The sequence below is a fragment of the Acinonyx jubatus genome, chromosome B1 (assembly GCF_027475565.1).
Source record: "Acinonyx jubatus isolate Ajub_Pintada_27869175 chromosome B1, VMU_Ajub_asm_v1.0, whole genome shotgun sequence".
Lineage (NCBI taxonomy): Eukaryota > Metazoa > Chordata > Mammalia > Carnivora > Felidae > Acinonyx > Acinonyx jubatus.
The window spans coordinates 119,623,925-119,725,286 of record NC_069382.1 but is presented as its reverse complement, the minus strand read 5'-3'; the positions used below and the strand labels follow the sequence as shown (position 1 = coordinate 119,725,286).

Below are 101,362 nucleotides of genomic sequence, written 5' to 3'. Positions count from 1 at the left end.
TTCCTTTTTTCTTTTCCAATCAAATGCTCCAAGATGGCAACACACTGATTTCTGGAGAATCAATCTGAAGAATGCTCCTTCAAGAATGAGCTTGATTTACTAATACGGCAGGGTTTTTAAAGAAGCGAGAGAAAATTTTATTATTTTAGGAGGCATATCTTCCCCACCCTTATTATTTTCCAATACAGGTGACTTCAATATTACCGAAGTTTTAAATAAAGCACCTTCATAAACCAAAACAATGTTGAGAGAAAATAATACATTAAAATAAGAAAAGAGATTACTATTATTTTAAAAAAGATTTTTAAATATCTCAGCAATTACTTATTTCTAATTGTAATCTTACCCTTTTTAAATAGAAGGTTTTATCTCCTTCTTGTCATCAACAGCCTGATAGGGACTTGTAAGGATAGAATTGTGCCTACATATGAACATATGTTGAACGTGTGAACATTGAACATATGTTCAAGTCCTAGTATCTTGTACCTGTGGGTGTGACCTTATTTGGAAATAGGTTCTTTGCAAATGTAATCAAGTTAATATGAGGTCATATTGGATTACAACAAACACTAATCCAATGATTTGTATCCTTATAAGAGGGATACAGACACAGGTAAAGAAGACTGAGGCTAGAAGCCATGTGATGACAGATACTGGAGTGATGCAGCTGTAAGAACAGTAAAGATTGCTGGGAACCACCAAAAGCCAAGAAGAGGCTAGGAACAATTCTTCCCTATAGCCTCCAGAGGGAAGCTACAGGGACCCATCTCGATTCTACGGTTTTCGCCTCCATAATTGTAAGAGAAGAGTGTCTGTGTCTTGAGGCGCTTGGTTTATGATAATTTGTTATGGCAGCCCTAGGAAACTAATACAGGCCTTTCATAATTACTGAAGATTGTTATATAGTGCCTGCAGGGATTTTTCCCCTTTCAGAATTAACCTGTGCCCCATTCCATATCAAATAATTTAAGTAAAAGGCATAATACAGTTGACCCTTGAACAACATGGGTTTGAACTGCATGGGTCCATTTATATGTGAATTTTTTTTGATATAGGACAGTACTGTAAATGTGTTTTCTCTTATGACTTTAACATTTTCTTTTCTCTAGCTCACTATATTGTAAGAATATAGTATAAAATACATATATAGAATATGTGTTAATACACTCTTTGTTATCAGTGAGACTTCTAGTCAACGGTAGGTTATTAAGTTTTGGGGCAAAGTTATACATGGATTTTCAACTGTGTGAGGGGGTTGGTGCCCCTAACCCCCACGCTTTTCAAGAGTCAAATGGATTTCATGCTACTAAACCATATTTACTCAGGAATATGAGCCTTTGAAAAATACAACTTAAGACATAGCTTTGCTCTTCTAGACTAGTAGGGGGTTTTCTTTATTTACATACCTTGCTCACAGATCTTATTTTAAATGGATGACTACAACAGATTACTAAACTAAAGCAACCAAAAGTAAGAGACAGTGAACATCGATACTAAATCCAATGAACTTTCTACCAAATGTGTATATAATTTAAGATGCCAATGGGTGAAAAGAACAGAAACTTAATTTATCCAAACTCAGTGAAGGCTTCCAATATCTTACTTTAGCTGTGACAAAGAAAAATCACTACTTTGAAAATAACTGCTCTACATTTGCTGGTAGAAAACAAAACATCTCCTTATAGTCCCATCTTCCCTTGCCAATATCCTCATACAAATTTTTAGTTACAGATTTTTGTACTTTCTAAAATCCAAATTCTTAGTGTTCAACACAACCATTCATGCAATTAATATGGATATTTGGCAACTCAGTCCTGTTATCATTAATAACTAAGAATCATACATGATTGTGGACAGATACATATACATACAATTATATATTTTTTTCATACATGCTTATATGTAGAAACATACAGTTACATTAGATTGCATATTATACGCTAGTAGACAGATGCACATATAAAGTTAACTTGTTTCACTTTAAGAACAACAAATATTTTATTTAATAAAAGTACATATAGAAGGGAAGGATAACTAAGAGCTGTTTCCTTTTAAATATAAAACAAAATTGAGACTCAACAGCCTTTTAAAATAATCTAGCCTGAAAAATTAAAATTTTCAATTGAAATAATTTACCACCATTATTGAAATTAAGAAAACATATTAAAGAGATTCTTAATTCTTTAGTGATTGCTTTAGAGCCACAAAAAGGCATCATAGTGGAGGAACTCCATAGTGCAAAAGAAATAAACTGTTGAGTTTATCAATCTAATAGTTCTTCCTAAAATCACTGTATTCCTTTGAAGTAACTAAGTTATTTTTGAAGTAACTGAATAAAAAAGCTGCAAATAGGAGATAACCTCCCATTTAGAACATTTTGGTAGATTTACAGGAGATTTATAAATATCTATCTCCACAAATAAGTAGACAATAAATCAGAGAGACACTTGATGTAAACATAAAAAAAAACTGAAAGGTTTGAAGGCACATTCTAAAGAATATAATCCAGTAAATAAAAGAGAATGAAGGTTTACCAAAAAAGTAAAATTCTCAAGAAACTGTTATTTGAGGCTTAGAAAACTATTTTAAAAATTAAACATTTAAATTTTATGCAAAAACAAAAAATGCTTTCTTATAAGGGCTTTTTATCATTTAGCCCTAAAGAACATTTTAAAAATTCACAACAGAAATAAGAGGAAATAAAATTTTCTTCCAATTAGAGTATTCTATGAAGCACCTCATTTTTTCCTAAGTTTTCCTTAAACTAAAAAAACAAAACAAAACAAAACAAAACAAAAAACAACAGATGACATTAGTGTGGTATAGAGTTTACCGCAGATTCACTGCTATTTTCTTTATCCTGCTTTTCTTCTTCATATTGTGAATCTAGTTCATTTCTGCTATTTTCCTCGTCACTAGAATCACTGTCTAATCCACCTTCAACACTGGCAGAATTCTTGTCATGAGAAGAACTTGCACAGGCTTTGTCTGTGGGAACAGCTCCTTTCCGTTGGGGTAAGATAGTAAAAAATGCTTCTTGCCAGTCTCTGGTTTCCAGATATTCCAGAATAATCTCAAACACTGCAACAAACACAAACTCCATACGTTTCTTAGGTGCATCACAATGTTGCATACTGTATTTTAAATACGTTGCTTTTGTGTTAAGAATATTAAAATGTCCTAATAACTACTTTGTTGGTATCACTTCCTTGCCCCAAGTCTCTCAGGCCTGTTAGCTCTTCTTTAGCTTTTCATTAATTCAGTTCATGAACACTGAAAGATTTACCATTATCTTTCGTCAATTATAATCAATAGGCAGGAGCCATTTCATTTCCTTCCTATTCTTCTTAATCCCTTTCACTTCTTTATCCTTTATGTACTAACATAAAAACTAAAACAACAACGAGAAAAGGTCAGCATTAATCTAAATTTCTTCTGTCTTTCCTACAGTCACTCTGGGGAGCACCTTACTTGCTTTCTTTTTTTCTTGCCTTTTTTAAAAATTTCACATTAAAGGTAAAGAATATAAATACTGTCTTCAAGGTACTCTTACTTTAATATATTGCTGAAGGTCTTAATTTGCATTACTTTATGGAAAAGTAATTTCTACTATCTATCAAAGGTCTTAGAAGAAGTTCATTCCTTGAATCAATAAGGCATGAATCATTTCTATAATTCCCTAGAGTCTGCTATAGACAAAGTGTTTAGCACATAAAAAGAGCCTGGTAAGTAGTTGTGTACTAACAAAAATCTCTACTAAACAAAGCTTAAAAAGCAAAACTCCAGGCAACGACTCAGGTCCGAGACTACTATAATGTTATTTACAAAAGGAAAAAAGAAAAAAAAAATCAACAATAGAATAGTTACATTATTGTATATTCAGATGACAGAATATTACATAGACATGAACAATGATTCAATGACATAGAAAAATATAAATGTGTGGGGGGGGAACACCCCAAATTTATAGCATTTTATGCAACAGAGTAAAAATCCAATTATGTAATAAATATTATATATGCATAGGAAAAGAACTGGAAGGAAATACACCAAAAAGTTAATACTAAGTATCTCTGGGTAGTGAAATTCTAACTTATTTTTCTTTCTAGTTTTCTACATTTCCATATGAATGCATATTAATTCAGTTCTATAATATGCATGTATTATTTCTATATTCAAACAAATTATAAATGATTACATTTTACAATTTTGTCTCTAGCAAGGTGTATATTTTCTACTCATCCAGAGGTAATGTTATTCTTCACATTGTTTACTCAGGTATATTTTCATAATTCCCTTATAGCTTACCATGATTAATTGCCAAAACTTTTCTACTATTCATCTTCACAAAATTTCCAAGGGGGAGCTGTGCATGATCAATTCCATGATCTGATGCTTGTTTATATGTGAGTCCCTAAAACAAAGACACTATAACTTGGACTAGAACATTAGATTATTATAACTTAAAGTCTACAACAAAATAAGTACTTTTTAGAAAAGACTTCAGTGAACATTATTTGATGAAGTGTGTGTGTGTGTGTGTGTGTGTGTGTGTGTGTGTTTAGCTTCTAATTTGGAAATGTTCTTTTGACAATAAGTATAATAGGAATGTTTAGGGCATTTGCTTTAACCACTTTACAAATGAGAAGACCAAAGATATTATATTCCCTGCCCATCACAAAGCTCCTCAGTGGCAGAACCATAGGAAGACCTGGCTCATGCTTTCTGACTCAAATAGCTTTTCACTATTCCACACTGCCTTTCTCTCAGTTTAAAATACTCAAATTGAATTCCTAGAGAAGCACCATCACTTTGTGAATGTAAAAGATATAAACATAAAACTTTGTTTCAATTACATAACATAAAGGGGCACAAACGGTGGGGCACCTGGGTGGCTCAGTCGATTAAGCATCCGACTCTTCATTTCAGCTTACATCATGACCTACAGGTTTGTGAGTTCGAGCCCCAGGTTTGTGGGATTCTCTCTCCTCTCTCTGCCCCTCTGCCACTATGTATCTCTCTCAAAACAAATAAGTAAACTTAAAAAAAGGAAGAGGTACAAATGGTAAAGACAAAGTAAATGAAAACCTGAATGGAAAAAAAAAATTTAATTGCCTATAAATTTTACTTTTCCTATCAATTAAAAAAATGTTGAATATAAATTTTCTCCTCAAAATTAAAATCCTTAAAAGCTTGGTTCTAAACAGAACTCAAGTAGCCAAAAGTACAGGAGAAAGAAGAGCTAAATATTTTAACCAGTAGTTTGCATATTTTGGGACAAATAAAAGCACCTGAGGTAGGTGTTTTTTAAAACAAAATCATTGTAGTTCAGAGAAACATACAACATCAAAGAAAAAAATATGGTTGTACACAAATAACAAAATGGAATTTTTCCACTAAGAAAAAAATTTAAAAAGCTAAAGATCATTCTGATAAAAACTCCCTGTAATGCTATAGAGCTGCACTGCCCTGCTGTGGCCACAACTGTGACTACTTAAGTTTAAATTGATTAGTTTCTCAATCATTCTACGCACAGGCTCTCTGCTCAACAGCCACATAGCTACCATACTGGACAAGATGATACAAACTATTCCAACGTTGCAGACAGTTCTACCTCAGAGTGATACTAGAGAAGAACAATGAATTACTTCATATTATCCTGCTGACAGTATTTCACCTGACACTTGGTGAACATGTCTTTTCTGGAGATGGGCTGAATTTAGCATGCGGCAAAGTAGCTGGCAAAGTACAACATGATGTTTTCTTTTAGAAAGTATATTTCTAATTTTTCGTCCAAATGAGGGTAAGGAGGTGGTGGAAGAGACAAAAGTACAAATATAAGAGAAAAGAAAACACAACCCATTAAAATTATATATTAAAAAACTCGTATTACCATTCTGGTATACATTTTGGTGTAAATTGTTATAAATTTTACCAGTGGCCTAGAAATTGATCAGTAGCAGCATCTACTATCAATACAACACATTGTTTAAGCATGTGGGCTCTGGAACAATCTGTCTGGTTTCAAATATCTGCTTTATCACCTACTATTGATTTTAGACTTAGTTTCTCTGTGCCTCCAGTTCCTTATCTGTAAAATGTAGAGAATAGCACTGACCTCACTGTGTTGTAGGGAGGATTAAACAAACTAGTCATATATGTGAAATGATTTCTTTGCGAAAGACGACTGAAATATACAGTACGCAGTCAATAATGATCAGTTATCATCAGTACTATTGTTACTATCAAGAATTGGTGTATCAATTTTAAGTATAAGCAAACACAAAAATAAAAACTTAACAGTACCTTGTGATGGTTGTGATCTACTAACCCTCCAATCACATAGGCCTTTGATTCATCTAATTCCTTCAGTACATTAGGTGAGTCTGATGTAAGATAAATTAGGTCTTCTTTCTTTATAAATTCACTATAATGCTCTGGTTTGATGTGGATATCCTTTAAGACATAAGGATAAAGATATTAATTAATAGGATTTTGTGAAAATGGGCTGAAAGAGATTATTTTCTTTTCCTTAGACAAAGTCACCCAAAAGCATATGAAGTATAAAACAATATTTTACAATGTATTATTGGAAACCTACCACTTCCATTCCTTACCACCTTACATCTCAATTATTTAAGGTGGCTCCCACTGTTCCCTGTCTCTAGCTTCAGATCCCTCTGATTCACTTCCATAAGTGAGTGATGGCAGACTCACTTCCTAAAAACCCTACTTTCAATGTTTTATCTTTACCTATAGGATAAAACTTAAATCCCTTTACCTAGTGATGCTTTCTTGAATATGGCACTAACCTAGCTTTCTCAATTTATTTCTGTTCCAAAAAAACAAATGCATTTTTTTGGTCACATATCTGCTCAACCTGTTCTCCAACCAAAAAATGCCTTTTCCAATTACTTCATCTCCATCTGCATGAATCATCAAAAGGAAATGGCTAATAGATTTAATAAATTCCATGCATCTGTTTCTACAAAGATATATAGTAGAAATCTTCTTCACCAAAATTATCAGGTCAGAAGTACAAGACTGAACTACAGTTGGCAGTCAAAATTTTGCGAACTCCATTCATGGAATAAGGGATGATGCATCACCAAATTCAGATGCAGATGGCATTTTGAAATTTTTAAAGAAATTATTTTTAAAGAAAAAATGAAGGAGACGTCTCACCTAAAATTTATATCCTGCTAGGTAATAAATAGCCACTTTTCTGGAAAATGGTATTATAAATTTGATCGCTATGCTTAATAAGGGCCCCTAGAGAGACCTCAGTAGAGACCAGTGATCTCCCAAGTCTCTAGAAAACCGATGGTGTATATAATAAACTTAACAAGCCACAAAATAAGTGAAAGTATGCCTATTTCAATTATCTTATTTCTTAGGAAAATAGGCATGAATATAATAAAACTTGGTAAATATATTGTACTTTAAAACTTAGGAAAGCTTCTGAAAATGTTTTACACTATAGGCTATTATCAAAATAAATAGTCATTATGGGATCAGTGAGTGTGAGAGGGAAAGTTTTTCACAGTAAAAACTGGTTTTGAGAAAGAAAAAAAAATAGGAATAACCTAGTACTTCTCTGAATAGGGTAAGGTTCCTCAGGGATTGGTACTAAAGCCAATCTATTAGTCATCTTTGCAAATGAGAATGGTTTAGTCCAATAGAAAAAACAAATTGGAGCCACATATGTAATTTTAAATCTTCTAGTAGCCACATAAAAAAAAAACGAAAATAGGTGAAATTAATTTTAATACATTGCACCTAACGTAATATATCCAATGTTATCGCTTCAAGATATAAATATATATATACATATACATATACTTTTTCAATTTTGAGCAGGTATTTTAATTCTCTTTTTTGTACTGCCTTTTAAATCCAATGTATATTTCACATTTACAGTACATCTCAATTCAGACCAGTCACATTTCAAGAGCTCAATATCCACATGTGGATGGTGGACACCATATGGGATGGCACAGAGTTAGAAGAAACAGAATACAAGTACATTCCCAAATTTTAAAGTTACTTCACTCATAAATAATGTATAGCCAGTTTGCTAGGTAGAGATTGTACAATGACCTTTAAAATTCTTCCTGCTTTAAAAATTTGTTTTAAAGTTGGCGGTAAAATAAGTGAGATTTAATGAGAACAGATACGAACAGGCATTTCAGTTTCTTTAGCTTCTCTCATTAGTAACATTAGACTTAGAAACAGTGATATACAGCTTTTGGAGACTTGTTGACTCCTATATTTGCTGATATTATGTAGAATTTAGGTAAAAATGTAGACCTTTAAGCATAAAAATACTTAGAATTATGTTAATCTATTTTAATCACCTTCCAGTTGACCCATCCTTTGTCATTTTCATCCATGTTCTTTTTCAACTGGCCTCCATGGCTTGTCAAGTAAAACTGATAGATTGGTAGACACAGAAAGGAAAAGCAAATGACTATTAAGTCCAATAATTATTTCTCTTCTATACCAATCTGATCATCGATGAAACATAAAATATATTCATTCTAGAAAAAAAATAAGCTCGTGACATGCTTTAAACATATGAGAATAAATGTCTGCTACAAGTGACATGTTTTATGTTTCTCATAACCCACTACTTTAAGTATTCCACCTACATTTTTATCCCATTTTCCAACTGCTATCTTTGGACTCTCCCTTAATGATCACTTTTCTGCAAACTCCCTGTTCCCATGTCAAGTTTTCATTCACTTTCTTTTGCCACCACTGTTTTCTTCATGAGTCCAAAGTCTTCATAATTTCCCTTTGATTCTAAACCCTGACACCTATTTCAAGTCTAACCAAGGGTGAGAAAAGTATAAAATGTAAAAATATAAAAACACTATCACTTGATAGAAAGCAAATATCTAACCAAAAATAGATTAAGAGTTTCTGGTTCTTAACATCAGTGAGCCAGTGTTAATATTTAGGTCACCTGGAATTCAAATCAAGAGTAGATAGGGTAAGAAAAAGACCCTATCTACTCTTAAGAGCAGCCAATTAGCCTAAGGAAGTACCTTTCAAAACAATCACTGACTCAAAATCCTTTAGGTAGAAGCAACTTCCCCAACAGGTACCATGGTACACATCAACCCGGGCAGTTCCCTCACTTCCTGAGAGGGAAGGGATTGAGAGTGGAGAAACAGGTATGAAAAAAAATATATATCCTTTAATGAAGATGTTCAACTACACAGGAATGAGGTCAATGTGTAGAAAACACCATCACTATGCATCGTGTGACTAAGACTGACATGTGGAAAAATGTTTAAACTATTTTAGTTTTGTAAAAAATTAAAACATATTTCAAATAGGCATTTTGTTCTCTAATGAAAAGTATCTGTAAGATTTTTTGAAAAGGCAATTGGGATTATCTATGCCTTTTCCCAAGTAAGTTATAAAAGGAAACTGGAGGGATCCTGGGAAGATGACAGCGAAGGAGGACGCTGGGCTCACCGGGTGTCCTGCTGATCACTTAGATTCCACTTACACCTGCCTAAATAACCCAGAAAACCGCCAGAAGGCTAGCAGAACGGAGTCTCCGGAGCCAAGCGCAGACGAGAGGCCCACGGAAGAGGGTAGGAAGGGCGGAGAGGCGGTGCGCGCTCCACGGACTGGCGGGAGGGAGCCGGGGCGGAGGGGCAGCCTGCCAGCCAAGCAGAACCCCCCCGAGTCTGGCTTGCAAAAGCGGAGGGGCCAGACCGAGTGTGTTCTGACAGCAAGCGGGACTTGACATCTGGAAGGTTATAAGCTAACAGCTCTGCTCGGAGAACAGGAGGGCTGGAGGACAATGGGAGGGAGAGTTGTTGAGCCCCAGACGACAGAGCTCAGCTTGGCGGGGAACAAAGGCACTCACCAGCGCCATCTCCCTCGCCCATCCCCCAGCCAAAATCCCAAAGGGAATGGGTTCCTGCCAGGGAACTTGCTTGTACCGCGCAAATACCCAACACTGTGCTTCTGCGGATCCATCCCTCCGGTGGGTCTGACTCCCTCCCGGTGCCGCAGGGCCCCTCCCGAAGCGGATCTCCAAAGGAAAAGCAAGCTGAGCCTGCTCCTCCCACCCCAGTGCACCTTCCGATCCACCCCAGCTAATACGCCAGATCCCCAGGACCACAAGCCTGGCAGTGTGCCAGTAGCCCAGACAGGCCACCCCACCCCACAGAGAATCCCGGCCCTAGGAGAGGGGAAGAGAAGTCACACACCAGGCTGACTGTGGCCCCAGCGGTGGGCTGGGGGCAGACATCAGGTCTGACTGCGGCCCCGCCCACCAACGCAAGTTATTCAAGACAGCACAGGGGAAGTGCCCCGCAGTCCTGCACCACTCCAGGGGCTATCCAAAATGACCAAACGGAAGAATTCCCCTCAGAAAAACATCCAGGAAATAACAACAGCTAACGAACTGATCAAAAATGATTTAAACAATATAACAGAAAGTGAATTTAGAATAATAGTCATAAAATTAATCGCTGGGCTTGAAAAAGTATAAAGGACAGCAGAAAATCTATTGCTACAGAGATCAAGGGACTAAGGAACAGCCAGGAGGAGCTGAAAAATGCTATCAATGAGCTGCAAAATAAAATGGAGACAACCACGGCTCAGATTGAAGAGGCAGAAGAGAGAATAGGTGAACTAGAAGATAAATTATGGAAAAAGAAGAAGCTGAGAAAGAGATAAAAAAAATCCAGGAGTATGAGGGGAAAATTAGAGAACTAAGTGATGCACTAAAGAGAAATAATCTACGCATAATTGGTATTCCAGAGGAGGAAGAGAGAGGGAAAGGTGCTGAAGGTGTACTTGAAGAAATCATAGCTAAGAACTTCCCTGATCTGGGGAAGGAAAAAGGCATTGAAATCCAAGAGGCACAGAGAACTCCCTTCAGACGTAACTTGAATCGATCTTCTGAACGACATATCATAGGGAAACTGGCAAAATACAACGATAAAGAGAAAATTCAGAAAGCAGCTAGAGATAAACGTGCTCTAACATATAAAGAGAGACCTATAAGACTCGTGACCGATCTCTCTACTGAAACTTGGCAGGCCAGAAAGGAATGGCAGGAGATCTTCAATGTGATGAACAGAAAACATATGCAGCCGAGAATCCTTTATCCAGCAAGTCTGTCATTTAGAATAGAAGGAGAGATAAAGGTCTTCCCAAACAAACAAAAACTGAAGGAATTCGTCACCACTAAACCAGCCCTACAAGAGATCCTAAGGGGGATCCTGTGAGACAAAGTACCAGAGACATTGCTACAAGCATGAAACCTACGGACATCACAATGACTCTGAACCCATATCTTTCTATAATAACGCTGAATGTAAATGGACTAAATTCACCAACCAAAAGACACAGGGTATCAGAATGGATAAAAAAACAAGACCCATCTATTTGCTGTCTACAAGAGACTCATTTTAGACCTGAGGACACCTTCAGATTGAGAGTGAGGGGATGGAGAACTATTTATCATGCCACTGGAAGTCAAAAGAAAGCTGGAGTAGCCATACTTATATCAGACAAACTAGACTTTAAATGAAAGGCTGTAACAAGACATGAAGAAGGGCATTATATAATAATCACAGGGTCTGTCCATCAGGAAGAGCTAACAATTATAAATGTCTATGCACCGAATACAGGAGCCCCCAAATATATAAAACAATTACTCACAAACATAAGCAACCTTATTGAGAAGAAAGTGGTAATTGCAGGGGACTTTAACACTCCACTGACAGAAATGGATGGATCATCTAGACACACGGTCAATAAAGAAACAAGGGTCCTGAATGATACATTGGATCAGATGGACTTGACAGATATATTTAGAACTCTGCATCCCAAAGCAACAGAATATACTTTCTTCTCGAGTGCACATGGAACATTCTCCAAGATAGATCACATACTGGGTCACAAAACAGCCCTTCATAAGCATACAAGAATTGAAATCATACCATGCATACTTTCAGACCACAATGCTATGAAGCTTGAAATCAACCACAGGAAAAAGTATGGAAAATCTCCAAAAGCATGGAGGTTAAAGAACACCCTACTAAAGAATGAATGGGTCAACCAGGCAATTAGAGAAGAAATTAAAAAAAATATGGAAACAAATGAAAATGAAAATACAACAATCCAAACGCTTTGGGATGCAGTGAAGGCAGTCCTTAGAGGAAAATACATTGCAATCCAGGCCTATCTCAAGAAACAAGAAAAATCCCAAATATAAACTCTAACAGCACACATAAAGGAACTAGAAGCAGAACAGCAAAGACAGCCTAAACCCAGCAAAAGAAGAGAAATAATAAAGATCAGAGCAGAAATAAACAATATAGAATCTAAAAAAACTGTAGAGCAGATCAACAAAACCAAGAGTTGGTTTTTTGAAAAAATAAACAAAATTGATAAACCTCTAGCCAGGCTTCTCAAAAAGAAAAGGGAGATGACCCAAATAGATGAAATCATGAATGAAAATGGAATTATTACAACCAATCCGCCAGAGATACAAGCAATTATCAGGGAATACTATGAAAAATTATATGCCAACAAACTGGACAACCTGGAAGAAATGGACAAATTCCTAAACACCCACAGGCTTCCAAAACTCAATCAGGAGGAAATAGAAAGCTTGAACAGACCCATAACCAGCGAAGAAATTGAATCAGTCATCAAAAATCTCCCAACAAATAAGAATCCAGGACCAGATGGCTTCCCAGGGGAGTTCTACCAGACCTTTAAAGCAGAGATAATACCTATCCTTCTCAAGCTATTCCAAGAAATAGAAAGGGAAGGAAAACTTCTATACTCATTCTATGAAGCCAGTATTACTTTGATTCCTAAACCAGACAGAGACCCAGTAAAAAAAGAGAACTACAGGCCAAGATCCCTGATGAATATGGATGCAAAAATTCTCAATAAGATACTAGCAAATCGAATTCAACAGCATATAAAAAGAATTATTCACCATGATCAAGTGGGATTCATTCCTGGGATGCAGGGCTGGTTCAACATTCGCAAATCAATCAACGTGATACATCACATTAATAAAAGAAAAGAAAAGAACCATATGATCCTGTCAATCAATGCAGAAAAGGCATTTGACAAAATTCAGCAACCTTTCTTAATAGAAACCCTCAAGAAAGTCGGGACAGAAGGAGCATACTTAAGGATCATAAAAGCCATTTATGAAAAGCCCACAGCTAACATCACCCTCAATGGGGAAAAACTGAGAGCTTTTTCCCTGAGATCAGGAACACGACAGGGATGTCCACTCTCACCGCTGTTGTTTAACATAGTGTTGGAAGTTCTAGCATCAGCAATCAGACAACAAAAGGAAATCAAAGGCATCAAAATTGGCAAAGATGAAGTTAAGCTTTCACTTTTTGCAGGTGACATGATATTATACATGGACAACCCGATAGACTCCACCAAAAGTCTGCTAGAACTGATACATGAATTTAGCAAAGTTGCAGGATACAAAATCAATGTACAGAAATCAGTTGCATTCTTATACACTAATAATGAAGCAACAAAAAGACAAATAAAGAAACTGATCCCATTCACAATTGCACCAAGAAGCATAAAATACCTAGGAATAAATCTAACCAAAGATGTAAAAGATCTGTGTGCTGAAAACTATATAAAGCTTATGAAGGAAACTGAAGAAGATATAAAGAAATGGAAAAACATTCCGTGCTCATGGATTGGAAGAATAAATATTGTCAAAATGTCAATACTACCCGAAGCGATCTACACATTCAATGCAATCCCAATCAAAATTGCACCAGCATTCTTCTCGAAACTAGAACAAGCAATCCTAAAATTCATATGGACCCACAAAAGGCCTCGAATAGCCAAAGTAATTTTGAAGAAGAAGACCAAAGCAGGAGGCATCACAATCCCAGACTTTAGCCTCTACTACAAAGCTGTAATCACCATGACAGCATGGTATTGGCAAAAAAACAGACACATAGACCAATAGAATAAAGTAGAGAACCCAGAATTGGACCCACAAAAGTATGGCCAACTCATCTTTGACAAAGCAGGAAAGAACATCCAATGGAAAAAAGACAGTCTCTTTAACAAATGGTGCTGGGAGAACTGGACAGCAACATGCAGAAGATTGAAACTAGACCACTTTCTCACACCATTCACAAAAATAAACTCAAAGTGGATAAAGGACCTGAATGTGAGACGGGAAACCATTAAAACCCTAGAGGAGAAAGCAGGAAAGGACCTCTCTGACCTCAGTCGTAGCAATTTCTTACTTGACACATCCCCAAAGGCAAGGCAATTAAAAGCAAAAATGAACTACTGGGACCTTATGAAGATAAAAAGCTTCTGCACAGCAAAGGAAACAACCAACAAAACTAAAAGGCAACCAACGGAATGGGAAAAGATATTTGCAAATGACATAGCGGACAAAGGGCTAGTATCCAAAATCTATAGAGCTCACCAAACTCCACACCTGAAAAACAAATAACCCAGTGAAGAAATGGGCAGAAAACATGAATAGACACTTCTCAATAGAAGACATCCGGATGGCCAACAGGCACATGAAAAGATGCTCAACGTCGCTCCTCATCAGGGAAATACAAATCAAAACCACACTCAGATATCACCTCACACCAGTCAGAGTGGCCAAAATGAACAAATCAGGAGACTATAGATGCTGGAGAGGATGTGGAGAAACGGGAACCCTCTTGCACTGTTGGTGGGAATGCAAATTGGTGCAGCCACTCTGGAAAACAGTGTGGAGGTTCCTCAGAAAATTAAAAATAGACCTACCCTATGACCCAGCAATAGCACTGCTAGGAATTTACCCAAGGGATACAGGAGTGCTGATGCATAGGGGCACTTGTACCCCAATGTTTATAGCAGCACTCTCAACAATAGCCAAATTATGGAAAGAGCCTAAATATCCATCAACTGATGAATGGATAAAGAAATTGTGGTTTATATACACAATGGAGTACTACGTGGCAATGAGAAAGAATGAAATATGGCCTTTTGTAGCAACATGGATGGAACTGGAGAGTGTTTTGCTAAGTGAAATAAGCCATACAGAGAAAGACAGATACCATATGTTTTCACTCTTATGTGGATCCTGAGAAACTTAACAGAAACCCATGGGGGAGGGGAAGGAAAAAAATTAAAAAAAAGAGGTTAGAGTGGGAGAGAGCCAAAGCATAAGAGACCCTTAAAAACTGAGAACAAACTGAGGGTTGATGGGGGGGTGGGAGGGAGGGAAGGGTGGGAGATGGGTATTGAGGAGGGCACCTTTTGGGATGAGCACTGGGTGTTGTATGGAAACCAAATTTGACAATAAACTTCATATATAAAAAAAAAAAAAAAAAGCAAACTGGAATCTGTTTTAAATTCTTCAAAGATACCTGCACAGGATGCAGTGCTCGTCGATTTTCTGCATAACACCGTTGAATCTGCTTATGAAGTTTCTTAATGTCCTATAAAAAAGTGCCATTTTTAAAGCAGCATTTTGAAAATCATCTATGGCCATGCCACAATCTTAGTGGAATAGAATAAGCCGAAGAGCTGACTCGAAAGGTACATTTTTTTCTCTTGAAATACAGGTCCTTTCTGATCTTTTCTATTCAACTTCTGTACATACTAACAAAATAATTACTATGAAGTAAATACCTTATAAGTGACCAATAATTTCAATTCTGTATCCACTTAAAATGCTAATTCATGATGACAGTTACTCTTCTTAAGAGACAACAAAAGGAAAAAAAAACTGGTAAAGCAATACTACTGCTATTTGCATAACTTACTAATGGTTTGGAAAGTAAGTAATGCATTCACTAGCATTGTTCAGACAACCAGTTTTCTCAAACTACTATATAAGAAATAATTCTATTTACCAATCACATTTCTTACTTTCTTCTTCTGATTACAACAAGTAACAAAAACACTCCTAGATCTATGATACCCAGTTAGTGAGTCTTGTAATCTAATGATGGTGTCTCTGTTCTATACATATAAATGAGAATAATTTTATTAGCTTAGTTTAACTTAGGGAGGCAAGATCTTGAAAAACTTTATTTAAGATGCATTTTAACGGGTGCCTGGGTAGCTCAGTCAGTTAAGCATCCGGCTCTTGATTTCGGCTCAGGTCATGATCTTGCAGTTGAGGGACCGGGCCCCATGTCAGGCTCCAAGCTGATAGTGCAAAGCCTGCTTGGGATTCTGTCTCTCTTCCCTCCTCTGCTCACGCTCTCTCTCTCTCTCTCAAAATAAAGTTAAAAACAAAGAAAAAAATTTAAAAAGAAAAAAGATGCATTTTAATATATAAATTTATAGCCAAGTGATATACCTATTAAAGCAAGAATTATTCAGCCTACTTTACCTACAAGATTTTTCTGACAATGATTCGTGATACCTTTAATACCATCAAGCTGTCAAAACTGCAGTCAATGATAAGGCGGAGTGTGCTGTGAACAACATCTCTTCGAATACGTTTTCTGTCGTTTCCATCTGAGTTTGATTCCAGTTGACATTGTCGCTCTAATTGTTTTCTCTTGCGTTTTTCCTTCCGTTTTTGTCTAAAATTAGGAATTGAAACTTTTTGTTGTTATTTGTATATTCAGACATTTACAAGACTCTTCTAACTGACAAAGAAACAACTATTTTTTTTAAATTAGCAGGTTTAACCACATGAAACAGCCATTTCTGTGGATCAAATATCAGCAATTTTGCATAGTCCATCTAAAAGTTTTAGATAGAAAATGAATTTGCAAAGACAATATAATATTTTCTACACAAACTCTTACTACTAATTCACTTATTATTGTGACTTTTATGTAAGACTTTATAAAATACTGAATTTTAGGCCTATAATGAATTTTTACTTTTATCATTCTTCTCCTACATAATTTTCAAGGAACATTAATATAGAGAAAAAAGAAAGTAAAATTGTTTAAAAAAAAAACTTACAAAGCTTTTTCTATAATCTATATCAACTATAGTTTATTCTCTCTCAATAAATTTTGGCATTCTACAATAACAGCTTCAGTTGAACTGCTCTTACCAAAACCTACAATGGCTTTTCTAGCAAAATCAATGTTAGGCCCAAATTTGATCTTTCTGAGGTGGCTATTTTTGTTCTATATCTAGGACATGGATGCTAACTATATCCCTCATCTAAGTCAGTTATTTCAGAAACTGTGCTGCTACTCACAATAGGTTCTGGGTGAGAAAAATTATAGTGTAAATCCATCAAGACTGAAACACATACAGTTTTAACAGCCAGTGGCCAGTGCTGGCTAACAACATGCACAGCCCCAATGTTAATTAACACAATTACTTTTGATGTGTCACAGGAATGTGCAAAGTCCAATATTCCTGAATGGGGTTGCATATACGCATTTTGAAACATACTTGCGGAGTTCTCGTTGCTCTTCCCATTGTTTCTGTTTAATTAGCTTCTTCATTTGTCGTTTAGATATTGGTTCAAATCCTTCACCTAATCTTGGCTTCTGGCTCTTCTCTTGTTCTTCACTTAAGCTTTGCTTTCTTTCAACATTAGAAGACTCAATAAATGCTGGCAATGTTTCAGAGGACATTATGTGATGCCTCTGAAAAAACTGAAAAGCAACTTTTGACATGAATAGGTGATTTACACACACACACACACACACACACACACACACACACACAGTAAAAAAAAATGACCAACAGATGTGATTAAAATTAAGTCATATCAATAATGAATAAAAATATAAATTTAGACAATTGAATGTCATTTACTGGCAAAGATCATTTGATGAAATGGGGTGTTTGCATTTACTATTTGTGGTCACAGCACAATTTTTCCAGAAGGTACACAGATCTGACTTTAAAATGCCATGATACCCTTTGACCTGGTAATTTATTTCCTTAGAATAAATCTCTGTAAATAGATCAGAAATATACACAAAATTAATGCAAAAGGGTATGTGTACTGCAATGTAATTTTTAACAATGAAATACTAGAAATTACTTCAATGTTAGCAAAAGGTGGCTGTAAATAAATTACAGTCCATCTATAACATGGGCTGGGAATACTAAGCATGTTTCCCAAAATTATTTAGTGATAAAAGGAAATGGCTAAGTAAAAAAATAGAAACAATATGTACATTATGTCCAACTTTGTTTTAAAGAGAATACACACACACAAACATGTTTAATTCTTACCAATGGTTTTTTGCATTTTCTGTATTTTATATAATGAAAATGTATTGTTTTATAAAAGAAAAAATGTTTTTAAAAAAGAGATTGGAAGCACTTTTTTTAGTTGTCATTAATACTACAGTGCAAGGGACATGTTACTTTCATTATCTGGGTGTACACTCACATGATTTTTGACAAAAGATATGCTATAGATTTATATACTTTGGACAGTGCAGAAAACAAATTTGGTTGCCTCTCAGTATATTTCATTGTAAATATGTAATTATAGATATCCATATTAGTTATGGCTAAAAAACAACATGTAAGATGATCCTATCATCAGTCATGGAATACTTAGAACCATCTCAAACATTTTTAATTGGATTAACAACCCACACCTTTATATCTATGTCTAGAAATGAACTTACCTTCAGATTAGGAAAGGGCTAAAAGTACTGAGATTTCTTTTCTTTAATAGATTACGAACACCACAGCTTAAAAATTTATTTACTTGTCCCTACCAAAGACTAAGCATGAGGCTTGCAAATGTTCTCTTGGCCTTAAAGAAAATTCTATGATTATTCCTTCTTAAAGAGACAGCTAACAAGTCTGTGCAGAAAAGCTAGTATCTAAGAGAAAAATCCTGACAATTCAGAAAATGGAAAGGACTAAACTTTTGCAGAACATAATATGAACAGTAGCTTTATTATATGGTTCTTGCTTTCTTTAAAAGTACAATGTTGTAACAGGATACCTGGGGATAATTAAGCAAACACAAAGTTTACCAACTTTTGACTGAAAGACGAATTTTAAGATGTGTGCTTTAGGGGCTACAGCAAAAGCCCTAACATTTTGCTAGGTCACAAATTACTAAAGGTAAAGAATCATCTGGTAATCCAAGTGAGAGTTCACAAGTTTTCCTTATACCATGAACCAAACAGTATCCTTAGTTTGGGGGAAGTATCTCCTAGAAATGACAACCCAAATTTGATTTTACACTGGAAACTTCCTATGGGCATGGATGATGTCTGCTTTTACCTAACATTACATTGCCACATTAATTACATTACTAACACAGTGCCTGGCACTTAGTAGATGCTTATTATAAATTTGTGGAATAAATAGATGAGTGACTATATCACAAAGGATTTTAAAAATTAATGAAAGTGGTTATGATGAACATTTATTAAATACTGTGCTAAGAATGTATTATCTAATTTAATCCTTAAACCAGTGAAGTAGATAGTATCATGCCTACTTTGCAAAGAAAGAATTACAAATTACAAAGAAAGAATGCCCCAAATTACAAAACTACTAAATAATTCCCAAGAAATAAGGCACCTAGAACAAATCTAGGACAAAGCATGTTCTCAAAATACTTGCTGAATGAATAGACAACGAATAGACAAATGAAATGATGGAGCTAAGATTCAAACCCACATCCAACTCCACTCTCCCAGAAATCCAAAATCTTATTTAGAAAATGAGGGTTTCCAAGGAATGTAAAAGAGCTGTGCTGTTTCAACCCTGCTGTGGGAGGGCTCTGAGAACACTGTGTCACTGAAAGAAGACAAAAAATAGCTCTAGTTCTATTCCTATGCCACTGAATATAAAAATGGGACAGACTTCCTAGAGATAGTTGCCAGAAGTTCATGTTTTAAGATACCCCGTCTCTCAATCTTGAAATACGTGACAATATTAGATAAAATATAAAACGGGGAGGCAAAAAAGGTATAGCCTCTCTCAAAACCAAAAACAAGAACTAGAACAGATATTGTTCCTGCTGGGTCTGCTGGGTAAAGGCAACTGGGACTTTTCCTAGCTTTAAAGAAGATGGGAGAAAGACAGGAGCTAGTTGAAGATGAACCCTTAAACTAGTGTCGGGGGTGGGGTTCCTCTTTCCATGAAAAAGTCTGAAAACAGGTGAAATTTAGACTAATAATGGTTTATACCACACTGAATACTTGGGGGAAATCTGACGCAAGTAGACACGGCTTCTTGGCTAAACAAGGGCCAAACCATGCGATGACATATAAACTTAGAACTCTACAGGATTAGGGGGTACCTGGGTGGCTCAGTTGGTTAAGCATCTGACTTTGGTTCAGGTTATGATCTCACGGCTCATGAGTTCGAGCCCACATCAGGCTCCACACTAATAGTGTGGAGCCTGCTTGGGATTCTCTCTCTCCTTCTCTCTCTGCCCCTTCCCAGTGCACACTTAATCTCTCTCTCTCAAAATCAATAAAAAAAAAAAAAAAAAAAAAAACCCAGAACACTACAGGATCGGAATTCTAACCCACCTATGTAAGCTGTGCTGTGGAATGAAGCACTGAACAGGGCCATGGGTAGAAGCAACCACAGAATCACCAGTAGATAGAGAGATGCTTGGGAGAGAAGTGGTAATTCCATTCAAGAGAACTATGCAAAGTTAGAAAAAGAGAGAAATGATGAGGAAAAAAAACAATAAAATCAACAATCAGGAGACAAATTCACTCTTCACAAATTGAAAATAATAGCACAATGTGAAAATGACTTTAAAATAAATCTGGTTGGAATCTTTCAGAGGTCAGATAAGAATCATAAAAACAATACAGGAAATTGGGACACAAAAGCAGGCATAAAAAAATCAAAACCAAAATCCATGAAAAAGAACCTATTTGGAAACTAGGAAATGAAGATATAAAAATTTCAACAGATGAGATAAACTCCAGATTACCTGGAATCCAAGAGGTAATGGATGAATTAGAAGACATCATGACAATCTCAGAATTCAGAGAACTAGAATGGCAAAATATGTCAGAACAGTTAAAAGACTTGAAAAACAGGATGAGAGAAATACAAGCAAAAAGTTAACTGAAAATAAATGTATAACCTTGAGTGCGTTCATTAAAGAGTGTTTTTAAAAAGCTGTAAAATAAGCATTCAGCTTAAGAAACAGGAGACGGGGAAACTCAGTAAGCTCAAAAAAATCAGAAGAAAATTTTAGGATACTGTGATTCCCAGAATCATTTTTACTTCCTTTCCATACATAGTGCATTAAATAAAAGCCAGCAATGCATATATGCAAAACAATACATGGTGGAGAAAATGTAAGCTAGATCTGCCCAGTAAGCTAAACCTGTAAACTTAAAAGCACGATTAAAATCCACAGGAGACAAATTGCTTTCTTCATGAAACAATGATTAATATGACAAAGGAGGGGGCACATGGGTGGCTCAGTTGGTTAAGCATCTAACTTCAGCTCAGGTCATGATCTCGCAGTTCATGAGTTCGAGCCCCGCATCAGGCTCTGTGCTGACAGCTCAGAGCCTGGAGCCTGCTTCAGATTCTGTGTGTCCTTCTCTCTCTCTGCCCCTCCCCCACTCACACTCCATGTCTCTCTCTCTCTCTCTCTCACACGCGCGTGCGCGCTCTCAAAAATAAGTAAACATTAACATTTAAAAAAAAATATTCCAAAGGAGAACATTTCTGTTCATAGTGGCATTGTGTTTTGTGCTACTTCTTTATTCTGTTAAAAAGCTGCAAGTGTTAATTGGCTCTATAATGTGAAAATTTTTAAAAAGCAATATATAGATAACAATGTTTTACAGCTCGCACGTACACCAGGGGGAGCTTTTGCCCTTTCTATCTAAGAAGTCTAAGTTAATTTTAACTCGGCCTATCATTGCATACTAATGTTTTTAAACAGGCTATCATATGCAAAGAAAGGTCATGAACTGGTCGACTTTATCATCATTATTTTTAAAGCTATTCGCAATTAAGAAAATGCACTGCAGCAAGTGAATTTTTTTAAGCTTTGATAAGCTACATATACAGAGGCACAAAATAAAAAAGTAATGATGCTAGCTTAAGGTCCAATATATTACTGCTTACATCACACTTTACATACAAAGATGTGTACCAACTCCCACTTCCCATACCATACAATAAGCATTTCACTATGTACTAGCTTGTTCAGGTTAGCTGATAAAATATGGCATTTTACTACGTATACCCACTTTTTAAAGTTTTTTTCCTCGTTTAGAAGCCTCACACCAGTTTTGTGTTCTTCCCTCCACAGAAGTGACACTCACAGCACATTTTCATTTATTCGACCACGTTCAACAAATATGTAAGAACAATATATTGTAGCCATTATAGAAATATTTGTGTGAACGTTAGTTAACACAGAAGTTGTAAAAGGTTGGTTCATTTAGTCACAGAAATAGGTTACCAGGTGATCTGATAAAACTAAGAACTGGATAAAGATGACTAAGCCCATTTGGTGTGAGGCAAATAAGCAAAAAAAAAAAAAAAAAGAAAGAAAAAAGGAAGAAAGAAAGAAAGAAAGAAAGAAAGAAAGAAAGAAAGAAAGAAAAAGCGTCTCAATCTTCCTTGTATTTCCACTTCTTAGCACGGCTTCCAGCAGGGAACACAGATACCACACATCAGTGAATTGCCAAAATAAAAAATAAAAATAAAAAATAAAAAACCCCCAACTTTCATGGATTGGGCTAAATAAAGTCTTCATAATTTATGACACTGCCTCCCTTCCTGAAAGATACAAACGAATGTTGGAAGAACTACAAAATGAAATTAAATGACCTGACAGTGACAGGGAAAGAAAGAATACCCTTTTTAAGATGCGCCAGCCTGATGGGCAGTATCGAAAGCGCTTGGTTCAGCTCTCAGGCCCCTTGGGAGGATTTGGCTGGGATAGGGAGTGGGGAAGAAATTACAAAACAACCCAAACAAAAAGTGAGAAAGTCATCTGATGCTATCCTCTTTATATCTCCAGAAAAATTCCCGCATTTTAACACTGAAAATATTTCACTGAAATCAAGTTAACACAGTTTTCTTAAAAACCATCCTCGGCCCACCACCATGGGCTTAAGAGCACTTGCAGCAACTCTGTCCTGGGCTCTCTACATTTCAGAGCGCTCAGCCACGTCAGCCCCTCGCTGGAGAAATGAGGTAAGGCCGATTTAAACAGGTAAAGCGACGGCTCACGGTCTCTAGCCACCAAGTGGCAGAAGCACAACTCGTTTTCCAGCCCTTCAGAGTCCAGATTTCCCTCTCCCTTCATTCTTTGGGAGCTCACACTCTTCCCGTACTAAGGACCGGATCCCGACCCCCAAACAAACCTCGGCCGTAGGCGGCCCCACTGGGGGTGGGCAGAACCTCACCCCACTCTCCCTCTCTAGACCACCCGCCTGCGTCCGCACTCGAGGAGGGATTAAACCGCAGCCAGCGAATCAGGGAGCTGCTTGGCGCCGGGGACGCGCTCTATCTGACATCACTTCCTTCGGGAATTGGGTCCAGGCGCGGCTTCCACAGCCCCACTCCCCTCTCCGCCGGAAACCCTGATGCTAGTTGAGGATGGCACTTACCAGAGCCCCTTTTGCGCCCAAAGGAGACCAGAGGGGAGGCAAGGGCCAGCCGCAGTACCAGGAGACTTACCGAGCTCAGGAGTTGTCAGGGAACCGGGAACACCAACACAAAGCCTTCTCTTAATGATCTTGATACTGCTCGCGAGTCTTCCCCGGGAAACTTCAACTCCCAGAGGCAGGGACGGTCGCTACGCGTAGGAGGCGGCGCGCTTACGTTTTAGCGTCATCGAACTGCGCCAATTTTGGACCCGCAGTGGAAGACAGGGGGAGGGAGTCTTACGTTGGGCGGGGTCTAGTGTTAGGGTTTTTGGAGAGGGACATGCTTATAGTGGTGTCTGTTTTTCCACCTCAAGGCAAATGTGTACTTGGCGGGCATGTATCCATTTATGTATTCCTGTGGGGATGGAGGAGGGGTGTTAAGGCATACCTAGTGTTACAAATTTTAAATGCGAAAACACTGATGGAGGGCTCTTCATTCTCTGCTGGAGATGAAAGGAAAGTGTAGCTCGCCTCAGCCATAATTTGTGCGGAAGAAGGTTGCATCACATAATTTCACACAACTCAAATGGAAAATCACATTTAAAGAGTGAGTCAAATTCCCAGTAAGATGCGTTTAATCTAGAATGTTTAAACTTTTTTTCATCATTGTAGCCATAAATCTTAGTCTCCATTCATTCCTTGGGCTATTTTTCCTACGCTGTTTTGCAAAACATCATGTGGCATTTCATTGTTTATAATACGTGACCTTATATGATCTTCTTTGCTATATATAGACCCAGTCAACAGAGGGAGAACTGAAACATAATCTAATAGACTCATTTTCTATTTAGTTTTGCTTTTGGCCTACTTCTCATAGGTGATAATTGCAGAATTTGAAGATAAGAATGAAGTTTGAATTGATGAATAGAAGACTGCCAAATTGGTATGGAAAGAACTGTGAAGTGAATAATTCTTGATATTTGAAAGCATATTTGGACATGTTTAAAGGTTTTAATGGCCAGAAAATTAAATTCAGAATTTGAGTTTTCTAGTCACAAAACTGAAGTCATTCTTGCTTTCAACCTTCAAATTTTACTTGAAAAACTATGTCAGCTGCAACACTGCTGTGGGTCATTCCTTGTTTGTTCCTCATCTTAAATCGAAAAGATCTTTTAACTGAACATTGACAACAAAGTCTGGATCCATTTCTGATGTTAGTAGGGCATCTTTTTTCAGCTGCCTCTGTATCAGGGCAAAGAGGAGCTGAGGAAGGATTAGTAATCGGATATGTAGCCCTTCACATGTAGGTCATTAAACTCAGGCTGGCATAGTGATGTGCCAAATTTTTCAACAGCTGTTCAGTGCCCCTCAGGATTCTGTTTATGAGTAATTATATATTTTTTTTCAGTGTTAATACCTGGCATCCTTAGCTATTTAAAGCATAACTTTTAAGTTACCTTAAAATCCCTTATATTGTCATGGTGGAGTCAATAAGTTTTCTTTTCATACAGCCATTTAACGTTACAATCATATGGTGCACAGTTTTAAATGATTCTGTTAATCCAAAGCAAGCCCCCAAAAAAGTACCAGCAAGAAAAAGGGGGGAGGGGCAATTTAACCAAAGATTGAAACATAATATAGAAAGTACAGGAAGGTAAATTCATGACATGAAATAATCTCATTTTCATTGATTTGTAAGATTCATGTATTTGTTTTTTGACACATTTATTGAGTTCCATGTTTTTGTCTTAGTACTGTTGATACAGAGATAACTAAATCATAATCGCTGCCCTGGTAAGGACTCCATAGACTACTGGCAGAGTAAATAAATACCATACAACATATAATGTACTTGAGATGGCTATACATGGAAAAGAGCAACTAAATGCTCCTGGACGCAGGGGATGCAGTTTTAGAAATTGGATAATTTTGCTTCGTCTTGGAAAGTAAGTGGTTTTCCCAGATATAAAGAAGGGAAAGAAAGGTATTTAAAATATTGGGAGCTATAAAAGCAAAGATACGTCATAATTTGGCATATGATTGAGAAGCTGTGGGTAGGATGAGGAAAAAGGATGAAAGAATAACCATAAGGGTTTTTTAATTTGGACAACTGTAGGAATATAATTATGTTAACTGGGTCATTTAAAGAATAGTGGAAGGAAATTACATTTTGAAAAAAATAGTTTGATATTGAATATGTGGGTTCTGGGGAGTATACAGGATGTCTAAGTAGAAACAGATTTAGAAATCATCAGCACATATCTGGTGGCTTAAGCCAAAATAAGAGTTTGAAATCAAAGAGACGCTAGTTCATGCGTTGCAAATCTATAATGTCTATGAGAACTGGGTGGTAGCAAATGAGAGAAACTATCTGGGAGAAAAGTATCACAAACTGGAGACAATATTCTCTGTTTAGTCAGGGCACAAGTTCTAAGTAGGAATATGGGCTTAATTACACCAGATCTCAATTTTTAAAGAGCAGCCAGGAAACTGGATTTTTATGTGAAATCTGGTTTTTAAGTGTTGGCAACTCTTTTGTTTATTCGTTTTTTAAATAGTGAGCAGGCTAAACAGAACATGTGGACCACAATCAGATAATTGGCAGTTTGTTAAATTGGATTGTATACCATAGAGTGAGAAAGGGGCTACAGATAGAATTTTGTAACAACAATAACAAAATGGTAATAAATACAGCTATGAGCTCCTCCAAATGTTTGGCCTGAAAACATTGGGCAGTGATCACAAATTCCATTATTTTAAGCCTAGTTCTGGTATTTCATTAAGTCTGAGAGTATTCTTCAGCAAGCTGGAAGTGGGAAGGTATGGGAATAGAGTAACACTCTGGAGTATGTTAATTTCAGGCTAAGAAAGCAAAACAAATTAATTTTTAAATTACTTGAAAGCTATCTAAAAATCAGAATCAACCTATTATAATAATTTCAACTTGTATTTTGATTGATTTTGAAAATATAGAAAAAATTTAAAAACAACAACAACAATGACAAAACAAACAAACAAACAAACAAAAAAAACTTATCCCCTCTCCCCAAGTAATACATGAATAGTGAAACTCTAGGAAGATGACTATGGAGGCATTGTAGTCTGAATTTACTCATAAAAACAGATAGACTGTCTTGGATAGCAAAACAACAACAAATTCAGGTCATGGCAATAACATAACTAAGTGAAAAAGAATCCTTATAAAGCTCAAAATGTGAGCAGGTGGGAACAAACCATCAACTTAGCATCTGTGTAGGAGGAAACAGTGGGAAGACCACAGAGCATCTGAAGGCCATGAGAGTGGGAGGATCCCCAAACTACCAACAGCTATTTACTGAAAAGCAAGGGAGACTAGTATGAGATCAGAAGCAAAACTGGTTGACTGTAACTTCAGGGTGAGTAAGAAAGGGAGGAGCAGGAAAGTCTGAGAATGCTAGAGGGGTATAGAGCTTATGAACTCATCAAACTTAATAAAGCTGAGGTCCATTCTTGGACAAAGCCCAACAGTAAGAAATTTCTGGGAGTAAAATCCAAATTGAACAGGACAGGGACAATAGAGGAAAAGAAAAATGCAGGTCAAAATAAAAGTAGAGGGAAGAGACAGAGCTCAGAAATGACAATGATATATAAGTCATTTTATGAAAACATGAGAAAAGGAAGCTTTAGAACTATGAGGCTAGAAAAGCTATGATACCTGCCTCTCTTTCTTAAAGGTGAAGAATAATTCACTTAGCTTAAAAACATATGACAAAAGGATTATTATTGAATCCTTTTTAAATTATTATAATAGAATATGAAGTAGAAAAAAGCATATGAAAAATATAACCCAATATTTCAAAACAGGAAAAAAAATTTTAGAGATAAAAGGTAAAACAACATAAAACAAAACAAAAAACCCTGAGAAATAAAGTGATTGGAGAAGAGATGTGAAGAGTGACAGAACTCAGAAAAGAATACAGAATATTAAAAGTACACATATATATTCAACCATCTTACTGGAAGTCCTAGTTAGTGCAATAAGAAAAGAAAAAAACTTTTCTTAGAGACTACTAGAACAAGTATACCAACAAATTGGAGAACCTATAAGAAATTGATAGATTCACAGAAATATAGAACCTTGTAAAACTGAATCATGAAGAAATAGAAAAATCTGAATAGACCAATTACAAGTAATGAAATTGAATCAGTAATTTAAAAAATCTTTAAAAAACAAGGACCAGGCAGCTTCACAGTTGAATTCTACCAAACATTTAAAAAAGAGTTAGTATCAATCCTTCTCAAGTTATTCCAAAAAAATTGAAGAGGGAGGAATACTTTCAAACTCATTTTATGATGCCAGCATTACCTTGATACCAAAACCGAAGACACTGTCAAAAAGAATAATAATAATAATAGCAATAATAATAATAGTAATAATAGTAATACAGGCCAACATTTCTGATCAAAACAGATGCAAAAATTCTCAACAAAGTATTAGTAAACCAAATTCAATAATACATTAAAAGGATCATAATTCATGATCAAGTGGAATTTATTCTAGAGATGCAAGGATAATTCAACATCTACAAACAATAGAATATACTAGATTAATGAAACAAAAGATAAAATCCTATCATCCCAATAAATGCAGAAATTAACAAAATTCAATATCAATTTATGATAAAAATGTTTAACAAAGTGGATATAGAAGGAACATACCTCAATATAATAAAGGCCACATATGACAGACTCACAGCTAACATCATACTTAGTGTGAAAAACTAAAACTTTTCCCTCTAAGATCAAGAACAAGATCAGGAAGGCCACTCTCACCACTTTTATTCAACATAATACTGGAAGTCCTAGCCACAGCAATCAGACAAGAAAAAGAAAGAAAAGGCATCCAAATTGGTAAGGAAGAAGTAAAACTGTCACAACCTGCAGATGTCATGTTACTATATATAGAAAATGCTAGCACTCTCAACAATAGCCAAATTGTGGAAAAAGCCTAAATGTCCATCAACTGATGAATGGATAAAGAAATTGTGGTTTATATACACAATGGAGTACTATGTGGCAACTAGAAAGAATGAAATATGGCCCTTTGTAGCAACGTGGATGGAACTGGAGAGTGTGATGCTAAGTGAAATAAGCCATACAGAGAAAGACAGATACCATATGTTTTAAATCTTATGTGGATCCTGAGAAACTTAACAGAAACCCATGGGGGAGGGGAAGGAAAAAAAAAATGAGGTTAGAGTGGGAGAGAGCCAAAGCATAAGAGACTCTTAAAAACTGAGAACAAACTGAGGGTTGATGGGGGGGTGGGAGGGAGGGAAGGGTAGGTGATGGGCATTGAAGAGGGCATCTTTTGGGATGAGCACTGGGTGTTGTATGGAAACCAATTTGACAAAAAATTTCATATATTAAAAAACTGCTAAAAGTTTTTTTGAGCAAAAATCTTTTAAAACTAATAAATTCAGTAAAGTTACAGGATACAAAATTAATATGCAGAAACCTGTTGCATTTTGTACATTAATAACTATCAGAGGAATTAAGAAAATCTCATTATAATTGCATCCAAAAAAAAAAAAAGATACCTAGGCATAAATTTAACCAAGGAGGTGAAAGACCTATACTCTGAACCCTATAAGACATTGATGAAAGAAATTGAAGATGACATGGATAAATGGAGTGATATGCCATGCTCATGGTATGGAAGAATTAATATTGTTAAAATGTTCATACTACCCAAAACAGTCCACAGATTCAATGCAGTCCCCACTGAAATATCAATGGCATTTTTCACAGAACTAGAACAAATAATTCTAAAATTTGTATGGAACCACAAATGATCCTGAATAGCCAAAGCAATCTTGAAAAGGAGAACAAAGGCAGAAGTATCACACTACCTGATACTACAGTACAAAGCTACAATATTCAAAGCAGTATGGTATTGACATGGAAACAGATGTATAGATCAATGGAATTTAATATACAGCCTAGAGATAAACCCACACATACATGGTCAATTAATTTATAACAAAGGGGGCAAAAATATTCACTGGGGAAGAGATAGTCTCTTCCATCAATGGTGTTGGGAAAACTGGACCACTATCTTACACTGTATACAAGATAAATTAAAAATAGATTAAAAGCTTGATTATAAGCTCTGAAACCATAGAACTCCTAAAAGAAAACATAGGCAAGAAGCTTGTAAACATAAATCTTACCAATACTTTTTTTGGACCATCTCCTGGTCCAAGGACAACAAAAGCTTTAAAAAAAGGGGGGGGGGGGATTACATTGAACTAAAAACTTTGTAGCAGTGAAGGAAACCATCAACAAAATGAAATGGTAACTTACTGAGTGGGAGGAGATATTTGCAAGTCAAACATCCAATAAGAGGTTAATACCCAAAATATATAAAGAACACACACAAATTAATATCAAAAAAACCAACCTGATTTAAAAATGAGCAGAAGACTTGAGTAGACATTTTTTTTTTCCATGAAAACATACAGATGGCCAACAGACACATGAGAAGACCTTTTTCATCACTAATCATCAGGGAAAGGTAAATCCAAACTGGAATGAGATATTGCCTTACAGCTCATGCGCAGCAAATGCTGTTTGATAGCATTTTACCCACAATAGCACTTCTTTCAAAATTGGAGTCAATCTTCTCAAACCCTGCTGCTTTGTTAACTAAGTTTATGTAATATTCTAATTTTTTATTGTCATTTCAACAATCTTTACCAGGAGTAGATTCCATTTCAGGAAACCACTTTCTTTGCTCACCCATAAAATGCAACTTTTCACCTGTTATGGTTTTATCATGACATTGCAACAATCCAGTCTCAAATCCAGTTACATCTTCAGGCTCCACTTCTAGTTCTCTTGCTGTTTCTACCATATCTGTATTTGCTTCCTTCACTGAAGTCTTAAACACTTCAAAGTACTCCCCGAGGATTGGAGTCAACTTCTTCCAAACTCCTTTTGATGTTGATATTTTGATCTCTTCCCATGAATCACAGATGTTCTTAATGGCATCTAGATTGGTGAATATTTTCCAAAAGGTTTTTAATTGGCTTTGTTCAGATCCATCAGAGCTATGGCAGCTATAGCCTTATGAAATGTATTTCTTTTTTTTTTTTTAATGTTTATTTTCGAGAGAGAGAGAGAGAGAGAGTGGGGGAGGGGGAGAAAGAGAGGGAGACATAGAACCTGAAGCAGGCTCCAGTCTCTGAGCTGTCAACACAGAGCCTGACATGGGGTTTGAACCCATGAATCACGAGATCATGAGCTGAGCCAAAGCTGGACACTCAACTGACTGAGCCACCCAAGTGTCCCTTATGAAATGCATTTCTTAAATAATAAGACTTGAAAGTTGAAATTACTCCTTGATCCATAGGCTGTGGAATAGATATTGTGTTAGTGGTGATTAAAACAACATGAATCTCATTGTACAGCTCCATCAGAGCTCTTGGGTGACCAGGTGCATTGTCAGTGAGCCATAATATTTTGAAAGGAAGTCTTCTGAGCAGTAAGTCACAATAGTGGGCTTAAAGTATTTAGTATACCATGTTTTAAACAGATGTGCTATCATCCAGACTTTGTTGTTTCATTGATAGAGCACAGGCAGAGGAGATTTAGCATGATTCTTTATTTTTTATTTTTATTTTATTTTTTTAGCATGATTCTTAAGGGCCCCAGGATCTTTTGAATGGCAAATGAGCACTGGCTTCAACCTAAAGTCACAAGCTGCATTAGCCCTTAAGAAGACAGTCAGCCTGTCCTTTGAACATTTGAGATGATGATTAATATGGCATATTCTGCTTTTTCCACATTGAGAATCTATTATTTAGTGTAGCCACCTTCATGAATTATCTTAGCTACATCTTCTAGAGAACTTTCTGTAGCTTCTACATTAGCACTTGCTGCTTTACCTTGCACTAATGTTATGGAGGTGACTCCTTTCTTTAAACCTCATGAACCAACCTCGGCTAGCTTCAAACTGTTCTTCATATTTTTCTGTTTTAGCTTCAAATTCTGCAGTTTTCTCACCTTTCTCACCCTTCAGAGAATTAAAAAGAGGGCCTTGCCCTGGATTAAGCTTTAGCATGAGGGAATGTTGTGGCTGATTTGATCTTCTATCTAGAACACTCAACCTTTCTTCATATCTGCAAGAAGACTGTTTCACTTTCTTACCATTCGTGTGTTCAGTGAAATAATTTTAATATTAATTTCCTTCAAGAACTTTGCCTTTGCATTCACAAGTTGGCTAATTGTTTGGCACCAGAGTCCTCGCTTTTGGCCTATCTTGACTTTCAACATGCGTTTCTCACTACGCTTAATCATTTGCAGCTTTTTATTTAACATGAGAGACTTGTGATCCTTCCTTTCACTTGAACATTTAGAGGCTATTGTAGGGCTATCATCTGACCTAATTTCAATATTGTGACTCAAGGAATAAGGAGGCCAAAGGAGATGGAAAAGATGGAGGAATGGCCAGTCAGTGGAGCATTCAGAACACGCACACATGTTTATTAAATTCTCCATCTTATATGGATGTGGTTTGTGGTGCCCTAAAACAATTACAAGAGTAACATCAAAGATCACTGGTCACAGATCTCCATAACAAATATAATAATGAAAAAGTTTGAAATATTGCAAGAATTACCAAAATGTGACACAGAGTCACAGAGTGAGCAAATGCTATTGGAAAAATGGCACCAGTTTGATCTTCAAAGCACAGTAAGGTGAAGTGCAATAGAATGAGGTATGCTGTATGTATTTTAGTTAATAATAATGTATCAATATTGTTTTTTTAATTAACAAATCTAACACAATAATGTAAGATAATAATAGGAATGCCTTGGTATAGGCTATATGGGAAATCTCTGGACTGTCTTGGTAATTAAAATCAGTCATCATGATCCAAATTTAAATTTTGTTGTCTTTTGGGGTGCCTGGCTGGCTCAGTCGGTTAAGCGTCCGACTTTGGCTCGGGTCATGATCTCACAGTTTGTAAGTTCGAGCCCCATGTTGGGTTTTGGGCTGACAGCTCAGAGCCTGGAGCCTGCTTCGGGTTCTGTGTTTCCTTCTCTCTCTTCCTCCCTCACTTGTGCTCTGTCTCTCTCTTTCAAAAATAAATAAAAACGTTAAAAAAATAATAAATTTTGTTGTCTTTATAGTAGTCTACTGAAAGAGAGTCATCAATTCTCTCCTTTAAATGCTAGAAATTCCGGGGTTTTGTGGCTAAAGATAATGTAAAGTTAGATTCCCCTCAGGGTGACTGTTATTGACACTTAAAGATTTTGTTTTTGTTGTCAAATATGTGTGTGTCTGGAGGTGGGGATGAAGGTAAAGTTTGTTTAATAACTTCATTTTGGAAAAATTGCTATCCTTTTTGGAGATTTCAAATGTTTCAGACCTAAGTCTCAAGTTTATTCTTGTTAAAGAAAGGCATTTAGTGTTAGGCACTTCGGTTTTTATTTTTTCAAAGAATTCTTAAAGTATACCTTTTAAAATAGTTTATATACTCTCCTATAATTTTGCATTGGTATAAAAGAGATCATCACATCATAAGAGTATTCTCAATCTAACAAAATTACTTTATGCAGGATCTTGAAAGTTCTAACTCCCTCACTGAATTGAAAATGCTATTAGACTTTATTATGACCACTTTGGGGTATTTGAAGTGTCCTTTTACGTTTTTTTTCCCATTAACGCCATGGTTTTTTTCTAAGAACAGAGTAAAGTGTTACAATGTTATAAAGACTTTCCCCCCCTCTAACAGCTTTCATATAGCCTGACTTACTGTATCTATATCTGGTAGGGTAATACATTTCCTTCCAACCTCTAGCGTGTGAAGTTCATTTATCTTCCAATCTATGAAAATGAGTTAACTCCTAACAACCTCTGATACTCAACAGAAACACAACTGCACTTTGGAATTAGTAATTCATCTTTATGTCATAGGTTCTTATTTATCACTGCAAAATAGGTGTATAGCAGATATTCCAGTGTCAAGTACTACCAATAGAATTTCATTGCAAGAGAATTGTTTTAAAATCTATTGTTTGATTTTTGATCTCGTTAGCACAGATCAGTTTTTTCCCCTGTATGTTCAGCCTGGAACATTTAAACACAACAATCAAGTGCCCTGTTAGCCTCTGTACAAAATTGTGGTGGATTTACCAAAGTTAGTGACAGTCCCAATTAATAATTCTCTGTCATTCTTAAGAAATCAAGTTTTTTGCATCCTATCTTTAATATTTTTAAAGTAAAGGAGAATAATGATTAGGTTTTAGGGTTTGTTTTTCCATATTTCTTAAGTCATTTTTACCAAATTAATCCAAGCCTCATTTTTCTAATATGTAAATTGATTGTTAGGATGTACAATAAAAAATCTAAAGTGCTCAGCATAGTTTATTATGCATAGTAATTGTTTCATAGATGATAGCTCTTGTTATTTTTATACTGTGCTATGCTCTGGTCCTGCTTCACATGCATGTAAAATAAGAGATGAGTTTGGGGAGATACCTCCCGCATATATTATACTATGTTTGCTTTACTTGATCAACCAAGCCATAGAGGAGTGTGCCTCTTCTTCGGTATACAGAATTCACCGAATATGGAAAGAGTTTGGCATTCTTACTTTATTTTTGGTGAAACAACCTTAAGTCTTTCAAATGTCTTTGTACAAAGTGAAAGTTCTAAGCAAAATATAGAATGATGATATTATTTATTACCAACAGAAACGGGCTTCTTTGAACATTCTATGCTGAAATGACTATTTGATAGTGTGATTCATAGAAGCGTTCTAGTCCAAAGCAAATGCTTGAATGAAACAGCATTTATTTTATTAGGCAATAGTGATGTGTCTTTTATTGGTTGGACTCTGGTAAACGTTTGACAACAAATGGTACTTTACCCAAAGAGACACGTATTGTGCATCACATAGTCTAACCACAAACATTAAAGGTCTATGTAACTGTGAGCCTCAAATGGAAATACAAAAGACAGTTATCATAGAATCACATATGATTTAAACCAGTCTTTTATTTAAATAAATAAGCATAGCAAGTTTAGGTGAGTCTAAAGGCTGCATGTCACTATGTATGTAATGCAGAAATTGTGGAGCACATAGAAATCTATTTAAATATAAAGCAACAAAGCATTTCCACATTACCTTGTGTTTAGAATTCCTGTTATTCATAAAAACTTTTACTTTTTCAACAAACATTTTTCTAAGAATGGCCTTTTCTGTTTACCCCAGGAAAACTTAATATTTATAATTTTAAGGTGATAGTCACAGCCAAATATTTTATTTTTGAAATGTTTATTTTAAACATTTAGCCATTATTTATATATGAAACTTATGGTAGCAAATAAAATTCTAATCGCAATAGATGATAAAGACAAACAATTTTCATCTCTCAGTTCTTTATACAAAAATAGATTTCAAGAGGTAATATGCTTAGCTTCAGAGATGTTTAAAGTTTATATTTCATTTTGTGACTCTATTAAGTTAGCTGTCTCTTATCTGAGTTGTCTAAAAGATGTAAGCTTAAGGTTAGAATTCTAGAAAAGGGTTTTGAGAAAGAGGATAGAAACTTTAAGAACCTGTTTTATACTTAAACATAGCTGTAAGTATTTTCATATACTTACAATATTTACTTACTTATAATATTTTCATTCAAACAGCCCTTCACAAGTATTTGATTCCCTGCCAAAACATCCCCACAATGCCTCCCCAAACCACCTCATTTTAGTAGATTTTATTCCTAGCAGATTTCTCACAGGAGTTTTCAAGGACAAGAGTTAGTTCAGTTAGTATGTCATAGCCATACTAGAATATTCACTTTAATTCTAGAAAACTTTCCTAATGAATTTTCTGTAGCAAAAGTGCTAAGGGCTGGAATTCCCCCTCTGAATTTCTTCCTAGAAATGAGATTCAGAAAGCATAAGGGACTCCAGCCAGCCAGTCTGAGGACTTAGACAAGTGTTTCTTGTCACAGAAATAGCTAGATGTCTACTGTAATATCCTCATTTGATAGGCTCACATGTTAATGATAGACAATGCTGATTTGCTACAACCCCATTAGTTTCACATATAAAAAGAACCATCTAGTTTTCAAAACTGAAAGTTCTATGTACTGTAACATGATTTTTGAAGTGATTGGTGGTGGTACAACCTAAAAATGTTTAAATAAATTATAAAATTCAGAGTGATTTTTAAATAACAGCATACAAATAGTATAAAAAAAATTCCAAGATGACCATAAAAGACATAATAAAATTCAATTAAGTTTAGCTTAGTTTGAGAATCCTTGTCCCCCTCCCACACAATGTGGCCAAATGTACAGATAAGCACTTAATATAGGCATGATGATTATTGTGTATTGAGCCAAAAAGCATCACTACCAGTTGTTCTCAAATGTCCTTAGGCACTTCTGAATTTATAGGAAGGCAGACTGGTTTAGCTCTCAAAAGTGAACATTTTCTTGATTTTCCTTCTTGAGTAAAAAAAAAGTAAAAAGAGTGAGAAACTGAAAACTGCAGCCCACCTAAGTTTAATCATTAACAGTGAGTTCTTTGGTGAACTTAGGTCCTCATTTTGGAGTTTGGAATCTGACCTTTCCCCAAAGATAAACACGCTTGTTGCAGGTTCTGAGGAGGGTCACTCCCTCATTGCCACCAGAAGAGTCCACTTCTCAGTGACTCCTGGCTGGGAACTGGATGCATTAGAGGGTAGCTAGTCAATATGATTCTTCTTGCTGTGCTTTTTCTCTGCTTCATTTCCTCATATTCAGCCTCTGTTAAAGGTAAGTTTGTGTCACTGTTTGCTTAACTATAATTTTAATCACTGAGAGGAAAAAGTGTGTGTGTGTGTGTGTGTGTGTGTGTGTGTGAACAGTGAAAGAGTTTCTAACTAAATCGTCTTCAAAACTACAAAACTTTGGAATACTTGTGAAGGCATGACTGGATTGGAATGAAAATCAAATTCAAATTCCTACATACATTAAGGAAACAGAGGTCCCTTTTAGTTTCAGTCCCTTAGACTAATGTGCTCCTTGCTTCAATGTCTCATTCATGGTCTATTTTTAAAAGGGAGAAAAGAAATGCCAGCTATTGTTACCTGCTGCTGTTGGTCACTCACTGAATGCAGCTCCTTCATTTGAATTGTAAAAGAGGATTTTAAAAAATCAGTTTTTAAATTTTCTTCTAGTTGCTTAGCAATGTGACATCAAGAAGCATTAGACTCAAGGAAACAGGCATTTGATTTGCCAAAGAATTATGAATGAAGTAGTAAAGTATGTATTTAATTGCATTGCCATTCAAAAGTGAGGATTATCATAAGTGGTGAATTAAAGAAAATAAAACTACATGGTATTGATTTAAGAAATAAGACTTATTGTCTTTGGATTAATAGTGTTGCTAGTTGTAGTTTCTACTTTAAGATAAAGTTGATTTTTAAAAATACATATGAATTGTATACCTTTCAGAACAAACATATTTTATGATGGTTTATCAGATGGTTTATGATGGTTTATGGGATGATTTCTAAAAACTGAATGAAATGTATTATTATGGAATCTTCTTTTAAATCAACCAGAATGTAAACAAACTCCTTGGATTTCTAAATGTTGCACCTGTAAAATAAACACTTTTAGAGTCTCTTACGAGGATACACTGTCAAAACCAGTTGATCTAACACATCACTTAGCATGCATGATAGGGTCCAGTTTTAATAACTATGTATACTAAGTGATACAAAACAATTCACATTAAACTTCTAAAACCCTTTTGGGATAATTATATTTTCATAAGTGAAATTTGTCTCAAGATTTCTCGTGTGGAAAATTTCCACATGAGGAGAGAAGACAATCTTTGTTATTGAAGCAGAAAAACGCAGGGCTAAATTTAAATTATTTTACCTAAGCAAATAACACTTTAGTTTCTTGAACTAAAGATTTCTTTAGTTTCTTAAAACACCAGTTTCTAAAGTGTTTAGTATTTAAAAATACAGTCCTTACTTGCTATTATCTGCCAAATGAATTGTAGACTATTTGAAATATGAGGGATTTATACACCATAATATCAAGCTTAATACCCTTATTATTTTGAGAAAAATAATTGAACTATGGTAGTTATTATATGCTTCTATTTTTTCTACTCTATAAAGGAAAAAAATTGGATAACTTGGTGTTTTCAAATACATGCAGTTATAATGACTGAAACACACACACACAGCATACACGACAATGACATACAGGAAATATGGTTTAAAATATGACAGATAGCTACCATGTGTTGTGTACAAACTCAGTAGCCAATCCAGAGTTTTAGAACCTGAAGCTTATGCAATTTAGGGGGCATCTTGAGAAAAAATTGCAAAAATACCTTACTTTTGCAAATGTTACTGAAAGAAAAGATATGGCATGTGTGCACATTGCTAGGGTGCCCTTCCAAGATCTTGGAAGGAGCTTGGGCAAGCGAGGGCCCCAAAGCTTAAGCATCATTAGCTTCACGGTACAAGCTACCTATACCAAATATCATAAATAAAAAGTATAGGACTTGGCAGCTCTCTCTCTACCTGAATGTGATAACTTTTTGTATTACAGTACCATGATTTTATTATAGATTCCTTGCCTTCTGTAATGATTGACATTTAAGAAACAAACTCCTTGTGAAAGTCTATTTTAAAATCAGGCCATGGTAAATTTGGAGATCTCGTGTATCACCTCAACACCCATGTTATATTTAATTATAAATGCAACTGTTTGGCAAATCCCCAGATCTGGGCAGATATTGAGCAGAGGTTGGACTGAGAGAAGGTGGGTGAGATTCGTACAGATGAGGGTCTATTTAGAAGAGATAGGCTGAGTATGAATGTCCTAAAGACTCAAGTTTCCCCTACTTTTTCTCAATCATATTTTGTAATGGTGTATCTATTTTCAGTGCATTCTTCGGGTGTGCTTTTACTTTTGCTAACCTAGGCATGAGCGTTCTGTTTATTAATCTTGTTATCTCTGAACACGACTGATTCCTTTACTTCCAGTCTTGCTCTCAAGTCCCTGGCCTGACCCACGCTTTTCAGTCCATTCACATCAATCACATCTTCCAATCTTTTTCCCTTGTCCTTCATCCTACTCTTTTACATTTTGTCTTAGAGTTTTCTGCTGGAATCCTCAATTCCATTGCCTACCTTTACCACTGTTGCATGCGCCTTTAAGTCTCACCTTGAATTTACCTGTTTCAAAATACATATTTTAAGATATTTCTTTACAGGTTGAAAACCAAGAGTTTTGGTGCTTTTAAGTCACTTAAAATTTTTAAATGCATTTGAAGGGACATGCTGAGGAGGTTTTGTCTAAATTCGGTTTCAAAAAATGCCATCCTGTATATTCTATAGAGTAACATCCTAAGAAAGAAGTAAGTCAGTGGTATAAACAGAACATGCTCCCATCGCCAGTGTTGCCAGATCTCTGAATAACATGAACAGAGAAACACTAATCAAAGAGGAAAGGATAACAGGGACAATATTACAGCATGATTCACTTATTTGAATCATTTGAGGTTTCATCTCTTTTTTCAAGAGGTAGGAAAAAGATCTAGAACAAGGCCTATTCTTTCCTATGCTTTATCATTTCCACATCATAGTCAAATTCTGATCTATTATATATTGTCTGCTTTCACATTCTTTTGACTGGTAAAGTAAGAGCAAGGAAAAAATGATCAACATAATACTTTGGAAATCTTTAAAATTTAAGAGAGGCTACCTTCCTACAAACTTTTCATAGTTATTTTAACCAGAAGATATCTTTATGTAGCCCACAAAACTTGGATCTTAGTAAAGTTAAACATCAAATTCTGCATTCTATCTGCTATGTTGGGTTGAGAGCAGAGTCAGCTTTTCTCAGCTGTCTATAATGCTTACCTTTCAGAATTGCTGTGAGGATTAGATAAGACATGTTATTTCCTTTATGCCCTCTGTGGAATTCAATAGGCATGATAAAAAGAAGGCTCTCTGGCCAAAATGTCTTTCCTGATCAGAAAATCAATGTTTGAACCTGTAGCAGTGTCCCCAGTTAAAATGTGGAAGAGGTTGAGGTAGGGGAGGCAAGAGGTAGTCATAGACTTTATCTCCTCCAGGGTTTTTCCTGACTTTTTTTTTTCTTATTATCATGAGAGAGAGAGAGAGAGAGAGAGAGAGAGAGAGAGAGAGAGAGAGAAGAACATGTGAGCAGGGGAGAGGGACAAAGGGAGAGAGAGGGAGAATTTCTCTCCACAACATGGGCCTTGATCCCACAACCCCAGGATCATGACCTGAGCTGAAATCAAGAGCCAGACACTCAGCCAACTGAGCCACCCAGGTGCCCCTTTCCTGACTTTTTTTTTTGTCTTCTGTATCTTATACCTGAGGTTCTGCCTGATTTGCTGCTTGGACACAGTGTATGTTTGTATGTATACTCTTGGATACTCCCTTCCCACACTTCCTTCTAGCTTTTCTAGATCCCTGTTTCTTGTCTCTGTATCCCCTTGCTTTGAAGGTTTGTCAAAATATACAACTTCACCACCCAAAACTTTCCTTTTTGACCTCATCTTCTGTAGTGTCTTTCACTGAATTCTGGCCTCTTTGGCCTCCCTGCTGTTCCTCCATTACACCTGCGCTGCTCGCTCCTTAGGGCCTTTAAACTTGCTATTCTGTCTGTGTGTGTGGAGGGCTGGGGCAGGTGTAAGCATGGAAATAGAAGGGATGCCCTTCCCACAGATATCCATGTGGCCTAAAGCCTTTGTCCAGACTATTACCTTCTCACAAAGCTCTTTCCCTATTACCTTCTCACAAAGCTCTTTCCCTCAGCATTCCCATTCCCTTTCCTGTTTCATTTTTCTTTATTAGCACTTCTAACATTTCTAATATGCTTATATACTTTTTTATTGCTCATCTCCTCATTTAAATGTAAGCTCCACAAAGGCAGACATTTTGTCTGCTTATTAATTAGTACAGCCCCAGAGCCTAGAAAAGTGCCTACCACCCAGGTGCTCAGTCCATCCTTGTTGGATGTATGAGTGAATTCCTAGCTCCCTCCCTAGGAATGGAGAAGAGTTCAACCTAAAGGTTTAGTTGTGTGTAGTACAGGCAAGAGCATGGTCTCTAGAGCCAGACAGCCTGGGTTCAAATCCCGACTCTATCACTAACTGTCTGGGTCATCTTGGGGAAAATGTATAATCTCTATGCCCTTCAGTTTCCTTATCTATAAAAGGAGACTAATAATGGTACTTACCCCACTGGGTTTTGTGAGAATTAAAGAAGTTAATGTACATAAAGCACATTGAACAGTTTATTAGAGACAATGTGTTTTTTTAATTAATTTTTTTTTTATGTTCATTTATCTGAAAGAGAGAGAGGGAGGGAGTGGGGGAGGGGCAGAGAGAGAGGGAGACACAGAATCCAAAGCAGGCTCCAGGCTCTGAGCTGTCAGCACAGAGCCTGACACGGGGCTTGAACTCACTGACTGAGAGATCATGACCTGAGCTGAAGTCGGACATTTATCTGACTGAGCCACCCAGTCAGTTTTTTCCTCTCAACAGGAGACACTATAGTAGATGATGGAGACAGTAGACTTCAGAAGTTTTCTTAATTTTTCGCTTTGCAGAGTAACTTTGTTTTCTTTCTCAGCTGCCTCTCTTCTGGCCTACTCATTTGAACTTCCTTTCCTCACCCTCCCTCCATACGCATATTTCCTGAGGGAAGAAAAACTTATGGTTGCTTATTATAGTTCACTAGGCAATGCAACCCCATTAGCACTGAGGAAAAATGTATACTGAAATCTGTTTTGACTATGTCCTGTGAGCCATAGATAGAAAATACACAGAGGGTTTGCATGACCATAAACTTCAAATCATCTCTGGTAAAGATTTGATCCTCCTGTGTCACATTTCTTTGGGTTAAGGTAAGCTGAATTAGACAATGTGTAAACTGCTTCATATATCAGTTATTTTGGCTCACTATACTATTTGACATTAAGCTGCCGATGCTAAATTAAAACTGGTACTAAAATCTTGTGTAGTAAAACTATTTTCTTCAGGAATAGCTAATTTAAAATTACATATGTATAACCTTGAAATGTACCTTTGTACTAAAAGTTTACTATAATTAAATAAACTATAATATTTTTACTGTAATTAGTAGAGTTAATTGCATTGGGGGGGGATAGTCTTTAAATATTCAAAATATCCAATTTAAGGAACTGCCTTCTAACCCCTAAAATTTCCTTGGCATTGATCTGTTGCACTGAAATGATATATTAGTTACAAATAGTTTTTATTAATTTTGTAAAGCAATTCCTGGCTAAACCTCTACCTGGAATCATATTCATTTTACCTCAATAAAGCTGGAGAGAGAAGAGAAATCACATTCATATAATTAAAAGCAATGCAATGACATTTCCTTAAAAAAACTGTTCTATAGTTCAACCAGAGCAATATTTAGATCATCTGATTATTGATAAAGGATAAAAATTAATGTCTGTTCTGAAATGGAAGTTTATTTGTTTGTTAGTTGTTCTTTTTGTTGTTGTTCAAGTCAGTGATTTCAGCAAATGGAGAATAGAACCATCTTTCATTTAGCAAATATTACTAAGGTCCCACTAGGCAGCACTATGCTGGACAAGGAATGCATTGATGGCAAGATAGCACACTCCATGGCATGACAAGTACCTTACAACTGAGATTTGACTTGTGTCACAATCTTTATGCAGGTCACACAACCGGTCTCTCATTAAATAATGACCGTCTGTACAAACTCACATATTCCACTGAAGTTCTTCTTGATCGGGGCAAAGGAAAACTCCAAGACAGTGTAGGCTACCGAATTTCATCTAATGTGGATGTCGTCTTACTGTGGAGGAATCCTGATGGCGACGATGACCAACTGATCCAAATCACAGTAGGTATTTTCTACCAGGGATGCAAAGATTAGATGTCAGCAAAGTCTTTGAGAAATGTTATCATTTGAGAGCAATTGTTTTGTGCTCTTGGTTATATATCCCTTTACTTTGTTATCTATCACTAAAATAAATAGATCTACAGTTTTGGAGTTTTTGCCAATAAAAAGTAATCTGGTCTTTCTAAGTTGTTGAAGCAAGCAAAAGAAGGCATATGCTAGTGAGTAACTATGGTATGATGTCCAGGTCTATATTTCTCACTAATAGGCACATTAAACTATAACCCAGTTGAAATGTTCTGGGAGTGAGGAGTCTAGAATCCATGTCATGTGAAAAACAATTAAGACTACTTTCACTGAAGGAGGAGATAATATTGGAACCTCTCAATTTTCCTGAGTGCCTCCATATAACGGAAGTACCAATGAGGAAGTGAACCCATTCTGTGTTCTTCCTGAGGAAAGAGCCAGGTGCTCTCCTGCATGGCCATATTTGGTCAATTATGACAGTTTAGATTTATGTGTTGAGAAAGGAGGTCAAATCATATGGTCTCTGGGACCTCTTTCAGTTTTAATATATGGTGATTCCATATTTGCTTTCAAAGGCCTAAAGGCAATAGATTTCTCTAGTAAAGTCTGTTATTCTTCTACGTGTTGGTGTGAAGCAGGTACACGGGACCAAGATTTGTTCCATTATAACTGATAAGTAGTTGTTGATAAACTTTATAATGAGGTGTCATTGCAATACATGTATCAAGTGATCTTTGCTTCTTTGGATGTCTCTAATAGCTGTTGTGACTTCCAGGTTGGCTCAAAACTTCATCATCCACCTCTCTAAACCATTTCTCAATAGAACAGTAAACTATTCTGCAGAAAACATTATGTACCTCCTTGTTCAGTAATCAGACTGTTCATCTTTGATTTTGTATATACAAGTGAAATACAATGGGACAGGATTACTTTCCAAAAAATGGTAAAGAAAGTGAGGAGACCAGGCAGACAGCAATAGTCAAAATGAATAAGGAGAGTGACAGTGACAAAAAAGAGCTACCTTTCAGTCATGATTATTACAAACCTGAATTCACAGATTTATTAAAGTATCAGTATTTTTACCTAATTCAAAAACTTAATTTTCATGTGACTTCCCCATTATTTTAAAGTTAATGGCTAAGTCCCATGAATCATGAATTGAAAAGCAACAGAATAAGTTATGGCCAACCCTGTTTATTGCTTTAGCATTTTATTTTCTAAAAGACTATGATGGAAATAGAGATAGCAAGTTTTTCTAACATGTTTCTTTCCATGATTCCAGATGAAAGACGTAAATGTTGAAAATGTGAATCAGCAGAGAGGAGAGAAGAGCATTTTCAAAGGAAAAAATCCACCCAAAATCATAAGAAAGGAAAACTTGGAAGCTTTACAAAGACCTGTGCTCCTTCATCTAATCCATGGAAAGGTAAAAGTGATTTTGGGCGTCCTACATCTTCTTTCTCCTACTTCAAATTTTTCCTTCCTTCTGTAGTTATTACATTGAAATGATCATGATATCACTACTTTTATAGTAAATGGAATTTTTTCAAGAACTAATAAGTAGAGGTTGCAAACTAAATGCTTCAGAAGTCAATCAAGGTTGAATTCACTTATATTTTCTAGCCATTTGTTTCTTATTTTTATGAAAATCTTACAATAGAATCAAGTATTTGTTTATTGAGAGGCACTATTAAAAGGTATATTCCTTATTAGGAAGGATTAGAAAGATATTGTAACACATTAGGTCATCACAGATGATTGTGTACATCATTCAGGAAAGCAGACAAATTGTGAGAATGGAATGATCTAGCCTCATTCGAGAAATGATATTAACTCATGAGACTATCAGTAGCTGGCTAATGCACAAAATTGAAGCTTTTGAAAGGGCATGTCATTCCTAAGGTAGAGTTGGTGTTTTAAAAAAGTACTTAGAGGTTATTTAAAAACGATGACTTTGAGAAGTATTTTATATATTAAAGAATGAACACTATAACATCCATTTGTAAATTTGCTCAGAAAATTCTGTAAGTATGCATTACTTATGGTTTGATTGTGATCTATTACAATGGTCTTAATATGTTTGTAACTGAGAAGAAACTGTGATCAGTGAAATACTAGGCATGACATATGTGGGTTTATGAAAAGTAGAGATATTATATTGACGTACATAAAAATGTATCTGTAAAGATGTACACTCAGTTTTAGTTACCAAAGTAGAAAAACAGAGGGACCATTATAGTTAAAACTCTACACATCTGCAAAATATCTCTAGATTCAAAATTTTTAAAGGTGAAAACAAATACTTTAAAATAATGTAAATTTCAGACATGTGATATATTGCTAATCATGATCTGCATTTTTATATAAAGCAGTAAAAGGAATTCTTATGTTGTCACCTCTCCTACAACCAAATGTGAATCCCCGTCTCAAGGATGCTTCTCTTCTCCACTTGTCAAAATACTTACCATGCCCTAGGCATTGCTCACAGGCCCTTTCTTTTATAAAGTTCATATCTTTCCAGTCAACTGGAAATAATCACCTCTCTTTAGAATCCTCTTAGCACTTTGTAACTCACTCATGGCCCTTATCACTGTCCTTTTGGTCATTTGTGTCCATTACTAGACTTTGGGTTTTGGTAGAGAAAATTCCCATTCCTCTTTGTATTCTAGCCCCTCATACTCCCCTTCATGCCCTTCCACTCCCTTCCTCTGCAAAACACCCAGAACCATGCCTTGTACTGACTGACCTGGTATTCTAAGAGACTTTCCCAACATTCTCCCAAACCCCATACTCCTTTAGGCTTATTTCTATTCAAGTGTTTATCATAGATGTTTAAATCCTCTCTTTGTCTGCAGTCAGCATTCAGAGTAAGCTCATAGGCAGCAATTGTGTCTTTCACTCTGTATTTTCAGTGTCCTGCTCATAGTGGGGTCTCAATGAATGTAAATTAAAGGAATGAACACATAAAGTTATATGGGGCTAAAATGAGTTGAACTTTGAGAAAGTCTTGGGCTATTGTTTGCTGAATATTAGCTAAATCATATTGAGCACTTCATGTGCACCAGAGGCCGAAGGCATTACATTAGTGATCTCTTTTATCCTCATGACAGCTCTGGGAAGCAGGTGCTGCTTTATCGTCCTCTTGTAATAGATGAGGAAACCAAAGTTAAGAGCCCTAAAGAAATTTGCCTAGGGTCACACAACTGGCAAGTGGTGGAGCTGGGATTCAAACAGGTCTAATCTCAGAGGCTAGGCTGGAAACCTCCACATTATACTGTTTTCTAATTGTGAAGTATTTGGGGAAGTACCACGTCTTTGGTTGACTTGCAATATTCCTACTTTATCCTTCAGTATATCTATTAACTCATTTGATTTTCATATGGCACAACAACATGAAATACTATTTTCTTCCTCTCTGACCTTCTAATGTGGAAAGACACTTGAGCCCATAAAACATAAGTTGCATTTATAATCTTAATGACAACCTGCCATTTTATAGCCCCTTGGGTAGCAGTTGAGTACAAAGTCTTTTGTTACACACACAAAAGAACTCAGTGCCCTCACTGTTCAAAGGCTGGGATGGAGCTGCCACATCATTATTTCAATGACTCCAACATGCCAATTCTACAGGAGCTGTGATTGTGATGGTTTACGATAGCCTCAGGTTAAAGTGCACTGTGGTATCTATCAATGATATGATAAAGTACCTGTTGGGAAAAAAAAATGACCCTGGAGACTAAGAAGCCATGTGGAGTTTTCAGCCACATCACTGTCAGAGAGATCATTATTTAAATGATCACCTCAGCCTACCATGAGAGGAATTAGGGAAGCAAGGGCTGAGCTCCTGATTGGCAGTTTTATTGAAAAATATTTTCCTCTCCAAGCTCAAATTAAGTTTTACTCCCTGAAATTTCTGTGATTTCAGGGATGCTCAACAGCATGTATTTTTTGTCCTTCCAGAGCCCCCTGTTTTAAGCTCCCATATTTACATGGTAAAGGAGAGCCCATTAAAACACTCAGATGCATATTTATTGCACATCATCCTTTTTCCATGCCCACTCATCTTCCCTATATAAGTGTTTGGGCATGGCTCTGGTTTTGTCTACAGATCATAAGTGAGGTTGGACATATGACAGTTTTCTGGTTACGTTGATTAACACTGACAAGCAAAAGATGCCTCAAGTTACAGCATGGATCCTTTTTTGGCCTGAAATACTAATACAATTAACTGGATAATTACCAGATTTCCATTTCTGTTTTTTTCTGTCAGTATTGATTAAATGAACCTCATGGCTGCTGAGTTGGCCCTTTATTTTGTGTTGTTTCTGGGCATTGATTTGTTCTCTGAATCTGGCAGTATGGCTCCTTCACACACACTGAACCTCCGAAAGAAATATGACACCTTGAAAACCTTCAATTCTTCAAGTATATCTTCACTTGTCTGTTTTCCATTGTGTCATTCCCTAGCTATACTCTCTGTTAGATATATATCAAAGATATATTTAAAGACATAAATCAGCTAAATAGACTAAACAAAATGATAGTCTGTTTGCTAGGATTCTTTTTGCTTATTTTTGCTGTTTGGCCAGAATTTTGCTTTCTCTTATTCTTCAAGAATACATACATTAAGGGGATGGATAGAAGCATTTTTTTTCCCTAAGGAAAAAATACAATGAATCTCGACTGATTCCACGGTGAAATTAGCCTCAAAATTTAGCAGGAGACTTTCTATTCTATTCTAGAATAGAATCCTTTTCTCCCTTTCTGCAACTCACCTATCTTCTCCTATGTCTGGTTTCCTTGAGTTAAAGACTTAGTTTGTAACTAGGTGGTGTCACTGTTGCTCTCCGGAAGCTATGTGAGTTTAGATAAGAGTCCTGTGCTTGCAGATGTTCAGAGCTCATTTCAGAACTGGATGAAGTAAATCAGCTTTATGGCATGAATATAATAAAACTTATTTGGTTCTTGTTGTGAAATAATGAATTTAAGATTATTGCTGTGACAGCCACACGGATTGAACTGCAAAGTTCTGACTTACTGTTTTGTCAATTATTGAGAGCCTGCTCAATTCTAATAGTTGACATTTAGCTAATATGGATACCAGAGCTGTTTTCACTTTGGCTCACAATGGTCTGCACTTAACAGAATTTAGGCCTCAAAGATAGCTGTCATACAAGTGAGGAAAAACAGAAGTGTCCACTTTTCTAATTTTAGGGAAATGATAGAAATTAATAGAAAACTGAAAAAAAATCTCTTTTTGGTTTCTGGTTTATTTTGTTTGTTTATTATTTTGTTTGTTATTTATTTGGTTTGTTTATTAGGGGAAAAAAGTTGTGAACACCATTTTCTTAGAGACCTGGTGGTCGAGATCAAAACTTGATCCGTACACATGGGCCATTGATAGATGAGTACTTAATCTTTTGTGTAGTTCAAAGATTAAATTGGAGAACTAGGTTTCCTGAAATTTTAGGTGAAACTTTATAAATAGTTCAGGTACATTTTATAGCATGGAAGGAAAGTGAGGATACTAATGATAATCATACAAGTATTTTTACCACTTAATGACTCCTTTTTGCTTTCTAAAGTACTAAAGCCTTGCCAAAAAGTCACAGACCATAGACATATGTGTATTGCCACTAAATGAGTCCTTCTGACTGTATCTGGGTTCAAGAGACCCACTTATGAACTTTTAAAAGTCATGATATCTAGAGATATACTCCCAAATATTTGAAAAGGAGGTTACGCTGTAATTCCTAAAAGGAAAGAAGACCCAGTTTACAAAATAGAACATCAGAAACTCAGTCTTGGATCTGAGAAATTGCCAGTGATTTGTTTGAGAATATGATACCATGGATTTTCAGACGCTGAGGTCACTATTCCAGTTCCTTTTTAACCTGGACAAATACAATTCCAACATTTATAGGTTCGTTTAGTGTAATGACTAAAATTGCTGGATAAAATACCTAGTAAATTTGTCACTGGGCAGAGTATATGCAGAAAATAAAAATAGAGATTTGAGACACTTGTTTGGCTAATCCAGACAAAATAGTCCCTTCTAAGGTGTAAGAGTTTCCATATAGATCGAACTGTGTTCAGATTGACATTAATTGAATTCATTGCCAAATTACTGAGCATTCTGTTTTACTTGAGAAATCATGGTTGATTTTAAAGAGAATAGTAAGACATTCAGGATATTTCCAGTAGGAATGCTCGGCTATAATTAGCATAGACCTTGGGAATTTTGACAGGGAAGCTATATCCATCCTCTATTTCTATCTTTTTAAAAAATTTTTAGAGAGACTATGCACACATGTGTGCATGCATGCAAGAGTGTCAGCAGGGGAAGGGCAGAGAGAGAGGGAGAGAGAGAATCTTAAGCAGCCTCCACAGTTAGCACAGAATCGGACGTGGGGCTCGAGCTCAACTGTGAGATCATGACCTGAGCTGAAATTAAGAGTTGGACGCTTAACTGACTGAGCCACCCAGGTTACCCCAGCCTCTATTTCTAAATTGTGTGATGTGTTTGGAGTTAATACTTGGTGAAAAGTGACACAGGCCTTCCAGGAAATTCCCTTTGTATTTATATTCTTGTTTCTTAAACATGACCTAAATTATCAAAATGGTATGAGACATTGTTATCACCCTTGTGCCTATAAATATCAAGGATAAAACAAAGCTAAGGTAAGATGTTTGCTATTTCAGCCAAATCACAGTCATCCCCTCATTTCAACCTCTCTTCCTGCCTTCTAAAGGGACTCAAAGCAGCGCCTGCATCAGGCTATGTCATGCTAGCAATCTCAACCTCAAATCCTCCAACCTTCTTTATCTCCTTATACCCAATGCCAACATGGATGCTCTGGAGAGCCAGAGAAAGTCACCCATGTGGAATTTTGTCCATGGGCATTATAGTCATGTATAGGCCCTTGTCACAGCCCTTAGAGGGTGTGCTAACTCATGACTGTCAAGTGTAATTGCCATTCTCTTTTAAGCACCAGTCTCTTTGTGATTTTAAACATTGGTTAATTTTTGTTTCAGGCAGAGTTATAGGTAGAGAACATGTTGATGTGTTCAAAGAGAATATTCCTGATTTCTCTTCCTTGGGCAATCCTTCTTGTTTTCATAGAAATCCCAGTCTAAATCCGTGCACTCTTTCCTTCCCTATACTATTCCCATCATCTTCAGAGCCTTAATTATCAGTCTCCCCAAATTTCATGTTCTCATGGTCTAGCTTCTTAGACATTTAAATAGCCTCTTTTCACACACAAAAAAGAAATCCCAGCTTTGGAGTAAACAGATCTCTATTTCCCAGATTGATAAGGGTGAAAATCTGAACTTTCATGCCACTTGTTTAACCAAATCTAATAAATGATGCATTTTTGCTTCATTTATGTTTGTCTTTCTCCCTAGGTCAAAGAGTTCTACTCATATGCAAATGAGCCGGTGGCCATAGAAAATCTCAAAAGAGGCCTGGCTAGCCTATTTCAGATGCAGTTAAGCTCTGGAACCACCAATGAGGTACTTACTAATATTATTAAGGATCCAAAATATTATTTACCAATAGTTAACAAAATTGCTTATATGGATTTCTATTTGTAGAAATTCAGTAAAAAAGTTACTACTATGGTAATGCTCAGAAAAGGTGAGTAGGGTGGTTAAGTCTCATTTACATGTGAAACAGATTGCCGTTTACCCGATTTGTACCCAAATACAGGGTAAAGGAAATTAGAATCCATTATACTAAGGGGACATATAGAATGATTGAATGACAGAGATGCAGAAAACCTTGGGGAGCATGTCCGTGGCATCACTGTGCATCACTATCTCATGGGGAGCTTATTTAAGATATAGATTCCCTGGATTCACTGTGAAGATTCTGATTCAATAGATTAGAGAGGACCTGAGCATCTGTATTATTAACAGTTTTCTCAGATAATTTGGATACATTATCCATTTGGAGAACCAGTGGTCTATACCAACAACCCCCTTCATTTTACAGATGAAGAAACTGAGGTTAAAACTAGAGAAGTTAAGTGGTCCTCCCAGTGTCATACTTTGAGTCAAAAGCAGAACTGAGTCTAAGTTTCCTGTTCTGAATTCAGCCAACCCACGAATGGGCAAGAAAATCTAATCACAGGGCGGGGCTGAGGGAATATCCGTTAGTTTGCTAGAATAAAAGCTGGGTGTGATGCTGGCAGAGACTTGGAGGGAAGGCTCAGAGAAGCTAAACAGTCTGTACTGGCATACATTTGCCCACACTCAAATTGTTAATGTGACTTATGAGCTGAATTAATCCCACAGGTTTTTAAGGATTTCTAGTTATATTCATCTAATCAAAGAACACATGTACACACATTCACATCTAGATACGGCATCAAAAGTCAAATCCCCTTCCCACACAATTACCCCTTTTCCAGAGGTTTTGATTATGACCAGGTCATTTGTCCAATTCTCATTAAACTTTAGAGAAATATAGGAAATCCTTTATTATTTCTGGGGCAATAAGAAGGTGCTAGTAAGACTCAGCAAAAGAGGATGGAAAAGAATCCACATGTTATGGGAAGCATTGAGTTCTTCCTGTCTTACCATCTTGTCAGCTTGGACAAAAGGTAGTCCCCCATGACATCTCAGGAACCCCAGTTTTCAGGCTACTTCCCACTGGAATTCAAATGGTTCATGGGAAAATCCCAAACATTGTATTTTTACTTTTATTTTTAGGTGGATATTTCTGGGGATTGTAAGGTGACATACCAGGCTCATCAAGACAAAGTGATCAAAATTAAGGCCTTGGATTCATGCAAAATAGAGAGGTCTGGATTTACAACCTCAAATCAGGTATGATTGATATCACTCTCTTTAAGGCATTCAAATAATTACATTTTTATAGATTAATTTAAAATAGTAAAAGAATAAGGTAACGATATAATTTTGGAATATTTGTGATTTTTAGTTTAGGGTATTGTTTCATACAATGTCAAATGAAAAGGTTTGTTTTCATATGTTGTAAGTTTGGGCGGTGAAGGGAAGATATTAAGGGGAAGCTCTTTTGAACATCAAAAGACAGTTTGCTACTTGACTTGATTCAAAGATAAAAAGCTTATTTTTACAACTACAAATATCTATCTATCTATCTATCTATCTATCTATCATCTATCTATCTTATTTAGGTCTTGGGTGTCACTTCAAAAGCCACGTCTGTCACTACCTATAAGATAGAAGACAGCTTTGTTATAGCTGTGCTTGCAGAAGAGACACATGCTTTTCGGATGAATTCTCTACAAACCATTGCAGGCAAAATCATATCAAAGTAAGATAATGCTGGAATATAAATTTTCTTTCCTATTCTTTTATATATTATCATATTTGGTTTTTACATGTATATGTTAGACATGTTAAATATATATATGTTTTATGTATATTTAGTGCTTCCTCATTTTGACTGTTAGCTTCTTGAAAACTGTGATTACATCTTGTTCATCTTTATTTTTTCACATCATCTATAATAATGGGATATATTAAATACTTACTGTTTATTTAATAGAATTTTATTTAAAAATTGTATCAATTGTTTATTGAATAGAATTTACATTTAAAAAAGGCAAACTACTTGATAAGTTCTGGTTTATTTTCTCATTTCTCTGTCAGAAGTTTACAATGATGAGGTTAAAAAGTGGTGACGTTTGCATGTTCTCTCCTTGAGATTTTTTTTTTGTTACTGTTGTTAAAAAACACATAAAAGATTCCATAGTAAAGTGATATGACAGAATTTTTGTAGTCTTGATTTATAGTACTTACAAATTCAAGCCTGTTATTTCAATTTAAGAAGATTTCTCTGATCAGAAGTTCTCACAGGCTTAAGAACTAAAATTTTCAAATCTAAGAGTATGTGTTCCTTTAAGATTTTAATTTAGAAAAAGATTTTTCTAGCATTAAATGTATTATATCTTATACCATTGCTTGTCAAATGTTTTCTCTGAAATAGCTCCAATATCAGAGATCAGTGGATGCAAAATCTTGGGATAAGTGCTTCAAACCATAAATGCTTGAAGTATTTTTGAAGTCTCATCTGGATAGAATTTTGCATTTTACTTTGTACCATATTACTTTCATCTATTCTCGTACAAAATAAATATTTTAAAGTACGTACCAGGTCTATCAGATTTCCATTGCTTTATAGCAAACCACTCCAAAGTCAGTGGTGTAAGAAGCAACAATCATTTTATCATTCTCTCATAATTCTGAGTCTTGCGTTGGTTCAACTAAGCATGCCTTGTTTGGCATCTATTCTGCAGTTGCAGACAGGCACTGACCAGAGCTGGTTCAAAGGTTGCTCCCTTGCCTATTTGGTACCTGGGCTGGGAAGACAAACTACTGAGGCTCCCCAAGCATTTCTCTTTTATCAATATGTGGCCTCTCAAAATGGTAGCTTTGGGTAGCCAGACTTTGTACATGGCGGCTCAAGTCTCCGAAGGTACAGGCGCTGCTAGCATTCCAGATGAAGGCTGAATTTCCTTTTAAGATTTATCCTTAGAAGTCACACAGTGTCACTTCTACTGTCCCTCTCTTAGTTGGGGAAGTCACAGAGTCCTGCCCAGGCTCAAGGATAGGGATGCAGACTCTACCACTTGACGGGAGAGAGACACGGTTCTGAAAGAGGCAAAAATATCTGTGAAACCATTTTTAGTAAAAAAGATTTCTTAACTGTCTTAGTTAATAAGTGGTGTGTGGTTGTACTGATGGTATTATTTGCAGAAAGTAGGGCTAAATTCAACAGAGGTGACATCACATATCTTGTTCAGCATCCGGGCAAGTTTTTTTCCCTGTATTCTCTTAAATCCAGACTTAAATTTTCAAATCTTTGAATAAAATTTTTGCTCCAAAAAGACTTCATAATTAACTTGAGATCTGTTACTGAGATATTGCAGTTTGAAAGATATGGACTTCCATAGTGTGAATAAATTGTTTGCCAAGAGAATGGTAATTAGTAGCTTGTTCACGCAAAGGAAAACTGCCTATGTGGTATTTCTCTTCCTTGTGGTACAGGCAGAAATTGGAGCTGAAGACCACTGAAGCAGGCCCAAGACTGATGTCTGGAAAGCAGGTTGCAGCCATAATTAAAGCAGTTGATTCAGAGTACAAGGCCCTTCCCATTGTGGGACAGGACTTCCAGAGCAAGTGTAAAAGATGCCCTTCTGTAAGTGTGAACAACTGCATTGAGTGGTCGGATAGGGGAATACTCAAGGCTTAAAATTCCGTTTTCTTTTTGTTTCCAATGGAAGCTTCAGTTAATTCTTTGAAGAAAGTTTATAAAGAGCTACCAGCCACCACGGAATTATAATGGCACTATCTTAACAATATGCACCTGAGATGATGTGTAATCCAATGATATTTAACAAATAATTATCATCCACTCATCTCAAGTTAAAAATGTTATGACTTAAGTAAGGGCAGCTTCTGAATAGTAGTACCTAGAATACCTGGGGGGGATAAAGGCCCTAATGAAGTTAGGGGAAAGCATATAGTGTCAAGAGCATGGACAGGATCTGAATCCTGAAAGTTTTCGCCACTTAATAGCAATAAGTCTTTAGGTGAAATATTTTGCTGAGCTCAGTGTTCTGAGTATTGGTTTGAGAACTAAAAAAGGATGCCAAGCTCTCTTCTAAATTAGGAAACATTTTTCTACCATGCCCCAAACTCCTCTACAATTATAGGCAAAACGAGATCTCACATCTCCCAGGCAAAAGATAGGTCATCTTATAACATTTTAAAATCAGCAAAGAGAAATTTCATTTATTACACGAGTCAGTTGTGATGATGGCTACAGATGTGACCTTAGGATCTAGCATTTCCTAATACTTAACCTCTTGTCAGGAGAGCAAACCCTGAGCATGAACAACAGAGCAACATGCTCCATTGGTAGCTACCAGAAGATTCTGTTCCCTTGGGTTTTATTGGTATTCAGAGAAGTAGAATTATCAAGAACGAATACCATAATTTGCTTAAAGTTCAAGACACTATTCCTTGCTAATTTCAAATTTATCAAAATTGAACTAAAGAAAAAACAGAAAAAATAATTCTCAAATTTTGTTTTCCCTTTGTTTTTCTTCCATATATCATTTAATATTCTACTGTGATTTTCTAATGTGTCATATGGAGGTGGAAATTATATAGGAAAGTGACTAATGAAACCAATCATCTTTTTTAATACTGTGAATTATTAATTTGTCTCCCCCATGGTTATTAAAAAGAATAAGCTGTTTAAGATTTTTGATAATTACTTCTTCATTATCGTAGGAAGCGTTGATGTCTTTGAGCAATTGCTTTTCCAATTTCCATATACTGTCACCATTGCAACCCTTCAAAGAAAAAAAATCTGAATTCACACTAGTGTTCTTTCTGCCCTCAGAAATGACCCAGTAAATATTTAGCTAAGAATAGCTAGAATTTTGCTTTGGAATATCCTCTTAAGATTAGATACACCAAGAGGAGTTTGAAAAAGAGAAAATATGTGTCTATTGCTTATTAGAAGGACTGAATAATTTAAAAAATCGGTAGCATGCTGATTACCTCAGAATTAGAGAGCTAGAGGTGACTAATGGGATTAAACACATTATTTACAAGTAGGGGAAAAGTGGCAAACTATGAAAAATCAGTTATTTAGCTTATTTCAAAGCCAGAATATGTCACTAGTTAGAATTATTTACTATTTTTAAAACCATAGTAGAATAACAATAGTAGGAGAATTACTTTTATCTAAATAATACTCTACTTAACATTTTAAGTAATGAGCAGTTCAGACCTCAGTGTAGTTAAACATTGCATTTCATAAAAACAATAAAAGAAAGAGTTAGAATGGGGAGCTCACGGTATTACAAATACTGATTTTCAGTGAGTTCCCTGTAAATAATAAACCTGACACAATTATTCGGCAGTTTTGATTTATTCCCCCTCCAACATATCCTGCTGTTAACGAAAATTCTGCATAGTTCTAGTATGGTAGTCAAAGCCCGGCCTCACACAGAATTTCCTTAGGGTAACCATGGAATGACCTTCTAGGCCCAGAAGCCTGATTTCTTTCGAGCTAAAGAGTAATAGACAAAAATGGTGCTCCTGAGAAAGAATCATACACAGGGTCGACAGGCCTCAATATTTGTCTCCGTGAATCCCAGGAATGTGATACTGGCAGGTAGCAATCTGGCATATTGAGGCGATACAAAAAGCTTCTTTTGCTTGTCAGATACAAGGAAAAATTTGTTTCTGGGGAGAACATCCCTTGTCAATGTGGATGTTCAGAATTATGAACGGGGTGCGAGCCTGCAGCCATGTTTTCTTGCAGCTCTCGGAGCACTGGCAGTCTACCAGAAAACACCTGCAGCCTGACAACCTCTCTAAAGCTGAGGCTGTCAGAAGCTTCCTGGCCTTCATTCAGCACCTCAGGACTGCGACTAGAGAAGAGATCCTCCAGATCTTAAAGGCTGAAAACAAGGAAGTATTGTAAGTTCCCGAATACTGTGTGGCATTGTCTGTAGAAAAGCATTTCTTGGTTATTAGCTTTAATTAAGCAAGAAAGATTCCATTTATTTATTTATTTATTTATTTATTTATTTATTTTTATATTTATTTTAATGCTTTTATTTATTTTTGAGATTGAAAGCCTGAATAGGGGAGGGGCGGGGGGGGGGGGGACAGAGGATCCAAAGCGGTGGCTCTACCTGACAGCACAGAGGGGCTGGAACTCACCAACTGCGAGATCATGACCTGAGCCGAAGTCCGCGCTCGACTGAGCTCCCCAGGCGCCACAAAGAAAGATTCCTTTTTAACCAACTGCCCAACCTCCAAATCAATTATTGCGTTGTTTTGTATTTTCATCAGTTATGCTTCAATATGGTAATTTAACAATTCCTTGACCAGAAATGTAGTAACAAGGTTTTAACAGTGACTCAGAATGAACATATTTTGAGTGTTTATGAGTTTAAATCAGGTCTAAATTGGTACATACATAAGGGAGGGGAGGGCTTCATCTTGATATGTGCTGCCTCCTGTTTTTGGACCTATTAATTTACATTTGAAGAGATTGCAGAGTTGATTATAAAAACAAAAAAAGAATATGACTTTTTCGATTGAAAAATGAAAAATTTTATTAGAGATCCAATGATCATCCCCATCAAAGCCATGTTTTATATAGAAAATTGAGAATGGAGGTAAATAGTCAAAAAATATAGAAAAAGACATCTGTATGCTACTTGAATGTTTGGTGAAAGTATGATTCATTGCACACACATAGTGAAGAGTTGACTTAATTCTCAAATTAATTTTGTAGATGTAAATGTTTTATTATTTTTAAAATTTTTTTTTAACGTTTTATTTATTTTTGAGACAGGGAGAGACAGAGCATGAACAGGGGAGGGTCAGAGAGAGGGAGACACAGAATCTGAAACAGGCTCCAGGCTCTGAGCTGTCAGCACAGAGCCTGATGCGGGGCTCGAACTCACGGACCGCGAGATCATGACCTGAGCCGAAGTCAGCCGCTTAACTGACTGAGCCACCCAGGCGCCCCGATGTAAATGTTTTTTGTCTGTAATATAGAATTTGTAAATACAAATTCAACTATATGATACTAACTACCCTCATGATACAGAAAATAGCTTAATAAATTTGACTGTCAAAACTAGCCATTAACATAATCAAAAGTGGAAATTGGCCAACTTACACACACACACACACACACACACACACACACACACACACACAGCAACAGCAGCAGCAATAGCGGCAACAGTAGTCACTGAGTACAAAGGACTCAACTCAATTCTCTAAGACGATAATTTAGCTTTTTTTTTTTTTTTTTTTTTTAAGAATTCTGTTTATTCTTGAGGCACCTGGGTGGCTCAGTTGGTTAAGCGTCTGACTTTAGCTCAGGTCATGATCTTGCGGTTTGTGGGTTTGAGCCTGGCATCAGGCTCTTCACTGGCATTGTGGAGCCTGTTTTGGGATTCTTTCTCTCTCCTCTCTCTGCTCCTTCCTGACTTGTGTGCACCTATGCATGCATGCTCTCTCTCTCAAAAATAAATAAATAAATAACTTAAAAGTAACAAAGAAGTCTGTTTATTCTTGATTGTATTTGTTATTTACTTGCCTTGAGGACATTTAAAAAAATTGATAGGAACTCCATATGACTAAACAGAGTTGGTTGCTCTCTTCAAAAATAAGTATTTAAACCAGAAATTGAAAAATACACGAAATAATAAATTCTCAGACTCATGTTTTAATCATAGAACTTTAAAAAATATTTGTAGGGTGATTTTTCTTTATAGGAAAGGAAAAGATACTGACCAGAAAAGTTTAAAAATTAGCTATTAATTTAGAATGGAGATTGTATGACACTTTAACCTTATGTGAGTCCTAGAAACCTTCAGGTGGCAACAATTTGGATGATTTCATGATGTATTTTCTAAATCAGATTACAGGTTTCTCCTGCTATCCAAAAGTGGAGACTTCTATGAAACCTTTTGTAACCCGCAATTGTGCAAAGCAACGAATTACCATTAATTTACGTGGCAAATCTTTTGACCATTTCCAGACCCCCAAAATAACTTCTTTTAGGTTTTTCTGATACCTTAGGCCATTATCTTGCTAATGGATTACACAATACATTGAGAGAAAGCACAGATACTCACAGATACAGTTCTAGGCTATCGTGACTTGATTGTAAGATGCTGAGTGTGCTTCCCAGGGAAGGGGCTTGGTGGGGCTACCCTCACTGCTCAGGGTCCACACTGCCTCTATAACAGGCTTGCTGCAAAACACGTTGAATGCCATTTAGCTTTTAACCTTTTTTTGGTAAAAGCAAAATTCCTCTTCAGGATTTCTTTTGGTTAGCAAAAACAAGTACTAATGTAGGTCTTTTGTAAAAGCAAAGTAGCCTAACACAAACTTTGGAAAAGCAGGAGATACTTGTATGTACATAATATTGTGCCATATCATATGTAGACCACATGTAGCATAGTGTAATGGAAAGGATGCTAGGATAAACTAAAATCAGAAAACCTCGTTTCTAATTTTGGCTTCCAACAGCATATAACCTTTGAGCAAATTGTTTCCATTTAGCTTCTCCAAGTTTCACTTTCAACATCTGTAAAATACAGAGAATAATTTTTTCTGTTTATGGTAGGATAGTGCAAGTCAGGGTGGTGGAATATAACATTTCCCAAAGAGTCCATTGTGTGTATCCTGTAATTTGCAGAATACTAGCAAGTATGGCAAGAGGAAAGGATTCTGTGAGCAACTGAGTTAGAAAAGCGTGGGGTGAAACCAAATCAAATAGTTTTCTTGGCTGTAGAAATTTTCAGCATATTTAATCATATAATATTAGGTGTAAGTTTCCTTAAACATTTTCTAAACTTAAACAGCCTTGAAGATCCCTTTGCTTACAGCATGTTGTAGGACTAGAACCACATGGACAACACTTTGGGAAACACCAATGTATTTAAAAGATCATGGGGGTACCTGGGTGGCTCAGTCAGTTGAGCATCCGACTTTGGCTTAGGTCATGATCTCATGGTTTGTGAATTTGAGGCCTGCGTTGGGCTCATTCCTGTCAGTGCAGAGACTGCTTTGGATCCTGTCTCCTTTTCTTTCTGCCCCAAACGCCCCCCTCAAAAATAAATGAGCAGTTTAAAAAAAATTACAAAATAGGGGCGCCTGGGTGGCTCAGTCGGTTGAGCGGCCGACTTCGGCTCAGGTCACAATCTCGCGGTCCGTGAGTTCGAGCCCCGCGTCGGGCTCTGTGCTGACTGCTGGGAGCCTGGAGCCTGTTTCAGATTCTGTGTCTCCCTCTCTCTGACCTCCCCCATTCATGCTCTGTCTCTCTCTGTCTCAAAAATAAATAAACGTTAAAAAATTTTTTTTAAAAATTACAAAATAAAAGATCATGGATACCTGAGACACCTCAGGTCAGAAAAACCTTGAGTTCCAACTCCAGCTATACGCTTAACACCTATAGGGCCTTGAAGTCTGTTTCTTCATATGTAAGGGGGATATTAGTATTAAACTGACAGAGATGTTTACTCTATTAAGTGAAGTAATTGTTAATAGCAGTGTATTTTTATTGAGTATTTACCACATGTCAAACACTATTCTAAGTGCTCTGCATAGATTATGCAGTCCAGTTCTCCCAAAAATTTGAAAGTAACCACTATTTTTAACCCCATCTTACAGACGAAGAAGTGAAAGCAAAAATTGCATATTTAAAATTTATAGTGCAATACTTACATAATAGGCACCTAATAAGTATTATCTCTCAGTGTCTGCTGCATTCACTAGGTTTTTTGTTAGGAACAAAATGATACAGTGCAAGTATATCATTTTTTTTTTATAGTATAAAGCACTAAACACATGTACGGTGTGTGTATACAATGTGGAATATACTTACATACATGATATATTCATTAGCATGACAACTAGTTTCAGGAATTTTACCATCCCAGACTCAACTAACCAAAGATTCTTGATGACTGGTATATCTAATGAGAACTTGCCTATAGGAGTTCCATTCTGCCCACACATAATCATTATGGTTGAACATTGGGATATACCATGGTACTTTTTATTTTTAGAAACAATGGGCAAAATCTTCTCCCTTGGATATGAATTAAAGTTAAAAGAATTTCCTAATAGCACCTGAGTTAAATTAGGCATTTAAGAAATGTATATATTTGTCGAGATCATTAGAGAAAGAGAATCAATATTTGAGACGATAACTCTGATGTATTACTCGTAGAGAAAAGAATTTGAACCTAGTGTATAATTTTTTGACATACAAATTTCCAAATTATGTTTGACTTAGGCTATTATGTGAAGTTAGTTGATATATTCTGAGTATACATTGAGCTAGAGAGCGAGGATTTAAATGGGAGGTTTAAAACAAAATTAGGGGGTCTTTTTGAGGGAATTATTCATTTTTTTGTTTATATAAAAATTTCACTTCTTTATGAAACTTAGATCAATGGAGAATCTGTGAATGGTAGAGATTTAAATAATTCCTTAAGCACGCTAAAAATTGATATCAATGACTCCCCCTTTTTTGTAGACCTCAACTGGTGGATGCTGTCACCTCCGCTCAGACCTCAGACTCATTAGATGCCATTTTGGACTTTCTGGATTTCAAAAGTGACAGTAGCATTATCCTCCAGGAGAGGTTTCTCTATGCCTGTGGATTTGCCTCCCATCCCAATGAAGAACTCCTGAGAGGCCTCATTGTAAGTCAAATGAACACTGTGAAAATAAAGTTTGTCAGCTGCTAAAAAGTTCATAAGACTCTAAACAGGAATTGGGCTATCTTCCATCCATTAATCATTAACTGTAGTACACTATTTCACATAATGTCTTCTTTGCAATTCCTCTAAATAACATAAACTATACCATATAGAAATATAAAGATTGTATTCACCCATCATATAATGTGACATGGGATAAAATTTCAGAGGAGATGAGACTTGGTTATGCTTCAAAATTTTATTTTATTTTATTTTATTTTATTTGTTTTTTAAGTTTATTTATTTATTTTTGAGACAAGAAAAAGAAAGCACGAATTGGAGAGGGGCAGAAAGAGAAGGAAAGAGAGAGAATCCCAAGCAGGCTCCACGCTGTCGGGGCAGAGCCCAATGGGGGCTCAAATCGAAGAACTGTGAGATCATGACCTGAGCTGGAGTTGAGTGCTAAACTGACTGAGCCACCCAGGCACCCCCCAAAATTGATTTTAAAAGATTTGTTTTGAGTTCAAAAGTCTTCATAGCATTTAATATACAATACATTGAAGAGATACAATTCTTCCAATATTAAAAAATTTATATTGGAAATAAAACTAGACTTCTCTTGGGTCCAAGATTTAAAAACAAAATGTGCACTTATCTGCTTATGATCTAGTGGAATAACTCATAATCTTTTTGGAAAGTGAGATCGTTTAAGAACCTGATAAAAGCAATGAAACCCCGGGGCACCTGGGTCGCTCAGTTGGTTGAGCATCCAACTCTTGATCTCGGCTCAGGTCATGATCTCACAGTTTGTGGGTGCAAGCCCTGCATTGGGCTCTATGCTGGCAGCAAGGAGCCTGCTTGGGATTCTGTCTCTCCCTCTCTCTGCCCCTTCCCCTCTTGTGGTCTCTCCTTCTCTTTCTCTCTCAAAATAAATAAATAAACTTTAGAAGAAAAAGAAAAAAGCAATGAATCCCCTCTTCACCCATACATAACATTTTGCAGATCTCTTGTTTTTCCTTTTTTGTTCACTAACCCAGTGAGCTCAATCCATAAACCTCTCAGGAGTTCATAGACTTCCTGAGTTCATAGTTCATATGTTAATAAGACTTGCATAGGAGAGATTCTATAAACTCTTCGATTCAAAGTTAGGTAGTGAATTTGCAAGTATCCCCAAATCAAAATTTTGAATTTGCTATCTAGGAACATAAAACATTTCTCTTAGACATTGGTTATTTTGTGTCTTCATTTCTAAAAATGTCCCTCAGAAATGTTTAAATATTTTGATAACCTATTTTATCTCTGTTTGGCTAATAGAGTAAGTTCAAAGGTTCCTTTGCGAGCAACGACATTAGAGAAACTGTTATGATCATCATTGGGGCCCTCGTCAAGAAGTTGTGTCAGAATGAAGGCTGCAAACTCAAAGTAAGTGTGAATCCAATCTTGTGTGTTATATAGTTCCAGATCATTCTATGTCTTACTGAGCTGCCCACCACTGGCCCTCCTATTTCCCCTTACCTTACGCCACTTTCTTTATTTCATAGCAATTATTGTTATCTAACATACCTGATATAATTCCGTTATTCATTACATTTATTGCTTATTTTTGTCTTCTACTGAAATCATAAGATCCATGCATAAATGGATCTTTGTCTTGTTAACGCCAATTGCTTAAAATAATATGTGATGCATAATGTTCAACAAATGCTTGCTAAAGAGTAAATAGTCTATTAATCCCTCACCAATTGTATTTACTAAGTGCCCACTATGTATGCAGCCTTCAATGGCATGTATGGTATAGTTCTCATTCTTAGAAAAAATATTAGACTTTAGGGCTATCTCCTAGAGGAGAACTTTATAAGTGTGGTTTGCAGTTTTGAGTTTTGATGGTGTGAATTTAGTTATTTCTAATTACCGAAAACTTTACATTTTATTTTTAATTTCATTTGCTCAAAGTTTATCCATTTGCCAGAGTGGACTACCAACTTTGACACCTTTCTCATAAAAAACCAAAAACTCACTTTGTAAGCTTAACTAGATGTAGAAAATCCAAATAGATTAGTATCCAATATAGCCTATCTTTCTATAATGCAAATAGATTGAAAATGTTAAATATATAAAAAGTCTTTTTCTGTCCACATTTATTATATAGCCAGCTCATAGTCAGCATTTTTCTTCTATTTCAAAAAAGACGTCACTGTATTATTTTGCTTACAGAATGCTTGCTCTTAAAAATAATAGAGAAAACATTCTTGAAACCAAATGGTTCCAAAAGAGGCAACCCATAACTAGAATGTAAGCTAAGTGTGAAAAAGATTACTAAAAAAGAAATGGCATTGAAAATGTTTGAGTATCAGCTTAGTGAGCTCAGGCAGAGATCAAATTTGTACTATTTCTATGACATCAAAGAACTGTAACTTCTTATATTTTCCAATTTCCACGATTATATGAGTAGCCAATTTACCTCAGTAATCCTGTATCCAATATCTTGGCTAAAGACAAATCTCATACCTGAAAACGTCCATTCACATAATTTAATGAACATCTACTCTGTGCTAGATGTGATGTTAATCCCTTAATATAAAAATGCGTAAAATATTCTACCATCCTCAAAGATCTTTCACTCCATTTCTCAAATACAAACAAAAAATAATATTGAAATATAAACGAAGTGCTCTGAGAATATGGAATATGTAGCAAACTATTCTGTTTGGGGGTGCTAGGGAAAGTTTCACCAAAATAGTGATATTTGAACTTTGTATAGAAAAGCTCTTTAGGTGAAGAGATGGTAGTATGGAATGAAGGACATTCTAGGAGAAATACAACAATGCATGAAAAGGCCCAATATCAAAATGGGTCTGATATGCCTGAGAACATGAGAAATTCTGTGGGGCTGGAAAACAAAGTATTCATATTTATGGGGCAGATAGATGAGAGTGGAAATACAGAAAAGAGGATGTTTATTAATGAGAAGCTAACAAGTCTGGCCTTCATTCCATAGAGAGAAGGGAGAATAGTGCGTTTTTAGGCAGGTGAATGATATGCTTAGATTTTTTTTTATTTAGAAAGAAGCAGAGTGTATGGACCAGCTGTGGACTGGATTAGAGTCAGCAAGATTTGATTGGAAATATTTGCAACAACTGGGCAAGAATAAGTAAAGGTCTGAATTAACATAGAGGCAGCAGGTAGAGAGAAGGAGACAGCTTCAAGAGCCATTTAGGAGGTAGAGTTAATAGTACCCAGTGACTGATGGGATGTGGGTGGGTAGTGTGAAAGAGGTAAGAAGCTGGGTGACTATTAAGCTTCCAGGGTAGGGTACTAGGTGTGGTGATGTCAACCACTTAAGCACAATTTATAGAACCCAGTTTGGGGGTTGGGAGGAGGGTAGAGCTATGAATTTGTTTTGGTCATGTTAAATTTGAAGTCCTTTGGGCCACCAAGTTGAGTTGTCCAAAAGGCAGATGGCCATATCCACCTGCAGCCCAGAAGAGGAGTTAGGGCCAGGAACAGAGAGTGGCTGCAACCTTGAGAGAGAATAGAATAGCACAAGAAGGAAACTGAACAAAGGATTAAATGTAAAGTTTTGCTGATAACAGGAGAGCCAAGTTCTACTCACATCTTTAGATTTACCTTGTAGGTAACTCAAAACTATCCACTATCACTGTCATTCAATTCTGTTAATGTTTTTGAGCAACTTTTAAAACAATGCATCTTTGAAGAAAATTAGTCACCAGATAGATTGTTGTAAATGCTCACATTTTCTTTTCAACACGCTGCTATGGAATATTCATCTATCTCCAGCCCAAATCACAGACATATGAATAGGAAGAAAATGATGTACTCTAAGCAAAAATTTAAGGTATCTCCTTACAAGGCATACAATACTTCTATTGCCCAAATGGTACCTGCCATCTGATAGACTACTAAAGATTTTCCAGCATTTGCTAGCATGAAAGCTCCCACCTGCCCTGTGACAGTCTGAGTGGCAGCTGGTCAAGTTTACTCATTGAGTACAAAGCCCCCTATTTCTTTTTTCTATTAGTTTTTGGCGTACATTTCAACCTCCTTGCCTCCGAATTTTGTTTTTCCTCAAATTTGCATTTGAAAAAATTCAAACCTATAGAAAAGTTGTAAGAATAGCACAATTCCACAAACATCTGTGTACCCTTCATCTAGATTTGCCAATTTTCAACATCTTGCATATTTCCATTATGTCATTCTGTTTTATTTCATTTTATTTGTACTTATATTGAACCATTTGAGATTGAGTTGCAGATATCTGGCATTTTACCCCTAAATGCTTCACTTCTAATTACTTGAGGACTATTGCATCTTGGCCCTTAAGATGGACAAAATACGTATATTTATATTTATATTTATCATATGGTGAGTGCATACTGCTGTCTTTAATTCCGGGCCAGTACAACAAGCTTCTTTCTCTCCTTCCATGCCATAAATTTATCTTCCTTCTCCTATAGTGAGAACCTTGGTGTTCTAGAACATCAACCTGTTGATTCATTTGCTCAGGCCTAAAACGCACACAAAATAGTTTGTGAATTGCTACACCGATATTGCTACAAAAATCAGACTAAATAAAGGTTAAGACTTCATCACAGCTCTTTTGTTTTGGAATATACTAAAGATAGACAGCCAGATGGGGCACCTGGGTGGCTCAGTTGGTTAAGCGTCCGACTTTGGCTCAGGTCATGATCTCATGGTTTATGGGTTCAAGCCCCTTGTCGGGCCCTGTGCTGATAGCTCGGAGCCTGGAGCCTGCTTTGGATTCTGTGTCTCCCTCTCTGTCTGCCCCGCCCCTGCTCATGCTCTCTGTCTCTCTTTCTCTCCGTGTCTCTCAAAAATAAATAAATGTAAAAAAAAAAAAAAAAAGATAGACAGCCAGGGGTCTATATTCAGAAGTCTCTGTTATTCTTTTTTGTTTAGTTATGTTAGCAGTTTGATACACATATACATTCCCTGCTGTTTGAATTCACTTTTAGCAATCTTCCATCCTTGCTGATTGAGTTGTATTTCTTGAATATGTGAAATATTGACATGGTTCAAAAGTCAAAACTGCATTTTAAAAGCATTCTCAAAGGGGTCCTGTTCCCTTTCTTACCCCTTCCACCCATTCTCACCAGCCTCCTCCACATAACCAGTGTCAGTTTTTGGTTTCTCCTTCCTGTGCTTCCTAAGCAAATGTACACACACATTTTTACTTATTTTTTCTTTCACAAAATATACACTCTTTTGTGTCTTATTTTGTCCTCCTAACAACATACCCGGGAAGTCATCCCATACTGTTCTCAGAGATCTTCCTTGTTCCTTTTAGCAGCGCTTAGAACTGCATGTGTCGGCATACCAGTGTCCTCAGCATCTCCCGCCTGTGGTCAGTAGGTGGTTTCTACCATTTTGCTGTTACAAATAATGCTGAGATGAATAATCATAGGCACATTTTTTTCTCGTTTTTGGAGACATAGCCTCAGGGCTAGGGTTGCTGGAACAAAATGCAGATATGTTAGCTTTTGCCAGTTACCTTCCTTAGGAATTGTATCATTTTATGCATCCACCAGTAATGCACAAGAACGCCTATTTCCCCATAGCCTCAATAGGAAATTGTCTTATCAAACTTTTGAATCTTTTAATCAATCTGATAGTTGAGAAATGGCATTTCTCTTATTACATGTGAAATTTAGTGCCTTTCCTTCCATTTAGAGACCTTTTATATCTTCCCCCACTCCTATCCTTCTCTGTCTCTCCTCTGGTGTGTGTGTGTGTGTGTGTGCGCACGTCCCTGTAGCTTAATTTCATAATTTCCAAATCCTACAGATGGATTAGATTTTAGGACTCTTTAAAGATGAAACTGAAGCCCCTAAAACATAGATAGTGACAAAAACCAGAATCTAGGTGTCCCTATTTTTACTTTGCTTTTCCATTGACTTACTAACTTATACTCAATCATTTTTTTCCCTAGGCCAGGAAAAGGGGCCTTTTTGATTAAAGAACATATGTGAAAAGTACCTAGCAAAGTATCTGCCATATAGAAGGCATTTCTCTGAAATATTTTTTGAACTGTATGGCAGCATTAATCAAATTTTGATTCAAGTGGAAACAAGCCCTTTTTAAACATTGAGAACAAGACCTTATGGTCAAGTTCTAAGTATTTTCACCAAATTATTACTTAAGAAGACATACGTGGCATCACTTAGGTGCCATTTAATTGTTGCTTTAGAAATTCAATGAGTGGATAGTTTTACGAATAATCGATCACAAAGGAATTTTAAAAATGACTTTATACATTCAGAATGTGTTCAAAAGTAAATATACCTATTTTTTTTTTTTTAGTGTTTACTTATTTACTTTGAGAGACAGCAAGTGCGCATGTGCACACAAGTAAGGGGCAGAGGGAGAAAGAGAGAATCCCAAGCAGGCTCTGTGCTGTCAGCATAGAGCCTGATGCCAGGCTCAATTCCACAAGCCATGAGATCATGACCTGAGCTGAAATCAAGAGTCGAATGCTTAACTGACTGAACCACTCAGGTGCCCTATATATCTATTATTAGTTGTATAAATTGCTTCTTATGAATATGTTAATTTTTGCATTTCTTAAAAAACAGAACACCTTTATAAAGTATACTTATTCATTTTTATTGTGTGTCTCAGTCAGGCAACTAGTGCAAAACTTTCTAAAACTTTAGCCTGTTTTTGGAGTGCCTGGGTGGCTCATTCAGTTGGGCATCCGACTTCAACTCAGGTCATGAGCTCACAGTTTGTGGGTTCAAGCCCCACGTTGGGCTCTGTGCTGACAGCTCAGAGCTTGGCGCCTGGTTCAGATTCTGTGTCTCCCTTCCTCTCTCTGTGCCTCCCCTGCTCATGCTCTGTCTGTCTCTCTCTTTCTCTCTCTTTCTCCCATAAACATAAAAAATAAAATAAAAATTAAAAAAAATAAATAAAACTTTAGGTTGTTCTCTTAGGTCCAAGAGTGAAGCCAGTGTTGTCCAAGCCTTGTGTAATTTGTGGTCGTATGTATGTTTGAGGTAGTATGTGATTTTTTTAGGCAGTGGTAGAAGCCAAGAAATTAATCCTAGGAGGACTTGAAAGAGCAGAGAAAAAAGAGGACACCATGATGTACCTATTGGCTCTGAAGAATGCTCTGCTGCCGGAAGGCATCCCACTCCTTCTGAAGTTTGCAGAGGCTGGAGAAGGGCCTGTCAGCCACCTCGCTACCACCGCTCTCCAGAGATACGATGTCTCTTTCATAACTGATGAGGTAAAAGAATATTTGTAACATAAACAAAAGAAAAGAAGCATGCCTAAACTTGAGTCAAATGTGAAGTTCTCTGAAGTCATCCTATTTTTTTTTTTTTCCCAAACTGAGGATCTCTCTTTCCTGTTTAGAAATAACTCTTAAATTGAATTTAAGGCTATTTTGAAGCAGCCTCACATTTTGAATAGATAATGTCCCATATCCTGAAGCATAAATATTGAAGCACATTCTCTTATTTTAAGAAACAAACTCTTTCCAGAAATATCTTTACTTCCATAAGTTTTAAGATGCTGTTAAATTTTCAACACTGAAATATCCTGGCTTAAGGATTACTGTGGTGGTTCCTATAGCTACCTTTTCAGGAAGCCATCTAAATTAAACTTTTCTAAGAGCGGAAAAGTCTATAAGCCTCAAGATAAGCTGTCTGCTGAGAATGATATTTCCGGTTTGCAGCTGAGAACCCTCCCACTGCTTTTGTGTCAAAGTCGGTAGGCTGCAGAGCATGATGGCTAGGGCCACAAGTGTTTGAGACAGACAGACCCACAAATAAATTCTGGCTGTTCCTTCCCAGTTGTTTTGCTCAGGTTAGTCATTTAACTGCTATATACCTGAGAACAAGGACAAGATTTAGAGGAAATAAAAAAAAGCAGAGGGAAGTGGGAATTGAAAGAACTGTTCAGAAATGCCTAGTACAGAGCACCCCCACCTCACTCCATACCACATAATGCTAGTAACCAATGAAATTATTCGTTGCCACAGAATGCCATTATTTTGGCAAGTTTTCTTTGGTGTTAATATTTTGTTTTAAAAAAAAAAGTCCCTAATGTAGCCTGTGGACTCCGGGTGACAATGATGTGGCAGTATGGGTTTTATCAAATGTAGGATGCAGGATGTTGATAGAGGTGAGGTTGTATGTATGTGCTGGGCAAGGAGGAGCCTGGAAGCAAGGGATATATAGGAACTCTCAGCTCAGTTTTGCTGTAAACCGAAAATTGCTCTAAAAAATGAAAGTTTTATTAATTTTAAAAAAGGATAAAGGGAAGATCCTGAGAGACTCCATTGTAAGGAAATATCAGCTAATATAGCCATTGCTCCCCAGAGATCTATTGCTATGTGACAGTAGTCTTTAAAAGTCAATATTAGTTGGGTAACACCATGATAAGCTACAATAATAAACGGGCTACAAAATCTCAGCTTATCAAAAGTTTATTTCTCATTCATGCTATGCCTAGTGTAGGTAAGGAAAATGTGGCTCTAAGCCTACTAAAGTAGTAATAAAAACAGAGGGAGAAGGCACAGCAGCTCTTAACTGTCTCAGTCTAGAAGTTTCCCATGGCCGTTCTCTTCATAGTCCATTAGCTACAATTACGGCCCCAACCTGACTGCAAAGAACCTTGGGAAATATAAGAACACACATATGTTTTAAGAGCACTAACTGTTCCTGCTACAATATCAATTTAAAAAATCTAGATGTGCACTAAGTTTGAACATCTTTGAACAGGTCAAGAAGACTTTGAACAGGATATACCACCAGAATCGTAAAGTTCATGAAAAGACTGTGCGCACTACTGCAGCTGCTATCATTTTAAATAACAATCCATCCTACATGGAAGTAAAAAACATTCTTCTCTCTATTGGGGAGCTTCCCAAAGAAATGAATAAATACATGCTCACTCTTGTTCAAGACATCCTACGTTTTGAAATGCCTTCAAGGTATGATAGAGTTCACCTGTCTCTCCGTTTATTTAAGCAAGCTTATTTTATTTGTTCAAGCTTATTAGTATATTGGTGTGGTACACATGTGGCTGATAATAATGGTGTGGTCATTATGCTAGTTTATGTTGCATAAAACCAAAGTTTGCCAAATTTCCCATGAGAACTATATAGCGGGCCAGATAAAACAACTTCACTCTGGCACTATGATTTGAAACCCGGTGTATGATTGTTAGTCTGGGTCTCCTGTTCAGTCTGTAAATATATATTGCCAAATGTTTATAATGTTTTACAACCCAACTACATTTTTAATAGGATTGTTTTTATAAACAGCATAACAAAGCGATATAAATTCTCACCAAATGGTCTTCCATGTTAACTTTCCAAACGTTAGTGACCTAACATTGAAACCTCATCTATCACAGATCAAATGAATTTGCCATTTAAGTTAAATACCTTAAGCATGGCTCATGTTTGGGGACTCTTCAAGGTATTAAGAGTGGGATCAGCAGACTTCATCAGGCTCAGTAACTCTTACTGGATTCATCTTCCTTCCAGTTCCTGGGTCTCTTCCTCTTCATTCACTGATGTCTCCCTTCAAAGTGGGAGTTCCCCAGGGCTCTCTGCACTTCCTTACTGAAATGAGAGGGCTGAAAAAGAAATTTCCATTTCCCTTGAGTTATTTGCACGGCAGTATCCCCAGGAAAGATCAAATTTGAGTATTTTAAGTTGAAAAGGAAAACAGATATGGGGGGGAGTGGGTGTTGGAAAATGGATAAAGAGAAAGGAAAAAAAATAAGGCAGTAAAAGAAAAAAGGTGTGAGAAGAGTGAGTAGACAGGAGAAAAGAGCAGGGACAGATAAGGAAGAAGAAGGAGCAGATGAGTGAGGGAGGAAGAAGCAAAGTCTATCTACAACCATGTGTTCCTAGTAGAATGGATTTGACTTCTGTTTCTTTGTTTATTTTTATGAGACTCTGAGAAGGAGATCCTGAGTGGGTTTTCTATCCTTGTCTTGTGAACCTAGTGGTGCAGGGGATGGTAAAAGAGGAGGCTGTGGGGTAGAGAGCAGCAAGCAGGGAAAGGCGAGGAGACCATTGGAAACACTGAGGTTCAGATTCTCACGACCGGAATGGTTCGAGTTGGAAAGGACATCACAGGCCACTTTGCTTGGCATCTCTCCAGTGTGCGGGTCTATTCTCCTAGCAGGGGCATCCAGTCTTTGCTTGCACCTGGCCAGTGGCAGGGGGCTCACCTCCCCTGAGGGAACTTGTGTCATTATTCACAGTGTCACTAGGACTTCTTTGTGTAACTGAAAGCTTCCCATTGGCCCTATTTGCCCCAATCCTTGGAGCAAAGCAGAGCAGGTCTAATCATTTCATCCACCTGCAGGCCCTTTGAATATTACAAAACAGATATCATGGTGTCCTCAGCCCTTCTCCAGGCTAAATCTTATCATCTAGTGATATTGGGTGGTGGGGGGCACCTATAGGGTCACCATTCCCACCTTTCAATAAGTTTCTACCTCAGGTCCAGATCCTAATTTCTTGAGTGGATTATTTTGATATTTTTTGTGGTGGTGTCATAATTTTATTATTCCTGATATGATTAGTGTTAAGTAGTCAAGATTGGAAAGATCTCAACAGTCCTTAGATAGTAGACAAGATAGAGGCATAGGGCAAGGTTTAAGACTTGCTTTAGAGGAGATAATCATTTATATATGGGTTTTACTGAGATGTCTCTTTAATTGAAAACTACAGAAATAGAAAAAATTCCTGGAAATTAACTGTGATATGTCATCAGCCACTGGTATCATTAGAGAGTGTAGGAAAATATTTAAAGAAATAATGGGCAACTGCTCCACCATCCCCTGTCTGGTACAGCTTTCCTTGAAAGTATATACTATTTAATAATACAACCATAATGATTCATGGAATATGTGTTTTCCACTCCTGAGGTGTGTCCATCAGTTAGTTTAAGCCATTCATAGCTGGGCATCCTTGTCTTGCTGTCATTTTGATACAACCAAATTTCAAATATCTGAGGAATGAAGGGGAAAGCCCTAACCCTGATGCTGGCCCTCCAGCTGGCACCTCCCCAGTCTTGGAGCAGCATGGGGAAAATTTGGCCCCTCTTTTTTCCACTGAGGATTTGGGTTTTTTTCTAAATCTGACTTGGGAAGCAGCCATTACAATGAATGTGCTTTTTCCTTTTACGTGTTGCAGCAAAATGGTCCGTAGAGTTCTGAAGGAAATGGTTGCTCATAATTATGACCGCTTCTCCAAGAGTGGATCCTCTTCTGCCTATACTGGCTACATAGAACGTACGTAACCCAGAAAGGGGTTCTCCCTCTCTGCCCTTCTGCAAGTTGGTATCGTGGGAACTGTTACTAAACTACAAGAGTTGTTTTGTTTTGTTTTGGCATTAGGTACTCCCCATTCAGCATCTACTTACAGCCTTGACATTCTTTACTCTGGTTCTGGCATTCTAAGGAGAAGTAACCTGAACATCTTTCAGTACATTGGGAAGGCTCATCTTCACAGTAGCCAGGTAACTCATTTTCCATTAATTTTGCTTCATAAATATATAAGAAATTAGTCTGAAGTAAAATAAAAAAACATACTGATGGTAACACTACAAAATGCATAAGCTAATGGTGGCTTCTGTTTTAAGTTGCTCACAATTCCATCATTTGCAGGAAGCTATATGGTTTATAATGCCAGAGAAAGTTTCAAGCATGAAACCTAAGTAATTTGATTTACTAGACTTGTTAAACATCCATTCGTCATTTCAAAGGCAAACATATTCACAAAGTTGAAACTGTGCTAATATTTTTCAGATATGTTTAAAAAATATTTTATTTTTATTCATAGATATATTCGTTAAAGCTCCACTTATCTAACTCTGGAATATATTTTCCTTCTCTGGTTGTTTCTTAATTTTTTTTAATGTTTATTTATTTTTGGGAGAGAGAGAGAGACACAGAGCACAAGTGGGGGAGGGGCAGAGAGAGAGAGAGAGAGAGAGGGAGACAGAAACTGAAGCAGGCCGCAGGCTCTGAGCTGTCAGCACAAAGCCCGACGTGGGGCTTGGACTCACTAGCTGTGAGATCATGACCTGAGCCACCCAGGCGCCTCCCTTCTCTTCCCTTCTCTGGTTGTGTCTAAGAACAGATTGATTCCCCATAAGAACTTTGACTCTCTAAAGAGCCCATCTATATTTTTCAGTACCATTAGGAGAGAAAAGAATAAAGTGTAGGCATGTGATGACTGACTGAATTCCATCTCTTTAGTCTTACACAAAATTTGGTTATAATCTATAAAGTCTTCCTAATTATGAAATATACTTCTTTTTATGCATATCAAATTATAGCCTTCTAAATAAGCTCATTTAAGTTTTAAAAATGGTCCAGTCCTACACAAACTTGAGTTCTTATCAATATTATATTATACACCCTTTGGTAGGATGCTAGTCAGAATACCTCTATCCTGAGGAATGTCCTTCTATCCTGAGGAATTGCCATCTGTTTTCTGATATGCATTCTGAAATGCCAAGCACCCACTGGGTATGGGGCTGGTACAGAGGACGGAGAATATGTAAGATTCCTATGCATGGTGGAGATCTTGATGTAAGCCTCCATCATCTTTTCTTTCAGCTAGAGAGAAAAGTTTGATAGGAAGGGTGTGAGTCATGCCTTGGAGTGTTCCATATCCTCTTGTAGCAATAGCCTCAAGGCAATTGTCCCAGCATTTCTCCATCTCCTTCTTGGGGCTCTGCCAGACAGCTGATCCATTATGTATGACAGTCCTGGAGGGATTAAGAGTCTCAAGGATGACACCACAAAAAGGAAAGTTCATGGCATTGGCAGTCACGCAGAAGGGCTTTGAGTTCTGCCTCTGCCATTTGAATTTTTTGTTTTTAGTTTTTGCCTCTACAAAATGGATCAATGGGTGTGGGAACTAAAGGAAGAAAATGAATTCACCTTATGTTCAGGCACAGAGGTGTGGTTTGTTTTGTTTGTTTTGTTTTGTTTTTGTTTGCCTAGCTGCTGCAGATACCTCAGGTTTTGGAAAGTTCTAGCAATAGCCCAGGAGCCTCACCGTCACTTACGGAATAGGCAAGGAGCTTACGTCATGAATGTGATCTGCATTTCCCCTAGGTAGTCATCGAAGCCCAAGGCCTGGAGGCCTTGATTGCGGCCACTCCCGACGAGGGGGAGGAGAACCTCGACTCCTACGCAGGCATGTCAGCCATCCTCTTTGATGTTCAGCTCAGACCTGTCACTTTTTTCAAAGGATACAGTGATTTGATGTCCAAAATGTTGTCGGCATCTGGTGACCCTATCAGTGTGGTGAAGGGACTTATTCTGTTGATAGATCATTCCCAGGTAATCCATTCATTCTGCAAATATTTATTGAATCCCTAGCGTGTTCTAGGCACATTTTAAATGTGCTCAATGCTTGAAGAACACAAGACAAAGTTGCGCCTATCTAGGAATTCACATTCTAAGCACCCACCCTAGTGGTATTGCTGCCTGCCCTTCATCCTTTTCCCCTTTGTTACAGGTAAGCAGGGTTTTCTCTCAACTTCATTAGCCCATGAAGACATCTCACTGTTGAGGCAAAAGAGGATATAGTCAATATAATATGAGTATAATAATGCCACATATATCTCAATAAAACTGAAAGAAAAAAAAGACAATACTGGTGCTGACAGAAACAAAGAAATTAATGGAGAAAATAACCAAGGCTCTTTTTGTTGTTAATCAAAACTGTGTCATATGGCTATCTCTAGCTTCAAGGAAAACTGGTAAATGTAGTTTTTCAATGGGTGCATTGTCACTCCGAACAAATGAAGAGAAGGACAATGAACAGGATCTGTCATATCCCTTAATCCTCAAGGTCACATATGAAAAAACAAGTCTCAAATTATATCGCAATTTTACATTGCGCATACCCATTGTAGTATTGATTCTGATGAGATGAATTCTTAATGAATCTATGAAGAAGGCATAAGAGTGCTGAGTAAGTGGTCCACATTTTAAGACACAGGAATAATTACTGTTCAACACCATCTGTGTGTATTCAACTACCTTTCAACAGTCTGATGGTCAGAATTAGGGTGTGAAACCTGATAAAAACAGTAATCTAGATCAGGCTCAGCAGACAGTTTATGTAAGAGGCAGAAAGCAAATATTTTAGGCTTTGTGGGACATATGGTCTCTGTTGCAACTACTCAACTCTGCCACTAGAGTGGAAACAGCCATCAGCAATATATTAACAAGTGAATGTGCTCCAACAAAATTTTATTTACAAAAACAAGTGGGCCAGATTTGCCTGCAGGCCATAGTGTGCCAACTCCTGGTCTAGATTATCTTTTAAAGTTCTTCGGTTCATTAAGAGAGGGCACCTAAGGCGTATTCTAAGGCAAGATCATCCTGTAGCTATTAAACGTAACCCAATGTCTGAATTTCATATTGGAGTATTTGGCAGATCAAGGGTAACCATACAAATAGGCTCTTTGAGGCTCCCTGGCTCTGCAGAGCACTCCAGTAATGCCATCCCAGCTTCAGAGGCACATACCACTCTAGGTCAAGTGCTGACATTGAAGGAAATTTTGGCAGTGGATAGCCTGTCCCAGCCACCAGGGCAGATGGAATTACTCTGTGCTTACTCTTGCTCTCTCTTTTCGTCTAATTGGATTACTCTTCAGAGAAGGCTGTCTGATAAAGTCAGCTTAATAGAGAGATCCTCTTTAGCCAGCAAAGACCATATTTTCCTGAATGGATGCAATGGTACATGTTGTCAAAATATTAGTGTTTGAACTGTAAGAAACACCTTTGGGGCCAAAGGTGCAAGATCAAAGGAGTCACACTAGCTACAAATGCAAAGCTTTAGTATCTTGTTCCTATAGTTCATAGACAAAAATTTAAATAAATATGCATCCTGGGTCAAATAAGGACATAAACCTATGATCTTTTATCACAATATTTCTCAGAAGATGCTTTCTTGCACACCAGGAGACAAAAGAGAGATGATTTTGTGATAACCATGTGTGGCAATAGAAAAGTATCCACCCTAGAGACAATCTGGGTTTTATTCTGTCTCCACATGTGCCACCAAGCCTGAACCTCCTTTTTAATCTTCAAGATATAATGCCTACCATGGAAGATCAGTATGGGAATTAAGTGAGATACCAAATGTAGACCCTTGAGGACACAGTAGGTGTTCAAAACTGTTAGTTTCTCTTATTTTATACCCTCAAAAATTAGAACCACTGCACTATGTGGTTCAGTCCCTTTCCCAAAGAGAGAGTGGTTTGCTCTTCTACAGGGGTTAATGCTCAGTCCTTCCACGGGGGCTCAGGAAAATTTCTCTGTGACTACAAATAAGAGTTCTTCCATGATCCCTTTGCATGAGAGAAATTGAATCTTCCAAGAAAGCCAAGGTACTCCCTAAAACCCAGACCACAATGGAAATGCTCTCTCCCCATAAAAGGCACATTGTCTAAAAGCTGTGAAATGTTCTTTTCCATGGCACTTGGTGTGCTTTGATATCTACTTAATGTATGGCCAGTGGGAAAGCTAAAGTCCACATCAAAGACCTTTTTTTGATTGAGTGGACTAACAAGATTATAGCTTTCAAATTGGGAAGAGATCAAAAGATCCAAGGAAATACTTTTAAGACAGGGCACACAGTAGGATTCATTTGGGGATAATCACAACCACTGTGCAACTGCAGAACCCTGATATCTGATATTCTGTAGTTCATAGGCATAGGTTAAAATTTGGGCATAATTTTCTGGCTTTCCTAGGATAATTTGTGTTCCTTCATATTAGTTATGATATATGAGACAACCTCGTATCATACTACAACCACATTTTATTCTAGACTAAATGTAGCTGTTAAGTATTCTTAGGGTTCTCCTAATGTGTCCTGAGCTCTGTGTCAAGAATCTCATGCTTTCATCCAAGTGTGTTTTAGACTGAAAGTAGCTTCATGCCACAGTGAGACTTTTTTGATATACCAGGTTGTAAATGAAGGCCTTTGACTGAGATTTCTTGCCATGTTTTTCGGAAAGGGGGAAGAATTCAAAGAGATCAATATGATCCTTTCTAGAAAGCGAAATCACGGCATTTATAGTTGGTGAAAGCATGGCTTCTTTGGTCTGAGTAGGGCAGTTACATAAGGAAGTTAGTCATGCTGGCAGTTACCGTGAATCTAAGATCTTTGGAAGGATATCAAAATTAAGGATATGGAGCCTTTTTTTCCAGAGCCATTATCATTTCCAACACTGTCTCCAGTCAATCTGATTGCAATCCAGCTGAAGAACTTTTAAGCCAACATCACCTCATTAATGTACTCAGAAAATGCAAGACTTAAATGTTGACAAACAACACAAAACAGTGGGCTTCAGACAACTGCAAAATTACTTAGGATGGACTACGTTTGTAAATGAGAAGTGTCCCTCTGGAATATGCTCTTAAGTTCATGTTGGACTTGTTTGTTAATTTGATGTCATTTCAAATGTCAAACAACAAGGTGTTAAGGCTTAGTTAGATTGCCTTGCCTTCCTTTCCCAGCTTTATCTAGGCAATTCCTGGAACTTGTATATTGCACCAGCAGTTTTTATTCTGCACTTACTTTGCCAGCATGATGCTGCAGCTGCCTATATTTGACACAGCACATAGCTAGAGAGGTGCTGAAGGACCACAAGAGATCATCCAGCCCGACTTCTTACCCCCACCCCAAAGCCACAGCTGGATTTCGGATGACGATGCTTTCATTTTCCCCATTCTGGTAGTTCTCAAATTTATGTGCATCAGAATCACGAGAGCTTATTAAAACCCACATTGCTTGGTCCCATCCTCAGAGTTTCTAATTCAGTAGGTATGGCACTTGCATTTCTAACAAGTTCCCAGATGTTGTTCCTAAGGGGAGCACACTTTGAGAACCTTTGCCTCTCACAAAGTGAGGCAATGATTGAAAAACATCACCCATCTCAATTGGCACTGCACGTCTCTAGTATTTTAATAGACTAAATACTTGAGCAAATCAACAGTCTACTTCTAGTGATCAAGATTAGAATAATGTGTTTCCAAGCCTAGAGAAAGACTCCAACATTAGCATAGCCCAAATGGTATTATGTATAGCAGGAGGTTGAACATGCCTTTGGAAAGGGGTAGACTAAATTTGCTTATGATGATGACGACGATGATGATGATGATATATTTTTGCTTCTAGGAGCTTCAGTTGCAATCTGGACTAAAGGCCAATATGGATGTCCAGGGTGGCTTAGCTATTGACATTTCAGGTGCAATGGAGTTTAGCCTGTGGTATCGTGAGTCTAAAACCCGAGTGAAAACTCGGTAAGCATATGTATAATATTCTATGCAATGAACTGCAGAGATATGCCTTTGGAATTGTTTAGCTCTCTGATTTTTTCAAAAATCTGTATTTTCTATTTGAATGACTGAACCATAGAGCAGGAAGAAACCATGGAAACTCATTCTTTCCATAGCTTCTTATGAGCCGGTTAGTTATCTAATCAACTCAGCCAACAATGGTCACACTTTTAAAGACGTCCACATACAGCATGCCCCATGGATGGGAAGTTCATTTTCTCTTAGTATTCCACGTTAGTAGTTGACAATGCTCTCAGGAAATACTGTCTTGAAGCAAACATTTTAGTTTATCCCTCTTGTTGGGATTTTAAATGTTCCCTCCTTTGTTGTCTTCAGTGGAGAAAAATTAAAAAGATGATCACTTGTGTGCAGAATCTATGTCTTAAATGGTAGGAGTCCTTAAGTTTTTCATTAGCGTTCATTTTTCTAAACAAAATGTCCTCAGCTCCTTTTGTTTTTCTAATATAGGTGTCAAATCAAATGAAAGTATTGTATTTTGAGTAAAAGGTGATAAACTGAACCAGTGTGATAATCAAAAGAATGATTCTGTTTGTTGTAAAATCAAAGTAAAGAATATGGAAGTGCAATTGATTTTTACCTTTTTTGATATTTATTTATATTTTTAAGTTTATTTATTTTGAGAGAGACAGAGACAGCACAAGTGGGGGGAGAGGCAGAGAGAGAAGGAGACAGAGAATCCCAAGCAGGCTCCAGGCTGCCAACACAGAGCCCAGCGCAGGGCTTGAACTCATGAAACTGCAAGATCGTGGCGTAAGCTGAAACCTAGAGTCGAACACTTAACCTACTGAGCCACCCCGGTGCCCCCCTTTTTGATATTTATGAATATGGTGGGGCAGAAGTGAGATAGGAGTGATAAAATCAAATTTTTGATTTATGTTAAACTATGGCTAAAGGAATTGAGAAAAATCAAAAGGCAGCACATTTAATGTGAAAGGTGACCCACAGTGTTACTAAAAGGAACCGAAGAATGAGAAATAGAACGGGCCATCAGAGGGATCAGCGGTATGATTTAGGGCTTCCCAGTGAATTGGTCTTCTTTCTCCTTTTTCTGAAGTATTTTCTAGATAGAAGTTTCCCCAAATTTGACTGAATTGAATTCTTTGCAGAAACAAATCAACAACAGCAACACCAAAAATTATCTGGATTTTTAAAAAGGACACAGTATCCCTAAGAATTTACCAGTATCCACATTGTAGCCAATCTATTTTCAATTTTTCATTTGTTCATTTAAAAAATATCTCTTAAGCCTCTGTTGAGTGTAAGATATTAGAAGGTATGATAAGGGATTCAGGGATTTAAATGATACCACCTCTGACCTACTTTTACACTGACAACAACAGCAGCAGGGACTTTAATTTGCACAGCAAACCTTGATAGTATCCTTCTATCAAAATAGCAGGAGCATAAAATCAGATTTAATTGTGGAGTAATTTCCACAATTTCATTTAAAGTCTACAATTAAATTAGAGTGATCCTAGAGGTAAGCCTTCTGCTTCTTCATCATCATCCAAGCCATGTTCCCCAGTCAACCCAATCTGCCTACTCAGTTCTCAAAGCGATTACTGGAGACCCACCATATTTGTCCTTCCTAGGGCACGCCTGTACGTGCCCCACTCTAGGAATCGTTTTTTGTGACACAATATTTTTTTCAAATATCTTGGCAACCATAGATGTAGAGACCCTTTGGAGACAGTAAAGAAATGGAATTGAAATAGCTACACAGAAGCCCACAGAGAGATAGTTACCAAGAGCATTGTTATGAATGTCAGCTGTCTTTGTGAGTTTAGACTTTGTTTTAAGCTAGCTCAGGTGTTTCTGACTTCCTGAGAGAATCATGTTCCAGGCATGTTTTCACCCTGGCCCTTGGTGTGCCCATAGCAAACAGTAGTACCTGATAGACACTTCATCCCCAGATCTAGAACTGAAGTCTGTGGGAGGGCTCAGGGGAAGGGCAGAACTTCACTGCCTAATCCCTGAAACTAGCCAGGCCCTGATTACCAGCAGAACTCTGACCACATTTAGGTCACACGTTAGTGAGTTCAGACCCTATGAAATTATAGCTGTTGGTCCAGATCAGTTAAATGTGATATTAATGGTGTTTGTTTGTTTGTTTGTTTTACCTAAATCTTTAGGGTGGCTCTGGCAATAACTGGCAGCATCACTGTAGACTCCTCTTTTGTGAAAGCTGGCCTGGAGATCAGCACAGAAACAGAAACAGGCCTGGAGTTTATCTCCACGGTGCAGTTTTCTCAGTACCCGTTCTTAGTTTGCATGCAGATGGACAAGGATGGAGCTCCACTTAGGTAAGAGGCAGCGCTCGTGGAATGTTCTCGGGCAGTCCCCATTTGGCCAGGAACTTAACAGCCAGTTTTGAGCGTTTTGTTTCAGAAATTACAAGTAAATGATAAAAATACAGTGAAACATAAATTTCCTTTACATAATTAAGAGAATAATTGATAAAGCTTTAAAAAAAAAAAAAGTCAGTTTCTAGGATACCAAGAAACTATAAGGACCAGTTCATTTGATTCTGGAGATAATATCGTATTCCAGTCCAGAAATAATTTATCAAGGTAACAAAGGGATTTGATTCACCATAAGAGTTGCCACGTAGTTTCAGCAAAAATAGTGGATGTGTATTTACTGTCAGTTAACTTCACAACTGTTTCCTGGACAGAAAGTGCAAAACAAAACAGCTGGCAATCATTTAGCATGGGTTAAGAGCCCAAATTAATTAATAATTTTTAGGGAATTGTACCATAGCAACTTGACCTTGTTTAAGTTTTGGCTCAAGCTTGAGAGTTTGGGATTTTGAATAAAAAAAAAATGCTTTCAGTAGAATTCTTAGTGTCTCAAATACTAAATATATGATTGTTCATGTAAGTTTCCTAGCACCTCTTCTACCCTATAGCATCTCATTTATACTGTGTCCTTTGACTCTTCTAATGGTCATTTGTAACAGTACTGCCACATGGAAGTAGAATGCTTTGGGTCTAGTTAGCGCTGACTCCTCTGTTAGTTGTAGAGGTCACCCTGACACACGTTATTAACCATGAAGGCACTTTGTATGTTTAAAACAGCAAGCCACATCTTCTATCATCTCCTTCAATAAGCAGGCCAGAGGTGAGCACCTTCTTTATTTTACTGAAATTTCATGACCCATATAAGGAATACATAAATGATGTAAGTACAAAGATGAGTGGGCTGTATTTTTACAGATAAAAGATAGTAGATTATAATCAGAATATTAAGCTATTGTTAACCCACACTAACTTATTTTTAGAATAAATCTCCATTAATGAATTAAAAAAAAAATCAACCTTCCTGTGGTTGAAATGCAGTGACCACCAACTCAGGCTCACAGCTAACTGGTTTGGTTCCACATTCCACTTGGCCCAGAGCTCAAGAATGTTATGCCTGTCAGCATTCTCAGCCTAAATCCAGTTGGATTCGCTCCCAAGGTGGGGCTCCTGGAATGATGGGTGGGAGACATAGCAAGGTCTGCAGAGCTTAACGGCATCTCCAGAAAGCTGAGAAGAATTTGGACCTTCATTCTAGAAAAATGTGTGGCAGGGCTCCTATATTCCAGGAATCTACAGTTTGTCTATTGGTATAGAAAGACATGGGAAGAAAAACTCACCCCATTCATGGGAACAGAAACCGGTAGTCTTTGGCACTCCCATCCTTTCTCAAATTGCTTTGAAACAGAAGCTTCAACTACACTCAATAATTTGCCTCTGAGGAGTGTGGGGTAACTTGAATATGTGTATAATTTTGTTATTGTTGCTGTCGTCATGCAGGCAATTTGAGACCAAGTATGAAAGACTGTCCACAGGCAGAGGTTACGTCTCTCGGAGAAGAAAAGAAAGCCTCATAGCAGGATCTGAATTCCCTCTCCACCAAGAGAACTCGGAGATGTGCAAGGTGGTGTTTGCTCCTGAGCCAGCAAGTACTTCTAGCGGTTGGTTCTGAAACTGATTGGTGATGTTTCACTTGAATCTGTCTTCCCAGAAGGGATACCATGTGACATGCCTGTGTACTTGCTCTCTGAGAGCACAGTGTTTACATGTTTACCTGTATTTAAGATTTTTGTAAAAAGCTATGAAAAGCCTCCAATGATTAAATGTGGGCCTATTCGGTATGCTCCCTATAGTGTCATTCTGAGCCAACATATGTGACACTTCCGGCAACATTCCCAGTTTTCTTGTCCCTCCATCAAATCCCGTTTGGTGCGGTGGGAAGAGGGCTGTCCTGAGAAGAAACGATTGTTTATAAAACACATGACAAAGCACGCATATGCTCAGGAGAACCCAATTTTGTTTTAACAATTTTTAATCAGTGTGTATAAAAACCTTGACAGGACCTTAAGCATGGCTCGTTTCTACCAAATGTGTTGCCCAATCAGAAAACTAAAACAAAAACAAACAAAACACCAGACCTCTTTCTTTTTTTCTTTTTTGAGGGAAAGTGGGGGGGAAGGGATATGACTTTCTAAAGACTTTTGTCACAGCTTCAAGAGTGAATATTTATCTCTTTTGTTGTTAGTTTTACTAAGTATTGAGGTAGAAGGCACACAGATTTAAAACATACATTATCTTTCTGCGGACCATAAAGTCAGACTGCTAGAAGAAAGCCATTTAGTTCTCTGACTTCTGCCCTGCAAAAATACTGGACTTAGCACGTAAGAGTTAGAAATACTAATTTCAGAAACTCCATTTGATTTTACTTGTGCTGTCTCTTTGAGACTGTCATGTGGTACAATGTCCTTTATAAGGGACATCTTAATCTAGTCATTATTTTACCTTTCATTCAACTGTTTTGTGGTGAAAGTTCTAGTCTGTTTGAATACAATCTGTACAAAAACCAGAATGGCCAAAAGACTTTAACACTGCTTTTAGAAACTGATGGATTTGGACTTCTAAAATATGAGACCAAGAAAATATTGTCTTTATCTGTACAAATTGAAAGAGCCATGTTAAACATCTTTAAATATCTGTTAATAAAAACAGATATATGTGTTGATAGTGATAAACTCAAAACAGATAATAGTGCTCATTTGCCCATTACACACACACACACACACACACACACACAATGGACATTTAGCTAGCCCATCACTGGTTGTAAATTTTAAATGACGTGTGATGAAATAAACATATGGAAATCCTATTGAACTGCTTTTGTCTTCCATTACTTTGGACACCATATTTCTCTGTTTCTGCCACTTTCTGAGCGCAGACACATATGCAACTAAGCTTCTGCCACTCTATAGAGCAGGCCAGATTCTCCAATAGGAGGTCAGAGCCCTTTGGAAAATGAGCCACTGAGAATAGCCACAGTCAGAACCTGTTGAAAACAAGCTCTAATTGCAGTTTTCATAAGGCTCAGGGCCAGCACTTTCATTGTTATGTTACTGAGAAGAGAAACAGGAATCAAAACCTGGAGGGGGGGGCAGTGTATCACTGGTGGTGGCATTGGTCTTGGAAGGAGTACTCTGTAAAGATACTCATGCTACAGCAAAAGCAAATTGATCTAGAGCACTAAGTTAGAGAAAGATGTCACGGACATCTCAGGAAGGAACCTCAGCCATGTGATGCTTAATGAACTACAATTGCTTCTGTAAAATGTGAAACAATAATTTACTCAAGAGTGATGACTGTGGTGTTCTGGACATTAGAGTTATAGGACTTCCCAACTGCTTGTTTGCCGGGCCGAGTCAAACGCTGCTTCCCACTTGGAGAATGGATAGTACTTAGCAACTCTAACTTGCTCCAAAGAAACAAGAAACCTGAAGCATACAACAAACACTACCTCCTGTCTGGATGAAAAGGTAGAAATTTAAGAGGGATGGAGTGATAGTCCACATTTTAGAATGATGTATTGGAGCCAGAAATGTACCCATAAGCCTCACTTGTAGTCTCTGAGTTCACTGCTTCAAACACCAGTGTCCGTAGCTCTGTCCCCTGCAAAGATGTCTTCCTGGGAAGGTGCCGTAGCTTCTTCCTGTATACCTTAGAGATTTAAGCTGACGGCTTTGCTTCCGTGAAGTGCTGCCATTCCCGTATCTCATTAGAGTATTGCCCTCGACAGGTTGCTCCCTGCCTCTCTGAACCTGACCATCGTGAAAAATAATTTTAAAGCTAACACTTCTTCAGTGCTTGTTATGTAGCAGGTATTGTAAGCATTGTATATATGTTAAATTATTTAATTGTCACAATAGCTATATTTAATAGGGAGCATTATTATTTCCGTATTACAGATCAGCACTGTCCAATAGAAACAGAATGTGGGAGCGCCTGGGTGGCTCAGTTGGTTGAGCATCCGACTCTTGCTTTCGGCTCAGGTCATGATCCCGGGATGGTGGGATCCAGTCCCGCGGCGAGCGCCACACTGAGTGTGGAGCCTGCTTAAGATTCTCCCCCTCTTTATCTCTCTCCCCCTTTATCCCTCTCCTCCCACCTAAAATAAAATTTAAAAAAAGAAACATAATGTAAACCACATAAACAATTTTAAATTTCTAGTAGTGACTTAAAAAAAATAAACAGAAACGAGTGAAATGAATTTTAATAATATATTTTAACCCAATATATGCAAAGTATTATATCAACATGTAAGAAATATAAAAAATATTAATGGGATGTTTTGGGGGAGGAGGATTAGATCTTTGAAACGTGGTATATAATTAGCATACACTGCACACCACATCTCAGTTTGGATTAGCCACATTTCAAATGCTTAATAGCCGCATGTGGCTAGTTGTCACTGAATTGGAGAGTACAATTATAGATGGAGAAACTGGGACACAGAAGACATTTAACTTCTGCCACAGAAGACATTTTCTTGGCCAGAAAATGGTAAAACTAGGATTCAAATACAAGTGGTCTTTCCCAGAATCTGCTCTCTGAATTCACTATATTTTCCAGATCATTTTGGTTTTGAAAATTTGCTGCTTAAAGAAGACAGACAGCAGTTATGAAAATGACAAACATGGAACAGCAGCTACAAGGCTTTAAGCTGTGTTACAAAGTTTTGAGTCTCAGTGCCCTTCTCTATGATTCTTGCGTCTTTTTCTCCGATATTACCCGAAGTTCTTGTCCACTCATAGACCTCTATTTGTTTCTTTGCAAGTATGCCTTTCTCCGTGAAGAGTATTACAGTTTTAGCTCTAAATTTAGGTATTTGATCCATTTTGAGTTTATTTGTGTATATTGTGGGCAGTAGGGGGTCCAAATTCATTCCTTTGTATATGGATATCCAATTATCCCAGCAGCATTTGTTGGAAGATGATTCTTTCCCATTGAGTTGTTTTAGCACTCTTGCTTAAATTTGATTGACTATATATAACGGGTCATTTCTGGATTGTCAATTTTATTCCATTAATCTACATACCTAACTTTATGCCAGTACCACACTTGATTACTGTTGCTTTGTAGTATGCTATGAAATTAGGAAATGTGAGTTCATCTACTTTGTTCTTTTTCAACAATGTTTTGGCTATAGTGAGTTCCTTGGGTTTCCATATGGATTTTAGGATCAATTTGTCAATTTCTACAGAGCTAGCTAGGAATCTGATAGGGATTGTGTTGAACCTATGTATCAGTTTTAGGAATATTGTCATTTTAATGTTAAATCTCCTGATGCATAAACATGGGGCATCTTTCTACTTCAATCTTTAATTTCTTTCAACAATGTTTCATAATTTTCAGGGTATAAGTTTTGCACTTTTGTTAAATTTATTCCACATGTTTTATTATTTTTATGCTATTGTAAATGAAATTGTTTTCTTTCATTTTTGGATTGTTCATTACAGGTGTACATAAATACAGTTGATTTTTGTACATTGATCATGAATCCTGCAACCTTGTTGAACTCACTAGTTCTTTTTTAAAATGTTTTAATGTTTATTTAATTTTGAGAGAGAGAGAGAGAGAGAGTGAGAGAGAGCGAGAGCCCACGCAAGCAGGAGAGGGGCAGAGAGAGAGGGAGACACAGAATCCGAAGCAGGCTCCAGGCTCTGAGCTGTCAGCACAGAGCCCACATGGGGCTCGAACTCAGGAACCACAAGATCATGCATGACCTGAGCTGAAGTTGGACACTTAACTGACTGGGCCACCCAGGCACCGCTGAACTAACCAGTTCTAATATTTTTTTGGTAGTTACTTAGGATTTTCTATGTAAAACATCATGCCATCTGTAAATAGAGATTGATTTACTTCTTCCTTTCCAATCTGAATTTCTTTAATTTCATTTTCTTGCCAGATTGTCCTGGCTAGAACCTCCAGGACAGTGCTGAATAGGAGTGGTGAGAGTGGTCATAGCCAAGATGACAGTGCTGGTGAAGATGGTGTTGGGGAGTAATAGCAGTAACTCCCCTTCATGACCACAGAACATAAAAGGAAGGCTCAAATTAATTGGGAATGGCTCTAGTTCTAAGTAATTGTAGTTGAGAATTCATAAAGTCTTATTGGAAAGCTTAAACACTTAAATAATCCAAATGCCCTCCCTAATGAAATACAGGGATGGGGAAAGCAGAACTTGAAGTGTCTCTCCTGGCATTAAGAATCTTAGATGGGGTGCCTGGGTGGCGCAGTCGGTTAAGCGTCCGACTTCAGCCAGGTCACGATCTCGCGGTCCGTGAGTTCCAGCCCTGCGTCAGGCTCTGGGCTGATGGCTCAGAGCCTGGAGCCTGTTTCCGATTCTGTGTCTCCCTCTCTCTCTGCCCCTCCCCCGTTCATGCTCTGTCTCTCTCTGTCCCAAAAATAAATAAACGTTGAAAAAAAAATAAAAAAAAAAAAAGAATCTTAGAGATTCAGAAGCTTCACTTCTCTTTAATTGAAGCTTCACTGCTCTTCATCATTTTGGTGGTTAACTGAAAGGCAGTGGGCGTGGCAGAGAGGGAGACAGAGAGGCCTGGTTTGGAATTCTAATTCCACTGCCTACTGCTTGAATGACATTGGGTATGTGACTCAATTGTCATCTCTAATATGGGTATGATAATCTACGTTTCACTGGGTTATTTTAAGTTGAGACAGGACATGTTAAAGTACAGTGCCAAGTATACAGAGCATTTGATAAATGTTTTTTTTTGCTATCATTAATGTTGTTTTTAATATTAGAGCTGTAGTGAACAAGTTCTTATTTATCAACAATCAGCTTTGATCTTATTTAATAGCAAAGAAGTTGGTTTGTTCTACCTTGCAACTAGTTGGAGAGCACAGTGGTTCTCTCCATTGCACAGGGCTTAGTGCAATGTGGTTTGGGTAGCTAAACCTCTTGTATGCAGCATCTGGGAAGTGGGAAGCAGGGCAGTATAGCAGTGAAGGCGATTTGGAGTAAGATACTCCAGCACATCTGAAATCTCACCTTGTCCACACACATCTGCTTTATAAACCTCCAAGCTTCTCAGTTTCCTCATCTGTAAAATGAGCAGCCCCTCATAGGTCATTGTGAGGTTGAAATAAGGTAATGGGCCAGTGCCTGGCACATAGCATGCACTAAGTATTTGCTAATATTAACTTTTAATATGTGGTCCTATAGAACTCCTCAATTAAGCAACATTTTATATTCTGACTCATGGAGTGAATCTGTTTTCTGCATTTTCACTCGTGGGCATCATGGATTTTAGGAAGATCACCAGGTTTGCTTATTTGCTTATCGTGAAAACACTAGTTTCACATTATAAAAATCATTTGCATATTTCGTAACAACATGACTTTCACCCATTTCTCCACATTCCAGATTTCATTGATCTCTCTTTACCAGATTGGTTTGCTTTTGGTCTCTGGGACTGTGATAATTACCAAGAGGAAAGAGTAAGTATTTTCATGAGGAAGCAAGGAATGAATCTAAAATCTAGACATAAAATAAGCGAGTTCCAGTAGAGTTTTGGGGGACAATAGTAAGAGGACTCCACATCCTAAGTGAAATGGATAGCATTTTGAGAGGGAAGAAAACACCAGAAGAAGACTGCATCCCACCTCAGTTCTCATCCTTCTTCAGGACTGGAACAGAATGTCCTGCGTCTAATCTTCAACCAATTCTTACTCACCATCCCCCTCACTGTCAGATTCTCTCTTTGTCAGGGACCCTGTAGAAAGAGGGTCACTGTGTGAAACAGATGGCACATCCAAGCTGGGTAAGTTCAGAAGAGCTCAGTAAATGTCATAAAGGTATGAGCAGGTTAGAGGGAAGCCAACAAGAGACGGTGCATCCTGAGGCTCACAACCACAGGAAGCCTGAAAGGTCAAGGGAGAGAGTACTCACTGGAATCTAGAGAACATAAACTATGTGGAGCTATGATGTTGAATTAAAGAGCACAAGCAGCCCTCACCACATCCTCTGGAGGGAGCAGGGAAACAAACACCATACCTTGCTTTCTTTTCTCCCTCCAATCTCCTGTCTGTGGTACCCACTGGCTGATACCAACCAGAAGCCAGAGGCAAGAATGCCTATTGATCCGGACTATCTATAAAGGTGGGAAGGGTAGATAGAGGTTTGGAAGGGAAAATGGAAAGCCCAAGCTTATATGAGTCTTTCCAATTTATCAGTTGATTTAATCAGTTATCTTATACAACATGGTGGGTGGGTCTATTAGGAATAAGAAATGTACTAGGTTAAAAAAATTAAAATAAAATAGATTCCTTTCACCTCAAGAAAATCAGTGAAGTGAGGTAAGCCATACAGCTAAAAATAATTTTAGCACAATGGTATAAATGTTGTAAAAAAATGGGTTCAAAATCCTAAGAGAGCATAAAAGGAAGAAAGATAAAGAAAACATCAAGGAGGTAAAATTCGAGCTAGTTCACCTGACTTCTTTACCTCTATCCCAGCTGCTGTCAACCAAAATTGGCCTCTTCCCTTGGCTGTGTATCAGATTCCTTTACAATCCATGATACCTACAACCCCAAAGTGAAGTATGTTCTGTGTACTTCAGCTTGAGTGCACAGATAAACGATTCTCACTTTCAGAGAACTTACTATACAATTGCATTTTCTACTTTATGAGAGTATAAAAGAATATAAAAATTTAGATCAATAAAAAGCCCATCATTGGTGGTACACTAGTTCACCATTTACCTACCATCAGGGGATTACAGTTAATCTAGAATGAATTTGTAATCATTTGCTACCCTCCTATTAATAAAAGTTTAATTTATTCACAGTTGACTTGGAACATCACATAAACCTGTAAGCTATTTTTATCCTTCTATTTTTACTAGAAAGATTCCTGCCATAATCTTCTAGGATTACATGTAAAAGTTTGCTCTCTGTTGACCATGTGTTTGTCTTCTTTGGAAAAATGTCTACTCAGGTCCTCTGTCCATTTTTAAATTGGATAATTTGGGGTTCTTTTAGTGTTGAGTTGTATAAGCTCTTTATATATTTTGGATATTAACTCCTTAGTGGATATGTCATTTCCAAATATCTTCTCCCATTCAGTAGGTTACCTTGTCATTTTGTTGACGGTTTCCTTCACTGCTCAAATGAAAAGATGCTTAACAACCCTAATCATCAGGGAAGTACAAGTCAAATCCACAATGAGATATCACTTTACACCTGTCAGAATGGCTTGAATAAAAAAGACAAGACATAACAAGTGTTGGTGAGGATGTGGAGAAAAAAGAACCCTGGGCACTGTTGGTGGGAATGCAAATTGGCACAGCCACTGTGGAAAACAGTATGGAAGTTCCTCAAAAAATTAAAAATAGAATTACCATATGATCCAGTAATTCCACTACTGGGAATCTCCCCAAAGAAAATGAAAACACTAATGTGAAAAGATACACGCACCTCTATGTTTATTGTGGCATTAGTTACAATAGCCAAGCTATGGAAGTAACCCAAGTATCCATGGATAGATGAATGGATAAAGGAGATGTATACATACAATGGACTATTACTGGGGCATAAAAAAGAATGAGATCTTGCCATTTGCAACCACATGGATGGACCTAGAGAGTATAATGCTAAACAAAATAAGTCAGAGAAAGACAAATACCATGTGATTTCACTCATATGTGGAATTTAAGAAACCAAATAAATGAACAAAGAAAAAAGAGACAAATGAAAAAACAGACTTTAAATACAGAGAACAAACTGGTGGTTACCAGAGGGGTGGTGAGTGTGGAGGATGGATGAAATTGGCAAAGGGGATTAGGAGTTCACTTATCATAATGAGCATTGAGTAATGTATAGAATTGTTAAATCAATATATTGTACACCTGAAGCTAATATGACACTGTATGTTATCTATACTGCAATAAAAAATCTTGGACGTATTCTCTCCAGAATAGGTTTTAGGTTTAAATACCTGATTCCTGGCAGTAACTCTTTGACATTGGCCATAGCAACTTCTTTCTAGATATGTCTCCTGAGGCAAGAGAAACAAAAGCAAAAATAAATATTGAGACTACTCAAAAGAAAAAGCTTCTGCACAGTGAAGGAAACAATCAACAAAACTAAAAGGCAACCTGTGGAATGGAAGAAGATATTTTCAAATGACACATCTGATAAAGTGTTAGTATCCAAAATATATTTTTAAAAAACTAATAAAACTCAATACACAAAAAATGAACAATCCAATGAAAAATAGGCAAAAGACATGAATGGACATTTTTCCAAAGAAGACACACAGATGGACAACAGACACATCAAAAGATGCTCAACATCACTTATTATCATGGATATGCAAATCAAAACTACAATGATATATATATATATATATGACCTCAAATATATCAAAACTACAATGATATATATATATATATATATCCCTATATAGATATATCCCTATATATATATATATATCCCTATATATATATCCCTATATATATATATATCCCTATATATATATATCCCTATATATATATATCCCTATATATATATATCCATATATCCATATATATATCCATATATGTGTGTGTGTGTATATATATATATATATATATATATCACCTCACACCTGTCAGAATGGTTAAAATCAACAACACAAGAAACAACAGGTGTTAGTGAGGAGGTGGAGTAGGGGGAACCATCTTGCACTGTTAGTAGGAATGCAAACAGGTGCAGCCACTCTGGAAAAGTGTGGAGTTTTCTCAAAAAGTTAGAAATAGAACTACCCTATGATCCAGCAATCACACTACTACTTATTTACCCAAAGAACACAAAAATATTAATTGAAAGGGATAGATGCACCCTGATGCTTATAGCAGTATTATCTACAATAACCAAATTATGGAAACAGCCCAAGTGTCTATCGATTGATGAATGGATAAAGAAGTGGTATGTATCTATATAATGGAATATTACTCAGCCATAAAAAAGAATAAAATCTTGCCATTTGCAATGACATGGATGGAACTAGAGAGTATTATGCTAAGCAAAATAAGTCAAAAAAGGAAAATATCGTATGATTTCAGTCACATAGGATTTAAGAAAGAAAACAAATGAACAAAGGTGGGAAAGAGAAAGAGAGAGAACCAAACCAAGAAACAGATTCTTAACTACAAAGAACAAAATGATGGTTACCAGAAAGGAATGGTGGTGGGGGGAAGGAGTTAAATAAGTGATGGGGATTAAGGAATGCACTTGTACTACACTTGATCTTAGCCAAAAGGCTGAGAAGCGATAAGGAGTGCACTTGTGATGAGCACCAGGTGTTGTATAAAAGTGTTGAATCACTATACTGTACACCTGGAATTAACAGCACACTGTATGTTAAATAAATTTAAATAAAATAAAATAATTTAAATTAATTTAAATAAAAATTAAAAAAAAATTACCTGATTCCTTTTGTTACTGAAAGTGAGTCACTTCCATTCTGTTTTAGGTTTCCTATCCTCACTTTTAAACTAAATAAAATTAACTTGAAAATTAAATAAAAACATTTTCAGAGAGAGAGAGAGAGAGAGAGAGCAGGGGAAGGGCAGAGAGAGAGAGAGAGGGAGACACAGAATCTGAAGCAAGCTTCAGGCTCTGAGCTGTCAGCACAGAGCCTGACGTGGGGCTCCAACTCATGAACTGTGAGATCATGACCTGAGCCAAAGTTGGACACTCAACTGACTGAGCCACCCAGGCGCCCCTCCCCACTTTTTTTGTTTTTAAATATGTCTTCCACTCAGTTTTCCTGAAGATAAATCACATAGCCACAGTCATGGAGTAAGATGTGTGAGATGAATCTTTCAAATTATTGAGGTATAAAGAGATGCTTAGCAGTGATGTTCTAAAGTATTTCTCAGGAAAGAAGACATTAGCTCTTTAATGAAATCCTAGAGGGCCATGCTGAATACAAAGCATTTATTGGGAGTAGACAATTTCTAAAAATTAACCAATTTACGCCTAACCAAAGTCTCCCTCTCTCCCTTTATTACTTATCAAACATTTTAGGTTAGGTGCACTTGTTAGGTGTCATACACAGTTCTAGGCACTTCACAGGTATCCAATCATTTCAATCTTATACCAACCCTATAAGGTAGGAACTATTACTATATACCCTTGGTATATGGAGCACGGAGAGACAGCGACTTGTCCAAGATTTTCACAGATGGTGAAGAGAGGAGCCAGGATTTAACCTAGGGAAGCCTCCTTCTAGAGTTCAAGCATGTACCTACTGTACTCTGCTACCTAACCAGGGTCTAGTCTGAGTCCCTAAGCCTGGAAATCCATTCACTCTCCACACTTAGGTTCAACATTTCATTGGGGCCTCATAGGCACTGCTCTTCTTGAACAACACACTTCCTTTTCCTGCAGCATGCACGCCCTGAGCACATCAACATTCAACTGTTTCAGTTCCTCTGCTCTCATCTGTCCCCCTGCTTTCTGCCCAAAGGGATCTTAGCAAGCCCAGCTCCCATCACATTTCCTGGGCATGGCAGCTTCCAGCTGCCAAGACACCTGCTTCCCAGGTATGCTTATTACACTTAGCACCTACTTGGGAATTAATCGTACCAACTTGGGGGACTGCCTTTCTGCATTGTGTCGTGTTATTAACAAATTACTTTCATTATGTAAATATCTTATTTTCCCAAATAGGGTAAGAGCTTCTCAAGCTCAGGGCTACGTATACCGTCCTTAGAATCCTCCATGCAGTGCATGATGTTCAGTAACTACTGAGCTGTTCCCTATGGATGTCACTGCATTTGTACCTTTCAGGATGGCCAAAGAGCCATTTGAAGCAGACAGATTTCACTCAGATCCTCTGAAACAAATCATTTTACTCCCCTTTAATGACCCAGTATTCTTACACTCTCCTCAAAATAAAATAAAATAAAAATGCAAAAAAAAAGACTAAATTAATTTTGCTAAAAAGTAAAGAAAGCAATATTTCTTAAGCCCTATCTTTTTTAAATGCTCACAAAGACCCTGATGCAGACATCTGTTATCTCTGTTAGAAAAAAAAAAATCATTGAGAAAAATGAGGATCCGAAAAGCAGTATTTACTGGGGGCTAGTATGCTAACATGATGGTTCAAGAGCAGGGTTCTCTACTCAGGGACAGCAAACTTCTTGCTTCGTTCCAAGGGGTCAGCCTGTGGTCATCAGTCAACTGTGGTTCAGAGCCGTGGTTCCCAAAACTGTGTGCATGAGAGTCATCTGGAGGGCTTCTTAAAACACAGATGCTGTCCGCCACCACCACCCCCTCCCCCCCTGCCCCCCTCACCCCGTGCCCCCATTGCAGATTCAACTATTGGCCTGAGGTAGGCCCAGGATTTGCATTGAAAACAGATAATGTTTCCTAGGTGGCATTTCCTAGTTGAAGCCCCTGCTGTTGGTATGGGGACTGCACTTTTAGATTCTTGCTCCTAGAGAAGGAGGAAGACACTTCATATCATAGTAAGACCATTGATCTCTCCTAACATTTGTAAATTGGGGTGGGGGGGTGGGAGCTGGGTAGTCTGTGGTTTCAGCAAATCATTAGGAGCCTCTCACCCCTCCGTCTTTAGGATAATTAAAAAAAAAATTTTAACATTTATTTATTATTGAGAGACAGAGAGAGACAGAGCATTAGCATGGGAGGGGCAGAGAGAGAGGGAAACAGAATCTGAAGCAGGCTCCAGGCTCTGAGCTGTCAGCACAGAGACCTACGCAGGGCTGAAACTCACAAACTGTGAGATCATGACCTGAGCCGAAGTCGGATGCCTAATCAACTGAGCCACCCAGGCACCCCTTTAGGATAATTTTATTTATTTATTTATTTATTTATTTATTTACTTATTTATTTATTATTTATTTATTTTAACGTTTATTTATTTATGAGAGAGAGAGAGAGAGAGAGAGAGAGAGAGATTGCGAGCAGGGGAGGGGCAGAGAGGGAGACACAGAATCCGAAGCAGGCTCCAGGCTCTGAGCTGTCAGCACAGAGCCTGACTCAGGGCTCCAACTCACAAACCTGTGAGATCATGACCTGAGCTGAAGTCGGACACTTAACCGACCGAGCCACCCAGGCGCCCCTAGGATAATTTTAAACAAGTACTCAAATATGAAGTTTGTAGATGGTGAGTTTGCATGTCAGGGGGTGGGTGTGCAGAATTGGGATAAAGGAGGTAGGGAGACATCTCAAAATCCCATGTGTCTCAAGTTTTAAGAATGTTCATGTCCTTTTCATTCAGTAATTCCACTTAGAGTGCTTTATCTCAAGGAAATAATCAGAGATGCTTGAAAAGATTTGTGTTCAAAGATGTTCACTGAAGTATCATTTTCACAGCCCAAAGCTATAAAAACCAAGTACTTAAAATATGCGATTGATTAAACAAATTATAATGCCATCTGAGGAAATAAGATACAGCTGTTAAAAATTATTCCTCTAAGGATATGGGAAGATAAGGAGGTAGGTTTCGAGGTGCCTGGGTGGCTCAGTCAAGCTACTGACTGTTGATTTCGGCTCAGGTCATGATCTCATGGTTCATGAATTTGAGCCCTGCATTGGAGTCTGCACTGATGGTGTGGAGCCTCCTTGGGATTCTCTGTCTCCCTCTCTCTCCCCTTCTCCCACTCATGCTCTCTCTCTCTCACTCTCTCTCTCTCAAAAATAAACATTTTTTTAAAAAGGAGGTAGGTTTATAATTTTATGAAGCAAAAGAGTAGACTATAAAAAAAGCATATAAAGTATCAAATATACTTACAAGTATTTATTCCTAGAAAGCAGTTTATGTAGTGGGTACCTCTGGGTGATGACAAATTTTCTCAACTCTTCAGTTTCTAGAATATCCTAACATTCTCTCAATTTCCTTCAAAGAACATTATGCTAAGTAGAACATGTCCAAATAAACAGTTTGAGTATTTTTAAGCAACCTCTACAGCAGTGAATTTGAATTTTTCAGAAGCAGAAGTGCTGTCATGGAGAGGCATAGCATAGTAGTTAATATTTCTTGAATGCTAACCTCAGGCTAGAGGTAATATAGAGTATCTCTGTATAATTCTCACTTTATAATAATAGGTACAACATAATGTTATTTCGCAATATTGTATTTCTAGTGTGTGTCCATACACATATGTATATAATAAAACCTGTTCTTATTCTGTATCCAGTGTACTGAAGTACATTAGCATTCAGAGAAGATTACAGTTGATGACAATCTGTTGATGAAGGTTGTAACTTCAAGGGGCAAAAGAAATCGTAGTTTTGGCTCTGTCTTTGTCTTTTCACACCACTTCTGTGGGATAAACTTCCTGTCAAAGGGCTCTGGGTGTGTTGCTTCTCCTCGTGTATACCCTTTTTAGTACCGGTCTACTATTGCCCTTCAGTAGCACCCTGCTCCCTGCACAACTACATAGTTCTTCATTTTTGGTCTCTTGCTACTGCTCTGGTTTTCCTGGTTCTCTTCTCACTTCCCCCTCTGTTCCCCGCCTGCCCCATGCTGGGTCGTTGGCTTGGATATCTTCTTTGTGGCTCTTAGCCAGGTTCCTCTTTCATTCTCCATGCCTTTGACAAGGCTTAGACCAGATAGCTTCACCAGCATATCAGGCATGCTCACCATATTTAAGGGCTTCCTGAAATCTGAACCTCTTCACAAATTAGAGCACCTGGCATATAGTAGGCATTCATTCATTCCCAAAGGATATTGAGTCCCTCCACACTGGAAACTCAACAGAGATTTCTGCTCTGTGAGACTCCAACATACACCCAACACACACACACAAAGCGTGTCCACTAAACCTTGTACAGGCTGCTGTCATTCTAAATATTTTCTAGAATAATTCTAGAATCTAGAATTTTCTAGAATCTGAGCCTACACTAACCTGAAAACTGACTTTAGAATTGCTTTTTTTTTTTTTAAATATCTGTTTAAAAACACACCTTAATCAGCATACTGGCTTTAAAACATGTCCCCAAATTATTTGATACTCTTCCTGTTGAGAGATGGGATCTGTGTTCTAGCCTATTGAATCAGGATTCTGTGTTTGCTTGTCAAATAGAGTGTGATGAAAGTGGATGCTATGTCACTGCATGAATTGAGGCCTTGGGAACTGGTAGTATCTGCTACTGTCTGTTGGGATACTCATTGTTGGAAGTCAGCCACCATGTTTTGAGGAAGCCCAAGCAGCCCATGGAGAAGCCCAGGTGAAGAGAAACTGAGGCCCTACTGAATGCCTGGCCAATAACATCAGCTTTCCAGTCATATCAGTAAACCATTATGGAAGTAGATTCTCTGGTCCCTAGTTGAGTGGCTGTGTAAAACACAGCCAAGCCTCCCATGCTGAACACTGCCCAAATTACAGATTCACGAGCTAAGCAAATGGTTTTTGTGGTTTTTAAGCCCCTGTTTGATGGTGGATTGTCACTTAGCAATACAAAGCTAGAGCAATGCATGTACTTGGTTATGAAGATGGGTCTTCTGCAGATATTGTAGTGGGGCTGCATTAGTGGGGCTTCATTAGGTGGCCGAATTGCTCTGTGTAAGAAATAATAGGATGTTAGAGGATTCTAAGCCAGAAAATAAGGAGCAGAGGAAGCAGAGGATGAAGGAGGGAGAGGGATGTCATAATAGGGAGAGTGGTTGAAGTACAAGTGAAGTCAGCAACCAGTGAAATCATCTAACACCAGAGACACCAGAGATTATCTAGAATGGGGATATCATTGGTTTGGATTTAAGGTGTTTGCTCCTTAAAACACCTTAAGGATGCAGCTGGCTGCCATGCGATGGGAGTACCTGCTAATCTCCAACCCATGCTCCCTAAACCTTCCTCCAAATCCTTCCCTACATATAGTTTTGAGTCTGGAATGCCCAGGATTTGATGGGTGCACTGCCTTAAACTCCATGGGGGCAATGCAGTGTTGAGTAACACTGTGAACACTTGACACAAAATGGAGAATGGAATTTGAGAATTCACTGGAAACAAGACCTGGAATCTACTGGTGACTCAGGAAAACATAAGGCTTGTAACTGTCCTCAACTCTTTCTTGCCCCATTACCCCCAACCCCTGGACATATGTGAGGGATCCTGGACATCTCTCTTTGTGGAATGTGGGCTCAAATATTTTGGGGGCTTTGATCAACTCCAGTTGACTAGTGGTTGCCTTAAAGAACTTGTTACAGCATTGATCCTCACTGTGCGCTCGGTCTCCAAAATGTGTGCCTCTAATATTTATGCTTTGAAGGGGACAAGCACAATTTCCTGGGCCTCCATGTGTGCCCTCAGGGACACTTGTCTAGGTTGCTCTTGGGCGTCACCAGAGCATCACATACCTTGGCAGGTGCTCCTCACAATGCTACTTAATGACACAAACAGATGTCTTCAGTTGGTCAGGTGAAATACTCTGGTACAGGGAAAGACCCATACCAGACTTCCGATCTTCAGAAGCGTAAGATGATAAATTTGTGTTGTCTTAAGCCACTAAATTTGTGGTTACTGCAGCAATCAAAAACTAACACAACCTGGGCATAAAACATCACGATAGAGGATTTTAGTTAAGTGAAGGTAGGATACAGAAGAAAATCAAAATGCCCAAAGCTTGATTTTTGAGTTCAAATAGAGACAAACGACGCATGTTTTCTTTGCGGTTACTTTTACTGAAAAACAACAACAACAAAACATTTCTTTTTCAAACGAGTCCAAATAAAAGACCATTACACAAGATTGCACAATCACTTACAAATGCTGCAGTTAAAGGTAAGTAGGCCAGTCTCACGAGTCCTTGTCTAGTAGTTTTCTCCATATGCAACACACCGAGAGCGTAATTCTCCGAGCTGTTGGGCTGATTTCACAGTCCCATTGGCCAAGCTCACTGTGTTTTATAATTGAATCAGACCTCAGGTAGGAACTTTTCCACCATGATTTCTGCCTTGAGAGCAGTTTTAATTTTCACATTCTTTCCATTTACCTCTGGCTTTTTCATCGTCAGGGGCACAATCTGGCATTATCCAATGTCTTTCTCTATTTACCACACAATTTCCTCTTCTCTGTTTGGGACATCACTTCCACAGTCTTCACATTCTTTTCAACAACCACTGTCTTTAGTATACAATAATACGATTTCAATGTAAATACAGACACCTACATCCTCAAAGAGGGAGAAAAAGAAAGGACTGCCTGCTAGAAAACAGATCCAGGTAGGAAGGGTAAATTCAGGGAACCCTGGCAAGGACTGCCATTAACACTAGCTTGTGAAAAAGCAATTATGAAACTTAAAAAAAGGAAATCAAATTTGATGTGTTGTGTGTGTGTGTGTTTTATTCTGCACCATTTTGAATTAAATAGGAATAAATCTAATAATATGCTCTAGTTGCAACATGAAACAAGAATGTTAACAGCTTACAAATACTGCTGTGCTGTGAACGTTCAGTTCTCTTCTGAGACACGGGGCATACAAATGAGTCCAATTTTCAGAATCTTCCTCTGGGCCTTGTAGTCGCACGTGTCACAGATGGATGTGCTTTTTTTTTTCCCCCAGAGAACCAGAGTCTGCAATTCTGATTAGATTCAAGCTCAAGGTACAATTTAGCAAATGCTACATGCTTTCTTAATGATTTTACGCACCTGTGAGGTCTACTTAGGACCCAGAAATTAGTTAAGAATATAGAAACAGTCTCTTGAAAATATATATCATATCTACATGTATTATCTTCTTAGAAATTATGAAAACGCCTAACATATTTTATGAATTTGACTTTTTATAAGTAGTTTTCTAAAACAAGCCTACACATAATTTTTCTCCTCAACAGTACTGATAAAACACAGGGCACCTTTTTCTTTCAAGTATTGGGTAAAATACTATACCCTGAGAATTTGGGGTGCAAACCTACACCTTGTAAACTGTAGAATGAAAACTCCTCAAGCACCACATAGGAAAATGTATACCATGATAGTTTTTAAACACAGAGACTATTATTGAATGTGTTTTCTCATGCACATATATATACTTATCATGAGATTATAGGGAATCTACTTAAGAATCAATACTGTCCTGCAGTCCAAAGTATTATTTCAGGTAGCATGAGCATTCAATTTGTAGCAAACACAGACTTTCATTTCTATGAAGTATGAAAATAATTAAAATGCATTATCTCTTTAAGAGGCAACAATGATAAAGTCAAATCTGAAATTAAGAAAAAGAAATTTATATCACTAGGTATTTCCTATTGTTATAAGGATGAATTTGAACTGTGTGTTAACATTTGAGATTTGTCATAAAGATGGCAAAGCGTAATCTGTTTTAGCTTATTTACTCAGTGGTACATAGAGAGCCATATACATACAAACGTATAAAGACATATACAGACAGAGAGCTTATATATTAAGTCACTAACTGCATATTTGGGCTTCATTTAATCCTGAGGGCAATTTCAGTGAGTGCTTCTAAGAAAATATATTCTTGCGGATGAAAATTTTCATACTGGTTAAAAATGTGTTCAGTTTTCCAGAAACAACTCAAATGGAGTAAATTTCCACCTGACTATTTAACCAACAAGGGGAAAGAGGAAACGGGTCAAGTTTTCTACGGACAATGCCCTGTGGTTCCTCTGGAAAACTGAGTCACACATGTAACCCTGAGTGGAAATGGCATAAACTGGACTCTCGTTAGATTCAAGCTCAAGTCACTACTTGGGAAATGCTACATGCTTCATTAATGGTTTTGTGTACATAAGACATAAAAGGGTAGTAGTTCAGTAGCTAAAGGGACATCATTAGGGTAATAGTTTTATGGATCAAAAGGCTTCATAGACTCTTGCTTTATTCCACGTAACTTTGGTTGAAATAGGAAGAGCACAACCACCTCACTCCAACAGCAATGCAACCTCAAGAAATAATGAAACACTGAAAATGAGGATTTAGAATTACCACGTGTTTAAAAACGTTCGTCCCTATCACTTGAGGTAGTAAATGGCCAGCAGCATTGGTTTGGTTTTTTTTGTTTTTTGTTTTTGTTTTTTTTGTTTGATGAAATAGAGGACCATAAAATTATCAATAAACAATGTGGTAGTCATAGAATACTATTTTTAAAGTTCCATTTTAACCACTTGGACATTTACTACGTCCTTGGCAGCTTGTTAGAAGATGTGGCCTCTCTGATAGAACCAATGAGTGAAAAGTTCTCTTTTCTTTCCTGGTTTCTGTACCAGTTTACCTCAGTGTGAGAATTTAAGGCTCAGATCTGCTGGTGATAAATAATGATAAATAGCTTATGGGGTCCCCAGGCCCCCAGGTAAGAATTCGACCACATTTTCCAGGGAAGGAAATGTCTCTCTTTTTGAAGACCTGGCAAGCAGTTGACTACTCAGTATGATCACTGGGTTTGCCTAAAAGTCACACGCGTTTTTAAAACAGTCTTGTCAATTCCGGTACTATCCACCCAAATCCTATGTCGGTTTTGCCAGATGTGTTCAAATATTTGAGAATTCATGGTGCTTCTTTGGGCACTACAGGTTTGAGCTCTTTGAAATCGATTCTACCTCCTTGTTTTAATACTAAATGACCTCATACCTAGCCAATCTCTCCTGAAAATGGCTGAATGTGGTAAGAGTGGTGAAAAATTAAGGCAATTCTGGGGTGACACTGCTGCTGTACCTGGGTGAGAAGACCTCCGTGACAAAGAAATAAGGCTTGCCCCAGTATGGTACAAGGTCATCTTTTCTCTACACAGAGGCTGTTTTATATTTCATGCTTCTTGTCTCATAGAGACATTCATTTCATTGCTCGTCAGCCCATTGACGGAATCGTGACCAGAGCTGACTATTCCTGCCTCAAACCTTTTCTTCTACCCAACAGAATTTCATTTTAA

The 101,362-nt window shown here is 37.3% G+C and overlaps 3 protein-coding genes across 7 annotated transcripts in view; 1 reads left to right on the top strand and 2 right to left on the bottom strand.

The window, feature by feature from the left end:
* Positions 1 to 1,363: 1,363 nt before the first annotated feature.
* Positions 1,364 to 23,784, bottom strand: TRMT10A (tRNA methyltransferase 10A). 5 transcript variants are annotated; one of them, XM_015069104.3, is made up of 9 exons: positions 23,629 to 23,741; positions 20,906 to 20,967; positions 17,419 to 17,624; positions 16,421 to 16,583; positions 15,414 to 15,485; positions 8,358 to 8,432; positions 6,307 to 6,456; positions 4,309 to 4,414; positions 1,364 to 3,081 (listed from the first exon to the last, which is right to left on the bottom strand). In XM_015069104.3, the coding sequence occupies exons 3-9, from the start codon at positions 17,601 to 17,603 to the stop codon at positions 2,813 to 2,815; spliced, it is 1,020 nt and encodes a 339-aa protein (XP_014924590.1). In that variant the 5' UTR covers positions 17,604 to 17,624; positions 20,906 to 20,967; positions 23,629 to 23,741; the 3' UTR covers positions 1,364 to 2,812. The 5 variants fall into 5 exon arrangements, with proteins under 5 accessions (XP_014924590.1, XP_026917175.1, XP_014924589.1 ...); XM_027061374.2 differs by lacking the exon at positions 23,629 to 23,741 and adding an exon at positions 23,313 to 23,583; XM_015069103.3 differs by lacking the exon at positions 20,906 to 20,967 and having other exon boundaries at positions 23,629 to 23,784.
* A 12,406-nt stretch (positions 23,785 to 36,190) lies between these two features.
* On the top strand, positions 36,191 to 82,287 carry MTTP (microsomal triglyceride transfer protein). Its single transcript, XM_015069100.3, has 18 exons — positions 36,191 to 36,349; positions 42,290 to 42,477; positions 43,784 to 43,927; positions 49,909 to 50,016; positions 51,217 to 51,333; positions 51,666 to 51,805; positions 53,542 to 53,692; positions 55,835 to 55,992; positions 60,587 to 60,755; positions 62,067 to 62,174; positions 67,804 to 68,016; positions 69,515 to 69,726; positions 71,950 to 72,047; positions 72,153 to 72,274; positions 73,884 to 74,111; positions 77,968 to 78,092; positions 80,282 to 80,452; positions 81,947 to 82,287. The coding sequence occupies exons 1-18, from the start codon at positions 36,289 to 36,291 to the stop codon at positions 82,116 to 82,118; spliced, it is 2,685 nt and encodes an 894-aa protein (XP_014924586.3). The 5' UTR covers positions 36,191 to 36,288; the 3' UTR covers positions 82,119 to 82,287.
* Positions 82,288 to 98,132: 15,845 nt separating this feature from the next.
* CB1H4orf54 (chromosome B1 C4orf54 homolog) overlaps positions 98,133 to 101,362 on the bottom strand; it is an 18,845-nt gene continuing 15,615 nt past the window's right edge. The window contains exon 2 of the mRNA XM_027061398.2: positions 98,133 to 101,362. This exon is cut by the window's right edge and continues 1,489 nt beyond it. The gene's annotated coding sequence lies outside the window, so the exon portion shown is untranslated.

Coding starts and splice junctions, on each gene's coding strand:
- TRMT10A (XM_015069103.3), bottom strand. CDS start 17,603: ATGTCCTCTGAAACATTGCCAGCATTTATTGAGTCTTCTAATGTTGAA. Junction 16,584..17,418: donor GAGCAACGAGAACTCCGCAA/GTATGTTTCAAA, acceptor TCCTAATTTTAG/ACAAAAACGGAAGGAAAAAC. Junction 15,486..16,420: donor ACAGCTTGATGGTATTAAAG/GTATCACGAATC, acceptor ACTTTTTTATAG/GACATTAAGAAACTTCATAA.
- MTTP (XM_015069100.3), top strand. CDS start 36,289: ATGATTCTTCTTGCTGTGCTTTTTCTCTGCTTCATTTCCTCATATTCA. Junction 60,756..62,066: donor AACTCCTGAGAGGCCTCATT/GTAAGTCAAATG, acceptor TTTGGCTAATAG/AGTAAGTTCAAAGGTTCCTT. Junction 68,017..69,514: donor TCTCTTTCATAACTGATGAG/GTAAAAGAATAT, acceptor ATCTTTGAACAG/GTCAAGAAGACTTTGAACAG.